The sequence below is a fragment of the Gambusia affinis genome, linkage group LG13 (assembly GCF_019740435.1).
Source record: "Gambusia affinis linkage group LG13, SWU_Gaff_1.0, whole genome shotgun sequence".
Classification (NCBI taxonomy): domain Eukaryota; kingdom Metazoa; phylum Chordata; class Actinopteri; order Cyprinodontiformes; family Poeciliidae; genus Gambusia; species Gambusia affinis.
In genome coordinates this window covers 7536034-7680212 of record NC_057880.1, presented here as the reverse complement: position 1 = coordinate 7680212, position 144179 = coordinate 7536034, and the positions used below count along the sequence as shown (strand labels likewise).

The 144179-nt window shown below is 39.8% G+C and overlaps 2 protein-coding genes across 2 annotated transcripts; both read right to left on the bottom strand.

Annotated features, from left to right (window-relative positions):
- Window positions 1-74962: 74962 nt before the first annotated feature.
- Window positions 74963-131735, bottom strand: srbd1 (S1 RNA binding domain 1). The gene is made up of 21 exons (XM_044135572.1): window positions 131634-131735; window positions 131173-131246; window positions 130060-130402; window positions 129609-129836; window positions 129125-129291; window positions 128729-128846; window positions 127658-127796; window positions 127282-127378; window positions 126951-127137; window positions 114903-115006; window positions 114484-114591; window positions 113880-114037; window positions 113006-113096; window positions 112746-112853; window positions 102171-102262; window positions 98568-98650; window positions 87629-87735; window positions 86381-86548; window positions 84364-84504; window positions 77207-77391; window positions 74963-75792 (listed from the first exon to the last, which is right to left on the bottom strand). The coding sequence occupies exons 2-21, from the start codon at window positions 131244-131246 to the stop codon at window positions 75500-75502; spliced, it is 2991 nt and encodes a 996-aa protein (XP_043991507.1). The 5' UTR covers window positions 131634-131735; the 3' UTR covers window positions 74963-75499.
- An 8401-nt stretch (window positions 131736-140136) lies between these two features.
- Window positions 140137-143059, bottom strand: LOC122842057 (SLC35A4 upstream open reading frame protein-like). The gene is made up of 3 exons (XM_044135571.1): window positions 142922-143059; window positions 142368-142466; window positions 140137-141286 (listed from the first exon to the last, which is right to left on the bottom strand). The coding sequence occupies exons 1-3, from the start codon at window positions 142934-142936 to the stop codon at window positions 141089-141091; spliced, it is 312 nt and encodes a 103-aa protein (XP_043991506.1). The 5' UTR covers window positions 142937-143059; the 3' UTR covers window positions 140137-141088.
- Between the last annotated feature and the right edge of the window lie 1120 nt (window positions 143060-144179).

The window sequence follows — 144179 nt, the reverse complement described above, 5'->3', positions numbered from 1 at the left end:
GGCTTTCTTCCCGGAGCAATACTTTTCATGTTTTGTTTTTGTTTTCCATTGGACGGTTATTGCTCTTTTTTCAGTGGGGAAGATAAAACTTGACTCAAAGGATGGAGCAGATCGAGTCTACACGTCACAACTGAGCAAAGAAATCATTTCTTAATTGGATCTTTAGGAACTTTTCATCACTGTCTGCCATAATGAATCAGCTGAAGCAATAAAACAACCGATGATACCGCGGTCTCAACCACGACTCACAGTATTAAACCTCTGGCCAGGTGTTTTCTAAAACGCTAATGGCTGAAAACCTGCTGTCCATGAAAAGCTGAGGGATGATGTATTTATCAGGGAAAATATCAAATTCCAGCAAAAAAAAATTTTCTTGTTTCCTTAAAAACAACTTTGAGATAAAAAAAAAATAACCAGCTCCAAATAGCATTTAAGATTTGGCAAGTCTTATTTTCTCCTATTCTTTTTCACTTGTTTCTTATTGTTTACACAATAGACTGCATACCCTGCTGAGGATTATTTAGGTGAGATACCTGCACAGCCTACAATTCAGGATTTTTAGTGACCAATAAACATAGGAAATGAGACAACGGTGAAGACTTTTTAATCCCACATGTAAATATTTTAGATTTGTCACTCGCTATTGTCGTTAAAACAACTATAAAAAGCATCAAAATCCAATTTTAAAAGAACGCAGACTCTTTTGCACTCGACACGCCGAGTAATTTTCCTGTTTACGCAAAGGATGTGGGAGATTTCTTCTTCTATTTTTTTTTTTTAAGCGAGTCAGCAAAAAAAAAGAAAAAAAAAAAAGAAAAAGCTGCTGCGAATCAAAGACATTTTCAGATAGCCGTGAAAGCTAATCCTGGGCACCTCAGCACATTCTGAGGCTTTTTTTTCTCCATGGGCGATCATTTTAGGCAATTTAATAAATTCCCAAGGCTCTGTGTGGAATTAGAAGAAGCTGGACTCTGGTCAGAAGAGAGCTTTTAAGGAAACCAGCAAACGCCCATGAGAGGCATGGCAGTCGATAGTAATTTGATGAACGTTTACATTTACCTGCCTCTCACCTTTTTCTGAATATTTGCCCACGATCCAAACAGCCTTTGTTAATCGGCCCCATTTTGCTTTCATAAATACCCAGCATGCCTTTTCTTTATTTTCTTGTCATGTCTTGCACCCTTATTGTTCGAAATGAAATAGTTGGTGTTTTAGCGGGGCGTGCAAGCTGTGGTTAACTTGTGTGTGTGTGTGTGTTTGGAGATGGTGTTGCAGATTGCCGTACAGGATGCCAGAACTAGCACTTCTGGTTGGAAAAAAGGAGTCTGGATTTTCGTCAGACGTGTTGCGCAGACAGACGAGGCGAAGGGAAGGCTTTTTGAAAGCGGCTTCCAAGATCAACAGAAAACTCTCTCTGTTGACCATGTGGTTAAAAATGGGGATGGAGGGAGAGGCTGCATCTGGCATAAGGCCTCAACTGAAGGGGGAGCAAATATCCAGTGGCTCAGCGAAAGGCTCAAATACTGCAGGGCCCAGCAGTGGCTTGTTCAGTACTCAAAAAAACATCCATTTGAACCAAAATAGACTGTTAGAAGACAGTTACTACATAGAGCAATAAGGTGACGAAACCCGAGCAAACTCTTCAGCTTTAGTTCAAGACAAAAAGTCTTCGTTTCGGTCTGAGTTCTTAAGGTTTAAGGTTTCCTTAGCGACAAAAGTCTAGTGAACCACAGAGAGCCGTTATCCACAAATGGAGGAAACAGAACAGAGGTGAACCTTCGCTGTTGTTTCCAGCTGAGCAAAGTTGCTCCTAGAGTGCATCAAAGGCTCGTCCGTCCTAGAAACATGATTTAAAGAAAATTCACCTCTGCATGGCAACTAAGAAAACCAAGCGAAGGTTTTGTTCAGTGGCCTCGTCTGAGCCTGGACTAAAATCAAATCGAGACACTGTGACATGACCTAAAAATCCCCCACCAATGTGACTCGATTTAAGCAAATCTGAGAAGCAGCAGCAATGCAAAAGATCCAGGTTTGCCAAATGCTTTTAGCAGTTGTTACAGCCATAAGTGGCACAAGCAGTCATTCGGTGGTTCTCATTACCCACCTGAAAGCCACATTTTGTGCTGACTCCAATAATCTTTGTAAGTTGCTAATATTTTCTGATTATCTGAAACACTTAAGGATGAAAAACAAATCCAAAAATGGATGCAATCTGAAAGCAGGGCTACGTTTTTTTTTTATTTTTTATTCTACACTATTTAAATAACAATGAAACTACCAAGTAGTGGTTTAGCTGAAATTTGGTATAAATGAGAGGATTAACTGAAGGATGTGGGAGATCTCAAATCCTATACATCAGATCTTTTTCTTTTAATTTGTTAAACAAATATCTTTCAGAGACTGTTCATCTTGTGGTTTGGTTTGGTTTTACACTTTTTAATTTTGTGGACAGAAAACGTAAAAAGTCTGGCTTATTGGTGGCAAAGTGCAAATAACATTAATGAACATTAATGGTGAGAAAAAGGTTGAACGGGTGTGTCAACGTGCATTTAAAAAAAATAAATAAATAAATTATTTTAAAAAAAATCACCAATGGTTCATTGTTGCTGCCTCTCAGTGGGAGTTGAATTTAATCCCAGTTCAAGAGGTCACTTTGTGTGTGTGCGTGTGTGTGTGTGTGTGTGCGGTTAGTGCAGGAACATTTGGGGAGGTTTTGATTGGCACTTCTGTTTTTTTTTTTTATGAAATCCCGTTTCATACTGTCTGAACCTCTTTCCAAAGAATTAGATCTGTATCCATCACGGCGTGTGAACATGCAAATGATGCTGCTGGTTTTGCATGAGCTGAAGCCTTGACTGCGACGGTGTGGTTTTCTGTCTGGCCGTGTGCGTAGAGATGAGTGGATGAAGACAGAGGAAACGGGGCGGGTTGGCAGGGAAAAGGCAGGGAGACGGAGTCGTGTTTATCAGCCTGGAGGAGGACGATACTGAGAAGCATGGAGGCGTATCATGAACAAGGTCAGAAAGACTTTGCTCTGCAAAACAGGAAATGATACGGGATACGTCCTCTCTTGCTCTCCCTGCCTGTGCGCTCCGGCGCTCGCCTGTAAGTGACAGCGCTGCAGAGGGAAGTTGACATTGCCGAGGTATAAATTTCAGCCATCCGTGTTCTGCGGAAATCAAGAAATCGAGGCTGTCTGTCTGGATCAGGGGCAGGGCCCGTGACCCTTGAGTGACCCTTCTAGAGTAGACAGCCAGAACCTAATGGTCAGTCAAATTCATTTTATTGAAAGGAATATGATTTGCCTTTTTCACAGCTGTTCACAGATTGTTATTTTTAAATCCACGCTCTTTGTCTGCCAGTCGGTTAATGACGTGGATCGTGTTTCAAAAATATCAGTTCCCGTTAAATTCTTCAACATTTGTTTACCTCAGAACCACAAACTTTTATGTGTTTTATTGGGATTTCGTGTAACAGAGCAACACAAAGCCACGCATCACTTTCCAAGTCTTTCCACTGGTCCGCAGTTGGATTTCAGGTCTGGACTTTGAATTGTTTCGATCGAACTTGAACATGCTTCAACCTGAACCTTTTCCGTTGTATCTCTGGTTGTTTGCTTACAGTCGTTGCCCTGCAGGAGCCTCAACTCTTCCAGGTTTACCAGGCACTTTACACCATCGATCTTTCCATCCACACCAGCCAGTCATTGAAGGCGAAAACCATCCCATAGTCACAGTGTTTCACAATGGCTGAGGCTTCTTAAGGGTCACTTTCTGTGTCAGGTTCCTTGCATCGATTTTGCAGGCTGGCCAAACGGTACGTTTTTCGTCTTTCGTCTGACCAGAGCAGCATCTTCTCTGACCCCCCTCACGGCCCGTGTTACCAATAAACAGGACTTCCTGCTTCTCTTCCATAAAGGGACGTTTGATCCTTGTCATGTTAGCAGATTCTCCCATCATTTTTGGAAGCTTATGAGAAAATAAAAGTACTGAAAACAGATCGATTTCCTGATGCAAATCAGAATGGCAATAAAACACACTCCAGTTTGTGGCTGCAATGAAACAGAATGGGTAAGAATACAGCCTGGTGTGAAAAAGGACGTACTATCTTCGCTCCTTGTCATTATTTTAGCATCAGTGTGCAGCTGCAATTCTGCAGGGCAAAAGAAAAAAAAAAAAGTCAGATTATGTGTCAATAACTGATTCCCAGGGAGGTAACAGTGGCCGCCTGTTTAAACAAAGAAATGGACGCATCAAACATGATACAACCTCCGACAAGATAAGGACATGAAAACATGCAGCTTTCCTCAAGCAGAACGAGATCTTAATCTGAAAAGAACAAAACAAAACAAACAAAAAAAAACCCTAAATGCCGTTACACACCTGGGTACACATCAGTATAGATGTGTATGTTAACAGTTATATTGGGTAGCAGGTTATAGGATACGAGTTGTGGAGTAAAATGAGCCCTCTCTGTAATCAAAAGAAGTCGGGTGTGACAATAAAGGATGTTTAGAAATAACTGGTTCATTGGAATGAGGAAGAGGAAGAGAAAAATCAAAAAACCAGAGCATCAGAGGAGCAGCTGGCTTTGCAAAGTGTTAACATCTCATTTCTGATCATCCTTTGTCTTTGTCCTTTCTCCCCCGTTCCTTTTGTCCCTTTTCCTCTCCTGATGCTGCAGGTTGCACCGTTTGTGGGTCTCTCGGGCGACATCCATTAGGCGAAACGGAGAGAAGCTGTGCGCCGGCGAAACCAGGGCAACGCATATTCCCTTTCCAAAACCCACAGAAACACCAGTCTGGAATCAATCTGCTATCACAGCGCTCGCACACGCACGCACGCACGCACACACACACACACACACACGTTTTAATCTTTAACCCCCGGTGAGATCTGAGTCCGGGCTATTTTTCATATCTGCGACTCAGCGCGTCGTAATGCTGTGTCAGATTTGGAGTACGGCCCTCTGTCATGTCTCCGAGTTCACCTGCACCTGAAGCTCTTTACCAGAGCACTGGGAATTAACGGCTGCCATAAATAGTGAGCAGAGTGTGTGCGGAGAGCTGCAGAAAAGCACCGGGCAAGGATATATCTGCCAGGAAAGGAGCAAATCTTCTCCCCATGCTACCTGCTGTAAAAAAAAAAAAAAAAGTCACATTTCAGGGCTTCACATCAGAGAGCAGTTAGATTTTTCTTTTTTTCTCTCTCTATAGAAGCAGGGAGACAGCATGTGAGTTGTTTTTAGAAGACTTAGCTTGATTTTTCGAGCGTTAACTTGAAGATAGATTATTCACCTTTTCTTTTCCAATCATGCGTTACATCTAGATATCTAGAGGTGATGAAGACGACTTGCTAAAGGTCAAACTGAGACTCTGTCCTGCTGCCTCCCTGGCATATGATTTTATTGGCTTGATGGCAGAGAGAATCTGCTGCTTGACAGATACATATACGGCCAGAGCTGGAAATCAACTTTGACGTCTCCAAATGTCCTCAAAAAGCGCCACAGCCTGCTCTGTAGGATATTCAGTTCTTAGTATTTGACAAAATGTAACGTTTGTTGCTTGTGTCATGATTGGTTTTTATGGTATAAATCCCTTTGAAGTGCCTTTTTGATGAAATGTAATCAACAAATAAACTTCACTTGACATTCATTTACTTGGTAAACCCCCGTATTACTGGTAAACCTTTCTTATCATCACATCTGTACACTTACTGAATTGGCTTGTGTGTGTGTGTGTGTGTGTGTGTGTTACACAGGAGCTGTACTACAATGGTCAATGCGATAACATTTGGTGGACCACCTGTCGGGAAGCTCAGTTTGCTCGGTACAAAGTCTCATCTAACCAATCACTGTCTGTGTGTGCGAATGGTTGGTGTGTGTGTGTGTGTGTGTGTGCGCGTGGTAGGGGTTTACCTGAACGGCTGAGGTGGAGAAGTATTTGATTACTGATGTTACAGGGCAAGAACCACATGAGGAAGAACAGCAAAACAACCCCAACGGAGACGTTATATCAGTGAAAGTTGATCAAAGAGACATGCGTGCGCGCGCGCTCATCATCTGCTGGCAAATGAGTCCTCAGCTTTCCGACTGTTACGCCACAGAGGAAACTATAGTTCAAAGAGACAGGCTTACAAATGTCCATCTTAACTGCTGTCCATTAAAATGTCTTTAAACGGGGCCTATGACAGGAACACACATCCCCATTTCACCTTCACTTATCATTAGTCCAGCGCCAAAGGCAAAAGGTCAGCGTTGGAGCAGACATTAACAAGTTCAACAAACAGCCCACTGCCTCATAACTCGCAGCGGAGAGGTGTCTACATCATTAGCTCTAACTTGCGGCTAATTGCAACTTGCAGGGTGAGTCGTGCATGTGTACCGAGGGACGCGGATGAGACGGAGAGAAACAACAATTCACGTGTTCTCCATTTCTATTTCAAATTCCACGCTTCTTCTGCGCCCCAAAGTCTCGGACGTCCAACTGTTTTAAGACACTGAACATTTCGGTGTGAGAACATTTACCTTATTTGCTTTCATAGTTTGGGCCATGCAAGACCTTTATTTTATTTGTATAAAAAACATTTCACGAGAAGTGGTGAGACAATGTGAAAGACTCCCTTTTTAATTGTGCATTTATTTACAATTCCTACTGACAAAACTAAAGCAGTAAATGAGTATCTATACAAACATGTAAAGATCCTACGCATTGTTGCAATGTACATGACTGATTTAAATATGGATTACGACTGCAGTACTTCACAAAAATAAAATCCAACAAATGCACAAAAGCCAGTTTTGCACGTGATCCATGATGTCAGAAAGAGGCAAAGAAATCCTGCTGATCAGCTGACAGTAAAATATTTGAGTCACTGTTGTTTGGCTCATGAGGTTTTTGGTTCCTTGTTGTTTTTTGTGATGTCCTGGTTCCCTTGTTGATGCACTTGTTTCTACAGGTCTGCCATTGGCCAGGCTGGGGTTTGGCTGTGGAAATTACTCCGCTTTCCCAAAGATGTGCTTAATCACTGTCGTGTGGAAGGAAGCGATTATTTTTTTCATGTGAATCAATAGATTTGCACGTTTAAAGTTAGTTGGATTGAATTTGTAAAAACATGGTGGCTTTGAGTTGTGATGTGAAAGGACATGAAAGGTAAAGAACCTTGTCTAAATACTCAATAAATCACAGTGAAATGTCATTTTTCATCTTAATTTTGTAATTTTAGAACATAATACCTAATAAAGTCTTGAAACTCACTCAGTTTTTTGTCCAATTATCTTTGTAGACTTTTCAGTCAAGAAACCAGTCAAGTAAGACCAAACCACGCTAAATTTAACAAAGTATACATTTACATCTTTTGGAAAATAAACTAAAGTAAATAAAAACTATGTTTTCGTGTGCATACATTTGTATTATTGAGTAATTCTGAGCTTGACAGCCAGGGGAATTTTAATTATCCGAGACAAAGAGCGATTACATTCCCCCCCCCCACACTGCATCTATCTTTCACCCTTTCACTCTTTTGCTTTTTCTTCCACCCTCCTTTCTTCCATGAAACAATAAAATCGTCTGGACTCTTAAGTTATGGAGGTCTTTTGAAGTAGCTGGAGGAGCCAGTAAATTTAGCGGGCACCTTTGGGAGTCAGTTCAGTGGCGCGGTGGCTGTACCTATATTTCATGCGTGCATGCACGCGTGTCTCTTGTGGCTTTATGTGTGTTTGCATGAATATCCGCGCTCTCCCGAGCCATGGCTATGTCTCTCTCTCTCTCTCTCTCTGTCTGTGACACAAACGTGCTCAGATTGGGTGTGTGCTCCCGAACGTGTGTGTGGAAATGTTCGCGTTGCTCTCCGTTTCATAGCCACGCTGATTTGTGGTCGTCTACATCAAGTTTCCCAGGACTCTATAAATCTGGCTGGACAAACCGCATTAGAGATAGACATGCATGTGAGTGGCTGAATAAAATAGAATGAGGTCTGCGAAGTGTACGGTCACATACTGGTCATCTTTGGCCATCTGTGGCCGACTATTGCCTGTTGTTTTTGGAGTATATCATTATACAGGCAGTTCGGATCAGTTGTTCTGGTGAAGGAACAGCCAGTAAGATGGGTTTTTTGCCAACTTTTGAAAAGTTTCCCTTCGTCGATCCATGTAAATCATTGCGTCTCGCTGCATAAATGTTGATAACACATTTAAGTAGAAACTTCTTTTTTTTATTTTTTATTTACTCATAAACTACATTTATAACGCCTTAAACACAAGCAGAGGTAAACGCCTAAGAAATTAGGTGTCGTTTTGGCTGATGTGTAGACCAAATCCACATACAAAATTCAGAAGGCAAACATAGTAATTTTAGTAAAAATGTCTGATTATTATGCATGTTCAGGAAAATTGTCTCTTTTTCCATTTGTTCATTTTCTATTGTTAAGTCAGAAATATGAGCTGAATACTGCAGAGAAACTGCTTTGTCGCACTTCTTCATTTATGGCCCTCACATCAAGAAGTTACTGATTATTAAATAAAAGGGACACGTTTTTCTTTTGCTAAGCTACTGGTGTCGATGTGCACAACAGTGCAAGAGGTAATGTTACAAATGAGAGACAAACAGACCAAACAGTCAAAAACCTGCTAGCAGCAACATCCATCTTACAAAACAAAGAAGTACGATGAGCCAAAAAAGGTCAGAAATTCATAAAGTCAATCTTCAATAAATCCACATGTTTCTGCTGTGGAGAAGTCGGTTAAAGTATTTGTCAATGTCAGCTTGTTTTCACTGATTGTTTTGTGACTTGTTGATAATTTGACTTGTATCTTACGTCATTGCAGTTCCTGGCAATGGTTTGCAGAGAAAGCTTAAGGAAAGGTTTCTGATTTAATTGACTTTGAATTATTCACAAGTATTTGAGCTGTGACTGTCTGAACACAGAGCTCCGAACTGGGAACAGTGACCGGAAACTGCGGGAGTCTCATTCATCACCAGCATCTCCCTAAAGGCCGAAAAGTGCCAGGATTTTTACAGAAACACTGGACCTGTTAGATCACCAAAAGAATGCGGATAGTCTACAACGCACTTCTGCATGCTTTCAAAATGAAATACATTGGGACTTTTCACAAAAAAGTTCCTGTTCAAACTCTCATGGGAGACAGATGACTGGCATTCATGCACCGTAGAACACCAACAACAGGAATCGCAAGTTGACAATGCCACTCTAATGGTTAAAAATGCCCTGAGTGGTACCCTAATCCAATGGCAAACTGGGAAATAGGAATATTTTATTTTTACATTTTACAAAACTTTCATAAGAACAAGGACTTTGCAACTGCTTGCCCTATCAACTACTATCTTAAGTCTTTTATTACAGTGCGAGCCAAATGCTGTAGTTTCTGCGGATGGGTCTCATCAATCCCTATCAGTTTTTCTATTGTGCAAAATTCAGTTTATGCACATTTTTGTACCTTCATTTGGGTCTCTAGTGCTTAAAGACACAGCAGACAGTTTTTTTGGCAACAAGTTAAGAAGTTTTTGAAATGGCTCATTTTCCAGACACCACAAAAACTTCTTGATTGTTAAGTCACAATACGATCCCCTTCACCGAAGAACTCAAGTGGAGCTGCAGCACATTTGGTCAGCGCTGTATGCCCTGTACAATGGCTACTGGAAAAGATGACTTACTACATTCGCTGTTTCAACTACGTGTTGCAGTTGTTGACTTACATTCTTGATGGTTGTGGAGGAGGGGGGGTCAAAGGTGTAGCGTTGCACAATAGTGCATCTCTTTGCAAACATTTTCACATTCATAAATTGCGGGTGAGTTAGGGGGGAGGGCGTGGCCAGCAGCATCTTATTTGGATTTAAAGTGTCAAGAGGTTCTAAAGCAGCTCATTCTGAAAAAAATCTCAAAACAGACAGAACTAAGAACAATTGTAGTATCATAATAATATGTTTTAAACCCATTTCTCTTTCAGTTATATGTTTTTCACTTCTTAAAAAAACTGAATGAAAACATTTTAGAGAGCAACTATAAGGGAGGAAAAGTAAAATCACAAAGACAGATGTGACTTGAATGTGACTTTCAATCAGAGAAAACGCATGTCTTTGCCATAAAAACGTTCTCAGTTGTTTTTTTTCTTTTTTGTTTTCTTTTCCCAGTCCCTGCCTGTCATTTTCTCCCCTCACCTCTGCCTCCCCGTCTTTCTCTTTTCTGCTCTCTCGGTTTTCCTAGACACCTGTGCAGCTCTAGAGTTTCAGCCGAGTCCCTGAAAAATAAATGCGGCGCTCCAATCTCTTAATCCACTCGGCTCCACACAGCCACGTCACATGACACCGCCGTGGTCGTCCTGACGCCCAGACGGCACTGGAGAAGGAGTGATTGTTCGGCGTGCGCGTTCGTTTCGGAGTGGAGTCCATCATGCTGAGAAGAAGCAGAAAACAGAAACTGTTCTCTGGCAATGCGGACGACGTACGCCGACGTGCGCTTGGGTTCTAATGCAGCACATGCTCCTTGTTATAATGTTCAGTGCATGTTTTATGAACATGTTTGCGTTGGGTGGGTGGATGCTCTATTTTTAATCTAGTGGCTGGAGAGCAAGAAGCATCAGTTCTCATTCAAATCTTTGTTCTCTGTGAATCCTGTGTCTGTCTGCGTGTACGTTTTGGGATGACACCCTATCCACAGCAATCAGTCTGACCTCCACTCTGGAGCGAACCATTCTCAATGATTAATGGATCTGCCTCCATGCTTGGTCGCTAAGGCAACAAGAAACCCGATAGCCCTCAGGAATTCGCTAGCTCGCCCTCAAAGTTCGGCTGTGTGTGCCAGTGTGTGAGTGTTGCTGGAGTTGTGGGTGGGAGATGTGGAAGGATGGAGTTGGCTGTGGTTAAGGTGACTGAGGATGTTCAATCCAGCTAATGGGGGATTCCTGTTCATACTTTATTCTCTTAAATTATGCTACGCACCCTTAAAGGAACCCGGCAAGTCAGTCAGAGGATTTGTTTCCAATGTATGTATTATGTCAGCATGTAAAATCACACCAGAGTTACGGGCCGCTTCTCACCGATTCGTTCCCATCTGCGTCTTTCTTTGAGGCGGAGTAGGATTGTTATTGCTTCTGTCCCTCCTTATGGTTGTAGATGCTGGGGCGACAACCTTATCTCCATCTGAAGCAGGTGATGAGTAAAATCTATGTTGACAAGATGGCAGCTCTTCAGTGGAAGTGCTTGTGGATGGGTCAACTTAACACCACGTCATTATTATCTATGAGCCACTTAACAGTTTATTGATCTAGAGACTACCAGGCCTCATCAGGCAAACAATCGGGCATCTCAAAGCGTGTACGTAGCGCCATGTACAACGCCGCGTGCCAGTGCAAAAACGAGTGCGGCATTTGTTAGTTGGCTAACAGCGGCGACAAAATAAAAAAAATTTCCGAAGTGATCATTGTCTCACTGTGAGTGGAAATGGACGAATTGTTGGTGGACTGGAATGCTCCTGTTGAGTCAGGAAAGGGAGAAAATAAAACAACCAAATAAACTGAACTATGAGTGAGTTTTTGTTCTCGTGATCAGCACAAGTCATTCAACATTTCACATTCGATGACACAAACCCATGCAAATTATACATATATATATATATATATATATGAAGATGTGATGAAAAAAAAACACCTAAAAGCAGCCAACAACTTAATGCTGTATGATCAGATTTATTTATATAAGAATGAGAATAATCAAAAGCATTTTTCTGACTTTCTGATGTAGTTACTGACAAATATTTCTCTAACAGTGTTGACATTGAATGCAAACGTACAAGTATTGTGTGAGTATACTTGTATAATATTATGTGAGATAATCTGGGTGTGTGCTGAGTGACAGACACAGCGGGGGGTATCTGTGACTGAGTGTAGATCCAGCTTGACCTGATATGATTTGACCCTCCTGGTCTTTCAGTGCATGTACACACACACACACACGCACACCCGCACACACACACACACACACACACACACGCACGTATGAGATGGACATATTATTCTCTTGCTCGAAGCTCAGAAACAGAAAGTGTTGAGGAAACTCATGAGAACTATTGCAAATGATAAGATAAAACTATATTTTTTTCCACTAAACAGATGAAAAATGTATTTTTGTAAGATTTTTGTCTTTAAGAAACACTAGATTTAATATGTGAAGTTTGCAAAAAGTCAGAATCTGCATCCTGTTTTTTGGTGGTTATTAAAGATAAAAGTCAGATGTCCAGTTTTATTTTCCAGCCATTTTGAACTGGGATGACTGCAACTTATGGAAATGTGCAGTGATGCTGCTGGGCTTGTCCAGGGTGACACTGCCCCCTAAAGAGCCTCAACTTATGTTTACTTGTTTAATTTTGGTCTCCTTCCAATAAATTAATTACTTTTATGCGCAATGGAAACCCTACAGCTATGCACAGCCATAAAGAAATAACTCAGCATTGTCCATAACCAGACAGGAAGCTGACTGCTGGTGAATTATCCCAGTTTTTGCTTGGCCTTCACCCAACAGGCACAGCAGAGTTCTACCTTTGCATTTAAATGCTAAAGATTAGCATTTAAAACACACTCAGAAATCCAGATTGTCACACTAAGTCAAACTCTTAGATTTTTAAAGTTTTGTCACTTTTTATTTAAAGGGGATTGTTAGCAAGAGGACGATCATGATGCAACTTTTTTTTTGTTTGTTTGCTGTCAAAGCATAAAGATTAAACCTGTGCATTGACATTCGTTTCAAGGTAAGAACAGTTTTTTTATATCTTGGTATTTTTTTTTTTACAAAAGTCAAATGTTTTATGCCATTTAATGTGTAGTGTGTTTGTACTGCGATGGACAACATGGCTAAATAGTGCTTTGTGTAAAGATGAGGATATTAATATGTAGGCGTCATCAGTTTAAAGATGTAAGAGTTTTGATTCTAGGATGTTTCTTAAAGGTTTTTCACACCGATACATCAATTTGTGTGATCAAGCCCATTTGGGCAGGGGACAGTGAACAATGTCACACTTTGGCTTGATTGATTTTGACACTGCACTTTTCAAATCACCTGCCATCATGTGCTTATATCAGCTGCAGAACTGAGGCACTGTCCCTAGAAGCTGAATTGTTTTAAGGCATTTGCTCTTTTCCTGGAGAGAATATGGAAAAGAGAGTTAGTGTGCCAAGCCACATGCCATTTCCTCCCTTTGGTTCACTTTGTTACCTTGGTTCACAGAGTTTGCATGGTTGGTGCGGATGAGTGCTCTCACCACTTCAGCTGAAGCGGACAATCGGAGGAACACAGGCTCCGGTCTGTTTAAAGCAGACAAATTGCAGGAAAAAGTCTGACACAATTTCACTGAAATATTACTGAAATATTTCAGTGTTATAAGTTGGCAATACACCTTCAATGTTACAATCCTATTTTATTAAAAAACATTGAACAATATCTGTAAAATAATACACACTTGTCTTAATGCAGAGCAGGAGGGCCCAGCGGCTGACTGCTAACTGTGCACGCTCACAAACTTGAGTGGGAGGTTTTAATGTATTTTTATTGATATGCATCTAACACACGGGACACCGGACATGTTATTGTTGGTTTTTTTTTGTTGTTGTTATAATAATCCATCTCCATTATCAGCTCTTAAATATTCTTTTTGTTGTTTTTTTGTGAAAATAAAATCTAAGTGATTAGGAAGAAAAACCCTAATAATTGCAAAAAATAAATTTAAAAAGTCCCAATGTTTTATAAATTATCAAGAAAAGTTGTTTGAGGAAATAAGCACTGAAAATGCGTGGAGGCTTCTAAAATCTGACTTTTTTTTCTCTTCTGCAAAAAGGTTGATAAGCCTCTGATCAATAATAAGCTTAATTGAGCATTAACAGAGCCGGCCCAATTAATAAGCAAAATAAGTCACTACATGGAGCAACAGAGGGTTTAATTTCTGACACACTGTGACTCAGAACTATTTTTGTTGTTGTTGTTGTTGTTGTTAGGCAAATCATGGAGGTAATGTAAAAATTCACTCAATATTCATTCAAAAAAAAGTTGTAAATATTTTCAACTAATTTGGAAAGATAAAACCCCATTTAAATTCATGATGAATTGACAAATATGCAAATCAGAGTTAGATGATTGGAAGAATTTAATGTAATTTAGTCAGTTCAGCTTCTGCCTGAGCTGATGTTGCATTTCATGGACCCTAAATAAAAATATCATTTTTTCACATGTCTGTCGGCGCAGTTAAACTCGGCCCTTCTCTCCGACCCCACTGATCCTGTACTGAAATGTTGAAGCCCGGACATGACTGTGAGAGCAAAAGTTTGAGAAATAAACCCCCAAGTGTGCTTTTAATTCAGTAAATAATGCAAGCTGACTGACGTGGTCAGTAAACATCTATATGAGGAGTTCACTGTAAATACGCCGTAAATATTAAGCCCCAGCTTCACCATATGCATGCCTCAGCCATCAAGGGTTACATTAACTTCAGCTAATATTCCTTCGCTAATGCACACGTTGGTCTGCGCTGCGACTGAGGAAAAATGAAAGGCGGCGAGAGGAGCAGTGCAGCCCAGACCTCCAACCCTAATCAGATTACATGATTAATGAAGGGGGGAAATGGGTTCATGTTGTATTAAGAAAATGTGTGTTTGAACCCAAAGCGGCGCGGATCAGCAGTCTAATGCATCAGCCATCGACTGGACACCTGAGATCCAGGGTCTGCTCTGCTGTTAGCTCGGTCCCAGCGGAGAGGCGCTCGCATCGATTCTCCTTAAACTCGCTCTCGCTCACTCACTTTCTTCATGCTTCCCCATTTTTTTTTTCCTGCTCCATCTTCTATCCTTTGTTTCCTTCTAGATGTTTCTTGCATTTCTTTCACACCTCCTGGGTGTAATACCCAGTAACTCACCTCATTTTTCTGCCCCTGTGCATGTCCTTCTCTTCTCCTCTTACCGGCTTCCTCCACTTCTCTAACAGTTTTTTTTTTTTTTTTTGGCACAATACTAACAGTGTTTCCTATCTGTTATTTAGCTTCCGGATGGTTTAGGTTCATTTCTGGCACCTTGGTGACGGCCAGCAGTCAGCATTTCCAGCTGAAATGTTGTAACACGATTTAATCTCAGACACTCGCTGTGATATATCATCTCATCCTGCCTCATCCAATAGAAGTGTCTAAGTTCAGGAGCCATACTGTAAGGGCAACACAACCAGGTTTCCATAGCAAGACAGGAGTTATTCGTTATTCATATCCTCGTTTTTTTTCCCCCCTACTGAATATTTTTACAAGAATAAATGATTTGACGAATGAAGATTATTCGTTGAGCATCAGAGAAGGTTCAGTTGAAACCTCAGAGAAGTCTTCATTTTAGCCTTGATGCTGGGAGTCCATTGGATAGTCTTCAATGGTTCCATGGAGCTGGTTGCATTCATTCTCCAGGGAGCTGAGTTGTTATCTGTGCAGTAAATGCAACAAATGGTGTCAAATTCATTTTCATTTTCATATCAAGATCATTTATGTTCTCGAAGGGCCCGTTGTGGCAGAATGTATTGATAAAACCCATTAACAAACTTTAAACATGAATAAAGAGCCGTCTCTGCATACGATGAGTAGCCTACTTCTTAAAATTAATTAACATTGAACATCTTTTCACATTGATTTAATTTGGTAGATGTAATCCGCTTTGATGTGATTGATGAAATAATCTTTAAGAGCCCAATTATTATCTCGAAGGCTCCATTAACGAGGACATTTAGAGGCCAGAGGGCCACATAAAAAGCTGTGGCGGATTGACACGTGGAGCGACTAAAGAGTGATTAGTCTTAAACACAGAACAACAACAATCGATTCACGCTCTCACCAACAACAACCACTGTGATCCACTAAGGAATTCATTTTTATGTCAAATCTTACCAGGCCAGGTTTGGTTAAGCTAATGGAAAAAGAGGTGAAAGTTAACAGTGATGCTGAATTATTAATATTGCCCGAATTTGTTTTTCTTCACGTTGTCTCAATGAAACCGCAGTCTCCTTTATTAGGGTTTCATACAATAGGCCAACGTCATCCTGTGCAGAACACGCCAGTATTCAAACATGATGGTAACAGTATTATGCTGAGGAGATGCTTTTACTCTAAGCAGAAATTTAGAACAAATGAGCAACCCTGGAAAAAAAAAAAAAAAGCTGCGAAATACTTGACGCATCAGACTGAAGCATTTTTATTTTTAAAAAACACAAAATCTCGACTCTGGACTTTGCGTTGGTTTGTCGTCGATAGAAAACATAAAGGAAATTTAAGGAGGAGAATAGTTTTGAAAGGCACAGTAGTGTTCCTCCGTGCATCCAGTAACAGAAGCTCATCTGAAAGCAGGACGTGTAGAAACAGCCAACGTGCAGACTGGACTCTTTGTGGCGTAATTTGCTCCAGACTGAATCCCTAGGTCATGCGAAAACGCCAGATTTATGAATAATCAGAGAGCACTCAGTGTTTGCTCTCCTCAACTCAACCATCATCTCCAATGAGAAAGTTTACTCTGAGAAGTTTAGTTACTGATTCGAAGAAAGGAGACGTATGAGACGCGCATTAAATCCAAATATCCCCGGGCTTAGAGAATCAAAGCAATAAAGCACATTGGATAAATAAATAAATGAATGAAATGAAAATTATAGAGTCAAATCAGAGCACTGCGAGGGAGACCACAGAAAAACCCAGAGATATGGAAACTAACCTGCAATATGTAGACAAACAATTACCGCAGCATTTCATCAGTAGAGATGATTCACCGTTGCAGCCTGCTGAGGTACACACGTGTACGCACACGCGCAAAGTGCACGTAAACCCAAACAACAAACACAAGCAGACACAGACTTGCTGTGAATCCTGAGGAAAATATCAGTGCTTTGGAAGTATTACCGGTTGTATTTTCATATTTCTTCTCCCCGCCGTCCCCCCACCCGCCCGCTGCTATAATTTTCTCCGCTGTCAAACAAATCAAAACGCCAAGACCAAACGGAGGCTCAGATTTTCCACTGTCAGGTTCAAAAACGCGGCGCTCTTACAAAAAGTGCTCTGTGCGAGACGACGGGACCTGTGTGTGTTTAAAGTAGCTTCAGCGAATGTTTGTCCAGATGACCTTCCAAGTCTGGGAAAACACCTCGACTCTGTGTTTCCCCCCCCCACCCCCATTATCTAATATTAGTGTTTTAAAAGTTGCTTCTTTTCCAAAACAAGTCAAAGCACAATGGACGTTTCATTGAGCTAACTTTAATGCTAAGCTTAAATTAAACGCAAATGTACTCATGGGAGGTTTTGGTGTTATTGAAGTAAACAGAGGGACATTTCAGTCTTTTACATCAACACTGGTCCTCAGGTAGCTCTGCTCTGCATGGTTTAGACGAGCCTCTGTCCCTGCACACCTGATTCAAATGATCGCCTGAGGACCTCCCACAGCCATCAAGTGCTTCAGAAGACATTTGAATCAGGTGTGTGGAAGCAAAGAGACACCCGAACCACTGTCCTATGAGGATGCTGCTTTTCTGATATGGTTCCCTGCAAACATCACATCACAGATTCTCAATTAGGTTCTCGACGTTTGACAAACTCGTGGGCCATTCTAGGTTGTCCGCTTCAAACAAACTTTATTTGTTTGTCTGTAAAGTCTGGTTTGTTTGGGGACGTGTGAAAGCGCAATCGAACTCACTTCTGTGACCGTACCAAAAGCAGGAAGCAAACTACAGCGCAAAGCATTCTGGGTAAATAGAACCAAGACAAATGTTGTGCTGGTCTTCTCCATTTGTTTTCGTTTCATTTCCTTCAGTAGTTCTTGGTGTAGCGCCACCACAGGCGAGGAGGTGAACAGGTTTTTCAACCAGCTTGGAGTGTTTGGTGCGGTGCAGCGGGAAAGAAAACAGCACCAGCTGAAAATGCAGCAAATGTTGCAATTTTGATCCCCGATCGAACTGAATCTACTGGACCGCCAGGTGTGAAAACACCCAAACGTTATGCTTTAAACGTTGTCTTGTTGGAAGTTGACCACCATCCCAGTCTGAAGTTGTTGTTTTTTTTGCCACTTGTGACAAGATTTCTTCCATGGTTCATTTTTATTTAGCTCCATGCATCTTTCAATTCAGCTTATAAAATCTAAGCTAAGGAAAAGTGTCACCTTGGGTATGGTGCGTTCAGGCAATTGGCCAAGAAAAAAAAAAAAAGATGAAGCAAGGGTCCACTTCATTCCTCCAACAGGACGGCCAGGCTCTCCGCTGCCGTCTGATTACGTTTTCCCTCAAGAGTGCCATCCGTCATCAAGGGGTCAGAGGTCAGGAGATTCATCAAAACAGTTTGTGCAACGGGAGGTACACAAAGGAACCTCTCAGGATTAGAGGCAGCTCGGTGTGTTTATGGCCGCCTGCATTAAGGCCCAGACCGTCGACACCTGCTGAGGTCCGCTCGGCATGAACCCGCCAATCGTTCTGATGAGCTGAAACGGCAGACAGTCACAGAAATGCCTCTTTTAATTCCCTTTGTTGATCCCAGCACGTCAATTTGGAGGACCTGGAGTTACATTTTTGTAGCTTTTCCCCGGGCTACTGATTCGATTTTACTACAGAATAAAAGCTTGCCTGACAAATTGGAGGGAAGCGGGTACATTTTATGGTCAGAAATGGGTTCATAAGCTGTGAAATGTGATTAAAATGTGCGACTTCTTTCGCCAAGCTTGCAAAGATACTTACGTCAGCGTTTAGTGTGGGTACTGTGTGAAGTAAAACCTGTAGAAGTATATTTTCAATGAATAAAACGCATTCAAAAATCATCGGAGTCTCTGAGATTGCCATCATCGTTTGTTGGATTTTTTTTTTTTCTTTTGCACTGACGTTAGCGCTGTCTGAGCTTCGGACAGCGCAGAAGGACCACAGCGCGTGCTGCTTATCCACATGCTATGAGTGAGGTCTATTGTGTTTGACACGCGTTGATTGCCAGACAGCTGGTGTTGAGGATAAACTTCCCTCAAGCATCTAAATTCCCTGTTTGGCAGATTATTTTGGCCTTTTATGATTTCCTTAATACGGTGCCCTTCTGGGTTTGTCTGTAAACCCCAGCCAGATGTATGTTTAGCATGAATTTGCCACAGAGTTCGGTTTATATGCTGCTCAGCAATGACTGATGCTCAACTGACAAAACGTCTGTCCGGTCGAAGATCGCACTGGGTCCATTAGCTGGTGTTTGGACACCTGTAGGTGCCGGGGCTCGATGAGGACGGCTGTCAACAAGGGGCTTCGGTACTTCGAGAGATTATCCAAACAGTGGGACCCCGGCTAATAAAAACAAGCCCCCCTGTTTAATGCATTAGCGCTGGATTAGTATGAAGAATGGGGACCTGGAGGTCTGACTGATGCTCCCTCCAGAGCTCTTTAAAGGGATCTTCTGTAAATAATTAGTGATTTATTGCAGTCTGTATTTATTAGATTGGAAACTGCAGCGTTTCCACCACTTAGAGGAGGAGAGGAAGGGAAGTAGCTTTAGCATACACACACTAAGACTGCTTTAGTCGTAAGCGGAAGATATTCATCTTCCACACATATTGAGGGAAAATATTAATGTTTCTATTTCTGTGTAGTTCAGAGTAGAATAGAATAGAACAATGCAAATGGAAGCATACATTTTCACACGACATAAAATATAACTATGAAAAATTTAATTTACACTAAAAACAATGCATTGTTATTAGAAATGGCATTCTCAAATTTAAAGAAAAATGCAGCAAAGTAGGATCAGTTAGATCTTCTAAGTTTTGAGTCCTCTTAATAAAAAGTGTTAATATTTTTTATTTAGTAAGTGAAACAGTTATGTAGATTAATTAACCACAGAGTGGTGTTTTCAAGCCTTCATTTCTATTAATTATAATGATTTTCCACATAACACTAATGAAAACATGACATTTAAGATTGGAAAATTACATCAGACCAACAGAGATGCAAAAATGTCAGCTCAATATAAAGTATGTTTAGTACCTGCTTTAAAAAAAAAAAGCTTTTAAAACACTTTTTTGAATTTACTGAGATTTACGTGAACATGTTTTGTACTTGTAATTGCAGGTTTATTTTTAGATAATTTTCTAACATGAATGGAATTGAAATGTCAAAGAAAAAAAAACATCATTTGCATAAACCATTCATAGTGTTTTTGACTTTCGAGATGTGTTAAGAGAATAGAAGTCCACTTTGGTCTTGGATATTTTTGGATTATGCTTTTGGTTCGGCCTCCAAAAGCCAACTAATCTGTATAAATACTAAATGAAGACAGATTACAGGAGAGACCTAACTCCTGTGAGCTAGTTAGTACTCTCTTATAACATGCAGTTGCAAACTGCAGATAAAATATCCTTTCAATCCTCTGCTACCCTTTAAGCTGAAGCACCAAATCCCAGATTGGAGAAATTTATAAGTCGTTCCCACAAACTAATCATCCCCCTTTTAAAACAAATACGCAGAAAAACACGCACTTCGCGGGGAAATAATTAGGAAGAAGTTTGTGCCACAGTCTGCAGCTTTCTCAGAGTCTGCATTGTCTCCGCACTCTACGCGTACAAACCCAGAGTACAGTGAGCGCAGTGTGCTCCCCGTAGCTGTACAGCAGCTTAACCCTGGGTGTGTGGACCAGGTCATGGGCATAAACTTCCAATCTCTCCCTGTGACATTTATTAGCTCCTACAACTGCGACAGCTGCTGTATTTTTTCCTCTCCCGGTATGGAAAATTAAATCATCTAATTTCCTTTGCCCAACCCTTTTTTGTGTAAAGTTTCTTAGTGTGAGTTCAGGGAAAGATTTTAACACATTAAATCATTTATTTACACAGTTAAGTTCCTCCTGTTTCAGCAGCGCGGCGTAGGTGGCTTACCACTCTGTAATCCAGTTAGAACAGCAGTTAATACAGAGGCAGTGGGTTAGCGGTTTAATCTGAAGCAAATTTGATTGTTTTTGACAATAAATTCAGACAATATATGAGGACAGCTACATATTTAACGCCGGTACAGCTTGATGATTTGTGTATTAAACACAACTGCTCTAAAGTCTGTATATTAAATAGATTTACTTATTTTAATATTGATAAATATCAGCTTTGCATAATATCATAGAGGAGTCTTTAATGCTAATAACTGTTAGCGAGACAGCGTAATGCCATCAGGGGATAATTGCTAGTCTCTGAGGTGCTGGGGACGCTGCTGGCAATAACTGGGAATTTGCTTCTTATTAAAAACTGCTTTGGTGACTCGGGAATAAATTCATTTAGGCCTCTATGATAATCTGCAGACAGGGAATAAACTGCTAAGGAGCATAAGAAGCCTGAGGCAAACGTGGAGGCATACTCTGGGAATGTGTGTTTGTTTTTTTAATCATTATTATTGCTTATTCTGGCTCATAAACACCCATCGCTTCACTTTGAGTATTGCCTTTGCTTAAACTGCTAAGTAGCTCTGATTGAGCATCTTAAATATAATTTTTTTACGAGCAAATTTTTAGGGTCTGTGATCGGAATCTGTCCATTTTTGACGGAGAGACCTGAACCGGTGTCCAGCTGGCTCTAAAAAATCTGCTGGTTTCCTGACTATACAGCAAGCCAGTGAAGTGCTACCAGCTCCAAAAACTAACATACCTCTTCAGTGAGGAAGCTGTAGCCGAGCAAAGAAGACTCAAAGTTAGCTGTTTTTAATATTGAGGTCAAATAATACACAAGTACCTATCACATATTTGAATGGAGCTAATTAAAAGTAAAATGATATATTGAGATATCTCTCCAAATCATTTAGGCTGCGAGAAAATGAGAGAGAGCGAGACGTTAAGCGAACAGGAAGACTGAGGAGAGAACATCGGTGTTGCTGGTTGTGATTTTTCAACCTTTGTTAAAAAGGTTAAGGGTCTCGATTGTCAAGGGAACACACATTGAGAAAGCTGTTTTAATAATGCTAGTCGTGCTAGCCGAGCCAATCCCTAATAATTATTGCTAAAAATCATTCAACATGTCAACTCTGCACTCATTTTGTCTTTCTTCTTAAAATAGTAAAGCCCTGTTCTACAGTGGCTGCTCTCTCTCACACATCACATATGACCCTGAAAATAATCAACTTCCTATATCTACCTGGGAGAAAATGAAACTGGCTAAAATCGGTTCCAGCATGCGAGAGCTTTACAAAAAACAGAGATGGTAGAAAAAGGGACAAAGTTCTAATTGTTGCATTTCTAGAAAAAAAATATTTAGTTCCTTATTGTTTTGTTGTTTTATTTTTCAGTAGCTGACAGTTTAACGTGTGTGCGTCTTGTTACTTACGTGCTCACAAGTAACCTTCAGCGATCATTTACTCTACAGTGTTTACATTCTGAGGAAAAAGGAAATCCTCGGCTCATATTTTGCAGTCTTGTTTCCGTTTACTGTAGAGCACATTTGCCATGAATTTACTCAGTGGTCTAAAGAAAAATCAGTAGATATTTACAGGTCTTGGTTTGTGAAAAAGAAAGGCCACTTTTCTTTAGCGAAAGCAGAAGAAATGCATTATTTAAATCTTCGAATCGACACTGATAAATTCACCGTGACCTTCACGTGGAAACAAGAAAAATGGCTGGATGTACAGCGACAGTTTATTGAGGCGCTACAACTTTGCAGGAAATTTAGACTTAAAGTTTCAAGTTTAGCAAACACCTGTCAGGTTGAGTTTGTTTTGTCATTGCAGCCCAGTGAGAGTCAGCCAACTGTTTCACCCTGACAGGGCGGTGGAGTCCTTATCTCTCAAACAGCCAGCTGCTGTACGCTTAGCGCAGGAACAAGGCAATGGTATGCTTCATTTAACCTCATCAACATGTTTTCTCCCTCCTAGTCTTTTTTTTTTCCCCTCTTCCTCTCTCTTCCTTTACCCAAACTGCTGTAGTATACAAACTGGAGGTGTGCAATTTGTTGGTGAGGCTCTGACAGCGGAGGTGGGAGCCTCGGCCTGAGGCGGTTTGGGGACCAGACTATGCGGTCATATCGCGTTGCAATATTGACATGAAGTGTGGTTGGAGTTGTAACAGAAAACTCAGGACGATGAGAATACATAATATATATATATATATATATATTGATATATATCTATATATATATATATATATATATATATATATATATATGTATATAAATCTTAAAAAATGATCAATGCGAGTGATTTCTACAAAATTAAGATATCTATGATGAAAGAAAAGAAAAAACAAAAAACATTCAGTTGCAGAAACCAATCTCGGGAAGTGTGCTGTAACAAAATCTTTTTAAACTTTACGTCCCGATTCTCATATTGCGGTGTTGCTTTACTCACTATCAATCATGGTGGGTTAAGCATTGAGGACACTTCTGCAATATGAAATGGAGCCCTCTGTTTGTATTTTATCATTTTCCTGCCACCCGCTCAGAAAGGGAAGCCCCAGATCTTTGAAGCACTCGGATCAAAGCCTCGTGAATAACAATGAAGAAAGATACTGTGGTGATATAAATTCCTTTTTTTTTTTTTTTTTACGTTTTCTCATAGTGGCTTTAAAACTCAATGTGAGGGGTTGAAAACTGCACAAGCCTAAAGCTCTCCAAAAATCTCCTTTTTCACTTTAGTTGATACGTAGTGCCTTGCAAAAGTGTTCATACCTCGTATACATACATATATGTATATATTTGTATTTTGTCATACTACAATCAAAAACCACAACATATTTTATTGGTGAGTGTGAGCGATAAACCTACACCAGGTTGGGGTTGAAGTTGTGAAGATGTTCAGAGCAGAGTTGGGTTATAAAACAATGTACAAGGTTCTGTAGATCTAGCAGAGCTCAGGGTATCATCGGATCATGGAAATAGTTTGGCGCAGCAAGAAACCTAGGAAGATACGGCTGCCAAACTGGGTGAGCACATGTGTTGATTAGAGAAGCAGCCAAACGGCCTATGGAGCATTAGTCATTCATTTCTTTGAAAGAATGGCGGAAAGAAAGAAACACAAAAATCCCCCAAAATGCATCATGTTTTTGGTTGTGATGTGCTATATGGAAAAGCTGAAAGAAACTGTGTATGCTGAGAGTATTTGCCTGTGAAACTCAACAATTTCGACTTTTCTGTGCCTCTAACCAGTAATGCTGGGTTTAAGCATCTCTACCTCGCCTTGGATAAAACAGAGCATCCATTTTTCATTGATCCCTTTCAGATAGATGGAAACCCCATTTAATTGTCGGGACACATGCTAACCGCTAACCTTTTGTTTCCATTTACACAACATTTAAGAACCTCATAAACACATCTTATCTCTGGTTCATAGAGAAGGTAGAGAAGTTTTTGAAAGGGTGAGAAGATTTTCTTTCCTCCGCTCTGCAGCAGCTTTTCTGTTCCGTTTTTGTTAACCTGTTGATATCTAACGTCGATATGACAAAGCCCAGAGAATCCGACCGGCCTCAGGTCACCTACTTAATCCGCTTTCCCTTTTGCTTTGAATCTGTGCGCTTAAGCGACCGGGCTCAGCAAAGGCAACCGTCTTCCACGTCGGGGGGCCAATCAGGAACAGATGGACGAGGTGATGACCCCCCTCCTCTGCAGGCGAGTGCAAGAGCACAACTGCCACTCAAGATCTCAGCATGTGGATGTGTGAGAGCGCCGATCTGTGTGTCCGAGGACGACGGGAGGTTGTGTTATGACTCTGAGGGTGCCACGGCGAACAGGCTCCTCACATGAGTGACTGACACTCCTCCAACATCTGTTCCACGGAATAACACTCCCCAGTCTGTCTTCACTGACGATATCCCTGCCTCCTCTCTCACACACACACACATCCAGTTAGATGATCTTTTCATTTTACTGTAAAGCTGACAGGAATGGAGAAATTAGATTAGACCAGAACAAGATACTCCACTTATGATGTGGCTCTTTGCAGGGATCTCAGCGTGGTTGACAGAGGAGCCTGCAGACAGCACCGATGCCTTTACCCTTTTTCTCCTCCTTCCTCCCTCACTGTCACCCCCTCTGCCTCCACTCCTTGCCTGACGATCGGGTTTCTCTCTGTCCATCAACGAAGGGGGAGAGGAGAAGAAGGAGGAGGTCTATTCTGATCAATGACAGGAAACCAGACGATAGGAAGGGAAGACATGAAACAGATAGGCTCCATGACCTGCCTACCTACCGGGATACCGCAGCCATATCCTGCTTTTCCATCTATTTCACAGTCCCTTCGTTGGCTGTAAATTCATACAGGGACATGAATGGTGCAGCACGCCTCAGACACCTCGTGCGAACACGCGCCTGACCGCAAACATGTTACAAAAACACGGACAAAGTTCCCACGCCGTCAATGAATGAGTGCAGCGCATCACACGCGTCATCACACATACTCACCTGTAGGGCGGCTGACAACATTCAGAATCAGAATATATTTTCTTTATCAGCTCTATGCAAATCTCAGACATATTGCTTTCCGTCTCTGGGGGTGTGCGAAACACAAACAAATCTTCCCAAGGCTACGGAATTAGAAAGTGGAGATGGAGTGGCAGATTCATTTGAATAAATTCATTTCTAGATATTTTATCGCAAGCGTTTTTATCCGCTGCCTTTCGTGGACGACAGTTTATAAACTTGAGCTTTGGCGGTTATTGCGGATCTGTTTCTCAGTATCAAATTAGACACAATTTGATCCCACAGCAGTTATACGAGTTAATGCTGATGAGAGAAGGGAAAAGTAAGAGGCTAAAACTAAATCTTGTTTCCTGTGTGAAGGAAGTTGTATTTACTCCTTTCAAAACGACTGGGGAAAATAAGGTTGATAAAAGATAAAATGTTGAAAATACAGCTTTGGTGAAGCAACGTTATGATTACTATTCAGGAGACTTGGACACATTGGAATAATAGAAAAAATCCCAAATTTGCAACTGATGATGAAATCTATCTATCTATCTATCTATCTATCTATCTATCTATCTATCTATCTATCTATCTATCTATCTATCTATTCGGACTGAAACTTGAAATTTTGACACAGAGGGCATGTACTTGTATATATGACAGAACATTAATGGGTTTGTGTGTTTTGATCTCTCCTCAGTGAAGAGCGCTGAGCCGCCACGCCACGCCAGCCCAGCTAACTCTTAACTCCTGTCAAAACACACAGCTTTAAATTGAATTAGGGCCGCCTGCCGCAGTTCCCGCGGAGCCCAAACCAATACCTTTAACAAGATGCACTGTGATCGCAAGCGCACCCAGAAATTAACACATGCAATCAAAATGTCCCTTGAAATGCAGAAACACAATCAGAGGAGACCAACACGAACGTTTGGTCCGTGCTCAAACTGGGTAATGCTGAAATAAATCACAAGTGTCAAAAGTTTTGTGGCTGGTATTTAAAAATCAGCTGGGACTCAATCATGCATATGGTTCCACTGGAGAATATTTAACATCAGATGAGGCCTGTTCGAGCCCTGAAACCCTATCACTGTTAATTCACCACAGCTGAAACCTCGACAAAGACACTGTCTCGGTTTCAATAACGTTGGCTGCAGTTCCTGTGAAATGCTTTCGGAGCAGTTTCACAGCACTGTTTGGGCTGCTGGTTAAATCAAAACGGGTGCACCGATGGCATGTGTGGCCACAAACTCTTTTAATTCTGCCATGTAGGAAAACGTGAGGGAGAATCTGTGAAAGATTTAAACCGAAGCAGGACCCGGACCCTCGAACATGACCTGAAACAGCCCAGTTAATCCTCCGAAAGCTGGCAGAAATCAAGAACGGGAAAGGACTGGAGTCAAAGTCCAGATGTACATCGTCGTGTTGACATATTCCACGTTGATTTGATCTATTTTATGTTTGCTGCCTATTAATGTTTTCACGCTACTTTTTGATTGTTTCATAAATAGTACATTAGAAGACAAAACGCTCTGTGATGGACTGGCGACCTGTTGTACGTTGGACCCCGCCTCTCGCCCAATAACTGCAGCCGCACACCAACTCTGCAGGAATAAGCAGGTAGGGATAATGGATGAATGGATGTGTGAAAGAAAAAAACCTCTCTGTCTCTCTCAAATAGTGGTTGTTTGACTTATCGCTGCAACACAGCTGCTCATCACGTCTCAGCTGACAGTATTTTAAGCGTCTCCAACTATTTTCCTTGCAGCTGTGTGTGAAGTTTTTTGTTGGTCTGGAGTCAACAGCTTCTCTCAATTCTTACTATTTGCTCCATTTTTTATTTTTTTTATTCTTACAGGGGATTTATCAATCATATTACATATTTTTCCTATTGCGTGAAGTTCAACTAGGTCTTCTTGCAGAACTTAACTATGTATTTTGCGTTTGTTTGTGGCTCAGAATCCAGCAGTGTCAGCTTAATTTAAACGTTTGATCATGATCATTTCAGGTTTTCCTCAACACGACTCGGTTTCTGCTATCAGGATCAATTGCAGGATCACAACGGATGATGAGTGAAGAAGAAAAAAAAAAAGATTTTTGTTTCATCATTTATGTTCATGTTCTTTGATGAATAAGCAAAAACTCAGCAATTCGTACCTTGTTTATTTTTAACGCGTTGGACTCAATCGATCCTTTACAATTGAAAGTTAGGACGCCATTATGGAAAATCATGAGCACAACACAAATCATTGCACATTGTCATAGCAACGATTCAGTTACAATACGGTTTAAAATCAGTTCGCTTAGATAGAGCCAATTTGCAACACGTTTCCTTGAGGCACTTCACACACAATCAGTAAAACTGAATCAGACAGATTTCCAATCAGAAAGATCCATTCACACTGAGATATCAAACTCAATTTAAATTAAGTTCAATAAATTTTATTAAGTTCAATTTATTATGTCAGTTGGTTTCGATGTTTTCTATTCAATGGAAACCCCTGCAGCAGATTACATCGAGTCACTGTCTTGGAGCATTAACTCCTCCTGCGTGGCGCTCTGTAAATCTCCCTCACTCTCAGCATGCATGTTACGACAATGGAGAGGAAAACTCTCCTGGAACAGGAAGAAATCTCCAGCAGAACCTGGCTCAGTGGGAACAGATATTTGCTTCTGGGTATTTGAGGAGAGAGAGGGCCGGGCCGAAAGAATCCAACCCGGACCGACCCGAGCCCAAAGGCATTGTGTCCGATCCCTATCTGACCCGACTGATGAATTATAGATTATGGGTTAGAGCCAGAAGAAAACCCAACATATTATTTCAATTACAATTTTAATCATTTGGTTTGTAGACCACTATTTAATAGTGTAACTTCTCCCGTTTCTAGTTTTTGTTTGACGTCTTCAAGCTCCATTTTGTCGCTTGTTGCACTGGCAAGTGCAGATTATCTGGGATGTGTGATTGATAGGAGCAGAAAAGGGAAAGGCTGGGTGCGCATTGTGCAGTGGGCTGCACTTGTTATAGTCTGACTAACTTCTTTCTTTATTTCCTCAACAGGTTAAACCATTTACTCCCCTATTTATGCTATGACAGATGTGTCAGCGTTTGGTTTTCTCTTCCTGACACCCAAACGTCTTCACTTCCCAAAAGCTCCAGCATCCAGAATGTTTAGATGTTGACTGAACCCTCATGGAGCCGGTCTGATTGTAAGCATGCTTCATCAACCCGGGCTGTGGTTGCATTTATGTAGCAGGTGTCAATGTTCTGTGTTTCATCAACATATTCTCCAAGAATTTTTTTTCTTTGCCTCATTGGCAGTTCAAGCTGCTCAATTAGAAATCATGTTAAAGCAATATGGCTGAAGCAAAGGGGCCATTAATCATCAGCTTGACAAGAGCTCTGGAAATCATCGGCAACCAATATTAACCGTGTTCCTAACCATTCCTCCATTTGCGTTGTCAGTATTCTGGCAGATAATGAAAGCCTTGATGCCTGGACAAACTTATTCTATTTACCATCAACTCTAGTAGTACTATTTAGCTGTAATGCAAGTATCTGTTTTCATATGCTTGGTTAGCAATTAGAAATTAGGCGCCTCCAGAACAGCCAATGAAACCTTCCTTGGGTGTGTTTAACAGAAAACCTTCTAATATTTGCACCCCGATTTAAAATATATAATCTTGAGATTATGTTGGACTAAATTCTCAAACGTACGTTCGTTGTTGTTTCGGCTCAGCGTCAGTGTGTATTACTTAACACATTATTCATGACGGTTTGTATCAGCCACATAAATTTATAAATGAGGTGTTCTGGTCTGGCTCCCACAAATGAGATTTAAATAGCGTGCAGGACTCAACCTTTGCTTGGGGACTGAGCAAAAGGTTACTGAAGTTCACGCACTGCGTGTGCATGCGTGTGTGTGTGTGTGTGTGTGTGTGTGTGCGCGCGGTTAGTGAGTATTGAGCAAGGGCCACTGCAGTGCAACCCAACACCAGCTCTTTGTGTGTGCACCACAGTCTGCTAACCAGGGTGCCTCAGTCTTGTCCCAATTCATGACTTTGGTTTCAAACACGCAACTTTAAAAAAAATTACATAAAGTTTACTTGTTTAAATATTAATAATTTGATAAATGTCTCTTTATTTACTTATTGCTTTTTCACACTGCATCTCTTTTTACTTCCTTTTAATATTACAACTAGAAAATATATATATATTTTTTCTCCACGTTTGTAAGTTTTACTTTTTCCGGCTTATATCTGGAATTGAAGCAGAGTTGGAAGCCGTGTTACAGGTAATAACTAAAACAAAACTCTGATATTTAAGGAGCTCGTGACTCTGTAAAACAATTTTTAAACGTTTCGGGCCTCCACTCTGTCCATTTGTATAAACTTGTGTTCCTGTTCCTCTTGAGACACGATAATTGTTTGTTGTGATATAGCAATGAAGCCCTCAGGTCCTCTTAAGCTAATCAGCCTCTCTTCCTCTCTCTCTCTCTGCAGATAGATCGGTTGACAGGGCGTCAGGCAGAACAGCACACTGAAGCCCAGCGTCTGCCTTTCGGCCTTTGCCGGCCGTCACACACACTAACACGCAGCTTGCCTTTCATTCTGCAAACCCGACTCTCCCATTCCAGAGTCCAGCTGCTGCGTCTTGTCGTCCCTCTGGTGACAAAACAGCAGCAACATTTTGAGGTCACAACTGCAACCTGCGTTTCTGTCAAATGACATCAGAAGAGACTCAGAGAAGCTTGAAGGGTCGCCTTGACTTATTTATGTTTTTATGTCTAAAACTTTCTAAAGTTGATGTTAGTTTCTGAGACAACCATAAAACTGAGGTTTTCATGTGTAAAAATGTAAAGAAAAAAATTTAAAAAAGTAAATTAATTTTCATTCTGGTTATTGTGATGATTGATAATATTTTTAAGTATATTTTAAACCAAAGGACCCATTTTGTGGCATTATTGAACAAATTCATGTTTTAAATTTTTATTAAAATTTCAAATATAGATTAGAGACTCCTATTTTTTTTTTTCAAATAATCTTACATTTATTCAATTTTATTTTTTCATAAATAATATTTGTGTCATGCGGCACATCACTTTTATTCATTAAAGAAGCATGAAAGTAATTTTTGTCTTCACGTACCTTTCACAGACGTCAACACACACTCACACACTCCACAAACCCTCTAAGCCAGGGGTGTCAAACTCCAGTCCTCGAGGGCCGCTGTCCTGCAGTTTTTAGATGTGCCACAGGTACAAAACACCCGAATGAAAGGACTTAATTACCTCCTTCTTGTGTAGATCAGTTCTCCAGAGCCTTAATGACCTAATTATTCTATTCAGGTGTGTTGCAGCAGAGGCACATCTAAAAGTTGCAGGACAGCGGCCCTTGAAGACTGGAGTTTGACACCCCTGCTCTAAGCCGAACGCAAAACTGTATCCGTGACATTTTTTATAGTCCATCCTGTTTTTTTTTGTTTGTTTTTTTTGTGTGTGTTTTGGCATCATGCCAGATATTTTGCACAGTGGAACTTTTCAATTTTATACAACTACGTGCTGCGGCTCACATCACTTTGATAAAAAATCAAAAATAATAAATGAAATCAATCCTTCAATTAATGAGTCAATCAATCAATCAATTAGTTTATGTATGGAGTTAATATTAATTGTAATTGGTGTGTTTGTGTGTGTGCAGATGAAGTGATCGCTAAAGAAAAACACCACTGGTTTTAATTATCTTTCAGTGAGGATCTGGGACTGAAGGGCAGTGTGTCTGCATGTACATGTGCAATTCTCACTTGTGTAATGACGATGATTAGTTAATTGCAGGCAGCTTGCCGTTGCCATGCAGAGCTTATCCTCGCTCATTGATTCACTCATTGCGCGTGTGTGTGTGTGTGTGTGTGTGTGTGTGTGTGTGTGTGTGTGTGTGTGTGTGTGTGTTTCATCGGGTGTGGTGCAAAGGGAGTGGCCTCGAGTGACCGTAAGAGGCATGTAATATGTTTAAACAGAACAAAGTAGTGTTTGGAGAATTGGTAATTGCTTACATCCCTCTCTGACCATTGGGACATTGTCCAGATCTCTGCCTACTTCACCTCAAACGTACACTGTTGCACGTGTGCACGGAAAGCGTGTGCACGCCGACAAACTCGCAGATCACAGGAACAAGGTAAATTGCTTGGCTCATATTGATCATTTATTTTTTATGAGTGCGTCTAAATTACATTTTCTAAAGAACAAATTGTGCTTTAACAGAAAAATAATGGCGTAATGATTATTATTTTTTGATCTTGATGTTCTTCCTTTTATTTTTAACGCGTTGGACTCAATCGATCCTTTACAATTGAAAGTTAGGACGCCATTATGGTTTCATATTAATTTTTTTTTTTCTTTTTTGTGATTAGGAGAAACAGCAGTTGATTCTTGCTCTTTACCAAAGCTGCAAAGTAACACTAGTTTTACCATGTTTAAACCGATAAGCAATTTTATCATTATTACTATTATTTATTTTACCTTCTGGTGACCTTTCTAGATGTCATAGAGAGCAGCTGTCTGTCATGAGGACACGCAGCCCTCGGTGTATTCTGGGATTTGCGGTGAACACTTTTTACAAGGTAAGAAGATTAACACTTATGTACTTTATAAGCAAGCAAGCATAGTAAAATTTTAATCAGGTATTACATCGTGGAGAAGGTACACAGGTCGAATCCCCACTAACATGTAGCGTACCACATACAAAAAAAAAACATGTAAGCATATAAACTTTTTGTACGATTTCAAGTCTGCTCCAGTGTTAGTTGGAAACGCTTTGTGACTGAGTGGCATAAATTATGTGTCATAGACACGTCAGGAGGGAGAAGGTATGAGTCGGTTTCTAAGCGAGCTATTTCCAATTTTTGTAAATACCTCCATGGATGAGGTCTAGCTAGGTGAGCTTGGTTAGCTCAACTTCAGCAAGTAGGAGCCGTGGCTACTGGCAAAAACCACTTAGGTAAAACAACCACAGTCATTTGTCATGGTTGCTGTTATTTCACACCACAACCCCTCATCCCGTTTGGTTCTCTGCCCTCTGACTTTTTTCCCCCCAACATGTCATGCCAAAAATGTATAAAGGTAAACTAACATGCAAAGGAATGCCCCCCGTCCCGTTAAAGAAAATCAAGCCATCCAGACCAAGCCTTATTTTTGAGCTTCAAGGACAAAAAAAAATTCCAGATTCGTCATCTTTTGCCTGACAAATCTAGAAATGGCAAAATTAAGTATCAGAAATAAAAGTAAACAGCTGCACATCTCGAAGACATGGGCTTTCGACCAGCATGCGCAAACTGGTCAAAGTCGTTTGAAGCCACATTCTCTCGAACGTGTATGTTTTGGGTGAGAAGGTCACAGGTGGTGCCAAACTTCGGCTCAAATTGAGTGCTTGACTTAGAATTTTAAATTTTTTTTCTAAACTTTAAATTCTTCTCCCTTTCACCGTACCCAGCACTTAGTGCGAGTCAGACATCTCGATGTGACCACAGTACCGCATTCTGCGTAAGAGGACCATTTTCACACTCATAATATTTACTCTGATAATGTTTTCATCGCTGTACGGCAAAGACCAGATCAGATGGGCCCCATTCTCTAATGACCAAACACACGGCCGCTACTAGGTTCTTACCTTTTTACCCCTGAATCAATAAAAGACACTCTTTCTTCCACTGTTTTTTTTTTTTTGCCTTTTCGCAGCCAGTGTGTGTTGTTCACTCGTCACACGCTTGCTGCCCTCTTAAAGCCAATCGTTTTTGAGCGTTTCAAGGAAATGGACATGAAAATATACAGAATTTGCTGTAATTATACGTGAAGGTTTATTTAAGTTCGAGGAAAGCGTGAAGGAAAAAAAACACAGGCAGACAGAAATCCAGATGAGGGGGCTTGTAGCAGGTTAAACCTTTTCTCTCTCTCTTTATGCGTGTGTGTGTGTGTGTCTTTATTTCACATTGTGGGCTGATGATGTTGTCTGGGCCAATCTACCAGAGTGAATGGTTTGAATTTACTAGCCCGCGACACTCAAATTGTCCTAATCACTAAGTAAATAGATACTTCCCCAAGCTATCAGAGCACACACGCTGACAAAACTGCCTGCGCCGGGCGAGGCGGAGGGGGGGTGAAAGAAAGAGAAGACTTTCACTGTTAATTGTTGTTTTCCTTCTTATACCAACCTAAAAACACTCTGCGCAATTATTCATAAGTGCCACTTTGATTCGGGGAGAATTTGTTTGAAAGAGGCTTAAGGTGTTTCGCTCGAGTTATTCTCGTACAGAGTCTGGATCATGCAGAGAGGTCTCTCGCCCGCAGCGTTTTCAGTTAAATTAAAGCTGAGACTCGGGCCTTGGATAGAATTACACACCTTGTGCCCTTTTGTGAATGACTTGCATCTAATCTAACCCAATCTGGCTTTCTGCGAACCTTATGGTGCTATATTTCTTTACATGCGTCGGGGTCTTAAGGGAGGATAACAACTGATGAAGATAATCCACTCAAATGAATTAGATTTGTTAAAAAATATGCTTTTAGCTCAAGCGAAGCCACTAGCCCCGGTAAACATTTAATTAAAGTTTACAGGAGATAAATGCCTTGAAACGTGAGTCTAAGGGGCACTTTGACGTGTTTAGGAGGAATAGGTCTCTGCTCAGAGGTATTTGTAACACATTAGGTTCACTTGCAAACACAAAAACAGCTAAGTTTGTCAGTTCATCAATTTTTCAAAGTCACCTTTTGGGATTTTATGATGCATAAGTTTTCAAAAATATGCTGTTGAAGCCAGATGTTTGCATACAGCATATAAAAAGACATTTTCTTTCCTCACCGTCTGACATTAAATCCAACTGCACCTTTCCTGTTTTTGGTCGGAATTACCAAAGTTTTTACTATTTGCCAAAAGCTTAAACATATTAAGCTTTTGGCAAATAGCTTAATATTTACAAAATTTTTACATAATTTTTTTTGTAAAAATATTTAGTAATTTTTTTTATTATTATTATTTTATAAATCCCTAAATGTCTCATCAAATTACGTTTTAAACTAAACTATGTGCCAAATGTTTTGATTCTGTATCTACAAGCTTCTCAAAATAGCTTGCAGAACTTTGGCCAATTTCTCTTCGTCGAACTGGTCACACTGGGAAAGGCTTATGGACCATCTCATCCCTCGCTCCTTTTCAACTCTGGCCACAAATGTTCCAAGAAATGACATACAGCGTATAAAAAGATCGGAGCTTTTCGGTTGCCACCCCAAAACATTGACTTCTTGTTGTTCTGAAGCCACTTTGTAGCTTATATGAAGACATGATTAGAGCCATTTTTATTTTGGAAAACCCATGTGTCTTAGATGTTGCTTCTGCGTCATTTCGTAACCATGCCATCTAATTTGTGCAGTGTGCCAGTTTCTCCGGCAGCAAATAAAAAAAATAAATAAAAAAAATCATTTAAAAAGATTATGCTGCCACCATTTTAAACTCCCCTCATTGGTAACATGAATCATTATAGCCACAAAGTTTCCGTTTTAGTGTTTCCAAAAATTAATGTCTTTGTGGTTTTGTGCATTTACAAACCGTAGTTTTTCTTTTAAAGTCGTGTTCGGGGTAATGGCTTCTTCCTCTCTGAGTGGCCGTTCAGCACCAAGATGGTATTGAACAATTGTTTCGCTGTAGATAATACCTCTTTATGAGGTATTTTACGGCCAGTCTGGAGTTGATAGTCAAGCCTTCAGGCATCTTGTTAAATGACTGGAAGACACGTGGAGGAGCACGATTCCCTTCCTCATTCCAGATTTATTTCTTTTTATGTTGGCATGACGGCACATCAACAGGTGTGCCTCGGATTTGTTCAAATTATGCAAGTTAACCAGCTCCAGTTTGCAATTGTCTTCAAATTGAAGACATTACAGTCTTAGTGTGTGTGTAAACATGTGACTCTGAAGAAAGAAATATATATTTCCCTCCTAACTATCATGACATTTATCCACTATAAATAATTAGGGTAATTCTAACAGACGGGAAACAGGAAATGTTTTGTCTGATTCAGTGTCACACAAGAGCAGAAAATGGCTCTTTTTTTTTTTTCGTTTATGCAGCGTGTGTGAATATCTGGTTTCAACCATATAAGCAGGAGCGAAACGCCACACGTTGTGTGTTGCCAGGTAATTAACTGTCTCTACCCCCAATCAACGCTGCCTTCTGTTCACAAAGGCGCTGAAAAATCTTTTAGCCGCCCACAAAAAAAAATAAAAAAATTTAAGAAAATAAATCAACAGAATAATTGATGACGGAAATCAAGGCACACAGCAGTCTGCTTATAGTTCACCCGTGATTTCGACATTAGAATGAAGCTCGGTCCAAGTCGGCAACCCTACACCGAGGTGTAGAGTGTCTGTCATGCCTGGTTTACCCTGGACCCACGTCTGGAACAGGAGCTGGGAGGATACAGTGACAGGGAGCGGACTGAAACGCCCCAGTGAAGCATGCGTCGCACAGCAGGGGGGGAAAAAAACTGCCAAATAATCTCATAAACAAATGTACAAATACGTGCTTTTGGTATTGGGTTTATTTATTTATATTTTTATCAACTGAAGTGAGAGTGAAGCATGTGCACATTAGTAGAAATGAAAAGCTTCAGGGAAATTTCACCATGCTGGTTGTATTCACCTGAAGAAACTTTTAGAAAACTCACTTTCTAAAAGTTTTGTCTTTTTTTTGTTTTTGTTTGTTTGGGTTTTTTTTTTAACCAAATTTACCATATTCCAAATATTTCCAAAAATTAAACCAATTTCTCACACAGAAAAGGATTTTCCTTTTGAGAAGGTATTTCTCAGAAATACCGTCAATAAGTTTGTTCTTGACAACAGAAACACATTTTACCGACTTCTGACCACATGCAGACCAAAAAATGTTCTTTTGAGAAGGCATTTCTCAAAAACATCTTCAACAAACTTGTTTTTGACAACAAAAAACACATTTCTGTTGTGTTTCAGATGACAAAAAAAACCCAGAAAAGCTATCTCATTTAAATTCCATATTTTGTTTTCTAAAACAAGTTGCATTTAATTGCTCTTCGTAAAAAAAAATCAAAAAATCTTTAGTCCCATGTTTTAAAAATGAGTTCGCTGGCTTCCAAATACGCCCCATTCCACGCCCATGCTCTTCCCTCTCAGTTTTTGATACCACCTATCCTGATGAAGCCCTTCATTAATTACCCCATAGATGAGCAGCTATTTAAGGATTCTGAAAAAAAAAAAAAGTCCTCAGTCGTCTAGACACCGGTGTATCAGATGTCCACTTAATGTGGCTTATAGGAGCTCCCAGTCGTCCTTATGTCCTCAAACAGCAGCTGTGAGATTTACAGTCTAACGTTAACAAGCAACCAACCAAAATACCAGGGCCAGGTTTTAAATTGTAAACTGTAAATGAGGCATCTGACTGTATGTGGCCAGAGCAATTATAGCTGTTTAGCAGTTTGTCCCAGAAAGACAGTTTTTCACACTCTCTCGCCCACCCTCCCCTCTCCGTGCCCATGTATCTGACAGTCTGAATGTGTTTATGGGATAATCAGCGCTGCAGATCCACCATAATTACTTCTGTGGCATTCCCACAGCACAGAGGATAATGTTGTGCCTCATATGCATAATTAGGCAAAATAAACATCCAGGGCTTCGGATGGCTGGTCTGAATCTTTCAACACTCCCCCCCTCCCCACCACCTTCCTCGGCTGCCTCCACCTCCTTGTGTTTCCCCTTGTTTTGTCTGTCTCACTCAGGCACACAAATGTATCAGAAAGCGTTGTGAGTGTCGTGTCACTGTCTGACGGCAAAGGTGCAACTTTACACACGTCTTGATTTTTAGGGGACAAGAACAGACGCTGGAGTGTTCTCGTTGTGTCGTATTGGTTCAAATGATTGATTCTATTTCTAACAAACAAAAAAAACCAAAACAAATAATTACAAAAGTAGAAAACATCCATCCATCCATCCATCCATCCATCCATCCATCCATTTTCTGTTCACCCTTGTCCCTAATAGGGTCAGGAGGGTTGCTGGTGTCTATCTCCAGCTACGTTCTGGGCGAGAGGCGGGTTCACCCTGGACAGGTCGCCAGTCTGTCGCAGAGTAGAAAACATGAAAAATCATTATCAGCTTTTCTATTACTTTTCAAACCAGATAAGTACTTTCGTAAAAACACTTTTCCGACACAAAAAAATAAACCTCTGGAGCCATGCTTCTCTAAAATGTATTGCATTGCAATAAATGGTTGACTAGTTGAAATCACTGTTTATTGTTGTATGCAGAAAATTGTTCCTCATGTGAATATGTCCAGTAGATCTGTGGCTGCTTATTGGAAGCACAGAGTGACCATTCATACGTTCCCCAAGAAACCTCTGTGCATAAAAAGCAGGTGTTTTGTGAAATAAATTGGGATATTCAGAGGATTTGTCATCCTGTTCCAAAATTTGTGTTTTCACTTTTTGACTAACTACAACCTAAGTAAAAAAAAAAAAAAAAGAGGAATGATACAATTGCAAAGGACAAAGACGCAACCCTGTTCATGCCACAAAACAGATTTACAATCCCTATTGAACCGAAAGTGTTGTTTGTTAGCATAAAGTTTCTTCAGTAATAAAATATGTAGTTTTACTGTGTTTCTTCTATTTAATTTGTCTCCAGATAATACAAACATCTGCTTAGGTCTTCAAATTGGCGGTGTTGTGTACTTTCTGTAGCCGCATTTGTGAGGATTTGGGTTTTTCTTTGTGTCGAGTTCTCTGTGTATTTATTTTGAGTTTCCTGTGTTGTCCTGTCCTCCCCTTGATTATTCCCAGGCGTGTCTCGTTCCCTGGTTACCTCCTGTGTATTTAATGTCACCTGTGTCTCTGCGTCTTTGTCGGGTCCTTGTCTAAGCAGTCATTTGTTGTCGTATGCGTCTTGTAAGCAGTCCATTCGTTTAACCAGTTGCTACCGGCGTTGAGCCCCGGCTTCCGCTCAGTCGTGCTGCCTGGTGTTTTGGATTCTGTATTTTGGCATTTTCATCATTAAACTACCATCACTTCATCTTTACCTGGGTCTACCAGCATCTGCCTCACCACCAACACCACCGTCACATGACAGCATTGTCTATAGAACAATCAAGTAACCACGTTAGCATCAGTTGAAATACTAATTCTGCATAGGACTTAAAAGAAATCTGTCTTCAATATTTGACACCTTGAAATTGGGCCTGTCTCTCTTTAAGGCGCTCCTACTCCTCTCTGCCTTCAGCACATCGTCACAGCAAAGCTTCTTATTGTGTCACTGACAACAGGAGTGTCAGACTACATGCATAAATATGTAAAATTTAAAAAATCAACTCAAGAGCTACTGTACCTCAGCATGACTGACAGTTTTTTTTTTCTGTCTGGGTCAAATAAGCAACAGATGGTATCCTCATAATTTGATTTAATTTCCATGTTCTGCAAGTGTGGAATTAGCTGAAAGTGGTGGCTTTTTAGTGACAGCCAACTTTAAACGTAAACAGATACATAAATATTGCTTGGGTCAAGCCAACTTTATGCATGGGCCGGACAGACAGTGACGTGTAAACAAATGCATGAAAGCATAATGAACAAGTTCCACGTTTAACCTGAAAATAACACAACTCAGTGAATTAGGTGCTAAACGGATCCATCCTGGGATCCAGAACTGTCACCATAGCTACAAGCATTTGTAGCCCTGATTTTATGTAGGTAGTCTCAACTGGACGAATAATGCTGCAAACACTGAGACGGATAGTTTGCTGCGTCTCCTGGGAATAACTAAGAAAGGAAATGTTCAAGATGAGAAGTTGTCCTGGTAAATGATGAAGACGATTTTGGTCTGCTAGCTGCACAGCTGTAAAGACACCTGGCTGCAGATCGAAATGTACGTTGCTGTAATATTTAAGACCTGATTGTCTTCCGTTGTTCTTCTTCCTGTGACAAACATGGCTGCGTTCATAAAAAAACCCCAAAAAACACAAAAACCTACTCACCTATATTCATGTGGTCACAGCAAGAAACCACAGTGCCTTTTGTGTCACTGATTTATACAATATATCCAGAAAAAAATCTCAGCCTCTGTCAACGTGTAAATGACACCAATATCTCAGAGTTAAAAATGTGAGTTCAAATAAACTTTCCTCTTTCTGTTCTGCTTCTCTCAGCTCTTCCTGGATCGATCCCTTGACATCTTGTTTTATGTTTGTTTTTAAGAGCAGACACGTGAAGTCAATTCCACCGTTTATTGTGTTTTTATTTTTTCTTGCTTTCTCTCCTTACAGCGTACTGGAAATGTCAGCTCTTGTTTTTGCAACGTGCCTTTTGGCGATACATGAAAACACACAAGTCTATTTTCACTGTGTCCAGAATGTGTGTGTTTGTGCATTACTGACAGATTTTTTCTTTACACTTCATGCTGACATTGACATTAGCCATTTAGATCCGTGTATATTTGTGTTTCACACACACACAAAAAAAAATGCTCACTTTGCTTCAGCTGACCGGTGTTTGTTTGCGTATGCGCGTGTGTATCTACAGCCACATTTCCAAATATCTTTAATGCAAAAAAAAAAATTATTTGAGGTGCAGCACTGAGTGAAATCTGCTACGCTCAATTTATTTTTCCAGGCAGCCCCATTGATATTTAAAAACAAGCTCGACAAATGAAACAAAATTTCCGAGCGAGCAAAAAATTTGGCCTCTGCCCACTGCTTAGAATCGTGTTTAGAGGGTTTATTTTCAAACGGTTGTGACCTGCGGGTGTTTATGTAGCAGGTTTATATGGGTTTAGCTTGAAACCATCACACAAGTCCTTGAAAGAAACAGGCGAGGGAGAGAAAAAAAAAAAAAAAAAAGTGCTCCAGGGAGAAATTATGAGGAAAAACAAAAACAGTGAGGCAAAAATGAGGATATTAAAAGATATAAAGAAGGTTAGAAACTTAATCTCATCTGGATTGGAATGTAACTTAAAAAGAGGGTCAAATGAAATTACTTTGATCTGATTAATCTTTATGCTTAAATATTTTATTTAGGTTCAAAGTGGTCTCTTAAGTTGACCAGCATGTTTCTACTGACTGGCAGTGATAAAATTTTTGGTGTGGTCCAACCAGAGTCCTGACTTGAATCTAATAGAGAATCTAAGTGAAGCTAAAGATTAGGGTGACGGAAAGGAGGCCTTCCAACCTTAAAGACTTGGAGGTCATTACAAAATATAAATCATCAGAATGCCAGTGGAAACATGGAGAAAACCCCAATAGTCTGAAAGATTTTATTAATGACTGAAGGCTTTACCAAGTGTTGTAATAAGTTAAAAATATATATATTTTGACATGATTTTTTTTCTTCTTAAAAAAACAAACCAGAAAAGAGCAAACAAATAAGTTCTTTGGGCAAGAGCAGCTGTTGAAGAGGTTCTGGTGTCTGATCAGATTCTCTTTGGAGGTTTTCTGGACACATGGCACTGGGAAAATACCAATGAATGAATAAAAGAGTAAATGGATGGAGGATGGATGGGTGGATGGATGATGGATGGTCCTTAACTTTGAAAAGTGGTATTGTATTTTAGCCCAAGTACTACTCGAGTGTTGCAGTAATGTCCTTCTAATCACATTTAATTGCTATATTAGATTGCTTTATTCAACAGACTCGACCACGAGTTTATACTTTGTGGAGTGTTTGTTTGTGCTAATGATAGTTGATCAGAAAAGCTCCAAAATACACATTGATTAATTCAGCTAGCGATTATTTCTCTATGTGGTGTATTCACAGACTCCTTAACAGGGTTAGGTCAAAAGTAAAAGTGACATACCTCATCCTGACGCAGCGAAACACTTTGATTTCCACTCTCTCAATCCCAACACACTTGCACTACTGAAGACAGGCGCACATCAAAAGTGACGCTCATCACAAAAATGGCAGTTCTTCATGTTCCAAATACTACTTTCATTTACACCATGGCAAGAAAAGGAACAATATACTGGTGAACTAAGAGACGTTATGAGACTGAAAGTGTTTTTCAAAGTTCAAGGTGGAAAAAACAAACAGGGAAAAAAAATAAATAAAACTCTTTCTGAGCCAGCAAGAGTTTTATATTCAATATGGCTGCTGCGCATAGAACACCCAGTTCTGTACTTTTGATGATGATCACTTTAAGCCAAATATATAGAAGAAAAAGAGCTAATTACCCCCACAACCAACCTGTGTACTTGGGCGTCATGAGGATTTTTCTGAGCTTGGATGGGTATTAAGTGGGTCTGGCCTCACAATTGGCTTTATATGTAAGGTCCACTTTTTTTTATTAAATGCAAACTAGACCAACAAAGCTAGTTGGTCAGGCAGTGTAGGCCTTAGATGAATTTCTAAAAAAATAATAATAAATTAATACATTTTCCATCATTAGTGGTTGAGAAGAATGCTTTTATCTAATTTTTATCTCATGTTCTTCTTATTTTACTTGTTATTTTGTGATTTTCTCAAACATTGTTTGAAGATTTTAGATTTACTTTCATCACCTGCCAGGTCCTTAGGATAAAAATTAGCCTGTATGACTAAATATGGAGCATTAACATGACACCTTGAAATGGTAAATTTAAAACTTATGCACTGACCCTCTATTGATGAAAACAAAGATCAAGACTAAGAAGAAAATAAAAACGTCCCATAATGAATTTGACATGTGACGCAAAGAAATTAAAAGTAAACTTATCAAAAAAAACAATGGCAATTTGATTTGATTGGTCTGTACACCAGTTCATATACTGTAAAAGCCTATATTTGAAGTTCGGTTTAGACCTCCTTAAAACTTTTAAAACCCAACAAAATCGCTTAAATAAGAGTACAACCATGAAAATCCACCTTCGCTTCCCGGATGTGAGGGCGTCTGTACAGTTCCAGGTCAGCTTGTTTGGTCAGGACTAATCCATCACTGAGAATAGATCCGAATTAGTTCATTTGAGCCAAGGTCACGTAAACACGGCCCGATGGAAAGGATCTGATTTCAATCAAACTCACCGGGGGAACGGCTACAGTTAACCTCACCTCCACACACGCAGGCACTCCTGCACTTTATTCCACACAAAGGCACCTGTGAAAGCAAAGCACCAAGAAGAAGAAGGCAGGAGGAGGAGGGAAGAAAAAACCCCAAAAAAAACGTAGCGCTTGCTTTTATTTTTACATGTGAGCTGGGAAGCTAAAAATGAAAGGCGAGAAAGAAAGAAAGAAGTGTAGACTAACAAACATACGGTCGTCTGTGTGGGAGCTTTTTGTTCGACAGCTGCAGTTGCTCAGGACTCCGGCTCAGCACATTTCCATCGGCCGTCGGTGCCAGACCACAACACACTAACAACAACCCGCTTCGGCGAGCGCGTGAACGCGCACTCACTCGCTCACTCACTCACTCACTCACTCACTCACAGCTGAGTGCATTAGCTGGATAAGATTAATGAAAATATCTCACTGTAGGAGGAAGGGAATACCTTGCAGTGTGAAATTACTTGCAGCCTGCTGGCTGTGTGTGTCGGAGGCGAGAACAGCATGTTTCAACTCAAACCTTGTTTCTCTCAACCACTATTACTCTCTCTCTCTCTCTTTTACTCCCTTATTCCCCCTCCTCCACTTTCATGTTCCCTTGCTGCTCATTCATTTACACTTGTCAAGAGGTAGCCATTAAGCCCAAAAGCCTGCACAGGAATTTTATTACAAAACCATTTATATCCCAGAAAGAAAAATAAACCCACTGTTCCCTCCAACTGCATTAGGGCAGTGGTTCGGTGATTTGTTTAGGCTGATAACACTCACAGTGCACCAGCCACTTGAAGGTTGACATGACTGAAAAAATAACTAGGCCTTCTATCTATCTCCTTCTCTCTCTCTACACTGGCTTGCTTTCTTTTTTTTAGAGGCCCATCAAAGTCCTCTCGTCCAAGCAAACTGCAACATAAAATATTTATTTGACTTAAATTGGGGGACTGATATCTCCTATTAAAGAGGGCTGTTTATGTTTTCAAGACATGAACTGGGACCTGCGGGATTAGTGGCTCTGGGAGGTAACTTTAGGTTCAACCTTTGTGTTCGCAGCCGTAAAGAGTATCTGCTTCAGAAACTGAATCCACTTTGGCTCCTAAACCGTCTCAGAAAATGGCAAAATGAAAAGACAGAATTCAGTTTGTCAGACGATCTTTTTTCTTTAGGACCTAAATCCTCACCTGCTTTTTTGATGTTGTTGTTTTTCTACCAGCAAACATTGTTACCTCTCCAACTTTTACATGTTAAAGCTTTAAAACTTTAACATGCTTTCTCACGATTTCGTGTAGTAGACCAACACAGAGGAAGCGCATGTTTGAGAAGTGGAAAGAAAATGGAAAACGTTCTTCAAAAATGCTTTTGAGAAATGTAGCGCAGTTGTACTGATCCCCCTTTACTGTTACACCCTTAAATAAGATCTAATTCCACCCTGTGCCTTCAGAAGTCACCTAAATCGACAGAGTCCACCTGTGTGTTGTTTAAATCCAGCTATTCTGAAAATGAATCGGAGGTTTTGTGAAAAACACCAGAGGTTTAAAGCAGAGTTGGGTTATTTATAAAACAGCAGTTTTGTATAATCAAACATCACAGTTCAATCATCTGATTGGCCAGCCAGGAAGGAGATCAACTAGACAAGCAGCAAAAAGGCCCATGGTATCTCTGGAGGAGCTCCATGGTGCCTGTGTTCAGGTATAAGAATCTGTTGAAAAAGTGATTTATGCTCTTCTGAAATCTGGACAACAGTGACTACAAGACAAAGCGCCTGTTTAAAAATGCTGAAAACCGTCGTTTGCCCTCTAAACGACTATGGCTTGCGCCTCTTATTCTGAAAATCTCCTTTCTGTTTTTGTCGTCGATCGAAATGTTCAATTCCAAAATAACCCCGAGCTTCGTTTCCAGACTGTTGGTCTGGCAGTTTCATGGTCGCACCGATTTCATGACAGTATCCATATGCAAGCGCGGCTGGTTTTAGGGTTTTCTCTTTCTCGCATAGTAGCAATTGTACAAAGTGACGGCCTTGGAAAAGTAATGGCTGCTCACACTGAACTGCCAAAATGAAACCAAACCTTAGATGAGTGGGAGAATGTTCCCACATCTCTTGTTAAATTGATTCTGTCTGCTCATTCATTCAAATAAGTCTTTCTTTCTCTCCTCTTTCTCCTCTCTCCCTCTCTTTTTCTTTCCTTCGTTTGATGTCTGCTTTAGTCCAGTAAAAGGACTCCCCCGTCTCTCTCATGGCAGTATAAATGACAGCTCGTGAAACGTGATACACTGACCCTCCGTTTAAAACCCCCCCGCCCCCCACCCCCGATAGCCACGCAGCTCGTTCTGTTAATCAAATCTTCTGTAATTGTCATCTGCGGATTTTTAAGGACTCCGAGGAGAAACCTCTGAACCCCGAGCCGCGCGGTCGGCGTTTTGAGTGCGTCTTCGGGGATCGTCTGAGAGTTTGTATTTGGTCATGCTGAGTTAAGAGGCTGAGTCTGAGATCAGCGTCCCCAGCGAGAGCCACTCATCCGTCCACTGCCTCGTCTCCAAGTCTGGCTGTCGGGTTCTGCGTGGCCCCACGTGAAATCCTCCCACCTATTCTGTCTGTTCCTACATTTTTTTTAACCCTTTTATCTTCTGACCAGCCTAATTTGTAACGGACTTTTGAACTTTTAAATTATTACGCTGACTGCAGCTATGGGCGAGTGTGATGAGTGTCTATTTTGCTGCTGCTGTTTCCACATTCATAAGCTAAATTTTCATATTCTTTACAAATGTGGCATATTTTCCTCATCTTTACCTTTTCTGAGCCTCTATGTCATATCAGACTCATACCCCATCCATGGATACATTTTTCTTTCATTGTCGACAATTCAGAAACATTTGAATATTACTGAAAAGTTTATTTATTCCAGAAACTCAATTCACTAAGTGAAACACATTATGGACTACTTACAGTACATATAACTAATCTGAAATATGACTTCTGCAGTTTTGTAATCAGCCCAGGTCGCGCACGCCACCTTTCCCTCAAAGTGGATGCCTGTAACGGCATTTATATGATTCCACTGAGAGCGCGTCTTCGGATACCAACAAACGGCCAACAGTGTGACTAGATACAGCCTTTACAGACGTCCTGTATATAAAATATGTATATAAAATATGTCCTGCCTCTGACATTCAGCCAAAGTCCAGTCATCACAGAAGGAAACCTTTTTGACCTGGCTTGGCTGTCGGAGGGAAAATGACCCCACTAACTGTATTAGACTGAGGTTGGTAAGGAAACAAATACAAGCTAGTTAGTGAGAAAAAGAAATGTACAATATATAAAGTTTTTTAAAAAATGGAGAGAAATGGATAAAAAACATTTTACATCTTTTCGTATTTGTACGAAACAATATACAAATACAGTTCATACAAGACGGATAAAGATCATTTCCAAGTTTTTTTTTTCCTTAAGAACATCCTCTCGAATGTGAAACATGCTCAGATACTTCTTCAATAACTTTTAAATTATATAATGTTTTGTGTTCGTGCCTGTTACACTGAATACACCAAGCAGCTGTTCTACACGGCGACTGCTGTTAATAAAAGAACGTAGGCATGGCACTGATTGCAGTTTTCTGGCCAATCACAGATATTCAAAAAAGCCTGACCTGCTGATTCCGACTTTATGCTTGCCATCCCCTCCTCCCCCGCAAAAACCGAGTCCCTACAGGAAACACTGAGCAACCTTTGACAGCGCATGAAAGCACACACTAATTAATTTCTCAGCCATGACGCCTAACCGACAGATATTTCTCGATTCGATAGGGCCGGTCTGTACCACCAAGGAATGCAGCGCCTGCGTAGACAATACGCAAGAATCACACTTTGCTACTGGCCAAGATGCCTGATTTAAATGGTCAAACAGATTGTGCAACTGCTGCATTACATAAAGATTTTTTGCGTTACTGTGAGTCAGGATTTAAACTGTTTAAAAGCAAAAAAAAAAGAAAAGAAAAAAGAGCTGAAACCATCTCCCTTTGGGAGTCACAGAGCAGCTTGAGAAAGATCAACACAAATTTGGAAACATTAGGGCAATAGTAAATCTTGTGTAAATCCATTTTTTTCTCTCAAACATCAATTTCCAATAAATAACTTCACATCACCAATTAGGTGTATATAATTGTGCCGCGTTGGGAGTAGGCTTGTCTAAATATGTAAACATATTCACACAATTTGCTACTTCTTTCTGTCCCTTTTGCTCAAACTGAGTTGGGTAAGAAGACTGTCATTCACTCTGTTCCCTTCTCTTGGTATTTGTTACAAGAAACCTTTAGATTGACTGAATTCATCTTGTTCAGTGCTTTTAAACCCAAACTAATATTTCTTGAAGCCAATTTAAAGACATGTACCTGTTTTTTATTGCTTGACATTCTCTGTCTGTGTGTTGTATTGGTTGCTGTCTCTTGGCCAGGACTTCCTTGAAAGAGAATCCATACAGCATTTTATCTTGGCAAAATGAAGGTTGATCTATCTATCAATCTATCGATCGACCTTCTTACATACATACCTATACGTACCACAATTCAAATGTTGAAATTTCATAGGATTGAGTTGCATCTGCTTGCTAAATGAGCAGTGCTTTTGTGGATAAAAGGACAAAAGCAACTTAAACGATTCAGATTTAATAAACGATTTGCATCTTTCTGCTCGAGTTCCGCTGATTTACACCTGTGCACTCCTGATCCTGCAAACACAAGTGTTTACCCAAAGTCCTGACCTCATTACACGAACACTTTCGTTGCTGATATAAATACCACACACTAATCACACGGAGCAGCAAAGATCCAGGTAACTCAATCCTCATTGTCCCCCGATCACCCGATTGGCCGGTGCCGGTCACGCGTCCGCGCTTCCGACCAATGGCATTCTATCGTTCTAAATGATATTTTTGTACCCGAGGCCTTCTGTAAAAATTGTGTTAGGGTGGGAGAAGAATTGTATTGGGTTGCAGTGAGTGCGTGTGTGCATACCCATAAGTGTGTGTGTGTGGCTTGAAATTAGATAGGTCAGAGACGCCTGCGCTAATATGTCCCACAGAATGCTTGTGATGAGGTGTTAACTCTCAGTGATTGCAACCACTGGTGGCAAAGAGAGAAGGAGAGGCTTCACTTGGGCGACAGCAGAAAGCTCCCATCGCCCGTTATGGGGCCAAAATATTTGTCAAACTGAAACGATGCAGCTGCATCGTTTGGCAAAGCGTCCGTCATCTGATGCTTTTGCTCTTAAAAATAAGGTTTGAACTTCTGAACAACATGAGACACTCAAATCATAAAAAAAGGACCAGTAAGTTTGACTCTGATGCCCCTAAATAAAACCCAGAGCAGACACAACTGCCTTAAGAAGCCACCGGATTGGTGGCAAGTTAATCTCAGTATAACTTTTGTTGTTTTGTGGAGGCTTCATGGCATTAGAGAATGGGTATTATCATTACGATCAAGGAACACAGCAGGTGAGAAAGTTGCAGAGGTAGATTCAGAAAACATCTCACAAAACTATTCAATCTGTCATCTGTCAAAAGTCTTGCACTACTATTTTCCTATCAAGACTTAGGCATCCGTCTAAAGTGGTAGATGTGACATGAGCAGCACTAATAGGAGAAACGACCCACAGACCCGAGGTAGAAAAGCTGCAGATATTCAAAGCGCAGGCGGGAAAATCTGTTTACACGACAACGAGTAGCGACACACTCCTTAAATCTGACCTTTATAGAAGAGGGAAGAAGAGAGTCATTGATGAAAGGAAGCTATAAGTAGTTTAAATTGCAGGATGTATCACAAGTAATAGGAAACAGAAGCAGACAGAAGCCGGTCATAGCTAATGGGAAGACAGATTAAGCTAAATATAGGGCAGAGAAATTATTTGAAATGGCAAAAAGAGTTACCCTTTCATTAATGCGTCAAAATGGTCCAGTCAAAGCAAAGAGATTCATTCAATTAAGAACGTGTGCCGAGATTTGCAAATATATGTTTACAGATCGCAATCTGACTGAGTTTACGTTAGTTAATGAGGAAGAATGGACACAAATTCCATTCTCTAGATGTACAAAGATAAAAATATCCCAAAAGACCTGCGGCTGGAACTTATGTAAAAAAAAAATAAAATAAAAAAAAAACCTGAAGTAGCTTTACAGAGTGATGACTCAAAGGGAATAAATACAACTGCATGCCACACTTTTCAGATATTTCATTTATGAAGTTTTAAGACATGTGTCATTTCCATCCCTGCTTTACGTTGGCCTCCCACTTAAAATCCCAATAAAATTCACTGAAATCGGTTGTAGAGTGACAAAATGGGGAAAAAAGTTTTTTCCCATTTAGGAATACCTCTGCAACGTATGACATGTCTCCATGTAAATCTTGAAATTTCCTTTAGACTAATAACTTTCTTTAATATTTCCCCACCTACTCACCAGCGCATGCTGGGAAAACCTGACTTCTTGTTAACCTAACGGGTTAAACTTTTCACGGCAGTTTGCCTCAGCTGTGTTAACCGCATGGAAACATCCATGCTGCGCACAATAAGTCTGTGTATCTGTGTTTATGTTTGTCCACAGCCAGCCAGGATGCACACAGTCCACATGTGTTTTAATAGTGGAATTTATGTAACAGCCGTCATTTCCTTTTGATGTACAAGCTCAGTGTTTCCAGGCAAGACTCCGAAACCGCCGGAGATGAAAAAAAATGAAAAAAAGACGAGGGAAAAGAAGCGAAAGGTGCGGTGGGAGAGAAAGACAAACAGAAATAATCCTGGAATAATTCTAATGAAATGGAAAATGGAAACCTTGAGCATGACGCCGCCCTTTGTGCTCATATTGTCCATAAAACTGCCGGGATGCTGCTTTGGACGGAGCTTTTCATAAACGTCACACTTTCTTAATTTGCCGTTACGCTTTAAGTGTGTTTGTGTGCCGAAGTGTATCAGTGTACACCTAACGTTCATTAAGCTACACCCACACAGAGAATTAAAAATATTAAATAATAACAATAATGATAAACCTCACTCTTCACAATTAAAGCGAAACAGTTTCTTTGAATTCTCAGGAATGTTTATCTACGGAGTTGGTGCAATTGTACCTGAATGGGTGAATGTTTGCTAGCTTTTCTTTTTATGGCTCGGTATTTGTCAGCCGGCTTGTTTTTTAAGGGCATGTCTCCCTTCGTCTCCAATTTCATTCTGCTCCTCTGTAGGCATTCATGCGTGTGTCCGTGTTTATCGATATAACTAATGGATTTTCTGCTGGCACAAAATTTGTTTGTTCAGTAACCCAATATGGCAGTCGGTTTGCGAGAGGGAAGCCTTCAGAATAGAAGCATGACTCACGACTCCGTCTCACACAACCGTCGGACGACCCGACTCCCGTATCAGGTGGCACCCGCTGCCGACGAGAGAAGGGCAGAGGGCGGAAAATAAAGACGGTGAGAGCGGAGGAGTTGTGATGATCGATACATTGGCAGGACTTTAGGCAGGGAGGAATGCTGTGGAGTGGGAAAAAAAAAGGGCAGGAAAATTAATGGATGCGGGCAAACCTGTAAAGTCAGAGCCCACTTGTTAAAAGTTGTAGTTGACTAGCTTTGGACATACAGAACACATAATGGAGAGAAGATGACTTCTCATGAAGGATGCAATCTTTTATCCAGACCTGGATCCTGCTCACTGTGGGCTAAAGCCTTTTTTGGTGCAAAATACAAGCAATTTATAGATAGATTTGACATAAAGTTTAGGTTTATAGATCTAGTTCACTCACAGTACATCCCTTTGTTTTTTAAAGCTTTAAAGATTTACTTGAGCGCCGTCAGTGCTTCCCATGTTTAAGTAAAGTTAGAAGAAGGTGCATGTCAAGTGCAAGTCCTGCATGTTTCTAAAAATATATAACAGTTTCATATAGTAAACATCATTTGAAGAGATGGTGGAGAAAAAGAAAAACACACCTGATAGCCCAGTAGACTTTGTTTGATTGGGGACACGGTTTGCTTTCACACCACACTGTGTCAAACCAATGACAGTAAGTGAAAAGCCGATTGTGCCACACCGAGAAACACAGAAGGAAACAACACAAAATCTCTGAAGAAAACATGAGCTCAACTTTCTTCTTGATGAAATGTAAACAAAAATGGAGAGACATCAGATTTTATCCATTGTAGGACTTCTCTTTCGTCTTTGCTAAAAGATCACAATCCATTTCTCCCTCTAGCGATAGACTCTTGATTGTGTTTTGGTTGCATAAACCCAGAACGCCCTGCGCTATAGTCCACTTCCTGCTTTTGAAGCAGTCTCTGGTCTAATTGGCATCCACACGTGTTCAATCTGTGCTAGAGTTCACTTTAATCGAATCAAGACCTAGGTTTTTAGACCACTTCTTTAGTCTACGTCACAGTTTGATTGCGCATTCACACCTCCCCAAATGAACCAGACTTTCTAGGCAAAAGGACTAGAGTTCAATTAAAGTGGACTAAACAAGGCTGGTGTGAATGTACTCTAAAACTTCCTTTAAAGAGGTCTGTCTATGCTAACATGCACGTTCTATAAATTCTCACAAGTTGATGCGGTTCAGGAGGCCTTGATTTCCTCTGTTGTAATTTTCTAATGTCTGGTTAACTGATTTGACGGCTTTGCCCTTTATGCATTTATACCTCACAGTCCACTCTACTGAGATGATCCAGTGTAGTACATGTGAGGATATAAAGTCTTCTTACATGTATTATTTCGAAGGACATGGGCTGGACAAAAATAACAAAGGGGCTCTTTATATTAACATGGGAGGCAACATGAATGCTATCAAAAGTGAGTGGCATCCAAAGCAGACTTTATGGGTAAATACAGCACAGTTTCATCAACATAACTTTTGTACTTTAACCAGAGACGTTTGATCGTTTCACATTAATCTATTCAGAAAGGACTATATAAAAAATCAAAAGAAACCTCATCAAAAAGAATGATTGTCAGTTTTATCTAACGCCGCAAAAAACATACAAATTTGGCTTTTCCTGACTCTTAACACATTATACAGTAATTAACTTTGTGACTTTACACATACCAGATCTTTATCTTTCTCAAGGTGCCCTTATCTTTTTCCCCGTAGTCCTGCACAAGCCCAATGTCCCCCAGTACTGTGCAGAGCAAAACAGAACAGGGATCGTCTTACCTTTTCAGGAAGACAGAGAAAAACAGACAGAACCTAAAACTCCTGAAAAACACAGGGGAGAATAAGAGGAAGTGGAGATGAGTAGGTACGATCAAATATACAGACCAGAGCCAACAACAAATCTTTAAACATCTTCTTTTTTTTTTTCTCCAAATATGGAAGAATACAAGAATGGGCTGCAGCATACACACACACACACACACACGCACACACACACCAAATTTATGGACACAAAACTTTGGGATTGTACTTTGTGTCAAATTTATACCAACATGACAGGATTATGTTGGTATACAAAAGATCATTATCTGTTTTTTGGGGTTTTTTTCCCCACCAGGGGGTCTTTTTGTGGGCTCTAGTGTCCCTTATATGACAGTAGACTGACAGGAAAAGGGGGATGGAAAGGGGGAAAGACATGCGGCAAATCTCGCCGGGTCCGGGAATCGAACCCGTGACGACCGCGTCGAGGACTGAAGGCCTCCATATGTGGGTCACGCTATCCCCTACGCCACCACAGCACGCCCTACATCTATTATTTTATCTGAACCGTTGGCTACTTTAATTTCTCAAATATTTCCCAAATAACTTTTAAGTATTTTTTTTCTTGCGATACCTGTATCGTCCATTTAGCCATGGCTTCATCTCACCTCCATCCTGTTCTGTTCCGGTTGAGTTGCATTATTCAGATAAAACGTCCATCAGACCACCTCCATGTCATCATCACCCACCCACAAATTTTCCAACTAAATTCAAGAAACCAAGTTAAAACTCACTTTTTTGTGCTGAGTTTATTTACAATAACATGTTTGTCTAAACGTCCTCATTTTATGTTAGTGAACTGGATGTTCATAATGAAGCAATGCAGCGTTTTTAGCTGCTTTTAAAAACAGCTATTTTGTAATTTTGTGAAATCCTGCAGTGAAAATTTAAAATTCATCTGACCACCACAGCATTTATCCACTGATTCAACTCAATTCAGTTCAATTATTTGTAGCGCCAAGTTACAACAATGTTGTTCCGGGGGACAATACAAATAAAAAACTAAACATCAACTCAATCCTACCTACATTACAACTGATTGTAGTAATCAAATAGTACCTCTTCCTCCCTAAAATACATAATTTCTTTGTTTGCATCGTTGCAAATCATAACAGCAACAGAAGGCAAAGTTTTACTATCATCATTCGATCCTAGAAGAAACCGATAGCTCTACAACCGATACACGTATTCTGTATCCAACCTTAACACCTGATTTGTTTTTCAAATAATGAAATCACTCTCCAGCAAACTGACAGCGTTCTATTAAAGTGTACATTTCATATTTCATACAATTTTCCCAATCAAAAGAGTTCAAATAAAACTTCAAATCCTTGTCGAGGACTGCCTATGTTCCAAAAGTTATATCAGGGGGTAATTAACAGAAAGCTGAGACTTTCTCCATCACACACACACACGCACGCACGCACACCCTCACACACACACACACCCATAAGGTGAATGTTATCATCAGGATCAGGGATGAATGAGGAAAAAAAAAAACAGCACACACAGACTCACTTGCCCTCTAGATAAGGAGGTACAAGTTTCCAGCTTTCTGCTGCAGCCGTATCCTGTTACTAATACTCCTGCCCTGGGCATCCACACCTATAAGCACACACGCATAGACACGCACTCACGCTAACACGCCGCCCCGGGGCACAGGAACACCGGCTTCCACCGAGGGCCTCGCTTTCTCACCCTTTTGCAGTGTTTCGCCTCTCTGTCACCTCTTAGCTCACCTTTTCACGCCAGCACTTCAGAAAACTGAGAGGGAAGAGGCACAGATGGTGCTGGAAGCGATCGCTCATGTACCTACACCGTATTCGTTTACATTTTCGAGAAACGTGTTTGCTGAACACGAGCAATAAAGTTTAGCACATAAAAAGCCACAATGTTGATAAAGAGTAAAGTACGCGTCAGCTAGTATGTTGACCGAGGAGAGAGGCACGGAGCGCGTTCACACTATTGACTCCGAGCAAAGCCGGGGCTGAGTAGTTTTTCACGCAAGGCAAAGCCAAACCCCGGAGGGAACGCTCTGTCTCGTAGACTCTAATTAAATTTTTATTCCCGATAGCTTTTGGTACACCCAACTTTAATTCCATGCAAATACATACAGATTGTTTTGTATCCATTCAGAATTGCAGTCATCCTGGAGAGTTTTAGATCTAGATTTAAGTCTATATCCAAAAGACTAAAAGACTTAAGTCGGTTAGAATCTTCAATTCTAACTCAACCCAAATATCATCCGGTCCTCTACCATCTCATTAGTCGTGAAAGTTAAAGTGGTACAAACGTTTTCCAGTTAGGGAAGCTTGTGGAATTCCACCGCATCTTCATCGTAATTCAGCCCCAAGTACTGAAGGACAGCGTTCATTTTTTGAGACCCATGTGATTATGGACACAATAGGTGAGAGACGACATGAAGAGAGAGGTAAAATATTAGTGTACAAAAGGAAACAGAAAAGGTTGAAGGAAGAGCAGCTGCTCAGTGGACAGGCTTCCCTGTCAGTCTAAAGTTATGGCAGTATTACTTTCAGGATAATTTACTTATGGGAATCCTTGGTGCTCACACTGTGCAGTTTTAACAGCTTCAGCTCTTCCAAGAAGGCTTTGCACAAGGTTCAGGAAGGTGATTATGAGGATATTTGACCATTCTTCCAGATGAAGCACACTTCGTGAGCTCACACATCGACATCGGCCAAGAATGTCTGGTTTGGAGTCTCTGCTCTGATTCATCCCAAAGATGTTCTGTCAGGTCGAGGCTCTGTGCAGAACAGTTCTACCACACCAAACGGACTCATCCATGTGTTCGTGACCCTTGCTTCGTTCGCTGGTACACAGTTACTTTAGAACAGGAAGGGACCATTCCTGAACTTCTCCCAAAGGCTTGGGAACAGAAGATTGTCAGAAATGTTTTTGTCACGATAATATGAGTTCCTTTCACTGCAATCAAGGGGCTATACTCCCAAAAAACAGTCCCACACCGTGATCCTCTGTGAACCAAACTTTACATTTGATAGAATCCAGGCAGGTTATTACTGTTCTCTTGGCAACCCATGTCTATTGGATCACTGGACAGAGAGAGTCACTGCACAGTAAGCCTGCAGAGGAGGCTCTCTCATGAGCACCAGGTGGGTTAGGGGTAGAGCAAATACAGATGCTACAATCCTCAACGCAACTGAGGACCCGGCACTGGGTTATTTACTGCATCTCCTCCCATTCTCTCTCTCTGCCCTTCTTCCTGTCAAGCTATAAATAAATAAATGCCACTACTGCCAAAAAATCGCCCCCCATCAAAACAAAAAGAGCCTCTTTTGCGCTGACCAGGCAGACAGACAAAGTGTTTGTTGATATTTGGTCTATGAAGCAGATGAACAGGAAAAGCTGAAACACCAAATGATCAAATCGTTAAAGTCTGAGAGCGACTTACAAAAGGTCAGCAAAGCTTCTGTGTCTAGAACAGTGACGTCGTAAACCTCTTGGACCTGTTGAGTCAATCTCTGCCCCACACCGCGCATATCCTCCGTTCTACTGTGGGATTACAGAAAAATATCCCTCAGCAGACAACTCCATGAGATACGAACACGAGGCACCACATAATGAGCAGGATGCCTCTCTGATACTTCTATGCTTAGTTGTAAAGGAAAGACTGAAACTGACAATTGCAGCAGAAATTAGGTGGAACCTATAGCATGCTAGTCTTTAGACGCTGGTTGATCACCAAAGAAAAATGACCAGAAGAACAAACTGAACATGGCTGCTGCTGAATACGTTGGCATTGACCAGATCCTCAACGACAATGGTAACATCTTTTTTTTTTTTTTTCTCTCTGGACTGATGACAGATGATTGTTATTCTATGGCAGAGAGTTGACTTTACACATTAAAAGCCTATGATAGCCACTACTTTTGACCCTGTTGTCAAACCAAATCAACATAGAATTTATCTATTTTTAAGAAACTCCATTTTTTATGCCTGTGATACTGTTTGGTTTCTGCTTTATTTGTCCATTATTGAAAGTCATGTAACCTTTTTTAATGTTTACATGTTGGCTAACTACACTGTATCTTCATTTTGTATGTGAAAAATCAGATGTATCGATCGCCCCTTTAGTCGTGTCTGTGGTTTCATTGGTAAAATTAGGTTTTTGTCCAGGCGTAACACTATGTTGTATTAATAATTTATGAGTTGTCTGCTGATTCTACTGAAATTAAATATAACCTACATCACTGAGGAATGGGAAGCAGTGACTTTCTGTAATATAAAGTTATACGGCTTTGATGGTTTTCATAATGAGCAGGTCAAGATTCTGTGGAGCCATTTTCAGAGGTTTTCTTATAATTGAAACTGTTGAAAAACACATATGACAAACAAGGGAGCGCCGATGTACAGACTTGAAGAGACTAGACCTCCCTGCTTCTTCCCAGCTTGGAAACAGGTGCGGCTCACTTCCTTAAGGCCAGGTTAAAAGGTCTTGAACTGAAGCGCAGTGTCGTGGAAAATGTGAATTTGACTCTGAAACCCTATATTTCCTTACTTCTGGAACAGATATTCTGCTGTTCTGTATGCTTTTGTTTCTTACTTCCAGCTTCAAATTCCCCAGCTGCCTCTGAGTCAGTCTGCCTTCCTTAAACCGGGAAGTCAATTCATAAAGCACACGGAAAACTTGCGTGTCGTGTCATTTAAAAGGGATAATTTTATGCTCTTTCCTAATGAGTGGATTTAATTCAACAAAACACAAATTTGTGGAGCAGGTCCAGAACGAATTCATAACTTTTAAAAAAAGCAGCCTACTTTCCACAACAACTCAAATATTTTAAAAAGAGACTTCTCCGATCTGGAGAAGTCGACATGCAACAATGGTGATAAAAACAGTGAATTTTTACGTTTTTAGTGTGTCTGCGTGAATTGGATATGTATACCAGAAAACATAATAGGTTTAAATCCACTTTGTTCCATTTGTCTCCATTAAATTTTGAACAAAAGATACAAAGGTAAACAACTGAGAGGAATATGAGAAGCTGTCTAAGATTTGTTACAATTGCTTTTGCAAGTTTAGATTTCAGCCTAGTTAGTCTTGTTCAGGCTCGTCTTTCATGTTTTGATGGAGTAGGGATCAATGTTATTGCCAGCTGCTGGTGAAGCGTAGATATTGCAGCGTTTTTGATCGTAGCCCACAAAAATGGGATGAAAAATTTTTTATTTTTGATGTTTTGCTTTCTTTTAAGCTTCCAAAGAACAGGTTGTACTTACTGGAAAGCATCAAAGTTACACAAAATCAGTCAGGAAAACGTTTCTTTCTTCTTCTTTTTTTGTCACAATAGATCAATTTGTAAATGTAGGGTTGAAATATTACGAAGATGCTAACAGTTTTAAATATTAAGGCATATTGGAACTCAGATTTTAGCTCTTTTGTTACATTTTCAGCCAAAGACAGTAACTTGGTGTCAAACATGCTGAACACACGTTAACAATGTGAGTTATTTAAGATCATTTCTATTACACTGTTTATTTTATTTTTTTAACTAAAGGAGTACATGTGTCCCAAATTGCCATCTATAATTAGCCGTGTTGCTCTGGATCCTGACTGATAAAGACAACATTAAGCTTAGTCAAAGCACATGAGCACAATTTCAGCCTGCCAGTGGGATGCTACGCCTTACAACCAAGAAATACACACATCAAGTGAGTTTTCAACATGTTCTCTGAGATGGACTCACACACATTTAGCCCGCAGCGGCTAAATGGATCGGCTCTCACACAACTAAATTGTAAACAACAGGTTTTAAGTGACAAAACTGGAATGTGGAAAATGCTCTGATAATAAGCTGTTCAACACTTCAGGGCAAATTAGTTCCTCCGTTCAGGAGGTAGCTGGGAGTGCTGATCGGTCTTTTGGGGTGAGTGAACTTGTCAGAATCTTGCTTGTTTTAATTTTTGTGTGTGTGTGTGCGGGTGTGCGTGTGCGAGCATGTGTGGATTTTTGAAGGTAAAGTGGATAAGTAAAGATTAGACACAGAAAAAGTTCAGAGAGTTACAAAACGGAAAAAAGCGAGAATAGGATACACAAGCCATAAATCTTAGCTTCTGCACTATCTGTCTTATTTGTCAATAACATCGACAGTGATGGGAAAGGAACAAAACTACAAGTTTAAAAGTTACTCAAAGGTAAAAGATTAATATATGAACACAATCATGTAAAGCTATGACATTGTTAGTAAAATGTAAAAGAGTAATAAATATTGATTCTTATTCAACAAAGCCCACATCCAATTTGCAATCCCACCCCCATAGTGCAATATGACCTTAAAGCATCACAATCTGGGAGCCGCTGTAGTAAATTGTGCTATGAATTACAGTACATGAGCAGTTCAAACCAAAAGATACAGGCTTTAATTTTGGTTTTAAAAGCAACCAGCAGACTTCAGATCAAGAGGCAGCTTGTTCCTGAGACAAGAAGCAGATACATTCGAAGCGGCTTTGGGAGACTTTGAAGTAAAAAACGTCCATCTGCTAAACCGAGAGGGTAAATCGGGTGACACTCATGGTTTGGTTTTTATTCCATGAATATTTGCAGCAGAAACAGTTAAATCACCTGCACAAGGTAACATTTACATCTGGTGTTTCTATGTCGAATGTTAAACATGCACTTTGGTGCATGACGTAGTAAACGCTTTGGCTGGAGGTTTATGGAGGCTTTGTGAAAAAAGATGATTAATTTAATCTCACATGACTTACTAATTGAAGGATTGGTGGTTAATATGAGGAATAACTTCCATTTTCATGGTTAGAATGTTGGTATTTTTATTTAAAAAAAACAACATTGTCATGATATTTAAATTTATAACCATCATATTTTTAAGATCTTATTAGGACAGTAGCAGTACAAGGGATCCGAGTAAGTGTTGTCTACACGATGCAAAAGTAAAGCAGGTATTGAGCAAAAAATCTCTCAAATTCTACAGGTTTTATAAGGAATGACATTTGCTCCAATGCCCTGGTATTTTATTATCATTTTTTTTTATTTACCAAATCAAATGAGTTTGCAAAGGACAGAGCTGTCAGTACTCAAATATGATCAAATATCCGCACTGATGGAGTTTACAAGCGTGTTAGCAAACCAAATAATTTTACTGAGGTTGTCTCTCTGACGTAAAATCAGAGAGATTTACGTCCAACCCTTTTTGATGGTTTCATCCAGGAAACTCAAAAGCACTGAGCTAGAGGTACCTTCTATGGGAAACAAACACAAAGTTAATAGACGCAATAGCTGTGTAAACTATTATGTCCAGCAAAGAGAAACAGCTAAACACAGACTGAGAAAGGAGCGCTCGCTATGATAGAGAAATACAAAGTGCATACAGACACAATGGGAACAGCATTTCTATCAGTAGCTCTGTTTGTGGAAAATACACAGCAAGACACATAATCACTGGGCCAGAGGTATTTGTAAAATACATATAATAAGAGTTGGTGTTAGCAATATGTCTGTAAGTCAAAATTTCATGTTGAAAAGGAAGGGTTTTTTTCCCCCTTTTTAATTAAATATGTCTACTGTCTTTAAAAGCGGACAAATCAAAGGTCTTAGCGGAAACATGTCAGACAAAACATCACACGGCACGTTAGGTCTGAATGGATGAACTCATCTAATTTTGTCTTGTCACTGTTTTTGACGCAATGAATGCAAGAAATGAGCCGTGCACAATGGTTTAATTGGATCAAAAACCGGTGTGGCTACACCTGTCAAACTCAGACAAAAGAACCTCATTGTGACAGAGAACGTGTAGGGTCACATACAATGATGGTCTGTGCTAAACACACCTCCCCGCACACCGAGCTGCTGTCTCATTTCCTTACTTATGAGATTTTCTGTCATCCCAGCAATCTACTTCCTGGCCTGTACCTGTTGGTTAGCCAGCTGATACTTGTGTGAGTTTGTCTGCTACCCGATCGGTGCTACACGGAGTCACACAGAGTTCATCCAGTGAGAACAGGAAGATCTGCCAGGACTGTCAAGTCTTAACAACTTTACAGGGTAGCTCGCACACTCATAAACACAAGGAAACAATAGCCTTTGTATTCCCTACTTCACGTTAGAAAGGGAGACATTTTGAGTCTTCAAAGAACGGAGCTGCTTGGAACAAGAAGGATAATATTTTTTTGACCCTTTTGAGCGCGTTTGAGTATTTCTTGGTGCCACATCTAGCACACTTTATTCTATTCTCACCCCTCGTGTGCCAGCACTTCCCCCGATCTGCCAGGGAACGGGCATAAAACGGTTGAGGCATTAATCACGGGGCGCAAGATCACGTACTTGGATAATGTACGAACCTATTTCCCGCAGGATCCCTCTGCTGGAAGTCCCCTTGTGAAAGCCGAGAATGATCGGGTCTCTTGCTTTGGTCAGGGCTTCATTCCCCTGGCCTATCCCCATCAAAGGCCTTCTGTTTAAAGGGGGAAAAAAACAGAGTCCAATTTCTGGGCCTCCCACAAGCAAGCTCTATAGAGGCCCGGAGAGAAGAGCCGGGGCTGGGGAGGCGCTACACTCCCCCGGCCAAGAGAGAGAGCATGGGGAGTTGGTGGAAAGATCTGCCCGACTAATGGTTCCCTCAAGAGGGAGAAGAGGAATGTCTTGTGAGGGGGAGAAAAAGAAAGGCTACATCCGAGGGACATTGGTGCATGAGTTTGTAATATTTGTTGGAAGATCCTAAGTGTGTATGTGTAGAGTTTATTACCTCACAATGCCTCCATTAGCGGGACCCTGGAGAGAGAAGCATTCAGCACTTCATCCATTATGCTCAGTCAGCTGTCATATGTGCGCTCACATGTATGAGGAGGGACAGTGCTAAAGTTACTCATGTATAATCACAGCCGTGGACATGTAACAAGCACACATTAAGGCAGGCGGTCCCTGACACAGGAAACCATCAAACATGTCACCGACACAGACAACCAGGATTAGAGGAGAAAGACTCGGCGTTGACTGATTTCTCCCAAGACGCAAAATATTCACCCCTCACTCACAAGAGCACTTATGTTAGAAAAGCAAAAGTTTTATTTTGGAGATAATTTGCATATTTCCTTTGCAAACACACAGAAAACATGTGAATGTGAATTTTTATTTTATTTTTTATCAGAACATGCGCCAATGTTTTAGTTTGTAGACAGCTTAACAGCAGATTGCTGCTATCGTCGACAGAATTTTATTTAATTATATTTTTTTTACGTTTTTGCTTCTGAAATGTTTCCGATCATTAAACAATTTTCAATATCAGGCCAAGATAGCCTTCGTAAATAGAATCCTGGATCAGAATGTCTGGCCATTGTGCCTAAAAACCTTCCAATCCGGCTGAATTCAAGCAATTCTGCAAAGGACATTGGTTCAAAGTTTCTCCACAGCAAAGTAAAACTTGCGCCGCTAGTCATCGTCAACACTTTTGCCACTGAGTTTGACAGATACAGTTACTGGGCTCTAGATGGAAAACACCTTTTCACAAGTAATAAATGAAATACCTTTTTTTACATATGTTTTTTAGTTGAAAATATCTCTTACTCTATTTAGGTATAGCAGAGATTGACAACAAAATGACTCTTTTACAGTTCCCTCTTATTGTTTCCGTGGAGCCTCGTAAAAATAAAATGACAGAATAAAAAAACAAAAGTAAATTTCAAGAAAATCTAACAGGTGTGTTTATTTCCCTCACTATCTCTTGCCACTCCACGACCTTCGAGACTGACCTGGCAACCTCTTGGTGTTACTTAATGCCAAGTTGAAAAACATTTTCCCTGGAGCAAGGCACCTCTAACAATGAAGCTACTCACCGGTCAGTAAAGGCAGACAGGGACATTCATTGTGTGCACGCTGCGGTAGGCAGCTGCCAGGTGTGTGTGTGTGTATGTGCATGGGTAGCGGACATAAAGGGAAAGCTTTGAGTGAAAAAAACGCACAGACTGCACAGCAGCGTTTGTTTTTTTTTTTTTAATTCAACAGTAAAAATGTACCTTGATTGTTATTAATTGCTAATCGGTTCTGATCGTCAGCCGCAGGGCTGGACTACTGTCGAGGAATAAAGATGTGAAAATGTTCTCAAGCAGAAATAAACATGCGAAACTGACACTCGGAGTGCGGAGGTCAGGTTTCGCCGCTCTGACAACTGTTGCTATGAGACAAGGGAGGAGAAAGAAAAAAAAAAAGAAAATCAAAACCTAAAAGAATTGTTTCTGAAACACACAGAAAGTGAACACACAACGGGGTTCAACGGTTGCTTGAAAAAGTCTTCACTCCCTTTCACTTTGTCTCATCTTGCCATGTTACAAGTACAAACATCATTGTAATTTGTTGCGATTTTATATGATTGACCAATATAAAAAATATCACAGGTTTGTGAAGGAGAGGGAAAAATAATGCCTGGTTTTGCAAATCTATACATGGAGCATGAAGGAATGGCATTTAAATATAATGAATTAGCAGCGCTTCGGATTTCGCCATCGGATCTCTTATGATTTATGTAGCGCAATTCTACTATTCTACTATTCTACTAATGTGGCAATCCAGCATAAAAATAAATAAATAAAAATCATTTAAAAAAATAAAAGTTTCAACTTGAAATTTTTTGTTTCATTTACTGTGTTAAAGCTATTTTTCGCCCCAGTTTCAATATAGTTTAGAGAAATCATAAAATGGCGAAGGAAACTGACGTACGTGATATATAAATTGTACAGTTAATCGGCACAGAGCTCAGTAATTTGATCTAAATCGACCTTCACGTGACCTCTGGACGATAAGTTGAAATGACACCCATAACACAGATCTGGGAATTCCCTCACCGGCGTCACACGCACTCACGCGTGCACGCACACTCCCCAGAGGTGCACACGTTTGCGAGAAATATGAAAACAAAGCAAATCAAATTCCAAACCTATTATCATTTCAAAACCGAGCACAGACGCACGGAGAGACGAGTGCGAATGTGAAGTCACGAATCTAAACATGACTGAAATATCAAATATCACTACGCCATGTTTAAAATAATAATAATAATAATAATAATAATAATAATAATAATAATAATAATAATAATAATAAACATTACGTTGTTTCTCTAAGCATTTCTCTTTCGCTCTCATCTTGTCGGTCTCACCTGAGCCAAAGGGCCTGGGAACAATATGCTTCCTCTCGCGGTGAGTGACAGATCATGGCCCCGAGGCAGCCGGCTCCGCCTCCAGGTGAGGTCTGAGCGTCTCGGGTTTCGCCGCTCATTCATCACCTGCATTCGCCTCCTCAGCCTCATTTCACCGTAATGCGTCTCCACACACACTCTGCGCGGCACGACGACGCTGCGCACCGACACGCTTCGGGCGCACATGCGGGGTTCTGCAAAGTCCAGACAGGTTGATTTTTACAGCGTATTTCAGCAACAGCGCAGTTGAAAGTGCTTTTAGTAAAAACATCATGCGGTCGCCAATTATGAAACAAGCATTTTATCAGTTGCCACGTCACCAAGCAAATGCACATCAAATATGTTGATCAAAGGCAGCTTGAAACAGGTGGGGGTTTTAGCTTCAAGGCACTCGGGGATAAGGCAGTTTTGCAGTTTTCTGGAAGTTTGTTCCTACTGGATGCCCCCTTGGGGAAATGTTTTTTTGTTTGTTTGTTTTTTTTCTTTTGCGTTCCCCGCAATAAGCAAATATTGCTTACTGCATTTGTGGAACTACACATGACAACGGCCCCTTATTAACCATTAAGACTACCTGCACAAAAAAGACACACTCAAAACTGTCACATATGACTTCATAACCCCGTGATAATAACTCAGAGGTAGTCCAAACATTTTGGATGTATTCTTTCTCTCTTTCCTTTCTATTGAAAATTTGTTTACATTGCATTTTGCACATAGGTTTGTGGTGCATTTCTATCCTCAAGAAACAGATATAAAACTCCAAATATCTCACAAACGAGATATTAACATACACAGGAAAAAGCTTATGAAAACCTTATATTTTGGCCACCGTTAAGACTTTCAGTATTAAGTTAGGCCGCATGAAGCGATCGGTACGTTATTGCGAGAGAAAGCAAAAGTATTGCTAGGCAACGCAAAAGAGAAATTTTTCCCCATGTCCCCTAGGGGCCTCCGTGTGTTCCAGATGAGAGGAGGATAGAAACTGAATACCGCTTGCAAAGGTTTACCAAGAAAACCTAGTTGCTGTCAGCAGAGAGGTACGGACATTTTTACACTCTAGTTAATTTATAGGAACATAATAAAGCAAATATGGGATTACTGAAGATGAAAACCTCCAATACAAACCTTTTAATTAATAAAAATTCACACACAGTCGCAGAGTTGAGAAGGCCCGCCTGTGTTTGTACATGTGTGTCTGGATGTGGGTTTGTCCGTTCAGGGCCAGAGGTAATGGGGGGAGAGGGGTTCCTATTGCGGGGAAGCTTCCTTTCCCAAGGTGAAAAAGTCACACAAGCGCGAGGCTGTATGAAATCTCACAGCCTCGGGTGGCTGCAGCTCTACCAACACCTGCTACGAAACTTACAACTATTCAAATGAGTTGGAAACCCTGCAGTGAGGACAACTGCCACCTAGATGTGTCATCCAACTCATCTGAAGGTTATCATTACATATCAAGACAGACTTATTTGGAGCTCCGTCACACATCCTGCAACTGCCTGAAACTCGACTGGCAGAAATAAGTGCCAAGCCTGGTCTGATTGTTGCCTGCAGCGACGGGATTGTAAAACATGTGAAATGGGGTCATGCGAGTCTAAGAAGCAAGCGAGAAGAAAAAAAAAAAAAAAACTTAGCTGCACCCGATTTTTTTGTTTTTATCAAAATAAAAACACAAAACCCTGATGTCATTAAGTTTTCTTTTTCTTCTCCAACTAGTGATGTGACCGCAGTGAGCGCAGCTGGATTCATTCAAAGCAGAGGTGGCTAACAGAACCTTTTTGTTTCCCAACGTCTTTTAGACGTATTAATAATGCGAGTTACAGTTCAGTTAACACTTCTGGGTTTTCTTTTCTTTTTTTTTTTTTCCGCCCCCCATTTCGGTTAGATTCATGTTCAAATGTCAGTTTGTTCTCATTCTTGCTTCATTTTGATATATGCTAGAATTATCCAGGGCGCTGTGGTTAGCACAGTTGCCTTGCAGCAGGAAGGTTTCGGGTTTAAATCCCAGCCTGAGGTCTTTCTACATGGAGTAGCATGTTCTCCCCAAACATGCAAGGATCCCCTCGGGTACTCTGGCCTCCACCCAACAATCCAAAAATATGACTGTTAAGGTCAGAGTGTTACTTTAAGTTTCCCTATTTCTAGAATAAATAATTCTAGAAATAAAAATAATCTTTTTTTTTTTTTTTTTTTTAAAAAGCACCGTAATCTGATTCAGTTCATTGTGGATTCCTAATCAAAGAGTTGCCTTATCTTGAGCATTTAGGTGAAGATAATGCATCTGCATACCTACAAACAAATTTACGAGGGAGGAGAATAGAAGCCGGCTGTTTTTAGCACACTGGTCTGCAGGTTAAGACCAGATGTTTTTGTAGGCAAGGCTGTAAATGAGCTTGTGCCACTTTGCTTAAGCCAGACACTTAGTCTCTGTGTCTTTGGTAAATACATGCAGGATGAATGATGAGAAAATGAAACAAAGGGAGACAGGGACAACGTACTCAGCCAATTAAATGAAAGCGCCGCGAAATGAGCTCTGAAAGAATGCGCAAACTGAAACGACCGGCTTCAAGCCACTCACTCCTTGCAGTGTCCAGGCAAATAACGTGAACCTCACACCGGAGTTCATCAAAACCAACCGGGGCAAAGTTTAAGAACGCCGTTACTCTGCAACCGGTAGAATCGGTTTGAGAATCGTGTTTTAACGTCTAAAAATGTGTGTGGGTGTGTGATCATGCCACTGCCGGCTTCTACTTGTTGCTGCGAAGGCAACAGCAGATCGCAGGTTTTGTTTCAATAATTTCGACATCTTGTTAAAAGATGAATGTCCTTTTAAAGAACGAGAGGACTTAATTTGTGAGCGAACTACGAGAAATATCTTGGTGAACAGGCTGACACTTAAACTACCCAAGTAGGAAAAGAAGAGTTGATCACATATTAATCACTTGTGATGCTAAAGGTGGAAAAAAGGATGCAGTGAGTGAATGACAGACGTGACATGAATGCTGAACACACGTTAAAGTTAGCGTTAAAGTTAAACTTAAAGTTAGTTATTTTTCCATTTTTTAAATGAAATTACTCTACTAGACTTCTCGGACACATTTTAACGTCATTTTATTTAACTAGATTTGTGTGAAAAGCCCACCAGTTATAAATTTTCACATGAATACACAAATAGCTAGTTGTTTGTTTTTTTTTTCTCAAGAAATATTGGGGGGAAAAAAACATAAAAACTCCCATTCTCGTAAACCCAATATTATATTATATATTATTCATACTTTCTCATAATTTAGATAGGAACAAAAAAATTATTTGATAAAAATGGTACAGGGACCTATCATTGATCAACAAAAATGTGCAAGTTTACAAAAGTTTTATTTTTACTATGTATTTGCTTTGGCACAAAACCAAAGTGAGGCAGTGGAAGGGGACAAATAAAATCCCTCCATCGATCTGATTCGTGAGACTGATTGCATGTCAGAAAGACACACGTGCATTGACTTTGTCTGCTTGCAGTAATAAGATTTCCGAAAAAGCTTCTAATAATTAAAGAAAAAAAAAAAAACTAAACTTGAGGTTTAAAGCTCACAATGTTTCCATTTTTTCTTTTTTTTTTTTTACCATTCTCCAAACAACGGACCCAGTGAGAACCTGAGGTCAAATCTTGTGAATTAGCCGAAATCCTCAAACTGAAATGAACTCCAAGCGTCAATAAAACAAGATCAAGGTCATCAGCAGCCAGGATTTGGCTCAGGAAATCATATTCTACAACAGTAAATTGCAGAAGCAAAATTTGGAGTTTTCACATTAAAATGGCGAAGACACAAATGAGAGTATTTGCATCCTTCCCAAAACATTTGGACAAGTCTGTCTGACAGCAAAACGCTGTGACAAAATACCTTAAATCGCCCTGTTGATTCATATTTACTGAACCTTTATTTTACCAGGTGAGTTGTTAAGAACAGCTTCTTGTTCACGATATCGACCCAACGTCTGACCGTCGCTTAAAGATGTCCTGAGATTGATCAAAGCTCCAAATGTGAGACTGTGGAGACGATTGTGAGCTCAGTCTCCCAGCAGAGAAGCACGAATGTGGGGTGTAGAGAAGTAGGCAGATTGATTTTTCTCCTCTTTTCAATCCCTTTTGTGCGGCTGCCAGCTGGCCAGACAGAAGCGGAGATTTCTGGAGTAGATTTATGCTGGGTGGTGGGTCTGAAACTGGCTCCAAATCAGGATGGCCTCTCACTAAAGTTTTAATAATGATGCTGTTAGAATTTGTGTGGCGGATTCTGGCAGCTCCGGCGAGGCTGGCCTGCCGCTCTCTATTCTGTTTTCTGTCAGCTGTGCACATACTCATTCAGACCTGCGTAGACCAATACGCTCGCATACATCCATGTCACACACACCTTCTAACTCCTTGATTTCAACTGGCTCCTGACCAAATTACCAGAACAAATATTCATGCCATCTTTTTTTAGAGCGCCGGTTCTGAAGGTTTTGGACTCCAATCTGGATTTAGATCAAACTGCGAGTGAATCCAGATTCAGTTCACACATTGTTTTTATGGCGAGCTCGGCCAAAACGTAGCAGTCTGCTTCAATACCGTCATTCATTAATTCCAAGCAAAGTTGTTAGTTTCTGAAAGAAATCCATTCTTTTGGCAAGTTTTCACCATAAACAAATAATTGGAGCCATGAAGAGAGCATGTGTTGGGACAGAGTACTAAGTATGAGTATTAAGATATATCAAAACAGAGAGAAAGCAAGCTGAGCTTAGCCTAGCCAGCTAATACCCTGTTCCAGAGACCCACAACAGAAGTGAGATGAACGTTTACAGATTTTTTAAAGCTGAATATGTAAAGTCAGACGGTCCTGGAGAAATAAATGATAATCCTGATGAAATGCTAGGAAAAGTGTACGTTAAAATCTGAAAATGTTTTTGGTTTACAACTAGGAAAATTTCTTTACACACGAGTGCTAATTATTTTAAAATGAATCTCGAAAGATAACTAGCAGGTGGACTTTTCAAGGTTTTACAAAATCTATTAATTCACCCTTTTATTTTATTGAAATGCTGAAACGGTACCTTATAATTTAATACTAATTAAGTTTAAAAAAGTGTTTACTATTTAAAAAAAAACTAGAAAAGAAACATTAAACTGGAATCTGGAAGAAGACGGTGCCATTTTTCCTCTCTGTTTATCTGTATGTTTCACCTGAGCTGTTTTGATTTCGGTGACTCGTTGCAATTTTCTATCTTTGCCTTTTTAATGCAGAGTTGCATCAAACGTGTCATTATTTACTGCATGACTTCATGACAAAAGTCATAAACATTCATGGAGACTCCACCACGTCCATGACAGCATCATGGTTATCAAACCCCTTGAAATAAAGTGCCATCATAAAGCTTAGCTTAGCATACCGGTACACTTAATCATTGTTGAGCACAAAAAAATTTCGATGAACACTGCTCAATAAAACAATTCTTTATCTGTACCAAAAGAAAAACCAAACAATAAATGTAAACAAAACTTAAACACACACACAAAGTGTGAACTGTGGGAGATTTTCAGAGCAAACCCCTTAAAGAAAGTAAGATCAACACAGGAAAGCACAGCCACACACACACAATCTAGTGGTTTCCAGTGGAGCAGAAATACCATTATACAGTTAACTGTACATTACAAATGGGCTGCCAACTGTCTCTGGAGTATCACATGACCACCGGCGGCTCCTGCAATTGGCTGGCTGGGTGAACGGCATAAGTATCAGGTTAGCAATTGATTGGGTGATGTGTGGTGGAACAGATGGAGCAGAGAGGAAGTGTATTCCCAGGAAACCACACTAAGCCATTGGGTTTTTCCACAGGCAGCATAGGTGGACACACACACACGCACACACACACTAACAAGACAATTCCTAAATCTACACCTCTCCTTCTCTGTCTGGTTTTAGACCTTCCTGTCCCTCTTTCCAGCCCTCACAGGCTATTCAGTTCTGCATAGATCTTCATTATGTTTAATTAGATTCTTAGGTTTCACTGGAATGAATCCACATGTGAGTTAGATGGAGGGCATAGTTTTTCTTTCACAAACCTCAAGCAATTTTTTTATATGAGAAGTAGCCTTCGATAAATTACTAAAAAGCAAAAGTAAAAAAACCCAAAAAAAACACAGACCTGACATATTTCCATGCAAAGACAAATATTGGAGCAAAATGCCCCAGCCAGAAAAACACATGGTCTATCAGTGTGCTTTTCCTAGACATTGACTTTGTTTCTGACTGATGATTAGAAAAAGGAAACATGTAAAATACATAAATTTTTTTTAATCTAGGATTAAAAAAAACAACTAAAAGTCAGTTTAGAAGAAAGAAACAACAACATCCATTTTCTACTTTGGTATTTATAAACAGAAAGTTAGAAAATAAGATCTTTGGACCTGTGTGGGTTTGCAAAACCCATCTCCAATGAGGCATTTGGAGTCGTGGCTTCTTCCTCTCTGAGTGGCCTTTCAGTTCATGTCAGCACAGGGCTTAATTGTGGATATTGAAACTCTTATCAGCTTCATTCAGTTTTCTCCAAAGGTCGATTTGTTTTTGTTGCTGGGTGGATGTTCACATTTCCCACCAAAACATGTCAATACCTGGGACGGTGAACCTGTCTTCTTCCTGCTTGGTATAATGGCACAACATTCCCATGGTGATTACATTTGCATATGTCAGTGAGGAGGAAAGGAAAAAGTCTATTTATGCAGCATAAACCGTTAAAAAAAAAAAAAAAAAAAAAAAGGTTTCAAATGTATGATAAAATAACGGCAGCTGTGGTTGCCAAAATGTTACCGCTGCAATGTAACGGTAAAATCTTTTAAGAAAACAATCTTTTAAGAAACTTTGGCCCACAGTTCAACAATTCTTTTCATTCCCACTAATCCAGGTGCCTCAAACTCCAGGCCTTGAGAGGAACTGTTCCGAATTTTTAGATGTGTTTCTACTTCTACCCACCTGACTCAACCCTCCAGGACCGGAGTTTGAAACAAAACAAGGGGTCAGTTTTTGAAACTTTATTTTCTAACCTAAATCTTATTTAGATGAAGGTGCCGCAGTGTGTTGTGTCTGTGTGTTTCAGCTGTTAAGGTAGAAACTTCAATTGAGAACAACTCAAGTATGCAAGAATGTTTTATGTACATAAATATTTAATAATTTTGTTATTTGCAGATAAAAGGTTGAATGTCTTCCGTATTCACTAATCGTTTTATGGAATTTTCTTTCAAACGTAACAATTTTTCATTTGAAAACCAACAAATGGCCGCAAAAATATCAACAACAACGAAAAGAAAAACATCTAAAAGTCCCTTAACACGTCCAGCTGCTCTGGGAATCCTTTCAGTCTTATCTGTGTTTTCTCCAAAGTGAACCACACCCTCAAGGTTTTAACACGGGCTTTAATCCACGTCGAGAAAGAGCTTCTTTTTCTGCCTCGCTCCATGTGTAATCTGTTTCTAAGGAAATTACGTCCATGTGTGCCACTGCAACTGACAAGTGCAGTAGGTCCAACTATTAATGGTTTGTCGGGACTTGCAGCTAAACAAACAACTGCCAAATCTAGCTAATCCTTTGCTTGCCCTCAGCGGTCTGCATAAGCTGTTACTAGATGTTAGTACATCCTTCAAACAGTAGCAGCTGGGCTGCAGTGGCATTAATGGCTATGGTGGCTACTGTTCAAATTTCACACGAGTCAAATATGAACTTTGCATTTCTGCTTCATGGAGACTCAGTGGAGTTGTGTTATAATCTTTCATTTTGATAAATAAATCATTTAATTTTTTAAGAGGTAATTGCGCAATGGTAAACAACTTAAAAAGAAAACTTTCACAACTTACATCTGTAAAAAGAAGACTGTCTTAACATGAGCTTTTTTTTTTTTTGCAGTGAATCGCAAAAGTGTTCATACTCGCCAAACATTTTCGCATTTTGTCATTTTCTTTTTTTAACAAGTCCTCTCCTGCAGTGTGGAAATTGTCAGGGTGCCGAGGCGTCTCCTTGGCACTCTGACACGAAAAGAGATTTACTATTTTGCTACGACTCTCCACTTGAGAAAAAAAAATAAAAAAGAGAAAAAGGCTAGTAAGAGGTCGGGTAAACAAGCTGAAAGGGAAAGACGGATTAGGAAGAGAGGTGAGAATACAAAAAAAACAACAACCTAGAAGTCTGCTTTTACAGCGGCAGAAAGAGAGAAAAAACAGAGAACCAGGAAAAATATATGCACATTTAACAACAACACAGAAAAGCACATTGTACTGATTAATCCCATTTAGAGGCAAGTGCCTCAGCAAAGAAATGAATCCACCCCTGGGTGAACAATTGTTTGTCCTGTTATCAAGCAATTGTCTACTACAAAAACCGTCGCGTTACTCGTTACATCCAAGTATTAAAATATGAAGTTCAGGGACTTAACAAGGCGCTGTAAATCCAAGCAATAACGTGACCAACTAATTACTGTCGTCACCCATCGCGTCCTCCTTTCAGTCGCGGAGCTCCCAGACATGCGCAGTGGTTTCCACTAAGCGGGAGATGATTGTGTCTAATCGTCAATAATAGAATTTCGCTACATAAATTATAAGATTTGGCGACATGTAAAATCAGCAGCGCTTCACTTTCACAGACGGTGGAAACTTCGTCCGACTTTTAGCGTCACTTGGAAAGGAAGCTTAAAGGAAGGTAAGCTATGTGGACGTGATGTTAGCAAAGCTAGCTGTACAGAGACACATATGGTGCTTCTGTGATGAAAAAACGTTGTCAGTCATGCGTTTAATTATTGTGTGGAAGTGTTGTTTTAGGTGTCGCATTTATGGGACAACGCTGTGACCAAAATCTGCTACATAGTGATAGTGATGAACGATCCGATTCTTCTGGACGGATTTTTACTAAGTCCTATTGGACTGAAGCCTCACTGAGAGCCGTTCTTTGTCCTTGTGACGCTCTGCATACACTGCAGTAGCTATTATTATTTTATTTAATTAAAAAATAGATAGATTTATTTAATTGGCCAATAAACAAAACAAGAACGTGTAGCAGAGCTGCTCATGGCTCTTTGATTGTGTTGGTAACCTGTCATGGTGGCAGACAGGGTCAGAACCGTCATTGTCCTTCTGCCTGGTTACTTCTTGCTTCTTGCACCTTGGACAGTATTCATAGTTGAGTGTTGTTTACCATTGGGGCATTGCCTTAATTTCTATGTTTAATGGAGCAGACAGTTGTGGTTTCTGACTTGGGTGATATGGGTGATATATCTTTTAGGGATGGTAGGAAACCACTGCGGATTGTGCCACAGAGATGGAAGCAAAGCAGAATGAAGAAGAGTTTGAATTGATAATGATACTGGTTACATTTATTTCAGCTCTCAGTATTTAATATCTAGGTGTTTTTATTGGAATGTGGATTTAAGATGTTTCCATCCCTGAAATTATGATGCATAGAATCACAAATCTAAATCTAAACTGTCACAGAGAGTAAACACAATAAAAACATGCTCTATCTGTGGTATTGTTAATTAAAATGGCACATATTTCATGTATTAAAATTAAATATGATAGGTACACTTAATGATATTGTATTAGAGATTAAGTAATGCAATCAGGAAGTACTTTTACTTTTAATACTTAAGTATTTTTAAAAGCCAGTACTTTTTTACTTTTACTCAAGTAAAAATGTTAATGTGGTACTTTTACTTTTACTAGAGTACATTTTTGTCCATGTATTTGTACTTTTACTTAAGTACATTTTTTTAGTACTTTATACAACACTGATTGTGGCTAACAATAACTTATAGTGTAATTAACTTTGAATATTACAAATCACACAAATTTGCAACATAATTAAAAGTGATTTGATATAACGTACAGTACAGACATATTGGTCTGTACTGTACATGCCAATGATATATTTTTTTTATTTACTGTAGAGTTATTGAGAATGAAATACGTCTTTAATTTTTCTATTTAGATGAATCGTGGAAGAAAGGTATTGCGTTAACAAAAGAAATATTACAATGCGTTCCGAAAATTAAACTACACATGAGAAAACTTGTCTTACAATTACATTCTGACACAAACAAACGCATCCAACCAACCTCCCAATGGGAAGCAGCTCCACTGAAAGATTAGACATAATAGTGAACTATCTACTGTTTGTCTACAGGATTAAAACATCTTTTAAAAAAATACATTTTGGTGATTAATTGATGTCATTTTTCCCAGCTCACCCTGAAAGTCTAACAATGTTACTATTGTGTTTTGTAAGTAGAGGACTACCACCAAATGTTCTTATGCTAGATTCATACACTCTATGTTTTAATTTAATTTCCTGATTTTTTTTTTTTTTATCCAAATATTTTAAAAGCATTTCTTTAAAAAAATGTCTGAGATATTTACTTTGTGTTGCTTTAAGAACTGGCTTGGGAAATGCGGGATCAACAGCGTAAACTATTTTCTCCACTGACTGTTTGGATGCAGTCACCAGCCGTGGGACGTTTTCTCTTTGTGTAAAAAGGTGAAATTGTTTCTATTCCACGATTCTGATGCTGGAACTTAACAGAGAAGACAGCTGGGAGCCCTGAACTGGAGCTTGGGATGTTTGTGTTGTTTCAGCAACATAACATTCGGAAAACTCTAAAGAGCCAGTGTGTTTCGCGAGAAGTCGAGAGGCAGGATTTCTTGAATATTTTTGCTTACCCATCAATTTGTCCAAATTTTATCGAAAACTTCAGAGAGCACCTGAGCTCACGCTGCAACAGCTTTGAGCCAAAAGGGAGCAGCGGATAACAGACAGATACAAAAGTCCTCCTGCAGTCAGTCTGCTTCTTATCACTGGCTCATTACTGGAAAAGTGTTTGACAAAAACGCCAAGGGGCAGCAGTAGCTACCAGATTGCCTGTCACGTCTGTGGGCTCACGTTTGGTAGAGGGAGGAAGCAGGAATGGTGCTGAGGGAAGCTGTGTCGACTTGGACAAACACCCACATTTCCCCCAAAACAACAACACCGGGAGCTCTTAAACTAGAGTTTCTGCCAAAAAGATCAGATAAAGCCAAGGAGAGGCATTATTAAATCTGAAAAAAAAAAAAGTTTTTAAAAAGCAGTTCACGAATGAAATGACACAAAAATCTTCTCAGATTTTTTACTTAAAACCGTCAGCGGCAATAGAAGCAATCGTATATTTCTTTGTGTTTGTGCATCTCAAGTGCATTTCAAATGTATCCCATTTGTTTGCCCAAAGGAAGATGATGAGCATAAACAGTGAGGTACTCCGCGTTCACTGTAATGTTTGGCAAAGAATGCCTAAGGCTTGCCGAGAACCATATTTTCTGTTTTCTTTTTATTCCGGTTTCATAAAAAACAAAGAAATTAGATCATGTGGATGGGGAGTCTGGGATTAATTTTGAAGCAGCTGATTAGGGCGTTTGTGTATCAGAGGATAATTGTGTCTGGGATGTTGCCTAAAAAGCCTTCAGGCTTCGCTACAGTCAGTCAGAAACAGCATCGTCTTCTGTGATGCATCCTCCTCCCCTCGCCCGCTCAATCAAAGCCACATGCCCCCACCTATTTTATCTTTACATATTTTTCTCTTTTTCTGTAATCAAAACTTGGACTAAAAGCAGTTTTTCTTTTTGCTGCATCACATACATTTTCCCCCGTTCAACTCAACCCAATTAACCTGTTGATCTTCCAAATTATCAGAACTTGTTTAAAAGCTAGGTATGGGACCGGCTACTTAAAATAATAATAATAATCATCTAACAAGAGCAGCGGTCAAATATTCCGCCGTAATTAAGCCAGAAGCTGTAAACATGGAACAACTCGCTAATGCAGCAGATATTTGAGCTTTCATGTCTAGTTTTTTATTTTTTTATTTTTATTTTTTTATCGTGTTTGGGGAGAGAAAATCTTGGATCGGTTCAAACTGGTGCACCGGATTTTTAAAAAAGTGAAGTTGAAGCTGAATCCATATTTCAAAATACACCAGGAAAAGCACAAAAACAACGTGATGTCAATGGCCATGATGTGTGCACATAAACTTCAACTCAACTCCGGATATTTTAATTCATTAGATATTTTAATATCTAATTCACATTGAATGGCAAGTGAGATCAGAAACAAGGAGTAAAGAGAAATATTTATTGGCTAATTACTGAAAGTCTTTCAAAACGAAACCAAAAAAAAAGGAATCAAGACCACAACTTTTTGTTCCGCGTGAGTTTGTGAATACTAATCTCAATTACATTCAAGCATCATCATATTTAGTAAACTTACGCCAATTTGGTTCACGTATGACACTATTAGCCTCACAGCTAACGTGCTAATTATAAATTTCATCTGTCGTCTGACTCACTAACCATGTATTTAGCTAAACTTGTGCTAACTTATCCACCATTGTGCGTCACAGCCGCCACCGACAGGCACTGAAATGTGTAACGATTGTAAAACATTTCGAACCGTTCCCATAAATAATATATATTAGCTGTACTCAGAAGCAGCAAGTCACTTTGTGTCCAGAGTTTCTGTAAACATCTGGAGATAGTTTGTCTCTCACACTGGTTTGTGTGTAACTTCAAGTGACAGGCACAGTCCAAGTGTGGAGTATTCTTTAAAGGAACCGCCGAATCTACTGGAGGACCCTAATCAGGTCCAGCCCGATGCGTCCCCTCTGAGCGTCGACGTTGAGGACCCGGACCTCCACCCTCTCCCCGGGGCCCAGCGCCAGGCTGCGGCGGCGTTGACTGGCGGGCAGCTTGTCTAGGGTGATGTGGCTCTTATGGATGAGGCCGGCGCGGCCGACGCCGATGTCTACGAAAGCTCCGAACAGAGTTGTGTTGTCCACTCGGCCTGTGAGCACGGCACCGACCCGCAGATCGCTCATTGACACGATGCCCCGCTTAAAGTCCGCCTGCCCAAAATCTGCCAAAAAGAAGGAAGTCAAAGGAGAGGATGTAGAAAAGCTGACACACTTGTAGGAGATGGGGCCAAATAAGTGTAGCAGCTAGTCAAACTGTGTGCGGAGGGATGGGGTGGGGAGGAGAGAGGGAATGAAGAAAAATGAGGAGATCCACACAATACCAGGGGTAACCCAACACCTGTGTCTACATGCAACACTTCTACATTTCTCAGCATTCTGTCCATCCGTACTTTCCACCAAGCCAGCGCATAGGATCTGCTTTCCTTTCGGTATCATTAACACAAACAACGAGGGCTTGCGATCCAGGAAATAGCCAGTACAATTATTCTCGCTCAAACCCCTGATTTTATGCGGTAGCTTCAGCCCATCTGTTTATTCAGCTGAGCTCTGGCTAGGAGGCCAAGCAAAGTGTACTGCAACCGAATAGGGCCAACCCCAGAGTGAACCTCTGAGCTGCGCTCCGTAATTTTATTTTTTTTTTTTTGGAGAGTTGGCCGATGCTAAGAAGCCGGACAAATCCAAATCCATAGCTAAAAAACATGAAAGTATTTGCTTTGTTATTTAGTGTTGCAATAAATGCCTTTGAAATTATTCACCTACTATTTATTTCTCACAATCTGAGCGTAAGATAATATTTAAATCAAATTTTGAGTAAAAGCAGGACTAAATCGGAGGTTGTTTATGTGTGCCTGAACTCAAGAGCCTGAAGCTAAGCAGAAAAACAGCTTTTGCTGCATTTGCGCTCGCCGCACACTCCGTCCAGCAGCAGAGTCTGCTGGACCCATCACACGCTGTCAGAAAGACACCGACTGGACTGTTGGGTTGCAGAGAGGAAGCCGCAGCACTGTCAGAACCTATCAAGTTACGCTGCCAAGACAAGGCTATTATAGTCCAGGCTAGAAAAGTCAGTCAGTGTGTGTTATAACTAGCAAAACATTCACAAAGGAGGACAAATACGGCTTTGATTTTCTGTTAGCTGGTGGGGAGCTGTAAAAGACATTACGACAGAAAGATGAGAGACTAGCAGAAGTTACTCTGACGGCTAGATTGCAGAAAAGTGACAATCAACTTTTGTACGATCCAACATAGAGGTTTCTGTGCCCAGATTTGAGGTTTTTGCACAAGATTTTGAACAGCAGAACTGTTGGGAGAAGGTCCAGCTCAGTAGCAAATAATAATAATTAAAAAAAAAAGACATTTATTGTGTAAAGCGGGCTAACATGAAGTTCAAACAAAAATTATTTATTCAGATCTTTTTTTAAAACAATTTTGATTCTGTCGCTACTGCAAATTGCTGGCAAAGATATATATATATATATATTTTTTTTTGTATATACAGTTTGGTTTTTATCGCCCGTCTCTGTGTTGCTAAACAAGCTGAGTGAGTTGTGTTACTGTGAGCAGAAAAACACTTACTTTGTCGTATGTCAAAGCCTGGGGGCTGCGTCAGGCCGTCTATGATGAGTTTCAGAGTCTCAGGGGTGGTGTCCACTTTCTTGGCCAGTTCCTCAATACAACTCGTGTTAACCTTGCTCTCCACGCTGTATTTCAAACCTGCACTGCCTATTTGGTCCACAATCCCACCCACAAGAGAAAGAAACCTGGATAGAAAAGACAAAAGGGGAAGAAAAAAAAGTTCGATTAGTGCTTAATTAATTGGGTTTGTGCTTCAGTTTTGGCTCCAAAAGGATGAGAACAAATTTAATTGAACAAAAAAATAGTTCAATAGTCTTTATTATTATTTCTTACCCACCCTGAAGATGACTGAAAAGGTGGGATAAACCCTGGGCATGTCGTCTGTCCGTCACAGAGCAACACTGACACACACAATGACACACACATGAGACGAGCAACCATGCACAAACATGGCAATGTGCAAAAATTTCCCTGTTGGGACAATCTAGTGTCAATTCTAAGATTCGTAGCTCAAAAAAATATTAAAACTGAGCAAAACCTTTGCTGTCATTTTCCTCCATTAATCTACTGAAGTCAGCTGGATGAACAGATGAAATGCAGTTTTCTGTTTGTTTCCACTGACTTTCATTTTTTAAACACCTCACTGAAGATGAAAGTATCTCACTTTGACTTGTTCCTGCAATAACATCTTCTTCCCTGTAGAGTATTGCCGTCAGTATAACCTGTAGAAGCTTAGATATAATGTTTTCAGTGATCAGTTTGGTTTTTGTTTTGAGTCTCCAACTGGCCTGCAATGGGTCATGGCCGGTCAAGCTAAAAATTGTACGATTTCAGCTGTCAGTCGATTTCTTGGTGCATCTCTAACTGTTGGACGTGTTAAATGTTCAACAAGCAGTGATGAAATACAGATTGTTCAGGAGAAAGTCTCTATTCTTAAAACAAGACAGGAGGTTAGGCTTAGCTTTGTGAAGCTGCAGCAGAACTATCACTGAGAAACTCCTTTACAGGAGATGTTTGTTCGGTAATTCAATTAGCAAAAGTACTAAACTTGGACACCTTGCAGCAGACAGGATGACTGCCAAAAATGCTTGAGATGGTACAGCCAAAATGTAGACATTAACCTCCTGAAGTGCTGAACCACGAGAAGGATTTACTAACACCAGAAACACTTGGTGATAGAAGATGAACTGTCTAAAATCACGTTTCCATCCCTGAAGTGAAAGCCTCTAAACATTTAGAGAATCTCGTTTTATGCGAAAGGAAAATTAGAAGCCATTATGAGCCTGAGTGAGGCGACTGTAACAAGTCCAACACTTCCTTGTACGCTCAAATATTTCCTCTCCTAAAAAACCAGGAAGGGAAGTTAAATAAAATGACTTAAATCAACAGAAATAGGCTCCCACTGAAGGGAAATCCAGTTAAAGGGGGAGAGTGTTGGTAATCATCAGCTGCTGAGGCGCCTTTCCATTTCCAAAAACACATTTTATTTATGCCTTGGTAAATCAGGTGCATCCACAATGGGCTGTAAACGCCCTGACACCTAGTCTCCGGACACTGCCTCCGCTGTGCTGGGATTGGACATCGAGCCTGCCAACCCGCGCGCTTGTATAACTTTATCCAACCATGATGTCTCACACCATAATGTCTAGACGGCCGCTCCAAGTTAGAGCTTGAAATATAAATCCAAACTAATTAGCTGCTCTGCGAGTTAAACAGACAGAGTGACAAAGTGTCCCTATGTCCAAAGTAGCACAAAGAAGTAATGGAAGAATGAGATAAGTGTGGCTGTGGGAGGATTGTGCGCACACTGCGTATATTATTTACGGCGGACACTGGGCACAGCTGGTGATGGACGTGAATGCATGTGTTCATTTGTGGACCAGTGATGGATGTCGCTTACTGGTAGGCTGACGCCAAAAAGACTCCGCAGCTGTCCGCCCCGTGATGGACGGAACAGGTGGAAGCACACACATATATACGTACACACAAAGTTGATTCATGTACAATGCTCCTCAGAAATGCTCAATTGGCAGGAGAGGGGACAGTGACTGCGCTGTGCATGAAGGTTTCTATGAGTCACTTGTGAGCTGAGAAGACTCCGGCACTGAATTTCAGTGACTGGCTGAGGGGATTCGAGCTGAATCAATCTGTCAACATCGGTAAGCCACATGACTAAAAAATAGTTAGCAGAATATGTGCCAGAAATGGCTTAGCGGTGAAGAAAAAAAACACCCCCAAAAAACGAAGACCTCAGGACCGAGCTGTGTCTAACACCGAGGTGAACGCTCGTTTTTCTGTCTAAGCTTCTCATCTTTCCCCCGACAGGAAGAGAAATGGTTTCAACTTGACGGCTCAGCGAGTGGGAGATGGAGACGGTAGCCAGGGAGGGACAGGAAACTGAATATGTATGTTTCAAGCTCAGCAGGGCACATTTTGTATGTCTCAGTCGATTTATCTCAAGAAACACAAGATCGGTGTTAAATTTAACAGCACGTGGTTATTTATTTTAGTCAGACTCTATTTTTCATAAAATGTTATTTAGTTTTTAGTCACCTCTAGTCATTCTTTTCAGATAGAATTACCAAAAATTATAGTTCAATCATGCCCGTCATCATTTAAGACATCTTACACAACTGTACTTTTCGCAATAGGATTTGGATGTGCACTGTTTACAAATTGCACACAGCATTCCCTGTAAAGTAAAAAATGTGAGTCGTAATCTAAGCAGAGCAACAATCTAACTTGCGAGGTTTCTTCATTGCGTCATCAAATGTGAAACATTCCCATATGTGAACTCATTCCTTCTGACCAGCTCTTGGTGTTTTCTTGAATTGGTCTGAAAGCGTCTAGCTTATGGGTTTATTAAACTTTTCAGAAAAATGGAGTTGAGAAAATTATAATAGGGGAAAAAAGGAAAGCAAGAAAAAAAAAAAGAACAGAATTGCCCCCCAAAATTTAGGACATTGTATAACTTTAATACAAGTTATACAAACATAAGTTATACAAACATAAAACCCATTTTATGTTTTGGATCTGGAATGGTGAACAGATTCACTTTCTCAAAACATTTGCCTACTTAGTTTGCGCTTTCAAAATATTGGGTGTTTAATTTGCAGAAGAAGTGAAAAAATAATAATTCTTCTTCAAAATCCAAACAAAATTATGCATATTTTATTTTAAAAAAACATATCATTTTTTGTGTCCTGGCACTACTGCTCCTGATTTAGGTCTATGTGGCAAAATGTTTGGACGACACTTGTCTCGCTACTGACCATGAGCAGAATTTCCACTTGTAAAAACAAGACCTCCACATCGTGGTGAGGACAAAGAATCTTTCACTTCCTGACCTTTTAGAAAATTAGGTCCCATTGTTTACTTTTCCAACTTGCCCCACCTTTCAACATGACCAAAATATTCTCTAATTGGATTTCTCCTCTTACCAACAACTTCAGCTTGCTTTCGTTTGCGGAAAATAAAAAGACGTTTGGTCGTGGTTCTAGTTGTACAGACGGGGTTTATTATTTAAGAGGTGTTTTGGTTCTATTGGCCTTTATTCAATAGCAAATGGACAAGAGGAAAGGCAAATACAAGAAGAGGAAGACATTCAGCAAATGGTTCAGGGATGGGAACTGAACCGGGGACAACTGCATTGGGGACTGTATGTGGTGGAGTTTTTCAAATACAAAAACCTATGGGAGAAATGTTGTATTAACTAAATTTATACTCGAAAGAGACAATATTTTTCACCACAATCTAAAGGTTTATTAGGACTAGGATACATATAATGTCTCGCTAAAGAATTCAAAGCCAGTGGACAACCAGAACAGCAGTCTTTGTATTGAGATATTACAAATAACTGAACTTTTAGTTGGCAGTTCGCGATAAAAATGCTTTTAAGTTCATGGCTGACACGCTGTAAAAGATGAATTGTTTGTGTTAAACTATTTTCATCACTTTCCTGTCATATTAGCAAGCGTTTCTCAACTGCTAATCTAAAAAATGGTAAACATCCAACTAGATACAGAGAGCAGAATATCAGTTTTCAAGTAAAATCTAAGAGAAAAAAAGGCCCAGATGAGTGATAGTGGCTGCTGCCAATAAGTGTGCGTTGCTGTTGGTCATCTCATTTTTCAGCGATGTATGTTAGTATTTAAGGGAGACTGGAAATCCAGAGGCTTGGCAAGCTATTAGACTTAATAATTATTACCACCACAGTGCATGTAGGTGGTGTGTATGCATGCGTGTGTGTGTGTGTGTGAACAGGGGGCTGGAGCTGGGTGGGCAGTGATGGTAGATTTTATCCAGGTGCAGAGCAAGGATCCGCTCTGCCTTGTGTTGGAGAAATATCGGGCCCCGACTGTTACTTATCAGGGAAATATTCAGCAGACTGGTGCTAGATTACTACTACTATTACTGCAACATTGGACCTGACTCAAAAATTTTGCGACGGCCTGTTAACAGATGTGTTAAAAAAGAAAAAAAAAAGGAAAATGTTAACCTCCCTTCTCTTCTGACGATAAATATTAACAATCCAAAGAGTGAGGCTTCACTTCTTGCACAAGCAAAACGTAATTTATAAAGGCAAGGTGGACAAAATGTGTCTGCGCGTTTGTGTTTCTGCTTTTTGCATGTGTGGATATATGGTTTCAGAAAGGCGGCTGATGTGTGGGCTGCGAGCAGTAATGGAGGATTTAGTTCCCCTAATGTGATGAACATGATATTCCGTATAAACCATAAAGACACAACACACATGAATGCTTACACACACGCTCACAGCGTTCCTTCACAACGCTCCTCCCCAGACCTGCAGATTTCATCGGCTGTAGGTGAATAGAAGAGCAGGAGATCTTACAGATACGGTTGCATCATGATTATCAGCTGCCAGGTCACCCACATACTTTCCAGTTAATACTTCATTGCTTTACTAGACCTAAAAATCAAACAGTTTACTCTTCACATTTCAAGGCAAAACATTTATTTACATGGTTGGGCTTTCTTGTCAAGTTAGCTTCCAACTGTAAGATGCAAAAAAAGGGCTGTTTCATAGTTTAGTTTTTTTTGTTATCTGGTACTTCAACTTCAGCTCTACTTCAAAATCTGCTACACTTTCAAATGCCGAAAGGATTATCGTACAGTAAACTGTGATCCCAGTTTGGAACCTGAGATCCAGCTTAGACACTGATCTAAGAGAGACTAAAACCTTCAGGAGCAGCGATTGCACTTTTTCAATTTTGAATGAGTGTTCACTCACAGGGACATTAAATTGGAGCAGCATAACTACCATAAACTAGTGTAATTATTCTAGTATTCTCTATGAGATCAAGGAATTGAACTGAATTTAAGTTTGAGATGACCAGAATTCGCTTGTTCACAAGTCACAACCTAATTTGTTTGTTGGATTTGTGTGACTAAAAAGTGCATCAAATGCCACTGTGGTGGCAAGACGTATAGAAAACGTTAGACCAGAACAGAAATATCCTTTTTTGCAACACAGTAGTGAAACTCCAATATAAAAGTCCAGTCGTCCAGATGCAACTTTTGGACGTATGTCCCTTCTCCAAGACACCTGTCAGCTGCAGGACGGTAGATTTAGGAGTGGATTTAGGCCCCCTCGATATGGCACTAACTAGTGGTGAATAATTAAATGAAAAAAAAAAAATAGATCTAATAAGCATAAAAACAGATTCACATTTCACAAAGTCTTGAAGATGCTCAGCATCTCTGTCGGTGTTTGCTGGTCCATAATAGTGTTTAACTCCAGTAAATAAATCAACGTCATTCTTTCTGCTTTGTGTGGCACCAGTTATTTAAGTATATACGACACGCACAGTTAGCAATTCTACGGTGCGATTTTCCAAAAGTTTTAAAATATCAATTCTATTGCTCAAATGTTTTTTTTTGTTGTTTTTTTTTTTTGTGATTATTAATTATAACTGCAATTGAATTTTCAAGGCTTAGCGCTCAGTATTGTGTCAATAAACAGATCTAGAGAGGAAACAATCTAAACATCGTAGCAGAGGAGCTAATACGTTTCAACTTGATACACTTTGTACACATAAAGCTGATGAAAGCATTTTGAGGAGCTTCGGATTTGTCGACTAAATTTTATAGTCGTGGCCCAGTTATTTGGATTCAGACTGATGAATGTTACACAAATATAAGTTCCTTAAATGCAAAGTCCCTTTTTCTTCCCTGTTTTTTCTTAAGTGTGAAGATCTCAGAACATTTAAACGCCCACGCCTCCCCCCAAGCAACCCTTGTTTGAGTATTTAAATTATTTTCTTTTCTTTTTTTTTCTTTTTTAAGCATTTGCAGGAACAGTGCGATTTCTCTTTGCGCTCCCAACTTCTCTAGGTAAAAGTTTTCATTTTAATTCAGCAGGAGACGGGCACCTTACGGAGCCAAGATAATAAACACCACTGGGAAAGAAAGAAAACAAAAATATTCAGAGAGTTCAAGAGAGGGAGATATTTGTCAGGCAGAAAAGCATGAAAGAATAAAACTTAATTTTTTTTTAAAGTTGTAGCTTTCGAGAGGAGACAGAAGTGTGAATATATAGTACAGAGAATTAGCATAAGACTGGACCAATGATGTGCAAAATAACAAAAGGAGAATGGCACCTTGGCTAAAACAGAATCGACAAGGAAAAGGTTTCATAAAGCAATCTATCTCCATGTATGTGCAGAGAGACACACACCATCCCACACACGTACCGGGGCGATTAAAGGCGCATCAACATGAGTGGAGTAACTCTTAAAGCCACTAGTGTCAGAACGTATGTAGACTAAACACAGTTGAGTGACTACAGCTGCAGGAGAAAGGGTTTAAACACCACAAACGCACACGCGCGCACGCACACGTCTTTCTGCGGCAGATGTTCAATGTGCTTTTGATAACAGCATCAGCAGCTCTAACAATCACTTCTCACACAGGGACACACGCCGCCATGCACATGCGGAAAGCAAACGCCTCCTTTCTTGTATCCCGTGTCTGCGTAAATCAAATCAGAGTCCTCCACCGCTATAACCAGCACCATATGAGACGGTGTTAAAATCAGCTCCATCTTTGTCTGAACATGCCCGGCCAGTGGGGTTTGCTGCTGGACAAGTGTGGGTGTGCGGTGGTGTGTGTTTGGTGTGTGTTTGTGCGGGCCGTACCTCTCCGCTACATGGTAGGACTCGGGGTGAATGCAGGTTTGGTCCAGCGGGTTTAATGAGGTCGGTATGCTGCAACCCGCCTTCCCTTTGCTCTTCTTAGGTGCTGGGTTCTCTGGTGCGCACGGCGGCGACGGCTTGGCACTGTTTGACCAAAACACATACATTACAAATGTGCTACACACCTTTAAAATCAAGCGCAAGTGAAGAAACGTTTGTTCGGCTAAGCAATAGATCTGGACGTCTGAATATTGCTTCAATAAAATTCTCAGTCAGCAGCTTTCAGATGTTAAATCTGCTGATGTTTTGCACAGATCTCAGATCTGCCTTGGCTTTGCCAGACACTAAATGGTTCACTTTATATTTTCATATGAACTCAAGTAATTATTTGAGCAGAAACCACTAAACCTCAGAATGCTTACTTTGTAATATGAGGCTGCAGCTTCGGCCACTTATATTGTTAGAATATACTGTAGACGTTTTTTTTGTTTTTTTTTCAATGGACATGGGCTCCGTTTTCACAAACTTTAATTAAAGCCACTTTTGTTGATCTATTACACATTAATATAAAAAATATCTAATAATAAGGAAACACAAAACAACTCCTAAGATCAGGAAATGAATTAGTGTTGTGTCTAGATATAGCTTAGCAACATATCCATAATTATTTTTAGGCATTTTCTTGCTATAAGGGCGCTATTCATAGCAGAGTTATTTCAAATAAATGCTATTTGATTTGAGTGCTTGGGCATTACTTTCAAACACATTTATATCTACCGTAATATTTATTTTAAGCCTGGCCTTTGCATGTCACTGTAATGCATCCAGTGATGCCCGGGTGTAAACAAAGCGTGATGCCAGGACTTCTTTGATAAAGCGTTTAGATGTTCAGGGGTGAGTGAAACTAAATCTCCACAGAGACTAAATGAGGGTAATCATTTGCTAACAATCTGCAAGTTGTTCTGGTAAAAAGCTTAAAATCTAAAAGATAGGTGCTGTCCATGAAGCTAACTTTTGTCAGTAAAGAATGATTGCAAAGTACCTCCATTTATTTCTTTTAACAACCTCGGAAAGCTCACCCAGGTCTTCCTTCTTTCCTACCTGAACGGTTGCAGTGGCCTCTATTTTAGCACACTAGGGTCTCAGATTAATCGGATGCAGTTTTTACAAAACGCAGATATTCAATTTTCAACTGACACAAGCAACCATGGTCGTGTTAGTCAGATCTGTCGTTCCCTGTTCTAGTTTGACACTTAAGAGGACCATGGGCATATGGGGCAGCCGTTCCTAAACTGTTTTAAACTACACCTGCATATTGGGAATTTTACTTTATTAGATATTTTTAGAACAATTTCTATTCCCTGGCTTTTGAACTTGTCTAAAAAGATTTTTTTTTTCTTGTTTGTCTGATGTCATTTTTTTGGAGGGCACTTAGGTTCAGCTGCTGGTTCTTGAATGTACATTATAAACAAATTGGTCCTGAGTTGAATTGTAATTGACCACATCAAACTATAAATGCAGTTTTTATTAAGAATTCATGACACGTTAGCGGAAATTAGTCACTTCTTAACATATCGTTATCAGTCCGATAAGTAAAATGGGCCGATATTAACAACCAATACTTAATTTCATTTTGTTGACGTTCTTTTCTGTAGGGTGACTGGAGGTGGTTGGTCATGTGTTATTTGTTTGGTCATGTGACAGTGATGCAGTGTCGGACTCTTGGGAGTTTAGCTGAGGTAGAGAGGCAGTGGTGAAGACGATGTATCAAAATGGTAGTAAAATATTTGTAATATATGTACATAATATGGGTAAATATCAACCATAATAGCAATATCTACATCAAATATCAATACTGGTCCATATTTTCTTATCTAGTTTTCATGAACGCTTTGAAGTTCACACAATCTTTCCAATAGTTTAACTTAGTAAACAAAAAATCTCTGGGAAAAAAATGGAAGGTTTTTATGTTTTATTTATTTTTTTTTTTTTTGTTTTCTGCATAGAAATCTGTGTTTACCTGTTTAGAGTCTGAGGGTTGATCCTGATGAAGCCGGCACACTGTTGGTAGCTCTTTGGTCCCATGCCTTTGACCAGTTTGAGTTGCTCCCTGTTGATGAACGGACCGTTCTTCTCTCTCCACTCTGCGATGCTCCGAGCTCTGCCCGTGTTCAGCCCTGCTACATGCCTACAGAAGGAAACAAACTTAAAAGAAAAATGTCTCACAGCACCTGTCTAATTACCTTCTTGGAAACTCTGCATTTATCTTTGTTTAATTCTGTAATTTATTGTACAACAGAGCATCTTATGTTAAGCTTAAAAACAGAAAACAACGCCTACGTCTTCCAAACAAAGAGTTGTATACATTATGGAATACATGACTGTGACCTGGCCCTTTAAACAAGACCCACAACACCAGAAACACACACTGCATGATACTGAGTATATATGAGCCACTGTGGCTAAGAAAAGGAGTGAAGCAATTTGAAACGCAATTAGGTTGACGCTGCTAATGCCCAAAGCGAGTCACTTACTCTAAAACACAGAGCTGTGTCAACACTCCACGTAACACCTCAGTCATCAACACGTCTGTGTGTTAGTGTGTGTTGCTTTTTTGGTGGCAGAAATGGAAAAAGTTCACTAGCAGAGCAGACAGGTAAACAGATGACCTGATGGCTGCAGTAAGGCTCATGCCAGCTTCCTTAGCTGTTAACTGTAAAATAGCTGCTTTTTTCCTCCAATTCTGGTTTACGAGCATATGACAGCAAAAAGCGCTGCAAGTGTGTATCCTGCAATGCACGACAAGCGGTTTTCATGTATCTTTTTCTTTTTTTATTGCGTATGTTCATGCTTTCCTTTCTGTGTGTGAGCAGACTTTCCTAATCCCCTCAGCTGACTCCAGTCAGCCCTGTAAGAGGGGCCAGGGTGTGAAGCATTAGTCTAAACAGAAAAGCTGGCACGCCGCTTGTGTGTGCGCGCATTAATCACCAAGTCTGTTCATGGGCGTGAGTGAAGGTTTGCGATGTTGTGACTGCGAAGGGAAAGTATGTCAGAGGATTGAGGTGAAGCGCATACAAATAAGATGATCCACACACACACACACACAAAAACCTGCCTGTGACAAATGTTCAAAGATGTTCACATGATGTTTCACAAAGATCTGCTACGGTTATCAAGTGACTGATAATCACAACAACTTGTGCAGTGTGCTTTAGCTTCACGTTTCCAGAAGATGCAGCGGTGCATGAATGCTCTGTGCGTGAGTTACCTCATTAGTGTCTCAGAGCAGATGTTGATGTCCACTCCCACAAAGCTCACACACTCCTCCACCACTCCATCCAGCGCTGCCTTCAGGGCTCCAGCTGACACGTCATGCTAAAACAAACACATTTGCAAAAAAGAGCTTAAAATAAGAGTTGTGATACTGCAGTGAACTTGGACCAAACAATTGAAGATTTCATTTAAAAGGTTGATATTATGTATTTTCCAAGCACATAGTGCCATTTTATAGCACAATCAAGTAACTCTGTTACCTAGAGTAATCATAAAAATGCTGCATATGTCTTTGCATTTCAACACTTAGAAATTGGACTTCTGACTCTCTAAGAAGCTCCTATTCTCTCCGACACTCTGCCTTCAGCACATCATCGCAACAACGCTCCTCATCATGCCATTTACAACTGTTCCTAAGAGTGTTAAACGGAGAAGTAGTTTGTATGATGAGCTCAGCAGGTGCACAGTTCCACCAGGTTTTTGCCAATTGCTGCTGCCGCTAGTCTGCAGGAGCGAGTAGGAGAGGAGGAGAGGAGGGGTGCTCTGTGAGGCGGAAGCTCGGCTGGAGATGTTTTAATATTATTATTATTATTATAAATTTTTTCAACACAGTAAGCAGTGCAGGCAGTATTTATTTTTTATTATTTATCTCACACCTTCATTTAAACAAATGATTAACTATTTTAATACTCATCTACTTAACCACGCGGATCTTTTTCTCTTGGTGATTTCCTCCTTTAATTATCTATAACGATAAGTAACCCGTCATATGCTATTTCTCAATTATTCCAAATTTCCTGATTTACATTTATTTTTTATCCCCAATCTAATATTAAGGAATGTAATATTTTTGATGCATGATAAATTAAAAAACTAATGAGTGACTTACTGCAGTTGAGGTTTTTTTTTATTAAATAGTCAAACAACCACATTTAGAATGACATTATATAATAAAGAGAATAGGAAATTACTTTACATAATTGGTTGATAATGCAGCAACAGAGTGTTTCACATGGAGGTTTAGACATTTGGTATGAAATGTCCCAAAGGACATAAAGCTATTTTTCACACTTAGAAATGTTGGAGATGATCAAGAATTAAGCAATCAAAATGAAAAAGAAAAGGCAAAACAAAAGAAATCCTATGAGATAAAGCAGCAGAATTAAAGTACCAAACAGTGGGACATCCCCAGTTTCCAAGGGCTGCAGCTGGAGTTTGATGCCTCAGCAGTTGCTTGAGGATTAGCTGACGCTCTAAAGTGAACTCCTGCTGGGCCGTCGTATCTGTGTGTCACCGTGGCGGTGTCTACATGCATGAGTTTTGTGTGTCGTGTGTACAAATGTGCCGGAGAGCAGCGCGAGTTTCCCTGTAACATGATCGAGCCCTGAACAAACACTGACTTGTAAACAGATAACAACAACACAGGCACACACCCTTCTCTGTCAGCAATGGACAAGACGGGGACAAAGAGGGAGGGTGAGTCAGCCGGAGGTACCAATAAATATGAGAACACATGCAACTCCTTGGGGTAATGCTTGGTTTCAAGACTACTTGACTGCTTCATAATTAACTTATTTGTTTATTTATTAAAAGCTAGACATTAATTTGCAGTTTCATAACAATGTATACGTTCTTCTCACAAACGTGGTTAATATCTGTCATGGAAAATGAAATTAACTGCAAAAATTACTGATAAATCTACAGCTTCGTATTAAACCCTGCATGTTTTTTTGGTTTTCCCAGTTAACATAAGTCAACAAGAGATTCTCAAGGTACATCAAAGTTTTAAAAATGTTCAAAACCACTAAAATTTCAAGGGTCACTTATCACTCCTACTAAGGAACTCTGGTTTCATTAGATATGATGCTTTGAACATCATATCCAATGAAAAGATTACAGGTTGGCTTTCTGAGCAGAAAGTCCAGCTACTTACCCAAATAACACCAGGTTTATGAAAGAGCAGACCAGCAAAACAGCATGACAAAGGGCACAACGAGTACCTATACTGGCAAAGCAGCAAAAACATACATAGTATTGACTTCATCATTAAAACTGAAACAGTCAGTGTATTATAATGTTAATACAAGAGTATGAAGTACTGGACTTTTGCACATTTGTTTATTGTTATTTATTCACAGTTAATGTCACAAAATTACCTTTACCCTGTACTTAGCGCAACTGTTAATTTTGTAGATGCCCTGTTTGGCATCTTCTATTAATACAAACCACAATCCAAGTAAACACAACAAAGACAGAAGAAAACTAAGTTCATACTTTTAAAGCTATGCATCACCAGAAGCATTTTGAAGTTAGTAAAGTGAACTGTCTGAACAAGACTTCCCACAAAGGTAGAGTTGAAAGATTTATGACTTCCTGCTGAGGGCGCATAGTAAGAGACAAGAGTCAGAGATAGTAGGACAGGATGGAGAGGAAATCACCTGTAATGTCACACCAGAAAAGAATGTTTTCACACGAGAAAGTTGAAGGTGTGAGCACCATGGAGAGGTTGAACCTTCAGTAAATCTGTTCTCATATTTCTACTCAAATGAGCTGCATGAGAGAATGAAAGAAAGGTATTATAATTGCACACAGATCTCACTACGTCTTTGTACATAGTTGGCTCAAATGCAGATGGGAGTTAATTGCCTACAAAGGTATTAATTCCTTAGGATTAACCCTAATCATACACTGTAATTCATTTTCAATAATTAAAAACTGATGGGAGAAAAACAAAGAAGAAGAAAATGGCCAAAACCGTCATCTATCTTGTTTTACCATGATCAAAAATCTTAAGTGGGTAAGGATTTTAAAACTGGTCTGAGTGTATGTATATATCCCCAGTTTTAAAGTCATCAATCAGTATCCAAGAAACTGTCCTTCTGTATTAATTTCAAATGTTAAGTTACACTCTATTTACAGTGCTTTGCAAGACCTTTCAAAGCCACTTTGTCACATTTTCGGATTTGTGTAATTGGAAACTTCAGTGCATTCTATTGGGATTTTTGCATGAAATCTATCACCTCACAATTCACACGGTGGTGACAGTGCTATGCTGTGGGGATGCCTTCCTCACCAGGGAGCAGGAATCTGATCAAATTGATGAAAAGGGGTAAATAGAGGGCAATCCTGAAGGAAAACATGTTGGACGTAAACACTGGAGTGGAGTTTTGGCTTCCAAAGGAAAAACAACACCAAACATAAAGCATGAACCCAATTTACAATCTGTTCCCCATCCAACCTGACTGAGCTTTGCAAAGAAAAATGGGCAAGAATTTCAGTCACAACTAGTGCAAAGCTGACAGAGGAATCGCAGAAGAATACTTCCAGCTGTAACTGCTGCAAAAGGAGGTTCCACCAACTAGTAAATGCAAATCGAAGGAATATTATTTCTGCTTTTCAATTCGTAAAAAGCGCGAAATCCATCTGACCTTTTTCATACTTCACGACTTGACACAACTTTGTGTTGGACTGTTACACTAAATACCAGCAAAACCCATTAAATTTGTGGTTGCACCACAGCAGAATGAGAGATTGTTCAAAGTTGAAAAAACAATTATACTGAATCAGTGGTCCGTAATAAATAACAATAATAATAAAAACATTTCTGCCATTAGGAGATCATATATATGAGGTAGAATTAGAGACATTGGCTCTTGTTCAGTTTCATTGCAGGAACATATTATGCCACATTTCTGTTTATTTTCAAGTTTTTATGTGTTTTTCCTCTATTGGTGCATTTTTTTCATTAGAATTAAAAGCCAGAAAAAGTGACTCTGAAATCGATAAGATAGATTTGCAAAGCTTTAGTTAGTTCCACCTGCCACAGCCAAAACCTCATGCTAATCCAGAACCAATGGATTGGATCCCTATGTGTGAAGGTCATGTTTGCATTGGCCCAAAAACCAGCTCAAGTCAGCTTACCAATACACTTTAACAAAGTGCTTCTGTCTGCACCACAAGTGCTAAAACTCTGCTGAGTTACCACATGTCAATCAGAGGGCGAGTGAGAAAGAGAGAAAAAGGCATGAAAGGTGAAAAATGCTGAGAGAAGGACAGAAAACCAAAATAAACTTTTCACTTTCTCGGTATTTCACCGAGAAGCTGAAAAACATCAACGTCCTTCTTCTGTGGCGCGCTGCCTAACAAGAAGCATGTACATATAAAGCCACCTCTTACAAAGAAACACAGAGGGAGAAACTCAAGAGGGGAAAAAGGGGTGCAAAAGTAACTGCTAAAAGTTGAGGTGTTGACGGACAAAGATGGCAGAAGTCATGAGGCCGACAGCTAACTAAGAAACCATGAATCTTGTCACCAAGAGCTAAGCAAATGGAAGAACTCTGGAGCCGGAGTGACTGCATGCGCAAAGAGCCTAAAGGAAGTAATGATGGAAGGTTAACTGTAAAAATGATTTCAAACCTGGGGATCAAATTTCATTTAAGGTCTTTCCATTGCTTTCGACATAAGGAATTTATTTCCTTGTTTTGCAACTCCGGCTGCGTGGAGGGGAATGCAGAAAAGTAGGTTCAGAAATCATTATTCAACGTTTGAACGTTTTATCCAAGGGGTCAAGTTCAGGAGCCCAGGATAGCTATTTTTGAATGCAAGCAAACATTTCAATTAGTTTAGAAAGATATTTATATGTTTTATCATTTGTAATAAGTATATGAAACACTTTATAAGTTTTAAATTTTCTACAAATTATTAATAAAAATCTTTTCTTACAAAAATTGAAAAATGCATAATGTGAAATTGACCATTTAATGTTCAAAACAACAGGGTAAACAAGTGGAGAATATCATAACTACTCCAACCCGTGTGGTTGCAACATGGGCCCAAACAATGAGCCCTCCACCACCGTGCTTTAAGGTTTGCACGCCATGTTTATGAAGGAATGTTGCTTTTGAAATATTTGGTGTTTTGTTTCACATGCAAAAGTCTTTACTTTGCTCAAATATGGCAACGTTTATCTCACAACACCAAATAGGGCAGGAATATAATCCTCGAGATACGCTACTCTGTTCTTTCAAGAGAGAACGAGCAAATCAACTCTGCAAAACAAGTCACATTGTGTTGACACGCACTTCAACTTTGAAGATGCCGAATCTTAAATGAACCAATTTTGTTAACTTCCTAATGGTCACTGAAACACATTGGAACTGTCACTTCCCAATGTCTCTAACTCAAATACTCATTTTATTTTCCTTGATTTAAGTCAGTCTTCGGCGCCCAATTATTCCTGCTTCAGAAACAGAGTTTAAATAACGCTTCCACCTGCACGATGCTCTATGCACGATGTAAAGCGTAATTTGCACCAAAACATCCTGAGGTGTTAGATCGCCTGATAAAAGAGGTGAGCTTGTGTCTGGAAACGTGGAACATTTGCCACAATGAAGAGGTCTGAACATAACAGGAGAGAAATTTGAAATATTTTAAATTTACTTAGTGTGACACGGCATAGCCAAACATGTCGCTTACTTCTGTCACATAATTACCTGATTACATGAGCTGCGTTGAAGCGAACCAGCTCTCACAGGGGTTATCTGGCGTTCACGTTCTCCATGACTGACAACTTCTTTAGGGCCTGTGTAAAGTCCCGGGAAGCACAGCTTACACTATTTTAGGCATGCACGTCTGGAGAGCAGGATTTTGTCTGTTGGCGTATGCATGCATGTGCACGTCTACGTGATTGTTTTGCAGGAAGTGGGAAAAATCGCTGCCGGGCATTTCTGACAGATGTTGCTAAAATCATAAAGCCATCGCATTGCCGTCGTATCATTTTCACCTGATGATTAATGAAAGGTATTTCACCATGTATCAACACAAAACACACCGCACACACACACAAATGGATCCACGGAAATAGAGACTGAAGTAAAGTAGGTTACCTGGTCTCTATTACACTATAGTAAAAAAAAGAATATATTTTTGGGATTTTTCCTTACTCATACCAAATAATACTAATTTTAAATTCTAACTCTTCAAGAATTTAATGTTCAATTTATTATTTAATGCATCAGGGCTTTTAAATCTGATGAGCTAAGAGTTTCTGAAGGTGATGATTTTCAGCCACATGCTTAAAGAAAAATCTATCACAAAAATTTTTTTTATGAAAACATAATAAAGAAGAAAAGCAGGAAAACATTTCCCAAACGTATTTTAAACTTGGTATATTTAGCAAATTAGCATAAATTGTTGCAAAGAATTTGCACAGATTTAACGCAAATGAAAAGCTCAATGAAAATCGCACCAATCATGCCGGGAAGTATCACAAGAAAATAATTAAAATAATAGGAGTACGCAATTAGAAGCTTCTGTAACTGATCATCTCTTAAGATCTTGTTATATTTTTTTCCCATGCCTCAATAAGTCAAAGCAGGAACCATCAGTCACTTTAAGCTTCTATTTATCACTCTTTCTTTTACCAGCTGCTCTGTCTGCTCCTATCTCCCCTCCAGGCTCCGTCAATCAAAGCTGTACGATGGTATGCGCCCATGCAGGAGAGAAACAGTGGACTCCGTTGTGAAAATGACATCACTTGCTCAGCTTACATTTAAAAAATTGAAAAAACACAATATTTCAGATAATTTTGCAAAAAGTGTGTGTTTTGCTACGGATTTGGCTCGGTGGAAATAAAATCGTAACGGTCAGACGGAAAAGCCTCGTCTTATTCTTATCAAGAATCCAGGTTGGTTGATTGCAGTCAAATTCTTTGCTGCTTTACCCAAACTTTAACTTCCTTCTCGAGCATCTTTTGCTCCAACCAGAGATGCAGCACAATTTTTTTGTGCTAGCTCTGACTTCAAGAGAGTGTGCCAGGTCTTACCATATTAAAACACAATTATCTTGTCAAAGCGGTTTGTGTTGCTAAGAGCTACATAGCTGCTGCCAGCATGCATTTACCTGGTGTATTAAGTGTGAGGTATTATTAAGTTTTAAGAGTCGCAAATGAGAAAGTGAGTGCTTTGAGCTGGATGCACTCACATTATTTTTTTACTCCTATTTTTAAGTGGGAAAGAAAGTAGTTGTTGAGTTGTCCTGCTTCTTGTGCAACTGGCTGATAACCCAATTACATAAGAATTTAAGAAGCCTCTATCACTTTAAATCATCTGCAGAGCTAAAAATATTTATTCAAAAATATTTTATCGATCTGAGAAGGACATTAAATGTTGTTGCAACTCAAATTATTCAAGGCTCTTCAGAGTTTTGTAGATGCTGATGGCTGTGTCTCCTGTAGGGGTGTGTATTACAGCGCATGTGAAGAAGCCTCTGACTGAAGACGCTCTGTTTTTCTATGACAGTCTCATGAAGAGGATGGTCCGGTTTGTCCAGAAATAGTTGATTTTATATAAAATCCGCTTTTGCACCATCATCTCCAGAGGTTCCACAGTCGACCCCAGAACAGAACCAGCCTTCATCTGGTTGTTTAGCCTTTTGAAGACCAGATGATGGTTCTCAAAAACAGACTTGTAGAAGATCTACCTCATCTAACAGCAAACCTTGAAGGATCTTAGCTTCCTCAGGAAGTACAGTCTGATCTTTCCCTTCTTATAGACTCTTCACTGTTGTGCCTCCAGTCCAATCTGCTGTCCAGATGAACACTGACGTGTTTATATTCCTCAACCACCTCCACTTTGTTTCCCATGATGGAAGTAGGGTTTGATCTAATCCTGTTTCATCTGAAATCTACAATCTCATCAGTTTTGTTTAGATTTTAGATGATATGATTGTCACCTTGACACAAAGCAGTCTACCAGCTCTCTATACTTCTTAACCATCTATAACACATTATATATCATTTTATATTCATATTATTATATTTATTGTGGTTATTATGTAGAAAAATGAAACTGACAGAGTTACAAACAGGATATAAATTACTTTTAAACACTCTAACTGGCTAAGTATTAGCCACCTACCAAGCTAAAATTGGCATTAATCTCATAGTTTCCTTTCAGCGCTAAACTAAAGTGAAGCTAGTTCTCCTGCAGTTTTACTGAGCTCCACTACAGGAAATCATCCCCTTTTCCCATCATCCTGTGAAGAACCTCTGCCACTTGGGATGGGAAACCCTTACTGTACTTAATTTGTGTAAGGGCTACTAATAGCAAATGATATAATAAGTCTATAAATTACATGTATATTGTTCACAATTGTCTATTTCCATTTCATCTTAACCAAGTCCTAGATTTTTACATTTCCTAATTTAAATTTGCATTTTGGTCGGCATCAAGAGCTTGATTGCGCATTCACACCTCCTCAAATGAACCTGACTTTCCAGGCAGACGAACTACAGTTTGATTGAAATGGACGAAACAGTGCTGGGGTGAAAGAAACCCAAAAGCAATTTAGCTTTTTTTGTGGAAGAACATGTGCTTCGACGAAGAACTGGCTTTGATTTTTCAGGTCTTTAAGCTCACCAAACTTAATCCTGGGTCACTGGATTAAGTTTGTGGCCACTCTGTCATTACTCATGTTTATCCTTGTTATAAGAGTATAGTTGAAAAGACAAAAACAATTTTGTTAATCTAATTTAAAACCCTGGTGTTTGACTGATGAAGATCAGTCATCGGGGCACAAACATGAAAATACAGGTCAAAAAGCAAGAATGAGGGAAAGTCTGAAAGCTGTAAGGAGAAGACTGACAGTTACTTTAATATCCGGCAGGTGGTTAATGTTTTCTTACACAGCAGTGTGTGCCTTTGTATTTGTTTTTCAGTAGCAATTAGCTCCACCGCTGTAGGGATTGCCCAACTGTTAACCAAGCACCACAAACACAACAAGCAAGTGACAGAGAGTTCTCTTTAGGTCGATTCCGATCAATAAAAAGAGCTAAAAGCTACTTTAAAATGTGTTAATTTAACTGTCCTAAATGTACACCTCTCATTAAATGCATATTTCTGTTAAAATGAATATTGAGGAAAGGAGTATCACTCGCTGCAGATTTAACCATGCCATCTAAGACCTTTAATATCCAGCGAGACCTTTAAACCAGGAGGGCTGCAGTGAAAATAATGTTCCCACACCAATACTTACACCCAATCTGAATTTAATGGGCTTCACTTTTTTAGCCCACAGCTCATTTCCGCCTTTCTCTCAGAGCTGTCACTCACTGGCTCAGCAGAGTTGGAGAGAAAGAGAGCGCATGCTGTGCCAGCTGCTAGAGTTACATCTGCCCTTATGCTTTCTGGGTCTAGGAGAAATAAACTTTAAGAAACCTCAAAATGCCATGAATCGCACAAAAGAAAACGTAGCCATGAGCTCACTTTTTTTTCACACGTATCCAAAAAAAACCCAAAAACACTTAAGAGTTATGTACTACACATGAATTTATGTGCATACGTTCTTACCTGCTAACTGTGAGAAGAAACAGGGAGGGGAAAGTGTGTAAAAGTGTTTGCGTGAGCACACATGCAGGTTAAACTGATGTCCCATCTCATATCTGTCAGCACCAGGAGTTTATTTACTCTGTTATATTATCATTTGTTGACCCAGTCACATGATCTGAGAGCGAAAAGTGCAGAACTGTGGGCACCCAAGAGAGCCCGGCAGAATGTGATGAGAGACAAGGGCCTGTGACCTAACACGCTCCTCAAGACACACACACACACACACACACACACACACACAGGCAGCTGCACAACCTGACCTGCTCCTTTCACTCTCAAATGTCCGTTTTAGCTTCTTCCGCTCATTCCGTGTGCCTTTGACTTTTGTCACCATCTGCAGTCTTTGCTAACTCTCGCTTCTATTTTTCCTCTTGTATCATGAAGTGGTTTTCCACCGGGGCTCTTCTCAGAGGCCTACCGGTACATATAACAAAAATAGAGCTGCACCAATCAGGCTTTGCACCAAGCTGATGAGTTCTTGTTTTCCTTGAGGTGTATTTTGCAGATTCTGGTGTTTTATTCTAAAGATATTTATATGGAAAAAAGAGAAAGTCACAAAACAACTTGTAAGAGTGACTATTTTTGGATGCATTTATGAAAAGGTTTAGCTTTTATTGTATTTGATTTACCGATGCCCAATCACAGCCAAATGTAACAAATAGTTTTGCTTTTAGTAGATTCACAAGGAAATATGTTATCATTATCATTAATAATACCAATACTACATAAAAAACTATACTTAACAGTTTTGTAATTTATTAGTTTGTTCATTGTTCAACCAAAAAGTCAAACAGCGTTTTCATCTTTGTTCTTACTCTGCCTTGCAGCACAAGAAAAATCATCCTTTCTCGCATCACAGCTCAATGTTCAAATGAGCTTCACATCCTCACAAACAGGAATTCTGCACATTTAACATTCTGAAGGAGCACATCTTTTAAGCCCTATATCTTGCCAACCGATTTATTAAATTTTTTTTAATTAAACATTTTAAAGATGGCGTCGACTGTCTCGTCATTAAATTACTCAAATTTCATCATGTTTAGCTGGAAGGCACAACAATGAGTCATGACTGCTACATGCCATCCAAGGTTCTTGGCTTGTTTTGTATTATTTCATGTCTTATTTCCTGAATCTAGCAACAACAAAGATATTGAATTCATAGTTCCTGCGAATAGAAGGCGCACACCGACACGTAGTGAGTTCACAGCTCGCAAAATCAGCTTTTGTGTTGTTTTAGGTTCACGAACCCCGAGATGAATAGGGACAAGAGGCAGCAGAAACTAAAGTTCTTATGTGTGTCATGGCTGAACTCTTAATAATTTAGAGTCTTTATCAAATTGCTTTTTAAAAATTGGCAGAAATTTAAATAAACGTCTAATTTGAGCGTAAAATTCATGCACCTGCTTTTTGACAAACTGTTTATATAAAGCATAGATTTATATAAACAAAGAGATGCTGATAGGTATTAAATTAGCAAAAAAACAAAATGAAGGCCTTGTTTGAGTTCTTTTTTTTTATATACAAAATGAAATAAAATATAAGGCTCACCTGATACGTTCCAATGCCAATGTGTTTTGGATCAATCTTCACGAGTTCAGCCAGTGGATCTTGGACACGTCTTCCAATAGACACTAAAATACAAAGTGTGCGCACCCAAAGACACATTAGGACGTCATATTTCTCATGAGAATGTCACATTTGTGTTTTGTATAAACTTGCAACACGACTTAATTGCTAAATATGCAAAACCACATTATTCATAATGAATGAATATGCTAATCATCCGCATGATAGAGAGATTCCCCCAAGGCAGGCCCAACCTAATTGAGAGTCCTCCGCCCCCAATAATAATAATTAAAGCTGCCGTTTAGGATGAGCCCCTGCACTCGTCATTTAGCATCCTGATGGACGGCGAAGTCATGAACCCTTAAACCACTAATTTGTATTATCCAGCGCTTGCAGGCTCATAATGAAATGTAGCACACAAACATCTACAGTCTGCATCAACCAAAGTAGCTTTTAGCATCATCTTGCAACCGCTAAATTAAATGATTATGCAGTCAATGCAAAGAAATGAGGGGGGAAAAATGGCAAAAATGAGAATAACCATTAGATCAGTTGCAGACATGTTATGGGCTTAATTCATAAAAATGTTGCTAATGTGTACCATTTTATATTCTTTAGTGAGAAAGAATTATTTTATTTTTAAATAAATTATTTAAAACATTACACTGAAACTAAATAATTTAAAACAGAAGTTTCAACTTGTAAATGAACAAAAGTAAAGAAGCAGATATGGAATTTAAAATGCAATGTATTCTATCTAAATTACACGATTCAGTTTGTCCTGTCTTTAGTTCCCTTTTCAAAACGTTTTTTAAATGCAGGCACTAAAGTACATGTTTGAATTTTCCGAGGTTGGCGTGAGATGTGTCCGATTCATAACTCGGAGGCGGAAAAGATAAAGAGCAAGAGGAGGATGAGATGCAGTGGAGGGAGTATATCTGGAATCAATGGCTCTTCTCTCTCTTCTGGCTGCGGCAGGAGGCTGCTGCCTGAGATAATATTTAGACAGGGATGAAGTTTCAACCCTAACCTTGCTCAGTGCACCAGCAGAACCCTCCAAACACACTTTCCATCTATCCTGTTTCCCCGACTCTCCGCCCATTTCACCCTCTGTGAGGAGTTGATTTGGAAACGGAGAGCGGTGAAACTCCCCGACATTTATTAAAAGTTTATGAGCCAAAGTACAGCAAGATGACAAGCCTCATCAGGCACATTGAGGCCTGGAAAGAGAGAGACGCCCGCTTGGTTTTTCATGGAGAAAACGATGCTGGGTGGTGCGTTGCAGCTTTTTTTTTCTTCTTCTTCTTCTTTCTGTCAAACTGAAATTATTTGAGTTTTTCATGGTGTACAGCATGTTTTATGTGTCATGAACTACAACAAAAAATGACTTGGAGAGCAGGAAGAGCAAAAGAAGACGGCGAGGCCACCTCTAACAACTAAGTTAAAGGCAGCTGCTTTAAAACGGCATTGAAAAATGAAATGGATCAACCCGTCAATTTCAAACCATCATCTGACTTTTGTCAAGAAAATAAATGTGGGTCTAAGTGCAGCCGACCACAGAAACTTAGTAAGAAATAATGTGGCTTGATTTATGCTTGTTAAAGAGGAAGTCTGCTGGAAACATTTGTTCTCCGAAACGCAAAGTTTTTTTTTTTTCTTTTGATATGACAGTGTTCATTTTATTAATCTTTCATATGCTGAAAACCACAATACCAACAACTGAACATGGACAGAACATCCGGTGTAATGACTGAGGATGGTGTGGTGATGATGCATGGGGAGTTTTATTAGGCTACGATACAATTTAATTTGCTATAATGTCAACATTAATAATCGGTTTGGTTTGCTAAATATTTTGGGAGTTGCAATATTTCCTACGTTACTTTGTACATAGATCCAGATCCAGATCCACATCCAGACTCAAAAGAGATGTTTTAATATGTTTATAGTAGGTAATTTAATGTGATGTGCTTTTCTAGACTTTACGGTATTATGGTATAGTAATATAGCAGGAGCTGATGAGCTTTCTGTCTCTGCAGAGAGGAGTCAAGCTTCAGAGAAGTACAGATAGATAAGGCCAAAATTTCAACAGTGAAGGTTATTGTGTTTTGGGTGTATTGTGTGTTCATGTGTGTTTGAAGAAGAAACATTGTGTGGTTATCTTTAAAAATAGAATAAAGACAGGTTTATATTCAGAGTGGTGGAGAATATATGTTATTTCTTTCTGTTTTGCTGGTTCGTTTCACAAGCAAAATTTTGAGGTATTAAGAATAAATCTGACCACAGTAAATTATTACTAAATATCCAATTCGAAAGACTGAGCATGTCATTGACACGCTCACTGACAGCCAATCAGCATTTTGAGTCATTGTTTTATTCATTAACTAACTTTGCAGGTGGCAGTGAGTGCAAATTCAGTGTTTTTTTTTTTTTGGTTTTGTTTTTTTTTTTTTACATCTTTTTTAGTGTTTGTTTGGTTTCAGATAAAAGCATTGGTCTCATTCAATTTAAAGTGAATAAGAATATTATTATATGGCAAATTATTATTATTATTGTATGGCTGCTTTGCAGATAGTTAAAAAAGAGTGAACATTCAAAGTTGCAAAACTTTAGTAAAGTGGTACTTGATCAACTTTGATTACAAACTGGCTCAAACTGCAACATAATTACTACAGATTATAGAACAATATATGTATTTTTAAAAATATGAACCTTTCTTTTTGTCTTCTTCCAAGAGTCAAAAAGTCTCAGTATTAGTCCACTTTTAGAGGAAAGACTACCTTCAGATTTCTAAAAATTTAGCCGAAATTTGTTACACAATCTTATTTTTTCACGGCAGCCTATGTTTGTTGCACTGCAATGTGACATGAAGATGATGCCTGGATGTAAGGGACTCAAAAAGTTTGGGTGGGGCTGGGGAGTGGTTAAAAACTTTTAAAAACAACTTCACACTTCCTTCCGTTGTTTTAGATAACAAATTTTAAAAAGCTACCTAAGAGATTTACATGGTGTTTTCATTTTGCCAATAATCTGCAGTCTTTTAATATATTGCAGTGTTTTTTGTTGAACATTATGAATAATTTGAAGCATCTCGAATGTAAATAGGGGCTTGGGACACACAAACACTGCTTTACCATAGGTTTTTTAACTTTTTAAAGTGTTCAGCCCTTTATAGGGACCCTGTTTAGTGTTTTTCTTTTTTTTTTAAGATTTGTTTGGCACTGGTAGCCATTATTGAATAATAATTCGACAGGAAAGTAAATGGTCAAGACTGGGTATCAAACCCAGGACATCTGTGTTGAGGCCTCTTTGCTCTACCAACTGAGCCACCCGGTACCCTTTCATTTGCACATGAAAAATGAAGGGGTATTATACATTATACACAGATCCTATTAAAATATAACTCATTGACATATTTCTTCTACATGTTCTTTATGATAAAAAAAATTGTAAAAATTAAGCTTAATCATTTAAAACAATAACAAATACATTTCAAAACACAACATTGATTATAAAACTAGCAATTGTGGAAAATCTGAGTCTTACCAGAATTAGAGAGTAGTTTTAAAATTAAGGCAATCCTACCTGCACTCCGAAGGTTTGGATCCAAGTCTGGCATCTCTTTGACCGCCTCAGGACTCACACTGTAGATGGATGCCCCGGCCTCATTGGTTATGCTGTTTACAGGATTTAGAAAAAAAATACTAAGTAAGAAAAAAATGAGAGTGAGATGGTGGATGAGAATAACATGGCAACAGGAAATAAAAAACTGGTTAGCCCGTAAAGGTGAGGGGGAGGATGAAGTGATTAAGTTAAGAGGTGATGAGTTCACACGCACACGCACACACGCACACGTCCACGCACACACAAAAATGCAGGCAGGTATTTCTGTTTCACAGGCACAATGCTGGCACATGTAGAAGAAAATTGCTACTGCTTTGCACTTTGCACTTGACAACTTATCAAACTGGTTCCACATCTGACTTAAGTAGGCCTTTTATGCTCAGGACTGACATTATGCCCTAAATAGCAAAGTGACAAGTAGTCTCAAAGTTAACAACAAAATTACAGTCTTTCAAATGCTTTTAATCCTTTTAAAACTCAGCAGCATGGAAAAAAAAAACATGTGCCTAAAATATATAAATTACTGGGCTATGTAACTATGTACGGTATACTTAATAAGGTCAGAACAGGTAATTTGGGGACTCAGATGGCTGATTGACATAATCTACTCACAGAATGGGTCACTCTTGAAGTAAGTATAAATCACTCACATTACATACTTAAATGGTTAGAGAATAAATCTCTCTTTCTTCTGACATGGCTGATGTTTTAATAAAAAGGCCTATAGTGCCACACTGTAGCCATATATGTGACACTACTGCCATCTAGAGCTCACTGCCAGGTACTGCTCTTGGTGAATCTTGCTTGGTTGTTTTTTTACAGGTAGTTTTTTTGCCTTTCATAAAACGTGTCATAGTCATGGCAGTGGTGCTTTAAAACGACTTAAAAAAATATTGATTTAGATTAAGGTAGCAGATCTTTCCAAATTATTGAGAAGAATAATTTTGAACAGAGTAAAAAATGCACAGCTGAATGCATTTTTGTAAACATGATAAAATACATATTAAAAGAAGTTGCAAAGATTTGCTTAAAAACATAGATTCTTGTGCACACACATGACTAATACTAGTCTCTGTTTAAACATATTCACAATGAAGAAGGCTGTTTATCCTTGATCACCGATCAGGAAGGGCGGTGGTACAACAAAGCCACTGATACGGTTCTACTCAGTGCTACTCAGCAGATCTTGTCATATTATTTTGTGCCGCCCCTTTCAGATGAGAGGAGAAACGAGGGATCTTCCTCGGGGCTAAGCGACACGACGACAGGGTCAATAACGCCTCGTTCATGTCCGAGAGTCCAGCCCTGTCCAGCATTCACACACACAACCTGTACCAGAGGCTTAGATTGTGCCACAACAACCTTGCCCACCATGAGTATGTTGTTAATTAGTCGTGACAGAGGCCTTCTGATGAGACTCATATTTAAATGAACTTGTTCTCCAATGCCTCCTTTCCTTCCTCTTCTCTATTAATCTCATCATGTTCTTCCGATGCCACCCCCCCCCCCCCCGTTCTGTTGGTCAGCTTCCAGTCCATTGTGCTGACAGCTGACATATCGCCATGATGACGCTGCTAACAAGCATTGGCACATGACCTTCAAGGAGGTCAAAGGGATGCTGGTCATTAACATGGCACGTCTTGCTTCACGTTTATACTGCACAAAAAAACAAATCACACTCAAGAAAGGACAACTGTTTTTTAAATTTATTTCAGTTTTTTCCCCCATTGCTTAGGAATCCAATTTCAGGTGTTGGTACTAATAAATGTACTGTTTGACAAAGGCAGTGTTGGGTGGTAAAAATGAAAACAAAAGCTGGAAGAATAAATGATGAAAAAAAACAAAAAACACATACTACTGAATGGTTGAAGAAAAAAAGAAGGCTATCCAAGGAGCCCCATCACCTCTGTATTAATTAATGCAGCTGCCGGGGCATCTCAGTAACAGCAGTGTCATAGATACAGCTCTGAGCCCTCTCTGCCACAGCGTCCATGACTGTCGCCATGGCGAGGGCATCACCCTGGCAGACAGCAGAAGGTCGACAGTGGTTGGATGGCCGATGTGTGGACAGATACAAAGACACAGCCTGCCTCCTGGTGCAAAGCGATGACTTCTGGCCATTTAGGGTTATCATTTATTCGCGCTTATGCTTGCTCTCTTAATTGGACGAACACACACAAACACATGTCCGCCCTCAGCGCCGTTCCTTCCTAGGGCAAAGTCACAAGCGGGTTGCCCTTTCTCCTTCCCCTTGCTGGGTGAATTTGAGACACACCCTTGAGCTTGATACTCAAACACAGACACATAATGATTGCCCCCTTTGCCGCCCCTGAAGAAAGGCAATAGTGAAGGAGATGGATACACATTTTGATATCTCATTAAAGAGCCTTTGGGCCCACTCAGCATGGGTGTAAATTCAGAACACCTTTAACGAATCAAAAATAGGGCGATTATATCACTAATGAACCCAAAAACGTAGAAGAAAGTTATATTTCATCTTTCAAGTCATAGCCATTAGTCTTAACACAGACCACATAGTTAATACTGACTGGGTTTTGTGAGTTTAACCATGCAACTATGGAAAAGTTGAAGTGCAGTCACATGGTTGTGGACACACCTATGGACCCAAATTTCATCCAACAGCACAGACCACCTGGGGAGTCACCCCTCTCACTTCAACATACGTCACACCCCAACCCACTGGGGGCCCCACACTCCTACCTGTATCCTCTGCTCTGCATTTAGGAAACAGTCGGAGAGAAAGCGCCACACTTCTCTACAGACAGCCTCCACTGTGGTGCAATTATTTTTCCAGTTTTTCCTTTTTTTTGTAGTACTTATTTTGTGGAAAAACTGCAGAAATGTACTTAATTCCTAATTATTCAGGTCTTCTGCAGAAACAAAACCATATAGAGGAAGTGGACTAGTTAAAGCGAAATATTAATACTGTCTGAGCACATTTCTGCATTAAACATGGTGACAAACTTTGCACAAATCCTTGTTGAAATAGTTTGACCTGGGCCTGGTGTTAAGTTCAGCAGGTGGATGCCACTCTGCAAACAGAATGATGCGATTTTTGTAACGCATCTACATCAATGAGAGCCGATTTCAGCACTTCGGATGATGTATGTGGGAGCCTTTAGACCCCTATGAACAGTTAAGAGCATTCCTCATATTATATATTCCCTATTTCATACAGTGTCAATTGGGGAACTAAAGTAAGGGAATTACATATCTATCAAATGTTTTCTTTGCGTAACAATAGAGGGCCTCAACAGTTAACCTCTAGAAACACAATCATGCAACTTACAAATGAATTTCTAGTCCAACATGGCGCTAGAGCAGGTCCTTGTTGAATTTGATGGTATACAGAAAAGGGGATTCAGCTATATCATTGCTCTTGAGGACTGAAGTTGGTTTAAAAGCCCTTGTTTAGATGGACAGTATGTACCAGGGTAGAAAGAACTGAATGAGAAGATGGAAATATTTTTGCCAAAGCATTTCTGTCCTGCCATTGCCAGGTTGCCCGTTTTTCTTTGACCATTCATTTAGAAAACTTTACTTCCTGGTTGGAGGTTTGCTGGTGGTTCCTACAAGTAGAATGAGAAGCACAGCTTTTAGTTGTCAGCTACTCTTCTTCTGAGCCACAGTCATCCCCATAGTCTATCAGTCTTCTAACGTCTACCTCTAACAGAAGGTAGACATAATGCACCTTGTCGTCACAAAACTCAAATCCATCCGTTAGGCTGCAACTATGTAAATGCAGCTCTAGTGTAAAGGGTTTTGATTTTTCAGTATGACTAGAAAAGTGCTAAATAACGGAAGTCAATTTACCCTGTAGTCATAAAGGCATGGATAAGGTCAGCAACAAGAGCTGGCCAGTCTGCAGGGTTTAAAGGGTTACCAACTGGTTTCCCACACTGTGACGCCACACACCAGATTTTGAAACACTGATCCCTGAATCCATGATTTCATGTTGTTTACACCACATTCTGACTTTACTATCTAAATGTCACAACTGAAATGCAGTGAAGCAGCACATTTCCTTCAAGATTTGACATTTGTACTTACGATTCTGTACGCCTTGATGATAATGAGTGGCTATTAGAGCATTAGTTACCTTTTAATCATCTCAGACTACTCTGTCTATCCTCCTCTTCTGATGTCATTGAGGCATTTTTGTCCTTACAACTTCCACTCACTGGATATTTTCCTCTTGTTTCCAAACATTGTCTGTAAATCGGGGAGTTGTGCAAACAAATACATACGTAAAACTCAATCCAGCTACTTTGACTTCACTAAAATTAGCTCTTTTCCTTCATCTGAGTCTTGGTTTAAACTCAGCCTCTGTCATCTAGAGCCTTGAACATACTAGACTGCTGCCATGTGATTGGCTCACTTGCTATGTGTGTAAACAAGCAACTGAGACAAACTTTTTATTTTAATTTTTTAAAAATGGTTTCAAATAAGGTCTACCGCTTTTGCAAAAACCTGAAAGAACATTCCCAACCAACCAACCAACCAACTAACTAACCAACCAAACATTTTGTGTTCACCCTTGTTCCCTAATGGGGTCAGGAGGGTTGCTGGTTCCTATCTCCAGCTAGGTTCCAGGCGAGAGGCTGGGTTCACCCTGGACAGGTCGCCAGTCTGCCGCAGGGCAACACAGAGACATACAGGACAAACAACCATGCACACACACACTCACACATAGGGAGAATTTAGAGAGACCAATTAACCTGACAGTCATGTTTTTGGACTGTGGGAGGAACCGGAGAACCCGGAGAGAACCCACCATGCACAGGGAGAACATGCAAACTCCATGCAGAAAGACCCCGGGCCGGGAATCGAACCCAGGATGTTCTTGCTGCAAGGCAACAGCTCTACCAACTGCGCCACTGTGCAGCCCAAGAACATTCCCATGGAAGGTAAAATATTATGTGTTATTGTTTGGGAAATATTAAGTTGTTGCAGAAAAGTAGCAAATGGTTTTAGTCATCTTTTTAAATTCTTTGTTAATAAATACAGCCAATTTGAAAGAAAAATAAATTATAGAGAAGACTGCCTAAAGAGCTAAACTACATTGCAGACAAAAAAGCTATGGTATAAACATTTAATAAACTAGTGATTTCAACCAACCTGTGTGAGTTCAAGGTTCTTGTGTGGCTTAATTCCACTCGTTTAAGAGAGATAAAATTAATTAAAAAATAATTTATCCAAAACACTAAAATTAAGAAAAATAAAACTCTCTCTCACACACACACACACACACGCAGTCGCCAACTGTGTCTGTCCTGGCAGCTCAAACAGCTTGGATCCATTGTTCAGTCAGCTGCAAAGCTTGACCCCAGGGAGTAAAATTGAGGGATGTGCCATATCTCTCTCCCTTATTCACACACATACACATACATTCACGTCGGGTCTAAAGACGATGACATTTTTCACAGAGAAAAGCGTCCAAATGGCAGGTGTCAGGGGCCGTCAGTCTCCATGGAGGAGCTAGAAGGCAAGCATGCTCACACACACACACACACACACACACACACACACATGCCCACACACAAATATAAACTCCAGCTGCCAGGGTGAGACATGTCTGAAAAGAGCAAAGCCTCACAGACACTCATGTCAATCTGTTAGCAAGAAAACCCTGTGCTTCGGCCACGCACAGAAACATACAAATGTACGCCTGACCCCCCCTTAAAATATGACAAATATACACACATTGTGTTTCATGGAGACTCGTCACATGTTTGTCAAATGCAAGACCACTGCAGTGAACACCGTAACCCTGGGGGAAGGTAATGGGTGAAAAATAAGAAGAACAGACAAGGGCTGGCCACCAGTTCAGTTGGGTAACGGAAGAGGGAGAGCCGTGGGTGATAAGACGAAGACTGGCAGATATTCACCGGCCACCACTTACAAATGCCAGGAATGGTGCCAGACAGCCCACCCCCTAAATCATGACAAGTTCAGACCAACCGAAACATTAAAAATATTTGAGCTGTAACATATCTTGTACTCACAAGTCATATAATAACTATATTTCACACGCTTGTGGGTTCAACATTACTGAAATGTCTCTTAGATGTTCTAGAGCATAACAGAACAAAGCAAACAGGACATTGTTGAGTCTGCAGCTTTAGTATGTGGAGTGATCACAGTCGAGCTTGTATTTCATTTGGTAATTAAGGGTCCAAGAATCTGGAGGAAGAGTGGAGTTCATGTTGTTTGACGTCCAGTGTGAAGTTTCTGCTGTCAGTGAAGTTTGGGATTTCATGTCATCTGCCGATGCTGATCTGATGTGTTTTCTGAAATCTACAATCACAGCACAGACATCTACTGACAAGCTGTATGGAGATGCTGATTTTCTTTTCCAGCAGGGCTTAGCATCAGCCCACACTGCCAAAGGAGGGATGCTGGTTCAATGACCATGGTGGTACTGTTCTTGATTGGTTAGCAAATTGGTCAGACCCAATAATGCAGATGACCTGAAGGCAGCTATCAAAGCAACCTTGGATTCTGTTACACCATAGCTGATCACCTCTATGCTCACTGATGTACTAATACGTGTAACATAGCCCCAACCAAGACTGACATTTCTGTTTAAAATATTCTCTTTTTCTCTTAGTAATGAATCTTTGTAATGTGCGAGTTTCACTTTTTGAAATGAATGTCAAACATGTTGAACTTGTTATTGATATTCAAAATGTTTGAGTTGTACTTGCTCTTCTAAAAAGAGGGATGGATGGATAGACAGCTAGAGAGAGAGAGATGAAACACTTCAGCCCAAATACTGCAGTGTCTATTCAAAAGTCAAAGACATAACCTTTCATTATCACTCACCCATGGGTTCATTTTCCTTTTGAAATAAAGATGTTCCTCGTAGCAAGGCTGAGCCCTTTCCCTGCCTCTAAATCCATCTGTCCCTCCATCTAGCCAACCTTCAAACCTTTCTAGGGGTACTGAGAGCCTGGATCTCACTCAATCATCACTGGTCCTGCCACTGTATGTTCATCAGACTCTGAACTTGGCCCCTGGGAGCATGCCTGGACACAGGACATGACAGGGGATACACATACCCAAACCCACATAAAGTCATGAATCCAGTCTCCTTACCGCTGTCCTCCAGGTCCATCAGCTAGCCAGTAATAATGATCTCATCCCAACAGAAGTAAGCCAGAGGGCAAGACAGCCAAGGACTTATTGTCACTGTCTCTGTGTGTTAGCAATGGAAAGGACAGTTATTTAGCTAAGCCTCTAACCGCAGTAACTTGGACTGGTCTCTGACACCTCACATACATACACTAATCACAATAAAATAATTTTTAAAAACTACGGTTAATATTAAACAAGCAATGTCAGAGAAGAGAGTTGTTGAGTTTAGCCCTTGAAATAATGGATGTTTCTGGATTTTCTTTTAAAAGTAGTAGGTTATGTCTGATGTTCGTCATCTCTATTTGGCCTTGAAAAACACACCAAAAACTGTATTTAGACAACGTTTTAACTACATTTTGACTTGAGTTGAAGATTTTGTGCAAACATCTCATCATCTTTCACTTTTCACCACATTTACACATCATTTAGACAGAAGGCAAAAATCAACATTTCTGTTTATTGTCAATATATTTTAGCTTTTTTGGGGGGAGGAGGAGATTCTTGGAGTTAGGCCTGATTTCACAGGGAGATAAAGGGAATTAACAACTGCACCAGATTTTATATATCACACAAAATTTACTGGCACTATGCAATTAAGTTCATATGGAGTCATTTCACAACAAACGTCATCTCAAGGCACTTTACAAAAACAATGAATGACCACGTAGCAACAGTGGACAGTCAATTACATTGCCTCAAACTCAGCAGGATTGTAGCATCAGCAGAAAGAAAAACTCTCCTTTAGTAGGCGGAAACCCCCAGAAGAACCTGACCCACAGTGAAGAGCCATCTGATACATTCTCTTGTATTTCCTATTTTGAAGAGTAGCTACTAGAAATAAATACAATATTTATACTTTGGGGAAATAAAAAGCAATAGATTACTTGTAAAAGGTTCCTAGACACTTTGGTGATATTCTAAAAAAAAAAAAGTCACTATAGATATGAATGAGCCTCTGTTATAGTCCACAGATCTTACTAAAGTACTAACCCAAACTTAGGTAACATGAACAAAAAACACAGTTTTATACATAGGTGCCCAACCCCAGCACACTTAAACACACACAAATTACAAGGACGGACGTCCTACAGGCCACCGTTGCTGGCTGTCATTTCAGCTGTGCATTGAGGCAAAAAGACAGAAAGAGAGAGACGGGCGTTGGGAGACAGAGACGGGTGGGGGAGGAGAGACAATGGAGGCTCACGGGGAGACAGGAAGCAGACGGCGTAAATGAGGTTGAGGGCTTTAATGAACTACTGCAGTCAAGGCTGACAGAGAAGGAGGAATGAGTAGCAGAATGAGGCTTAATTAACTGCAGAATACATTGTGAGCAAACAACTATTGCACTCCTAACAATCCTTTATGATTTGAATATTGCACACACGGATGTTGCAATGGCGATACATTCTGTTGCTCTCTTTAAAAAGCAACTAAAGAAAGCCACTGATGTTAACAGTGATGTTGACACTGAGAGAAATGATCTGTAATGTTTAGCATTCACTGAAGCAGGTGCAACCTTGTTTCATAGTGGGATGAGACAAGTGGGATGTGCGGTGTTCATTTTCTGAAATCTCTACCAGCATTAGGCACATAAAAAGTTTAATTTTAGTTTAATTTAGTTAATTCTCAGATATGCCAAACTTTCTATTTTCAGAAGAAAATGTGCTGTGTGAAAGTCTCAAAGTTTGAGTTGTTGCTGTATAACTTAATTCTGCTTTTAATCTTTCCATAACTTTACACCTGACCAGTCTCCTGTATTCCTGGAGCTACATGGAGATGTTTGTGTAATAAACACATTTCTGTCAAGCACTCCTAATAATTAATTTTCATTGCATTTTTAAAAGATACCAAAATACTATAAAAACTAAGATACAGCCTACAATGTTTGGAGTAATACACAGATATGTTAAATTTAAAGTTATTTTTTCTCTCTTTTTTTCTTTTCTTGAGGCTAAAAAAGTTTAAAAGGTACAACTGCAGACTAATATCTGAATAAAATAATATTTTAACAATGTTCTTATAATGTCTACGTACAGTTTGGTAGTTCCTTCACCCATAAACCAAGCTATAGTAAAGTGTAAAGAATTGTTTTCACATGAATTTATTACTAAAATTGTGTTTCAGTCTTTATAGGACTTTATCTTGTCTTGTAAAAATCATGAATCCCAAACAGTACATAAGAAAGATCTGAAAAAATTAAGATATTTAAATCATCTGAAGGTATTGAAGAGAGCTACAAATTACTTTAAAAAGATGCAACAGGAAATATGAACTATGGAAAAATAATAAAATGTATTTTAACTTGGCAAATGCTCCACTTTGCTTCTGCTTTTAGACAGGAACATTTCATGTTAGAAAAAAAATGAAATTCACTTTTGCACCGACAGTGTGACCTCTAGAGTGTTTTTACATGAAAGAACTTAAAAAATACAGGAGAGAAACTCTTGCAAACATTCAAAAAGTGCTCAGAATGAATTTAGTCTGCGGTCCCCCTGCTAACCTCAAGTCAACAAACACACATGGAACTCTGCAGTGAGTAAAGGAGATGGTGCAAACGGCGCGCAGTGGTTATTATGCTTGGACAGGCCTTCTATGCAGTTGTATTATGAAGCTTGGACTGGATTTAGTTACAGACGAGACCTGGACCACAAAACGTCTGTTTAATTGGACTGAAGTGAAACAAACTCCAGATGGCTTTAATAGGTATTCACTTGAGGACACATTCCAATTTGTCTCCCTCCATCTCATCCAGCTTTTCTGCTTCCCCCACATGTTTCTGATGGCTTGCATGCACTTCACGTCCCTTCTTGCTCTGTTTCAACCATGCATTTTTTCTCTCAAATTTATTTGCTTTCTAAATTAGATCAATTTGCCATATGTCATCCTAACTTATATAACCAATACGTTCCTAATGTGGATGTTTGCAATGGTCCAACTTTTTGAGCACCAGAATTAATTCTTTACAACTTCAGTGAACGGCTGGTGTTTAAAGTTCAAACATATGAATGTCAGAAAATAAATGGGTGGTTCACATACGCTGCAATTCATGCAGTGCAGTGTGTTTCACAATAGTATATAATAATGCATAAGAGTGAAACTGATTTTAGAAGCAGTGCATTAAAACTACAATTTATTCATATCTATGCCAATAAGTTTGATTGGCTTCACTTTGTGGTAATTAAGTTGCAAAATAGTAACAAGAGAGAAAGAAACTATTAGGGTGTTTTTTTGTGGAAAAGTCACATTTTACATTTCAATTTTGCAAATACTGGGAAAACACTGTAGAGTCAGATTTTATAGATTATGACATTATATTTACAGCACAGTATTTATATCAAGCTTTATGTGTAATTAGTATGTACTGAATTAAGACCTTACCAGTAAGACACGTCCAATGGGTGAAAATAACGTCTGGAGATCAGATCAGCAAAGAAGGACTCGGTTTCTCGGCAAGCAGTACCGTTGCCAATGACGACTTTGGTGCAGCTGTTTGATGAAACGGAGAAAAAAAGGTAAGAGGACAAGAAAATAATCTGTCAAAATAATACTGTTGATTAGACTGTTTTCTTGTGAGCAACATCATATCCAGTTTAGTTCATGCCTGAAATATAATTCTACATTTGACTTAGGAGTAATACCTGTATGTGGTCATGAGGTGGCGCAATTTCTCTGCTTCTTTCTGCTGTCCTGAATTGTGCAGGAACACAACATCAGTATGGAGAATCTGACCTTAGAACAGAAAGATAGACAAAAACCCAGAATAGTTGATGAATAATAAACAACAGAATTTATTTTATTGTCTTTTTACTGGATACTATGAAATGATGCTACAACTACATGCTCAAATTAAATAATGCAACAATCTAACAGCAGCCACCCCAACACACTCTGCACAGTGTGAAGCCACACACTCTGAGAGAAGCACATTAGCATGCGACATTTTATGCACTCAGTAAGGTCAAGTAAACTGCTATCTATTACCAAAAACAAACATCTTGGGTTGTAAGGGATTTAGCGCCAACAAGGTGTAGTTTTAGAACATAGCAGGCGTCAAAGATGATTCAAACCAAATACTGAAGGAATATTTTTAGCACTATTTCAAATCTAGATTAGCGATAAGATAATGAACAAGGCAAGTGTGAGAATGACATGGAGTTATACAGAAACAGATATGACATAAAACAATGAGAGAATTTTTTCTGCTGTTAATTTGCTGCTCAAACTTATTAGATTTGTTCTACTAAGGACCAAATCTAAAATGATTCTGTTTCTTTTCACAAGCTCTAATAAGAAATGTTGTTACAGATGCTTTCCTAAGATTGTGTGCTGAAATGTTCTGAGAGTTTATTCCATCATTGCGTAATTAAAACACAAATGTACTCTCTGTTCAATACCTGATGGAACTGTAATGTTTACAACCTGAGATCAATTATTTCTATGAACACCAGTTCCCAAATGTTTCTTGATAGAAAAATAAATATGGGATTTGCAATGTCTAGAGCGAACACTTACTAGTAGGAGAGAGGATAGCCAGTTTGCAGCCATGTCTGAAGCCAGGGTCCACCCCCATTATGACATTTCCCCTGACTGGACAGACCAACAGGCGCTGACGGAGGTTTCGCACAAACATGGCGATCGATTCCTTTTCTGCTGCACTTGTTAGCTTAGTCCTAAGGAGCGGGATAAACAAGAGAGAAAATCAAACTAGAAAATGGCAAAGTAAAGATATAACAAAAATGTGATGTACAAAGGAGATGAATATGTAATTTTTTGTTGTATTTTAAGGGTAAAAAGTACAAAAATAAGTTTTTTAAAGGGGAAGAAGTAAGGGCAAGCATTAAAAATGTGCAAAAAGAATGAAACCACTTAATTAGTTCACAACCTTTCAGAATGTTATTGTAAATTTAAATAGTGCCTGTTGATGCATTTTCCACTCATACCAAGAATCCTATTTAAATAATTTTGCTGTCATCTACAGAGAAATCTTGTTGAAATGTTCAACTTGGCTTAAGTTTAATAAATTGCATAATAAGTACACCGATTTTCACATAATTTAGAATCTTTTTAATAGAAAAAAATATTTTATACAGACAATAACTGATGTTAAGAAACATACCTGTAGCTTCGAGTGAGGAAAGGCAAAATAAGCCTTTTATACGAGTCTTCTACTGCATTTCTTATGATTGCATGAAGTTCTTCTCTTGCGAATGTCTTTGGCCTCCACCTGCAATAAAACAAAGTAACAAAAGTGTTTTGGTCCATTTAAAGCTATTTAGACGAAAACACATTTTAAAATCTGATTTTGCACCAAGAAACATGAAATATATTTAGTTTTGATGCCCATTCGTAATTCAAAACACTATTCTGTTACTTTTCTGCATATTTCTACTGATACAGCAGTTTGTCATACTCTGTGGTATCGTGAAGGAGAGTAAAGCAGCCTCCTCCTGACATCTTTATTGCAACCTTATATAACCACTGCAGACAGGCCTGTCTGTGTGAGCAAAGTTTTCTCTGTATTATTGTGTTTCTGACCTGTTGTTGATGCACCATCGAGTAAAGTCACTCTTCACTCTGTCAGGAATGTTCACCTTCACTGTCAGAATCTTCAGACTCTCGCCTCGGTTAATCGCCAGTGTCTGAACACAAACACAGTTCTGAGTGAAAACACCCACATCTCCACACAGATATATGTCCCGCCTTGTGATCATGAAAGTCACAGCCTTCAGAAAGCCCCATGTTTTAACCTACAATACATTGACAACTGCTCAAACACACATCTTGTGTTTGAGCTCCTCTCTCCGTTTAGTTTTGTTCTGATTAAAACCTTAGCTGTACAATCAATAAATGTATTAATTAGAACCCATGCAGAGATCAGCTAAAATATTTCAAAAAGCAACACAAGCACACCTGACCTTACATTTGAGAAATGACATCAATTAGTCTGAAAAGGTACCAAAACTAAAAAATGGAAGAATATGAACCTTCTCAAGAGTGGCCAGTGTATCAACAATTTGTCAGTGATCAGGATTCAACAACAAGAAAAGTGGCCAAAAATTGTTTAGGAAGAAAAAGACTGATGACCAAAAAAATATACAAAGGCACATCTCACAAATGTCTTTATTATCTCAACAGCTTATAGGAAGATAATATGTGGATTGAGGAGACAAAAGTGGAAGTTTTCGAAAGGTGTACTTCCCTTTACGACGGTCTTAAAGGGAACAAAGCAATACAGAATGACAAAATGATACAGACAGTCAAACATGACGATGGTATAATGATTTCCTGTTGCTGCTTTGCTTTTTTTGCTTTTTCAAGGTCCCAAAAACATGCTATAATTGCAATCTGCCAGAAAATACTGAGAGAGAAAGCTCCAACTTCAGTTTGACCTAAAAAAAATATTAAAGTCTGAAGAAAGCAAAAACTAACAAAATCTCTAAGGAGGAAAAATGTTTCAAAGCATTATATAAACAGATCTACCTCTAAAAACAAAAGATAGATATATATCTAGATATAGATATATCTAGATATATATATATCTTTTTGAGGACACTTATTTTATGGTTGTAGTTCAAATGTACACCATGTAAAATACTAATTTCCTTCATCTCATTTTCAAATGATAACTTCTACAAAATTAAGAGTGTGCAATAATCATTCTAAAATAAATCATCTAAGAAAATTCCTTAGCTCCCTCACATCTCCATAAAAACTTAGAAGCCTAGGAGTGTGTCCCGTGGTCGGGCCTGCTGTGTTGTGTGCTGGTTCCCCCCTGAGAGGAACTGTTACATGCTGTTAAGCAAACAGCAGTAAGTGTCTGACCTTTTCCGTTGGGAACCTTTAGCCTGCCACAGAACAGGGCCAAGAAGCAAGACGTCAATCTGGAGCCCAAGCGGAAGAAGCGAGCTGACAAATGCCACCACTATGCCACCATCAGCTTTGAGACCGCAAGGCCTCCCCCCCCCCCACCCATCGTGCCACAACCATTACCACTCAGCAGCACTGTTGGGTGCATGCAGCGCACCCATATGCAACACACACAGGCGTGCGCACGCGGACACACACGGGCAAAAATTTAAAACACAGCTAATGGTTGGAGCCAGGATTAAATCAGCAAAGATCGCTTGAATAACGATGAAAGTTAAGATTCCTCTCCTGGTGGCATGTTTCAGCCCGAGGCTTCCTCAACAACTTGTGGTGAGATTTCTGAAACTATCTTCATCAAACCTCTGAGGTTTAACATATTGTCAAGGAATGCAAGCAAAACACATCTCCGACAACCCACAACTGTAACAAAACTAGTGAATTTAAAACTGCATTGCAAAACTTTTATTCTAATGGTTCAGTTATTTTTTGTAACTCATTTATACCATAATGCATAATGCTCAGATAATGCCAGGCCAAATAAATCAGACAGCAAGTGAAGCCACAAGTTTTAATTATAGTTTCAAGCTCCCAATATCTGGTACCATAGCATCGGATTATGTAATGTTATTATTGGGTTGCATTGATTTTGTTGCAGTAGCATACATGTGTGATACACGTTGTGTGTGAACTGTTATACAAATGCAGTGCAATTTTTGACATGTTCAAAAGATTTATATATATATTTTTGTGATGCAATTATTATGTATGCTACAGTCAATGGTATAGTAAAGTGTTGCAAGAGTGTTATTTTTCTCTGACATATCTTCCACTGAAATGAATACCAAATATTTAATAATATGAGAAGGGGATACAATGTATTTTTTGGCAACAAACACTCCTGATCAGCCTGGACAAATGCAGTTCTGCTCAATCCTTATAGTTTTAGCAAAAGGCACTTCCAAATATAGAGCAATTAAAGTTGGAGCAAGAAGAATATTTCAGACATTTTATTGCTGGCAAAGATTTTGTGGCCCGATGGGAGAGCAATGGGTATGGCAGTGAGGTTTTTACTAGTTTTTTTTCTAGAAAAAAATGTCCTCAAAACAAAAGTTAGATTTTTTTATTAGGATTTTTTTTTAAGGCATTTTACAAGGACACCTGTTGTACTGTCTTTACATGGCTGTCAAGAATGATAGGCTAAGATCCAGGTTAACACTGTTCATCCAGCTAAAATGTATTTGTTACATTGTAAAATAACCAACAATCAAAATAGAACCTATACTTAAAAGTAAATACCATAAAGATTGAAATTAATAAATAAAAACAATCTGTACTATATTCTTTAAAATGCTCCTATAATAACTAGTTCAGTTCTTAAAAAATGAATATTAAAATGAAAAACAGAAGCTTTCCTCACTTATCTTATGAAGCAACTTCTTAAAACCTTCTAACTTAAGAAAAAATAAATCCCTTAAGCAATCTATCTATGTTATTGTTAGACTCTAAATGTGATGGCCTGACTAAAGAAATGCCATCCTGTGCTTTTTTTTTTTTTTTTTTTTTTTTTTTACTTAGGATAGGTCACAGCTAGTGTTCCTCTATGAATCTCTCAGTTTCTATCAGAGTTTGGTCGCTGGTGAGAGATGGCGTGATACAAAACAGGGATGTGAAGCAGAGTGTAAATATGTTTATGTATTAAACATGCCAAGCAGTGACAGGTAGCCAAGTGCTGGCCAAATCCTGACAAGACCAGAAAGACAATCTTTCCTCTGTTGCTTTCCTTAATCCTTTCCTCAGCGCCAAAGTAAGGGCAGTCAGCCAACAACTATCCCCTATCTGTCTCCTCCTCTTGCTCATCTGGTTTGTAGAGGTATACTGTCATCAACACATCCATCCATCCGCCATATCAAGAACAAACAGATGCATCCACGCTGACAAACATTCACAGAGAATTTGCACTTTTCCCGACCTTGCTGGCACAGAGGAAATGTGGTTTATTAGAGTGGAATCAAGCTGTCTGCTGAATTTTGTTACGCTTGGCACCGTCATCAATGTTTCCCAAACTATTTCCATTTCAATATTCCGTACTTCTCCAGACTCAAATATTTAGATTTTTGCTTTTTTTATAATCTCGACATTTGAGTCAAAAAGATCAATTTGTCAGGGCTTTGCTATTTCATGCAAAAGATGTTTTAAATTAAAAAATTTAATTTAAAAATTGTCTGTTGCAGTTTTAAATTTCGTCCAATCACTAGCATAAAACGTAAGATCCAAGTCACGGGAATTGAAGTTTACGGTTGCAATATGACGCAACCTGAACAAGTTGAGTGGATGTGAAAGTCAAAGTTACTGTCCGTCACCTGTTTATCAAACATTTCTTTTTAATTGATGAAGCGTTTCCGACTGCTTGAGCTCTTCTGCGGGCGAACCCCGATCAGAAGCGCTAAACTCCCGTTTGATCACGGTGCAAATCGCATTAAAAGCAGCCCACTTCCACATTCAATAAATCTGCTCTGGCATGATGCAGAGCATGCTGGAGTCTTATGGCTATAAGGTAAATGTGTACCCTCCAGAAGAGGACTCAAATCAAGTCTAATGGAATTACATCTGGCATAAGCATTATAGTTTCAGACAAGCTGAATGCCAGAGCTTCCCCTGAACAGACTTCAGATGAATTTAGAAACCTTTATATAAGGCTTTCATGGAAATAATTATCACGTTTCTTTCCAGTCTGACGTTTCTAGATTATAAAGTAAAATTTTAGGCCTCCTATCAGGAATTATAGGCTTCATAAACTCATCTGTAAATAGAAACTCAAATGTAATTCTATGTCATATTTTATAAAAAATAAACAAAACAAAAAATCCAGGCTTTAGTGATCAGGAAGTGAGTGTAAAACTGGAATTAGCAGATCTAAATTCATGAAAGCATGTGAAACACTCTTCATGCTCCCATGCAGCAAAACCCAAGTCACTGTTAATGATTTCAAATTAGCAATCATCAATGGAATAAAAATCAATTGGAGGATTTGGAAAAGTGACAGAACATTTTTTTATTTTTTTATTTAAACGCTTGAACAAATCTAACTAAAACCAAATGCCTCCTGTCACTTGAAGATAAATTCAAGGTTCATTAAGTTCATGAGTTGTTTATAATTTCAGGGACTCATTAAGAGTTCCCTGGGACAACAACTCCCTCATCTTGTCCTTTTCTCTTCCACTAGAAAAAGAGCCGAGGCTTAATATAATGTGCCAAAGCACACGGGCAAGTGTGCACAAACACACATGCCTTCTGTCAAAACACATCTCTCACCTGCTTCCTCCCCCTGACAACTTCGTGGCTAGAAAAGGTTCATTTTAGCCGGAATCTGACAGCTAACAGGGTCACGGCAGCCTGTGGATTAACACTCCGTGACAAAGGCGAGTCATCGAATTAAATGCCTTGCATACACAGAAGACAAGTGGGAGGGGAGGTGTGGATTGGAGGGGATAAGGTTTAGTCAGAGAAAAGAGGGATGAGGCAGATCAGAGCAGAAAATGAGAGATAAGTGATGAACGCACCTCGGCGTGTTTTCTTTCTTTCACTGCCCCCGCTCCCTCTTCCCCATCCTTTTGTCCGCCTGTGGGCCCGGCAGCAGAAGCTGTCACTGCGGAGGACCGCCTGTCAATCAAAGCCTCCTAATCCAATGGCATGTCGGCGGGGGGACATGTCACATATGTTAAGAAGAGAGAACGAGGGGACTCTCGGGCGGCCGTGGCTGTGCGGAGCAAGTGTGCGCAAGAATGTGTGCGTGTGATTAAAAACGACTGCGGGGCAGAGCGCGGCTGCCAGGGAGTGTGGTGTGGCAGAGGCAGCGGGTGACAGGAGCTGTGGTGACACATGAGGCCCGGGACCAACTCTGAGTAACCTACCAGTCACTGGAGAGACTGAGGGGGAGGCGAGGGGGCCGAGCGGGGCGCAGGAGAGGAGGAGGGTATGAAGCCACAGACAAGACTAACCGCAACTGACGTGGGTAGCATTCAGAACGAAAGTTACTACCGTAACTACGGTTCTATGAATCCCGGATGACCGCCAGAGGCGGTGCTTCAAGCACTGAATGATCATTCTTGCGCATGCGCAGGTCGAGTACTAATGACAACAAAGTCACCTGTGACCTGCCGGGGACCCACGTGACTCTATATAGTCACGTGGCACCCGGCAATCAATCCCTCAATCTTCTCGCGAAAAGCAGAGATTCCGAGGGACCGAGCACTCTGGCGGTCATCCGGGATTCATAGAACCGTAGTTACGGTAGTAACTTTCGTTCTATTTCATCCCTACTGACCGCCAGAGGCGGTGCTTCAAGCACTGGATGACTCATATCAACAAGGTCACGAGGAATCAGCAACATTCAAGGGAAACGACTACACCACCCACACTAATGTGATGTAGAGGCATGCTGCTCCAGGATGCCTTGAAGCGGATGGGGTGCAGCCACATTCACCCTGTAGAACCAAGTAAAGGTACTAGGTGATTTTCAGGAGGCCGCACGGCATATAACATCCAACGGCACCACAGTCATGGCAGTAAACGATGTCGACATGCCCCTTGTAGAGTGGCACTTCACTCCCGCCGGCAGAGGCCGGTCCTGCAAGGCATAAGCCTTGGAGATCAATCCACAACCCAGTGTGCAAGTCGCTGCTTAGAAAGTGCCTGAACTGTCCGTGAGCCAGCGTAGCAAACAAAAAGGCTATTCGTCTTTTGGAAGGATGCCGTGGCATTGACATATGCCTCAAGGGCACGAACAGGCCACAGTGGTTCAGAGGGGCTACCGGTGTCAAACCGGGCAAGATGGAGCGGCTGGGTACTGCGCGCCGCCAGTGACGCCTTAGGAATAAACCAACGTCAGACCACAGTGTAACGCCTGAGCCACCAGTCTTCCACCGGCAGTAGGGCTCAGCTGTCGAGAGAGCCTGTAATTCCTCCATACGTTTTGCAGAAACCATAGCCAAAAGGAACGCTGTCTGCAGTGAGAGCCACTTGAGGTCTGCTGATGCCAGGGGCTCAATTGGGAGGGACCGAAGAGCCTCAAGCACAAGAGAAAGGTCCCACGCCGGTGCCACAGGGCGGTTGGGTGGTCGCAAACGCCGAGCACCCCTTAAAAACAGCACAACGTCCTTGTCTCTGCCCACAGAACAACCATTCAGTCCGACATGCCAACAGGAAATGGCAGCCACACACACCTTCAAGGTAGACGGAGACTGTCCTTGATCCAGTAACGCCTGCAGGAAGGTCAGTATGTCAGAAACTGAACACTGCACCGGGTCCCGCCCTCTATTACGGCACCAGGTCGCAAAGACCGTCCACTTGGTAGCATAGACAGCTCGCATAGACGGCGCCCATGCATTAGCCATTGTATGCATTATGGACCCAGTGTATCTTGAGAAAGTGGACCCCGGCCTTGCAGGGGCCAAATCCAGAGCTGGAGCCGGTCCAGTTTGGGGTGCAAACTCTGATCCCCATCTGGGAAAGAAGATCACTCCTGGAGGGGAGACGCATCGGCGAGCCGGAGCGGAGCTCGCACAGTAGAGGAAACCAAGTCCTCGCTGGCCAGTAGGGGGCCACCAGCAGAACCCTGTGCCCCTCCTGACGCACCCTGAGGAGAGTCTGAAAAAGTAGGCTGAATGGTGGAAAGGCATAAAGGAGGGTCCGGGGCCAGTCGTGTGCCAGTGCATCGTGGCCCAGAGGGCTGCTGTTGTACAATGAGAACCAAAGGGGACAGTGAAACGCGTCCCTTGAGGCAAAGAGGTCCGCCCTGCCAAAGACCTTCCAGATGCACTCCACTACCTTTCGGTGAAGCTTCCACTCCCCTGGAAGCAGCTTCTGGATAGAAAATCTGCTGGCATGTTCTCCGGCCCTGGGATGTAGGCTACTCTGAGGCTGGTTATGTATGGAGCTGCCCAGGTCAGAAGCAGTTGAGTCAAGCACGACAGTTTCCATGACCTGGTTCCCCCCTGGTGGTTGATGTGGAAAACCACAGTGGTGTTGACTGACATCACCAGCACATGCTTCCCCTGCAAGCCTGGAAGAAAGCTCTGAAGAGCCAGAAGTACAGCCCGTAACTCTAAGACATTGATGTGTTCCCTGCTCGCTGGGGTGACAGGCAAGCAGTCATTGAGATGGAATCCATGGCAATGCCCAGGAGTCTCCTGTGAGGGAGTCATACTGCTTTTCTCCATGTTCACCTGCAAGCCCAAGCATCCCACATGATGGAGCACTAACAGAGTATCTCGAACCGCCTGGTCCCGTGTCGCGGCACAAATGAGCCAGTCGGCCATATATGGGAGGATCCTTAATCCCTGTGCCTGCAGAGGAGAGAGGGTCGCTGCAACACATCGGGTGAACACCCTGGGAGACAGTGAAAGTCCGAACGGGAGGACCCTGAACTGGAAATGCCTCCCCTGAAAAGCAAAACGAAGAAACCGCCAATGGGGCGGAGCGATTGGAACGTGAAAATAAGCATCCCTGAGATCTATGGAAGTGAACCAATCGCCCGGGGAAATCACCTGCAACACTTCCTTGTGGTCAGCATATGAAAAGGCATGGCCTTCAAGTACACATTCAAGTACACTCCGAGGTCCAAGACTGGACGCAGGCTCACGGTCTTCTTCAGAACAAGAAAATACATGGAATAAAAGCCCCCTGGATCCAGCAGGGGGTCCACAGGCACTATAGCACCCTTAGCCAGCAAGGTGAGGGTTTCTTGGTTCAGTGCCTGTGCCTTCACCGGGTCGCGGATCACAGTCATCCTGACCCGGCCGGGGGCGGAACTGAAGACGGTACCCCACAAGTCCGGGGTGTGGGCAGCCCAGAAGCTGAGCTGTCCCGGAGTAAAATAACCGACTGCCGGCAATTAAGGCATCATCCACGGGCCCCCCGGCCCTTTGAAGGCCTGGGAGGATGCCGGCCAGACTGAGCGGCTCGAAAGGGATGAAAGGATTTTGTCCCAGCTCGGTCTGGAGCTCTGTTTCTCTGAGCTGGAGCAGGTCCCTGGACCAATCTCTGACCTGGTACCAGACCCTGGGGCTTAGTGGAAGAAGGAGAAGGCCCTGAGGACCTCCGTGAAGGACCCGCAGCTGCCCAGGTGCTGACTGGCTGGCGATCACACCTGTGAAGCCCTGCCAGCTGTTGCCTTGTTCTAGAGGCCTGAGCTGTACGGTCCAAGGCGTCCAGTGCCGCAGAACCAAAAAGATCCCCCAGATCCACAGGCAGGGCCCGGAGGGTCCTCCTACAAGGCTCAGTAAGTGGTGACTGCGCCAACCAGACCTGGCGGCGGCGTGAACCTGTGTGGAGAGGCCCAAGTTCCTCGTCATAAGAGCAAAGGCCTGCAGAGATGCATCAACCAGGCCTTGCGTGGCATGGTCCAGTGGAACAGATTCCAAGGAGGAAGACAGGGATGCATAAGATGGGAGAGAGAGTTCTAACCGCCCATGCGGGCCCCAGAGTCATAGGCCTTGCAGAGAAGGTCGTCGGTAATACAGCACGGAGGACGCAGACAACGGGCATTGGGCTGCAAAGCCTCATCAGGTGGGATAATAAGAGAGGCAATGCCCGGTTCCACCACTGGCATCTGCCCCAAGCCAACCCTGGGTGCCTTCTGCATAGCTGCCAGGACCCTGCCATCCGTTGTCAGACGTGAAAGCGCCTTGGTGTCTGACCAGCAAGCATGTAGTTCCCACACATACTCCGCCGAGGGAGTTACCACAAATGCAGTCTCTGATCTACTGCGCTTAAAGAAGGCGCTGGAAGCCGTAGGCTGGGCCTGAGGAACACTAATCTGTAAACGAGCAAGAGCCGTTCGAATAGCAGATGTCACAGACTCCCCCGTATCCTCCTGGGAGGCAATGGAGTCCGACCCAGAGGCCCCGGAGCCCAGCTCCGGAAGATCCTCACAGAAATGGGTGCCAGAGGCCGCCACAGAAACAGCATCGTCATTGACTGACATTTCATCCTGCTCGGGAGGGAGAGCCGCACCGTGATCACCAGCAGTCTGAAAGGACTGGAGGAGGGCTTTCATTTGGGCCGTCTCAGTAGTGAGATGATCCGCTCTCGTGGACAGCCTCCCTGTATCGGTCTGTCTGGCTCGCTTTGCCGGTACCAAAGGTGCAGCCACAGTAGATCGCTTGCACATGCTTTCCCCATCGGCAGGGCGCAGCGCCCAGTCGGTAGGCTGCTCCAGAGCAGCCAACCTATCCAGTCTGACTGACCGGGGCATGACGCAATAGTTGGGGCAAGCGTTATCCGACAGTGCCTCCCGGAGATGTTCCACACCGAGGCAGGAGGGACACAAGTCATGCCCGTCGTCGGGCTGAAGTGGAACCAGACAGGTCGAGCAGCATAAATTATCCAGCAACATACTGCTGAAAGGCGTGATTAGCCCGCCAGCAACAAGAAGTCAACACGAGCAGAAAACGCTACTGGCGACTCCGTTGTAGGAAAACCCCCGTAGAGGTTCCAAACTCAGCGTGAGCAGAAACGCCACTAGCAAATCGATTATCAACCAAAGATGAACTCAGCACGAGCAGAGACGCCACTGGTGAGTCAGATAAATAACAGCAAAGTAAAATGGACTCAGCACGAGCAGAAAACGCTACTGGTGAGTGTAGATAAACAAACTGTAGAAGAACTCAACGCGAGCAGAAACGCTACTGGTGAGTGTAGATAAACAAACTGTAGAAGAACTCAACGCGAGCAGAAACGCTACTGGTGAGTTCAGGCAAACAAACTATAGAACTCAACGCGAGCAGAAACGCTACTGGTGAGTTTAGGTAAACAACTCAACGCGAGCAGAAACGCTACTGGTGAGTGTAGGCAAACAAACAAACTGTAGAACTCAACGCGAGCAGAAACGCTACTGGTGAGTTCAGGCAAACAAACTATAGAAGAACCCAACGCGAGCAGAAACGCTACTGGTGAGTTTAGGTAAACAACTCAACGCGAGCAGAAACGCTACTGGTGAGTGTAGGCAAACAAACTGTAGAACTCAACGCGAGCAGAAACGCTACTGGTGAGTGTAGGCAAACAAACTGTAGAACTCAACGCGAGCAGAAACGCTGCTGGTGAGTTTAGGTAAACAACTCAACGCGAGCAGAGACGCTACGGGTGAGTTTAGGCAAACAAACTGTAGAACTCAACGAGCAGTCAAAAGAGCCACAAAAATTAACGTGGCAATTCAAAGCGAACAGTAAACTATTGCCGAGAAAAGAAGAAAAACTTACCAGTCGCCGCGGCCACCGCAGATCAGGTAAGGTGAAAGCAGCTTGTGCAGCCCCTGGAGGGCGAGACTTACCCGCAGCTCCGACCAAAGCCGGTCACGGGGCTACCAGCAACAAGCAGCTAGGAAAATAGTGGTACACACAGAAGCAACCAGCTTCACACGACCACACACCTGTACTCAACACACCTGCGCGCGAGAAGAACAAAAGGGATTGATTGCCGGGTGCCACGTGACTATATAGAGTCACGTGGGTCCCCGGCAGGTCACAGGTGACTTTGTTGTCATTAGTACTCGACCTGCGCATGCGCAAGAATGATCATTCAGTGCTTGAAGCACCGCCTCTGGCGGTCAGTAGGGATGAAATAGAACCAGCACGCACCCATGACACAAACACAAACAGAGGGAGTGTGTTAGTCCATAAGTGTGTGTGCATCAGGTAAGCATGAAAACCACATAGTAATTGATTATATCCCAGCAGAATCAATGCACTTGTTTCATACTTGTCTTCTTGAAGTTGTTTGTCACTTAAAGTAAACCTGCCTGCTCTGGTCCTGATTAGGGCTGTCAGCGTTAATGCGCCAACACATGCGATTAATCTAAAAAGTTCAAGGCGTTAATATTATATACCGTGATAAGGATTAACCGCATTGCCTATTTTGATCTAAATGCCTCTCTTCTGCACGGAGGACTACTACACCAAAGCAGCAGCTCACATGGTCTTGTACTGCGGTCAACAATGCAGAGTCGTAAACGCAAGTTAAAAGAGTCAGGCTGGTTTGCTCAGAGGCAAATTTCGCTTTTAAAAAACATCCCAAAGTTTGGATGAAACTAAGGTAGTACGCATCGCAACAATGAATTATTTTTCACCACTGAAACAGGACCAGTTTATAGTTGGCATTTCGAAAACCAAATGACTGCTTTTAAACCTTCCTGAATATGAAAACCTAAACATCATAAAATCTTCAGAAAATTTGGTTTGAGACAATAAAAGATTTTCTTGAACATTTTTGACAACTTTCATATTTACATTTGAAGTTTACAAAGTTAAGCATTGTGATCAGTCGTGATTAATCACAGCTCGAGGGTGGGATTAATCAGATAAAAACTTTTAATCGACTGACAGCACCGGTCCTAATTCAATACGTACAGAGACAGCTAGTCCACCCCCTGGTAAAAGAAAAAAAAGTATTGCAATTCAGCTTTTAACTCAGTGCCATAATTTTACACAGAAAAATTATACAAAAAAAAATCTAATCTTTAATGTGAGTAGAATTGTGGGGGGAGGGTACATTCAGAAATATTTGTGTTGAATAAAAATGCTGGCGTACCAGTAGTAAAATTACAAGAGAGCTGTGCAATATCAGGCAAACAGTCATTTATTGCAGGAGTACCAGTCGCTATAGCTAGCGCTAACCTATCCTGTACATGTGAAAACGGGTCATTATTTTTTATCTTGTTACCTGATGAGGCTGGATGCGCTGAACGTTGCAGGTAAAGTCAAAGTAGAGTTGGAATTTGTCGAAGTCTTTTTTTTTGGGGTGTTCCACTCCTGGTGTTTTGTGTTCTTGGGCGACTTTCTCCTGCTCTTTTTCTTTTAGCGCCGTTTTAGATATACTGGACTGGATGGTCACGAAGCTCTTTTCACATCTGCCAGAAAGAAACAACAAAAGTCTGTTTGGGAATGTTCAAGAGATTCTTTACGGTGGCAGAGACTTAAAAAAAAAAAAACAATATTAACATCATTTATGTACACAGAAATAGAAAAATGTGCATAAAAGGAAAGATTTTTACAATGTTTTAATGTAGGTGAGTGTCTCAGGGTCTTTGGCTATTATATCAGCCAAAATATGCTCCACCCCAGTGGCCACTTCCTCCACACATGATAGACCTGTCACACACACACAAACACTGATCCACAGTGACTTTACAAAGTACATCTTTTGATCTCAATATTAATACAAGAATCAGATTTTACACCCTGAACGTCTATTTTCAGGGTGTACTAACTATAAATAATACGCTACAATGTGCCAGAGTAAATACCCTGAGTCACAAGTGTCTCCATTTCACAAGAATCTCCCTTAAGAGAGTTAGACGATAGTGAAATTAATGATCAGTTTAAGGTTTGCGTGTTTTTTGTATGCGACTACAGTCAAATGCTTCCTACCTTCAGTACCAGGCTTTACCCAAGCGCTGAGGTCCAGAGTGTGTGGTACATTCAGCAGTGCGGTGGCAGCATCTTCCAGGCCCAATGCTTTGGCCCTGCGAGCTTTAGTGAGCTTGCTGCCTTTTTTGTAGGGAGTATACTGCAGGTAAAAGCACAAAACACAGATCCTGTTTAATCTTTATTTATAGATTCTGACTTTGTGAAGTCACACCTTTTTCTAATCATTCTTTAACTCTGTCATAGCTGCATAATTAAGCTCTTTGAGAATTTTCATTTTTAAACAACTCATAATAGTGTTAAACACTATATTTGTCTGTGGTGTTGTTGACAGCCCACTGAGTGTTTACATGCTTATTTGCATGTGAAGTAGGTAAATTATATCTGTTAACACGGGATGGATTAAAATGCCAGGTGTGATTCATCTGGCTTTGCTTAGTCCGATTTTATGTGAACCATTATTTAGTACTAGCACTAGCTGTGAAGAGAACCTTATATTCTCCAAAGAAAACAGACTGAAACTCTGCACATAAATGACTTTTTAGACCAAATGAATGTACTCTCACTGCTCTAAATGGATATGTCTGGTATAAATTGTTTAAAAACATTTAAATAAAAGCCAAAGAAGTCAAATGCAACTCAATGTAACAGTATTGTGGAACTAAAATTACTGTTTAAACATGAAGAGAGATAACTTGTGAAACCCATATTTGTTATTTTTTTATTATTATTATTTTATTTTTGGTGTTATCTTATTGATTACATAGAAAACTGTATTATTTTCAAATCAGCATCACACCACATATCAAATAATAAACTATAATAGTTATAACAATGTTCTTTAGTTTTAGGTGATGTTTTTAAACAGACGGTTTAGTTGATTACTAAAAAAAAAATCATGTTTGTCTTCCATTCTTTTTGCTACAATTTTTTTTTAAATCTTTATATTTTTCTGCCAGGAGTTGTAAAAACTTATTTACTCTCATCCAGGCAAGTAGTCACTCAGGTGTGAAGACTTTAATCTAAAATGAGATCTTCCATTTTAGATAGGTTATCACTGAATAAAAATCTGACCACATGATCCAGATCATCAGCTGATCGGCAGCTCCTGAGGCTTTCCTCCAACTCAGGGGTCAGAACACCATCCTTCTTCAGGGTCTGAACCACAGACTGGGTCTTCTTAGCAAGAGAACTAAACATATGAAGAAATCAAACAAGGAATTTCCGTGTTAACCAAGGAAAACAAAAAGGATGGCTTAACATCAACACAGACATGCAGAAGTTTTGGGCCTCAAAGATGAACCACCACCGCCATCTAGTGGCCAGTAGCTGACGCATCATCTCAAAAACACCACAATGTAGCTTTTCACACCTAAATGTGTGATTTTATGCAGCCAGCTGATATTTATCAGATTTCTAGTAAGTCCTGGGGGTTTAACGGATGATATTTATTTTGTGTACAATGCCTACCATAACTCTTCATAGACCATCTGGACGTCTCGAACCGCATCTGCGTCCATGTGATTGATCATCTCTTTCCGGTAGCGCACCATGAAGGGAACAGTGTTTTCCTCGCGTAGCAGCTTGATGATGTTTCCACATACCCACCGCTCCACACATGTCAGTGTAGAGATAAGCTGAGGAAAACAACAGAAATAGTAGAAAAATCCTACATGCAATGGCAAAATGCAGATACATTTTCATGCATGCATTTTCATGTAGTTGTTTAGTCTCTGCAAATTATTGCATGGGTTGTAAGAATTACTTTTCTGTCAGGTCACAATGTACTGCAAAAAGTGGAAGAACATAGTATAGAGACGTTTTAAAAAGTTTAAGATTACATTTTTCTTTTGGTGATAAACCGTTAGTTAACCTGCAACTTCATTTGACTTTGAACTTTTCTAAAAAAGTTAAAAGACAAATTATTCAAGAATTCAAGTCATGTCCTCTCCACCTCATTCAGGTTCCAGTTCATGTTGAGTTCATTCCTCAGAGAGTGTGCTCCGGACTCTGGGAAGGTGGGTCTCTGTCTCTGGCTCGTCTCGCTGGTCTTCTGTTTTTTTAGACTTGGCTCATCAAAAGTGAAATCTTCCTCTGGCGCTTCCTCCTTCTTTACTGGGAGCCCAGACTGTGATGTCCCTTCGTCTGTCCAATGGGCGTCTGACACAATAAATGAGATCCTCTAAAAAAAAAAAAAAAAAAAACAGAAATAAAAATATTACCAGAAACTGAAAAAAGAAGACAGAAAATAATCAAGTTAGATTTGATCTAACTTGGATCAAATCTGTATTTCTATCATAACCAAAGTTGTGTTTTGTTATTGCTATTGTCTTTGGACAACAATAATTGTTGTATATGCTTATATCATTCATGCTTATTCTTGCTGAGGTAGCTGTTTAAATTACCTCTTCCTTCATTCTGACACTATTGCCTCTCTTTTGAGTCTTCTGTTTTTCAGGGCAACCAGTCTGTGTTTTCCTTTCATTTTCTCCTAAATCATCACCATTAGACTTCTTTCTCTTTTTTCCACCAGAAACAGACATGGCAGTATCTTCTTGTTCTGCTGCTGGTTTGCGGGGTGCCCTTGGTTTAGGGACCTTAGGTTGTTTTGGTTTTGCGGTTCTCTTGGGCGCCGCTTTCATCCCTCCATCTGTAGGTGCTCTGGCAGCTTTGCTGGTAGCTTTTGTCGACTCCGATGGCTTCCACTCGTCCATCTCTTCATCACTACTCACCATCGGAGTAAAAGACCTAATCATAAGGGCAAGAATAAAAGTTCAACATCAGTAACAGAAAAAAAGGATGGAAATTTGTAAAATTATGCAAAACTCTTTAACATGTTCCCATTACAAACATAAACTTAAAAGTGTTTTGGCAGTATTTTTAGTGCTAGACCAACGTAAAGAAAAATGATACATTGGTGTCAATTTTTTACTATCAAAACCTTTTTGCAAACCTGGTACCATGACCAGATTTATGATATGTACAGCTAATAGCTCCTTTACTAGCCAATCGGTTAAGGTTGATAGAAAGTCAAGATTTCTCTTTTTTATGGTTTGGTAATTTTGGAAAACAACTGGCCACACTGTATTTTCTTTAGTGATAACAGAGTAAAGGGGGCAGAGAACATAAGCAGTTTTCAGTTTTCTATTTGTGAAACATTTTGAAAGCCATATAAGTAATTTTATTTCTGTATGCCTATTACAATAAATATAAAGAACAGACCAAAAGTTTGGACACACCTTCTAATTGAATTCAACTGGAAGGTGTGTCCAAACTTTTGGTCTGTACTGTAAACTGAAACTTTAAATGTTTATTTGGACAAATATGTTTACAAGGAACTGTTAAGCCTTGCCTAAAGATTAATCTCAGAGAGAACAATCTTAAATGCAGGTAAATTATCACAATATGAGGTAATTTCAAATCTTCTAGTCACTTTGAACAAGTCCACGAAGCTGCTTTGTATAAACTAACCACGGAAAGAATGGACTTATTGATATAAATAAGTAAACATAACTCACTGGTCGGAATCTGTATTTTCATTTTCGTTGTAAATTACAGCTTTGGCAGCTGTTGCTCTGGGTCTTCGCATCATCTGTGGAAAAAGGCAAAAGGTTAGGCTACGTTATATGAAACCTGCAACCATTAAAACGTTACAAGAACTCATTTTTTCTTAGCAAATGTTACTGTCGGTGCCTTCGTTTTAGCTATTGTTAACTTGTTGTCGTTTTCTTGTATGTTATTAGAAAAGAAGAACGAGGACAGATAATATTTCCTAACTAAACCTTCAAAGTTAAATTTTTTTAGACAAATATGCGCTCGGAGCAGTCGGCTAGCTCAAACAAATAAAGTTGAGCTTGTAAAGCTTTTCAAATTTGGCGCTACACGTTTATGCTAACGGTGTTAGGCGCGTTTGTAAACGGCATTTTTGTGTCTTTCACTGTTTCTGCGTGTTGTGTAAAGCATGAGTTAATAAATATACCTTTGTAACGCTGGATATGCTTAGTCTATTTTTAGCTGTCTCACAAAATTTTTTAAAGCTGAACAGCAGCTTCCTGCAACAGTAGGGTTTCAACCAATCACAACACGCGAAGGCTTCCGTCTTTGAGTTAGTTACCGCCCCCTGTCGTCTGGTAGTGCGTGAACCACTGAGAACTGCGTTCAACCGTCCATACATTAACAAATTAAGGAAAAAATACAGATAAACTGTTCATTTGTTTACCTTTATTTCAGAGGCATACCTCCTAATCTAAAACAAAATTGTAAATAAATTGTGGTATGTTTCTGGGAGCAAAAAATACAATGGTTAGCCAGTTATGATTTTATTTATTTATTTATTTATTTATTTATTTATTTATTTATTTATTTATTTATTTATTTATTTATTTTAGTCTTTTGCTTTATTATACAAACATTTTATGCCAACATATACAGTAGCTAAAAAGTCCACTGTTAAAATATGAAGTCTGTGATGTAAGCTCTTAAAAAAACACTATAAAAAAACCCGATACGATCTGGTAGCAAATAAATAGACATATTATCATAAAGCTTAAACAAGGTGAATGTCATTAGCACTACAGAAGCGATAAGCCTCATAAATGGCAATCAATTAACTGTAGAAACTCTGACTGACTCAGTAATGTATGTGTTGAAATCATGGAACTGGAGTAGTGTTTTCCAGACAAGTCTTGTTGAATCCATATTATCATAACAATACCAAAAGGGACATTTTTTATTCTTTTAATCCTGTTAGTTTCAGCTCTTCAGAAGGGAATAGCTGCAGTTATCTTTCTGGTTGGAGCAGAGTTTGACTCAGACATGTTCTTATCAAAGGAGGAAAAGATAAGGTCAACCTAACTTAGAGGGGGGAAAAGATCAATAATCTTTAAAGAGCAATAATTTGACCTGCGTTTAAAGAAAATGCTGTTCGAAATGGGACTTGGGCTAATATGTCTGTGAAAGTACTTTTACTTTTGTAGTTTGCAATGAACATGGCAAGGAGATGTCTATGTTGCATTATTAAAAAAAACTAAGAAGTTACACCTTTTGAAAAAAAAATTCAACATAAACTTTGGTCAAGAATGATTCAAGACTTGTGTGAGAATGCTCAAAAGGGTTAAGCCTCTAAAGTTGTGAGATTCTAACAAAAAAAATTTGGAAAGTGTAACTACTAACATTATGAGACCTGGAGAATTTCCCATTATTTAAGACCAAATTCGATGACTATTTTCTGTCTCAATATTTGTAGCTTTTTATCCAATTCGGTTCTTTTTCTAACGTGAATCCATTGACAATTTTTTTGTACAAACTTCTCTGAAGCGACAACAGTGAAGGGAAGTCAAAATCAGGAAGAAAAACTAGAAATACAAAAGAAATTCAAACCACAAGCATCAACAAAAACAAGGATATGAAAGAAGTTGGGAGAATTTCAGGTTAATAACTCCAGAGCCAGAGATCTCAGACTATCTCAGACATCTGTTGTTTTACTTATATTTGCTGTTGAAACATTTGTGGTAATTTAGTTTAAATTATTGCAATTCTCAAATGTGTATTCTCATTTAACAAATGTCCAACCACCCAACATCACACCAAACATGACACATGTATCAAAGAATTAATTAATTTATCTTTAAAAGTGACAGAGTATAGACACAGCTTGCCAATGTGATGTCAATCAATTTAAAAAGAAACTTGGATTTGTATCGATCAGCTATAAAACTCTTTGAACCTGCTTGGGAAATCCAACAACGAGAAACTAAAGGAAAAATAGATGAACAACGTTTTTTTTGTTTTTGTTTTTTTTACTGTTCTGAATAAATCATTAAAATTTTATAATTCCCTGTTACTTCTTGTTCCTCCCTCTTTAAATCAAACATTAACAATAATAGCGTTGTTAAGCCTCCCGTTATTTGTAAAAAACAAAATCCCTTATTCAGATGAGACCTTTTTTTCATTTTTCTATTCTATTCTATTCTATTCTATTCTATTGCATCATTCTTGTGCAACTTTCTAATCTCTGAACTGCAGATTCAACATTTATTGAATATATGACTGGCTGTAGATTGAGAAATTTAGAAACTATGCCAGTTATCCATAGTAAATGTGATACTTGATATGTTTATTCCAGAAAAAACTGAAAGCTGTCTTAAGTATGAAGCTGATGTCACAAAATGAAAGTTTTAATCACAAGAATACAACTGCAATCAAAATAAAATAAAACATTTTTTAAAAAATCATTTCAAATCCTTAATCTAGGATTACATAAACAATTTTATTCACAAAAGTATATATATTTTTTATAAACAACCTGTTGTTTGCTGACAGATGTTGTTATTGTTAGAAAATATGTAAAGTGGCTTGAATATTTGTATTCGAGGGGATTTCAACAAGTCTATTCAAGCCGAAGTCTCTCTGCTTTTCTTGGTAACAGATGATGAGTCAGAGTGAGCAGCCAACCACAAAATCAAGACGAGAAAAAAACCATCCAGCCGTAACAGGACAAGGCTGGGTTTTCCTTCCAATCACTTTCAGTTCCGTCTGACTCAGGTCCGTGAAAAGGGTAAAATCTCGGAGACTTCGGTCATTACTGCGAAACGACCTCCATCCTGTTCTAACAGAAGGTGAACTACCTCGTTCGTCTTCTCTTCACTTCCTGACAGAGCAGCATCAGTGTCCTGACGAGACGTTTGTGTTTCCAGGTGTTGCGTTTGAGTGAAAAATGTCTGACCCAGAGATCCCGACCCAACCTCTTCTTGGAGAAACAGCCGTCAATGTGGGCCCACCGGCTCAGGGGTGAGGAGGGAGTGTTTTATGTTTTTCATCATCAGAATTCATGAATTTATGTTTTTGATTTTAGTAATGATCAGCGGTCTGTATTTTTATATAACATTACAGTTGGTGTGAGGTTTTTATTTTATGCTCTGTTATTTAAAATCCTCCTTCTTTTGGGATAAAAAAGATCGGCTTTGTTCTACATCACTGTAAAATATTGCCTCAAATTATTGAAGCAAGCCAGCTAATTTTTTATTCCAAATAATGTGAGGAACAACTTACTTCTGTAAATCACTGCTTTGCTATTTATTGATTTTAAATATTGAATCCCTTGGGCATTTTAAAATGGTGGCCACAAGCAGAGTCAATGGATAACCTACTAAATTTATTTTGATCTAGCATTTAAAAATAACTTTTGAAAGTAGGATGTAATATTAGAACTGAACTAGATAAAAATAAACCTCTACATTTACTGATAACAGATTAACTCACATTTGAAATTACACGTTTTATGGTCTATTATGAAGGTTGTTACTCTGCCCAAGTCTGTAAAAGACATAGAAAAATTTGTATGAACAAATATTACTTTAGGGTGCTTTTGAAATTCAAGAAAGTGTAATGTTTTAGTTTCTGTGGTTCTGGATGGCAGTATCATTCTAAAATGTATTAGGAAGAATATTTCTATAAAGTCATCGGAATGTCCAGCAGAAAAAAAAAAAGAAAAAAAATCCCCAAACTTTCTTTTACCTATCTAGTTAGCAACAACTGATGTCATCTCTGGGTGTCATATGTGGTGAATACCCTGTGCCAAGTTCCTCTTTTAGAGAACATCTTATGAAAAAAAAAAAAAAAGCTGGTTTTTATTTACTGACTGTGACTCCAGAATTACACATATCTTTTACCTTCTTTTAATTAATAACAGAACCAAAAAAAAGCCTCTTCTCTCCTTGTGTCTCTCTTCAGCCCGCGGTCCACCCGGGCCTACAAGGTGGCAGGACTCACCTTGCTGGCCTGCGTGCTGATTGTGGGTCAGGCAGCGATCGGCTACTTTCTGGTCACCCAGAGGGGCGACATCAAGAAACTGGAGGAGCAGAACAACAGAATGAACATGCAGGCGACCAATGGAGGATCTGGTGAGGAAGCAACGTTCAGTTCACATAAGGAACATTGTATTGTAATCTAGACTCCTTTTTTTTTTTTTTTTTAGTAGTGAGAGAGTAAAGAGTTCCCTATTCAAAGCAAAACATAGGCAGGGGTTTTTTTTCTGTTTAAACTGTTCAAGTATTTTAATGTTCTTTGTTGGAAAACCTAGTTTTTTTCCCCCCATCAGCAGCAGCACAGCAACAGTTTCTGCAATAAGAGCCTGTGGCGCCATAAAGAGCAAATAATGTCAATTACAGCCAGCAATTTTTGGGTTCCAAAAAGTTTAACTTTGCTGTGGTAAATTTGGTTTGAGTTGTGTTAATTTAAGTCCTATTTTACATACAGCACCAATGTATAGATAATAAAGCATTATCAAGACACTCTGCGTAAAGAAATCCTCAAGGGTTTCATCCAGAACAGCCAATAGTAACAAAAGTAACCTACTTCTTCTATAATCTATTTAAGTTTTGTGTTACAAGCGAACAATGTTTGATCACAAACCATAAAATAAAAAAAAAGTATAATTACACATTTTAGGAGTGGCAGGCCTTGATAAAATCCAGGAAAATCAGTTTTAATGTTTGTTTTTGATAATTGTTCTGTTGTCTCAAAGTTACAAGTATCGCACCTGAGCTGCCATCCTCACATAAAGGGAAATTGATAATAATGTTCGAGAGCAAACGAGAAAAAAAACCCCACAAGATTAAAGCCTATTATGAACTGTCGATAAAGAAACAAGTTTTCCATCAACAGACTGAGAGCGTACTGAACAAAGCAATGTGGACACCTTGATATTTTACTTAAATTTGCCATAATGAAAAGAAGAGAGTTTGAAAGAATAAAGGCTTGACTTTCTAAGAAAGTTTTTCAAGCTTTTTATTTGTTTGTTTTTCGCATGGTGGTGGCAGAATCAGCATCCTGGTGGAAAACATCTTCCAAATTTTTCAATTTCAGAATTAAGTGGTTGGAGCTCAGACACAACTTGTTGTCCCACTGGAAACATCTGACCACCGCTGTAGTCAGGCAGGTTATCGACGGGTTTTAATGAGCCTCTTAGGTCAATATAGTTAGAAAACAATAATGGTTTGTCCTCGAGCGCCTCTACACACTGAACATTATTACAACGAAACACTAAGAGTTTATGAGGAGGACAAATCCTCGCTGTCTCACATGTTGCTTGTCTTTTCGTCTACAGCTTCGGTGCCTGTGAGGCTGCACATCCCCATGAGGCCTGCAATGGAGATGATGGATACCACCATGGAGGTAAAAGAAGATTTTAGTCCACTTCCCTAATTCCTTCCCTCCCTCATGTATAATTTGTATTTTAAGATGTATTCATGAAGTAAATGTTGTCTTTTATTTTTGTCAAACCAAATCATCTCTTATTTGTTTTTGTTTTTTCGCGCTGCAGGAGGAGTCAAGTGGAAGTAAAAAGACCGGTATGTTTCTGCTTGACTTACCCACTTTCAACAGAATTAATGGGACAATCTTGTCTGCATAAGAAACAAACAAACAAGCAAACAAACAAGGGTGATAGCAAATCTTAAATGCCTTTTCTTTCAGCCACTCCCATCACCCAGTGCCAGAAGGAGGCTGCTGGTGTGAATCCAGGCCAGATGCCTGGCTTCTTCCCCACGTGCGACAAGCTGGGTCAGTACACGGCCCAGCAGTGCTTCGAGCGTCAGTGCTGGTGTGTGAACCCAGCCGACGGGCAACCGATTCCCGGAGACAAGAGCTGCATCAAATCAGCCTTTTCTGGTGAGATGGTGTGGCCATCAGATTTTGTAAAATAAATATTGGAAATGACTGCATTTTGTTTATCAATTGAAAAGAACTGTTTGGACCCAATTTCTGTTATATATAAAAAATACTTTATAGATTATTTTTCTTAAGTATTCTTAATATGATACATATTAATCGTTTTTATATATATCATATTATTTTAGCATCCCGACAAAAGATAAAAGGTCACTGACATTTAATTGTTTGTTTTTGCAGGAGGCCTGATGACTCTCCACCAGAATTTGGTGAGTAAACAGTTTTTCAGAAACAATTAATATTCTGCTAAAAGCTATTTGAACCCTAACCTGCTGTTCTGATTGAGATTATGCGTTTCCGAACTTCAAACTAACTTTTAATGTCTTGCTCAGTTCTCCTGAGCAAATACAAAATGTTTGTTTTCAAAAGATGATTAATTCTATTAAAGGAAAAATGCTTGGCCCAAACCAACCCAGCACACAAAGATGCAACTGCTGATTCCTAAACTGGTTGTTCTGTCTTTGGTGACAACAGCTACAAATAAGCTTTTGTAGTAACTAGTGAGTGGAGGGATTTCTGCGGGATTGTTTTAATTTAGTTTCATTCAGATAACTTTTAAGCTTTTAGTTTGAGCTTAAAGTCACTTTTAGCTAGGTATCCTTCATGACTTCCTGCTAGAGAGCAACATGTCTGGCTCTTTATAGTTTGACTAGTTCAATTGTTTCTTGTGACCTTTTTCTTACAGATAGACGTCAATGACTGCGTTCATCTGTTCTCGACTCTTTTTAGAATCGACTTTGATTGGTCGCTACTTGAGACATTTTAGCTTACTTCACGTTGTCACAGGTTCTGTTTAAGTGATTTGTTGATCATACTGATTGTAATCAGGTCTGGGTGTGGCAGTGAAATGAAACCAGCTTCTCAAAAAAGGTTTTAATTACATTTGATTTATCATTTGACAAGGTGGCAGTTACTCTTTATGCAGCCAGGTTGGTTTGGATCAATATTTTCCCCCTCAGTGAATAATCATTTAAAAACATAATTTTTGTCTTACTAAGTCTATCTTTGCTGATAAAATTTGTAAAGGTGTTTAATGATTTGAATTATTTGACCAAAAAAAAAAAAAAAAGATCTTTAAACAGTCCTTAAATTACTTGTGCTTTATGTTACTCATTTTTCTATTTTCGGTCGACTGTAGTTTATAAGCAAGTCCAACTAACGGCATACATATAACTTAAAAAAAAAAAAAATCTACCCTGTATTGTAAAGGTGTGCTCACATTAAATTTTATTCTTGTTTTTTAGGACACAGACGATGCCTGAATCTCTTCCTAATGAAGAGAAACTGACATGAGTTCAATTTCTAATGACATCTTCCAGCTTTGCCAGCTTTTTTTTCAATGATTTAAATAAAGATAGTTTGGTGGTGGTGTTCAGTTGCTGATTTTATAATTGTTAATTGGATTTCTTTCATGTTTCCTACTTTCCTGCAACTTACGTGCAAGCAATAAAGTGACTGTAGGTCTTTTTAAGGTGTAAGCTGATATATTTCTCATGTGCATCTCATGGATAGCTAATTTTTTTTGTAAATTCTCATTCTGTAACAGCAAAAAAAGATATTTGGATAAATAGATATTTGGTCTTTGGATGTCAAAAATTAGGAGAAAAACATGTATTGATTTGTATTTTAAAAACAATTTATAAAACAAACACAGTTCTCATTATTTTTCATTTATTTGAACAACTGAAATAAATCTGTTACAGTTTTGATGAGGTTTTTTTATTTTTATTTTTATGACATCTCAGGGGAATTTCAATCTGTGGAGTTTTGAGTTGTGCAGGCAGGAATGAAAGCAACAACAAAAACATAAAACAAGTTAAAGGAATAATGAAGCTGCTCAAAATAACAATTCCAGGAGAATACTCCTAAAAGCAAAACAGAAAACAGAAAAACACCAAACCATGCGCAGCAATACAAGGGAAACACAATGATTGTCAATAGGCACATCTTCACTCTTGTGTTCCAGATATCACACAGTATGAATGATTTAGCTGCTTTATCTTCAAAGGCAACTTTAAAACAATTTAACACAACTGCACAACCAAAAACAATTTCAAATCAAATTTTCAGGTGTGGCTTGATTTTCATCGCAATGCAAAAATCCCCCTGCTGCTTTACAATCATCGCTTTGTTGAAGATAACACTTTTAACAGAGTTAAAGGATGAGCAGAATAGACATTTTTGAAATGCAGATGGGAAAAATGTGATATTTACAACCTACATTTTTAAAAATATCTTTAAATGAATCACCATTCAAACTTTTGACGTTAGAATATCTCCAAAGCGATCTGTCGTTTTATTTGCACTCTAACAGATACAAGAGACTTAGTGCAGAATTTGAATAGCTTCAATAATCTTGCAGCTTTTTAAGATAAAGTGGACAAAAGCAAAACAAAGTGAAATTCTTCAAATATGTAACATATCTAAGAAACAGGCTTTTGACACGTCATATGGTAAATATAGCTTTGTCAAAAATAACGTAACAAGTTTGAATCTCTAAAAGAAGTGCAAAAATAAAAGGAATCAACTGGTTTCCAGCATGAAACAGGCAGCCAGATCTGAGAGGAAAAGGCTATTGCACACATGGCATGAGATGAAATAAGATCAAGTCCAAACCAGATTAGGCACTCTTACACATACAACAAATCTCCACCCATATTCTCCCGGGCAAAAACACTACATGTCCTTTAAATATATTTTTAGCTTCTGTGCACACGTCACACTCTGGATACGGATTGTTGACAAGTGGCGACGGGAGAGTTGGACGCAATCAGGGGGGCAAAAATGTGTCCCAACTTGTAAATCAGGAAAGTAATTTTAAACATTCAACAAAAACAATAGTTACATGAATTCTGTAACCAAAAAAGGAAAGTGATGTAGGCAAGCCACTTTATACCATAAATGTTCTATCATAATAATAATAATAAAAGGAAAAAAAAACAAAAAAACAGTTGGGATCTAATGAGCTGAGGCTTTTATACACAGAAAAAAACAAACAAAAACAAAGTACATTGATTAAGGCGCCTACAGGTCATTTCTGATCGACTGAGGACATGAGATGTTAAAGAAAACTCATAATTGGTGGTGAGCAACACCACAGCATTATTTTAAAATTATAGATGCAATGATCAAGCTTTTCCTGGCCAACACATATTTCCAGTTTTCTTTAACATCGAGGCCGATTCTCATTTTATTTTCTAAAGACTTAAACACAGAAGAGAGAGAAGAAAAAAAAGTGATCCTGGTTCTTTTTACACAGGCGAGTAGTTTAAATCCAGCACAAAGTTATGATTGGAAGTAAATGTCTTGAAGTCTTACATAATAAATATAGTGAAATAATCACCAAAATAAAGTGATTGATTGATTGATTGATTTTTAGTAAACTAAAAAGATGACATAACTTTGGTTCATTGTAGACCTTCGTTAATCATGATTAACTGAATGAACGGAGGGAAATATTATCAGATATTTTCAGCATTTTACATGATGAGCAATCGGAGGTGATTGGTTGACTCTGATCTCTGACTGACTAATTAGTGCGTCTGTAATTAGAGCATGTCTACCAAACATATTCTGCCGCTCTTTGTTCTTGTGCAGGTGCACAAATTTGATCAAATTGGGACTGAGTGTTATATAGACAGTCGATCACAGCTGTACCAGCACCACTTTGATGTTGTAAACTTTCGCTATTTTGCCACTTTCTCCTCATTTACGTCGTCCTTTCAGGTTCTGTATGTATTCCTTGACGGTGTTTTCAATATTTGGTACAGCGTAGTTTTGTGCCGCGTATATCCCCGTGCACGTTCCTACTGCAACACCCATGAGCGCCGAAGAGCGCAGCCTGGCAACCACATAACCGGCCAGGAAACCCTTCAAGAACGGAGAAGCGAGCAGACTGCCTCCCTGGAAAAGACAAGAAGAATCAGACGGGTGGTTTCTCCAGCTGACTTACAGCAACATGCATTCACAATTCAGCCGTCATTTCCAAAGACACCGGAGACTAAGACATTGTTTCCAAGTGAGGTTCAAAGTGGAGATGGCAGGCTGCATGTTACCGCATTTATTCAAACTTGATTTGAACAGTAACGAGCAATCTGAAAGATCAAATTTAAAGTTTAAGTTTAAATTTTATATACTTGAATAATCCATAATGTTTAATTAGATAAAACAAACAAAAATATTAGTAATCAAATTAAATTGATTGGATGCTAGTCATTTCTAAACCTTGCCATTTTGTTACTTGTGTAGTTTTGGATGTTTTCTACCCATTGAGCACCAAAATAATAATAATAATAATAATAATAATAATAATAATAATAATAATAATAACAATTTCATTGCATATTAATTGCATCATTTAGGCTGCTTTGACAGCTGATGAATAATTATCTATAATTAACTCATAACCTATTGTGAAAAAAATGCCACAAAATTCCAACAAATATTACATACCAGCAGGAAGGTTAAAAATATTTTTGTTTGATCAGAGGTCTTGATATGTAATATTTTAGAAGAGTTAACTGTGCAAAAGAATTGAGAAATACACCATTCTCCATACTTATCCAAAAGAATTCCTTATAAAAGATAAAAATACTCATACCAACACAGAGATGAGCATTTTTTTATTTTTTTTTTGGGATAGAAACATGGAGGGATAAAATGACAGACAGTTGGTACAAAATCTGAATAGCAGCTATGGTGAATTGGTGGAAGGACTGGAGCAAACAGGGGGACAATATAAATATATTCAAGTCCAATCTTTAAATCACATTCTAAAACTTGAAAAAATATAAAACTGATAAAAAATATAACGATCAAGCTCAATAGAAGCAAAATATGAACCAGTGAGAGTGAGAGGTGTTTGTGTATAACACTTTCACTCTCAAATATATTACTATCAAAGTTTTTACAGACCATTTGACTCTGAAATGATGTCAGTCATTTAACCTGAACATCTGGACATTTGTAGCAGCGTGAGTCTTACTGGAGGAATCCCAGCTTGTATTTCGTCTTCCACTCGTTTCTGGATGTCCTCCAGCTGGTCTTTCAGCTCCACCAGGTCCCTGAGCTGACCCAGAGGATTCTACATTCACATCCGTAGAAACACAGAGACAAACGGGTTAGAGGGGATTCTTAAAACAGGGTTTACAGAACTAATTCAACTAATTCTGCTTGAGCTCAGAATATTTACATCCATTTGCAAGATATTAAGCTCTAACTAGGCTCAAACTTTATCCCATAAACAAACTTCGGGATATTTAAGCAGATAAACTAGGACGAAAAAAACATCGTCTGAAAGTTGTGTTTTTTGTTATTATAACAACTTGATAGTGATTGCAGCATTTGCTACATGTTCCCTGTACTTTAAAGTACTTTACACGAGCGTACAACTGCGCAAAAACAAATACGAAAAGGCTATTCTGACTGAAATAGCTTGAAGCTAATGCTAACCGACCAGATGAAGGGCTACGTCAATGACAGGGCGGCTTAAATTTGACATTCACATTCCAAAGCGAGCTTAATGATAAAAGTACCGACCTTATCATCTGACATTGTTTAGATTTATACAACACAGTCTCCCTGATTGTTTGAGACTAGAAAAACTGAACAGGGAAAGTAAAAAACAGTTCTTTTTCTGTTTCTGTAGCTATTCACAAATACGCAGTTGGTGAATTACCGCCACCTACTGGTTTGGAGGATGTATTGTAATGACGCTGAAACAGATTTCCTGTTAAACAATTATGTCTGTTATAGAAAATACACCAAAGGCTGACAAATGTTACATCTTGAATTATGACTGTGAATTATGATTTCAATTATGATTAAAATTACCCTGATATATTATCGTTTTCTGTGCTTTGAAATCCTTTAAAATCCTACAAAAGCTAATTCCCTTTTGTTTTTATTTTTTGTGTTTTGGTTTAGATCTCTGTTCTGTTTCCGTCAATAATGCCCCTTCCCTCAGTTTTTCTTCAGCTTCCTTTTCCAAAACTCCACACTCTTCTTGTTAGTTCCTTCTTGTTCTTATTGCTCTCATCACTTGCCTACTGACAGAAAATGAACAGAAATCATCCCGCACACAACATCCGTGTTGTTAGCAGAAATATGCGATGGGGATGCCTTTATTCCTGCAGAGACCAGGGAGCTTTTCAGCGTTTATGAGGAAGGTAATTAATTTTGAGGTCATGCCTTGTTTTGTGCAAGTCTAAAACATAAAATCTATTGAAGATGCTGAGAAGTTTGTAACTGCAAAAAAAAAGTGCCAGTTCAAGTGTTAGTTTAATACATGCAAGTCTTTTCATTCAGAGATTAGAGCAATATCTTTCAAACTGAAGGCTGGCAGGAACACAATCGGGTTTCTTACCATAGTTTACACATTTATTGTATATACAGGTCAATTAGGAACAAAATGAAACGTTTCACAGGCAAAAATGTTTAAAAAAAAACAAAGCGACAAGGATCACAGAAACAGTTCAACACCCATCAATTTGAGGTTGTTGCTAAATGACCATAAAATATAAAGATTGTAAAACAAATATCGCCCCACATAAATATTTTATGATGCCTTATTGGACTGTCTGAGCAGCATTTAAAATATTCTGGAAGGTAATTTTTCTCCTGTGTGTCTGAACCTAAAGGCCTGCAGGGCTGATCAAAAGCGGGATTTGAAAACAGCGAGATTGCGAGTGTGCTGCAACACTGAGAAAGATGACGCAAGGAAGCACGGAAAGCTCAGTGGAAGCATCGTTTATTCTGGTCAGACACAAGATCAAGCAAAAACTGCAGGTGGAAACAT

Bases quoted from the DNA above. Each gene is read 5' to 3' on its own strand.
- srbd1 (XM_044135572.1), bottom strand. From the start codon at position 131,246: ATGATGCGAAGACCCAGAGCAACAGCTGCCAAAGCTGTAATTTACAAC. The intron at 128,847-129,124 runs GTAGGCATTGTA...TCATATGTTTAG, and splicing joins ATGGTCTATGAAGAGTTATG to TTCTCTTGCTAAGAAGACCC. The intron at 98,651-102,170 runs GTAGGATTGCCT...TTTGTATTTTAG, and splicing joins TCCAAACCTTCGGAGTGCAG to TGTCTATTGGAAGACGTGTC.
- LOC122842057 (XM_044135571.1), bottom strand. The intron at 141,287-142,367 runs GTAAGACTCACG...TGTCTTTTCCAG, and splicing joins TACAAGCTGGGATTCCTCCA to GGAGGCAGTCTGCTCGCTTC.